Source organism: Talpa europaea (assembly GCF_964194135.1).
Source record: "Talpa europaea genome assembly, chromosome: 4".
Classification (NCBI taxonomy): domain Eukaryota; kingdom Metazoa; phylum Chordata; class Mammalia; order Eulipotyphla; family Talpidae; genus Talpa; species Talpa europaea.
Genome location: NC_140070.1, coordinates 95013456 through 95134046, shown reverse-complemented (window position 1 = coordinate 95134046; position 120591 = coordinate 95013456). Strand labels below are relative to the sequence as shown.

At 38.6% G+C, this 120591-nt stretch overlaps 2 protein-coding genes across 2 annotated transcripts; one reads left to right on the top strand and one right to left on the bottom strand.

The window, feature by feature from the left end:
- Positions 1–13824: 13824 nt before the first annotated feature.
- Positions 13825–18448, bottom strand: LOC311170280 (nectin-1-like; the record flags this gene model as incomplete). Its single annotated transcript, XM_084232661.1, has 4 exons — positions 13825–14226; positions 14714–14733; positions 14893–15231; positions 18328–18448. The coding sequence occupies 4 exons, from the start codon at positions 18446–18448 to the stop codon at positions 13825–13827; spliced, it is 882 nt and encodes a 293-aa protein (XP_084088787.1).
- A 3171-nt stretch (positions 18449–21619) lies between these two features.
- Positions 21620–103890, top strand: SLC9C1 (solute carrier family 9 member C1; the record flags this gene model as incomplete). Its single annotated transcript, XM_084232660.1, has 27 exons — positions 21620–21772; positions 24028–24128; positions 25368–25496; positions 25818–25983; positions 29134–29262; positions 37968–38129; positions 40705–40804; positions 44560–44703; positions 45826–46000; positions 53098–53179; positions 55122–55288; positions 57221–57346; positions 58884–58981; positions 61723–61842; positions 70909–71104; positions 71995–72180; positions 74292–74441; positions 75777–75828; positions 77004–77152; positions 78992–79117; positions 80860–80958; positions 81956–82129; positions 86877–87008; positions 87140–87325; positions 89313–89433; positions 98265–98315; positions 103787–103890. The coding sequence occupies exons 1-27, from the start codon at positions 21631–21633 to the stop codon at positions 103888–103890; spliced, it is 3567 nt and encodes a 1188-aa protein (XP_084088786.1). The 5' UTR covers positions 21620–21630.
- Between the last annotated feature and the right edge of the window lie 16701 nt (positions 103891–120591).

Below are 120591 nucleotides of genomic sequence, written 5' to 3'. Positions count from 1 at the left end.
TAGGTTTTCTAAATTCCTGCTATGAGTGAGACCATTCGGTATTTGTCTTTTTCTTTCTGGCTTATTTCACTGAGCATGTTCCCTTCCAGCTCCATCCAGGTTGCTGCAAGATGGTTTTCTTGATTTCTTCTTCTTCAGATTTATTGTTTGTGTATAGGAAGGCTACCGATTTTTGCATTGATTTTGTATCCTGCTACTTTACTGATTGATTAGTTTGATTAGTTTTTATGTGGAGTTTTTGGGGTTTGCTATGTATATTATCATATCGTCTGTGAATAGTGATAGTTTGACTTCTTCCTTCCCTATTTGGATTCCTTGTATGTCTTTCTCTTGTCTTATTGCTCTGGCTAGGACTTCCATTATTATATTGAAAACTCAGTGGTGAGAGTGGACATCCTTGTCTTGTTCCAGCTCTTAATGGAAATGCTTTCAACTTTTCACCACAAAATGTATAAAATTCTAAAAGAAACAAATGGGTCATAAAATTTTTAAATTAATATTTTAACAATATTAAATCATCCCATAAATGGACATGGATGTTGTTCTATTTGTTTGTATCTTCCTTTGTTTTGGGTTTTAGTATACAAATCTTTCATCACCTTAATTTTATTCCTAAGTAATTTGGGGAATATTATTATAAATAAAATTGTTTCCCTGGTTTCTTTTTCAGGTATTTCATTGTTAATGTGTAGAAGCACAACTTGATTTTGTATTCTATAACTTTACTGAATTTGTTTATATTGATCTAATAATTTTTTACAGAATCTTTAGGGTTTTTGACCTATAAAATCATGTCAGCCAAAAGGACAATTCTTCCTTCTGATTTTGATGCCTTTTCCTTTTCTTGCCTATTTGCTTTGGCTAGAAATTCCAGTGTTATGTTGAAAAGAAGTGGCAAGAGTAGGCATCCTTGCCTTGGTCTTTAAAGCTTTCAGTTTTTTACTGTTAAGTGTATTGATAACTATCAACTTTTTATATATGATCTTTATCATGTTGTGATACTTCCTTTTAGTCTTGGTTTGTTGGGAATATTTATTTTGACAATGTGTTGAATTTTGTCAATTTTTTTCTATGTCTATTTGGATAATGGTGTGATTTTTAGCCTTTATTCTGTTAATGTGTTGTGTAACATTAATTTTTCAGATGTTGAACCATTCTTGCATTCCAGGGACAAAGCCTACTTGGTCATGTTGTATGATCCTTTTAGATATGTTAGATTTGGTTTGCTGGTATTTTGTTGATGATATTTTTTGCATTTGTATTATTTAGGCATGTTAACCCATTATTTTGTTTCCTGTGTTATCTTTGGCTTTGATATCAAGGTAATACTGCACTCATAAAATGACTTAGGCATATTCCCTCCCCTTTATATTCTTGTAAGAGTTTGAGAAGCTATCCATAATTTTTGTGAAAAGTTTGGTAAAATTCACAAGTGAAACCTTCTATTCCTGGCATTTTTTTGTTGAAAAGTTTTTGATTACCAATTTAATCCCCATGGTAGTTATAGGTCTTATGTCCAATTCCTTTATCCATTTTGAGTTGATTTTTGTGCATGGTGTGAGATAGTGTCTAGTTTCATTATTTGGTATGTGGTTGTCAGTGTTCCCAGCACCATTTCTTGAACAAACTGTCCTTATTCCAGTGCATAGTCTTTGTTCCTTTGTCAAAGATTAGTCTTCCATATATGTGTGGCTTTATTTCTGGGCTTTCTATTTTATTCCATTTGTCTGTGTGTCTAGTTTTTGTTTTAGTACCATACTTTTTTTTTTTTTTTTTAGAGGCATGTTTTATTTATTTATTTATTTGTTTTGTTTGTTTATACATGCACTGGGTACAGTCAGAAGCGCGGGGAGGGTGAGAGAATTCACCAGAGCCAGAGCGGGGAGCAGAACAGGCAGACGGACCGAGGTACACTGCTGAGGGGAGCAGTGGGCTGCAGGAGAGGTCTGCGTGCATGTCGGACCCTCCTCTGGTGCTGGGAGCAGCCGGGGATCGAACCGGCACTGCAAAGGCTGTGGGCAGCTTCACAACCCAGCGCTCAACCACTGCACCACTGGGGAGGCCAGTACCATACTTTGTTAATTATTATGGCTCTGTAGTATAGTTTGAAGTCTGGGCGTGTGATACCTCTATTCCATGGAGAAATTTAAATTTAAAGATAAACCTTTAAATTTAGAAATAAGATGGTTTTTATTATTGGTTGGTTTTTATTGTTAGTTAATACCAACAGGAGGTCTAAAGACCAGGAAGGAAAGCAAAACTGTCATCTTATACAGGATAGATAATCATTATATGGAAAACCATTAGCTCATTAGAAAAACTGAATTAATAGGGTTTAACCAAGTTTTGAAATCCAGGTTAACTTGCAAAATTCAGAAATGTTCCTAAACTACTAAATAAAAATGATGTTTTTATTTCTAAAAGAAAGATTTTCATTTCATTAAAATGTCTTATTTTTTCAATAAAAATAAGAAAATTTGGTCCTCCCCGGTGGTGCAGCGGTTGAGTGCTGGGTTGCGAAGCTGCCCGCAGCCTCTGCAGCGCCGGTTCGATCCCCAGCTGCTCCCTGGCCATTGGAGGAGGGTCCCGCATGGCGCACAGACCTCTCCTGCCGCCCACTGCTCCCCTCAGCAGTGTACTTCGGTCCTTCTGCCTGCTCTGCTCCCTGCTCTGGCTCTAGTGAATTCTCTCACCCTCCTGCGCTTCTGACTGTACCCAGTGCATGTATAAGCAAACAAACAAATAAATAAAACATGCCTCTATAAAAAAAATTTTTTTAAATAAATAAAAATAAGAAAATTTCATTTAAAATTTATTTAAAATAAGACAGCATTCTATATTATAGTGAACAAATTTAAAGTATCGAAGTAACTTAACAAATTATTATTATACTGAAAATTCTCCCAAAATCAATACTCCCATATTAATCTATAAATTGGGTGAACCAAATTCTTGCTGTATTTTCAAAGAATTTAATATACTAGTTTCATGATGTACGTGCATTTGTAACCCTGAATAGATATTTCAAATTAGAAATAAAAGAGAGAAATTATTTTTCCTTACTACCTTTCAACACATAACAAAACAACCCTAGTAATAAAAATTGTGCAATTATGAAGAAACCTAAAATTTATCTTTGGGAACATTTCTACTGGAGAGAGTTGAAAAATTGATCTCATCAATGAAAAAATAATACATAGTAGCAGATGTTAGGTAATCAGGCTCCTTATATGATGAAAATTATGTATCAATCCTACATTATGTATGAAGTTCTAAATACCTAAATATGTAGTAGAAAAATATAAATCTAGTAACTATAAGAGGGCAATTTGTGAATTTAAGTGGACGAGAACTTATAAATAAGATCCCAAGCTCAAACTATTAGGTGAGGAATTGATAGATTTAACAACACTAAAGCATTAGGCATTTGTCTTTCAAGGATATAACAGAAATTTAATGAAGTGATGCCAAATAGAAATAGCATCTAGTGTACATAGTTTAGGGTATTATGAATTTCTGCAAATATAGACAACCAACCAAAAATCATATGAAGATGTAGACAAGAACTTCACACAAGGGGAAAACTGAATGGCTAACAAGTATGTGAAGATATGCTCATACTTACTAAAATCAGAAAAAAAAAAAACACCACTCAAATGGTGATGGTGGGAGGGGTCCTGAATCACAGTATAAGAGAAACATTCAAAGACATTAATATTAATATACCTTCACTTGAAACCACAAGTTCATGAAACTGGATTATATAAATGAAACTTTGTTTCAAAAATGATGGATGTTACTATTAAATATATGGTTTGATATGGAAGGTTATCATACATTTGACTTATACACAAATGGCAGCAAAAATTACACACCACAGTTACCTGTGTGCAAGAATAAAGTCTTTCATTTAGATGCCCCTGTCATGCCTTGCAAGGGTGTGTCTTGTTCAGTATCATCAGGCTTATGGTCATCCTTATTTTTACTCCTGTAACGATATCGATGTACCCATAAGATGACTATAGCCAAACATTCCCCCTAAGAGCAGATTATTGTTAGAGTGTACTAGGAATAAAAATATTGGGAGATTCAGATTCAAATTCTCTTGAGAGATTAATCAAAGTATCTTCCAATGCTTAATTCAACACAAAAGTACTCCAAATAAAGAACTTGCATGTTATTTCTACTCTAAGTCAGTTATCATTTATAGTTTGTCCTCTGGGAGAACATATCCACCGTATTCTCATATGTATGCTGCAGGTCTTTATCTGCTTTGCAAATTCCAGATTCTCATATATAGATAAATAACATATACTCTTGGATATCAACTGTGCATTCCAAACTTAACATGTTCAAAATAGAACTCTTTATCCTTCTCCAAAGTCTGTTGTTCTGCTAATCTTTCCCATTTTTATGAAAGGACCCTTCATCTATAAGAAAAAGTTTAGTATCATCAGGATAATTCTTCCTGTTCACTCTATTTCCCCCCTATCTGATCCATCAACACATCTTGTTCTCCTGAACATCTCCTTAGCCACTCAGTCCCCATTGCTACCACTCTAGTCCACACCACCATTATCCCCACCTTACTGCTACAGTCTTCTTTCAAACTCCCCTTTCATCTTTGACTTTTAAAACACCATGTCCACATTCCAGCCAGAGAAATCCTTTTAAAGTGTAAATTGAATTCTTATACTGTTGTTTTAAATACTTCCAGGAATTAACATTGTAGATAGTGAAAAGTCAAAAGCCTTTCCAAGCCTATGGTCATTACCTGTTCTGATCCCCATCTGTGTTTTTAAATCATCATTTTAGCCAAATGATCTCTTTTTTTTCTTGGAACACCCAACCTCATTTCTGCCTTGATACCTACATGAACCCTCCTTTTTTGTCTCACACGCTTCATCCAGAACTTCCCTCACAACTTTTTTTCTTACTCCTTCTTCAATTTAAATGTCACCTCCTCAGAGCTATCACTCAACCTGAATTAGTCCATTAGTCTCATTATATCACTCTGCTAACTTTCTGAAATAGGCTTATAACTACCACTATTATTTTGTTTCCTTGTATTTTTCTATTGTTTCTCTCTCCAGGTTAGGACATAAGCTTCTGAAGGGAAAGAATTATTTGTTGTAGTCACGTCTATGAGAACAACACATAGCCATATATAGGCACTAAAGAAGTACTTGATTAATGAGTACAAATTTTACTTTTTGAGTCTTTTAAAATACAATCACTTTCATCTGACTATGGTATGTCAGAAAAATTTACCTTAAATTTCCAATCTTAGACTTTTTCAACCCTCTCAAATAATCTGAAGTTCATAAGCTCTCTCCTAACAAAATCTGTCCTTAAGGAAGAATCCTAAACTCAATTTACCATGAAGATGAATTATTACTAACAGTGTATTCCATGACAATACTATGTAGGGTATCATTTTAATGAGGACAAATCCTGACTGCAGGAGTGACCAAGGATATGGACAGTTTCCCACGATGACTCGCTCTCCATGATTAATATTGCCAAAGCACTTGGATTTTTCTTTTCAGATTTGAAACCACTCCCATTTTACACACCTGAGCTCTATCACAGACAGGTAATAATTTCACTTACATTTTCTTTTTCTTTTTGCATCTCCAAAAAAGAAAAATAGCAAGCAATAGAGCAATTATGAGTACAACAACAAAAGTAATTGCCCAAATAATAGGAGAATCAGGAGGACCTGAAAAAGACAAACCAGAAGAATATCATTTATAACTATACTTCATTTCTAGACACTATTCCTTAAATCTCAGTGCTCTTTTGATTTTTCATTGTTGTTGACATTCAAATTGATATAAGATTATGTGCCAGGACCTCCCTGGTGGTGCAGGCAGTTGGGCACCACACTGTGAAGCTGTCCGCAGCCTCTGCAGCAAGGGTTCGAACCCGGCTGGCTAGCGAGAATCCCACATGGCGCAGCAGACATCTCCGGTTGGGCCCGCTGCTCCCCTCAGCAGTTTATTCAGTCCATCTGCCTGATCTGCTCCCTGCTCTGTCTCTGGTGAATCCTCTCATCCTCCCACGCATCTGGCCTGTACCCCAGTTCTTGTATAAATAAATAAATCTTTAAAAAAAAGATTAAGTGCCATATTCCATTTTATTGAAGAATATGCTCATCAATATCATCTTACCACTCTCAAGAATAAGAAAAAGGATACAACCACAAAATATTCATCACAATGTAATGGTTAGGCAAAATATAGTCAAAACTGAAATGTCCAATGGTCTGTAATAACCTCAGAAATTAATTTTTAATTATAACATGTATTTAAGATTAATATTTTAAAAAGAAAAGGCACAGACCAAGCCAAAACACACCTTTGGATTCTAACTGCAGAACTGAGGTTACCAGGTTCCCAGAGGGTGTGGGGGTGAGAACAGGAAAGGTAGAGGGGTCCAGTGAAATTTGATGGAGGGTTACTGGCACTTTTGTGGTGGGCATGGTGCAGTAACACACATGTGAAGAGGTGTGAGCCACTACTCCTTGAACATATACAGTGTATAAGATTAATGTTCTAAACAATGTGATAAGCATTTTGTAAGGATTATTTACATCACCTAGGGCACTATAATTATTAGGTATAGTTGATAAATGAAAACTCAGATGTTCAGAAAATTTCAATGATAAACAGAGATTAATTAGGTGGCAAAACAGTGAAATGAATACAATTCTTACTCCAGAGCCTGCATGCATATGAAAAGAAAATGGTAAATTTTGATTATCAACATTTTTACCAGTTATTTTGACTACAAAGTTCCTAGGTTACAATACAAATTTTACTTGTTTGTAGCTTTCTGAACATAACTTACATTTTTCATTACAACTGAAGTTTAGCAAAAGGCCACTATTTGATTATCAGTGATAGTTCTTAGAGATACTATAAAAATGAATCTTTATTCTTCGTAAATAAATCTTAAAGAAATTTGTGCTTACATTAAGTGGCATGAACTATTGTACATTTTATATTCATAGGTCTGTTCTTGTCCTCTTTGTAATTGTCAGACTGATAATATTTCTTTGTTCACTTTCACCTCTCACCGTTTTTTACTTTGCTACTTTGAATTTTTTCATTACCACTGAAGGAAAAGAGAAATTCTTGTTAGCAATTACTTCTTCCCTGAGATACTATTAGGAATGTCTGCATTTTTAAAAATTTTAATTTGATTATATATATTTTTTACATCATTCTTCCTTTTTGTACAATGCATGCTTTCTCCTCTCAAGTGTAGTCCCCACAAAATTCCCACCACCAGTTCACCACTGCACATCACCATAGTCCCTTGTGTAAGAACACATTCCCTCCCCTGATTTGGTCCCTCTCCTTTCCCCTCCCCTGCAGAGTGTCTCTGATTAATGGTTGCCTGTTAATTTTGTTTTTTAATTTATTATAATTTTTTCCTGGTCCCTTGTGAGAGGTCTTGCTGCCCCAGCCAGATAAGACACTGGCAAGCAGCTAAGAAAAAGGGCCTCACTGGGCCTCCCCGGTGGCGCAGCAGTTGATCGCTGGGTTGCAAAGCTGCCTGCAGCCTCTGCAGCACCAGTTCGATCCCCGGCTGCTCCCTGGCCACCGCAGGAGGGTCCCACATGGCGCCCAGACCTCTCCTGCCACCCGCTGCTCCCCTCAGCAGTGTACTTCCTGCCACCCGCTGCTCCCCTCAGCAGTGTACTTCGTCAGTCTGCCTATTCTGTTCCCCGCTCTGGCTCTGGTGAATTCTCTCACCCTCCCACGCTTCTGACTGTACCCGGTGCTTGTATTAATAAATAAATAAATCTAAAAAAAAAAAAAAGAAAAAGGGCCTCTCACTGTGGGGGCTGAAGAAAAAGGGCCTCACACCGTGGAGCTGAAGATTCCTTGTGCCTCACACTGTGGGGCTAAAGATTAATCTATAACCTGTATACATCCCTTTGTTTTTTGTTCTTGATCATGGTCACAAAAAGAGAAAAACCTCTCAGAAAATACATTGGGCAATAAATTATATGTACCGGCATACTGTAAGTAAATGGCATGGAAAATTATCTGTTTAAAAATTAGTTATTAAACAACTTGGCCCACTTGACAATGGGAGGCAATTTATTGTACATGCCTGACAAGCAATCCAGCACAACAATTATAGTAAGTCCTCCTTTTGCCTTTTTTTAGAAGTTTCTTGGGAAAGTTTTTAAATGAAATTAACTGTGTTAAGAAGTTTATAGGTAGAAAACCCTGTTAGCTGATAACCAGAAAACAGCCGGTCTTCAGCTGAAGGCCATGCGAATAAGAAGAATCTTTTGATGCTTAGGCTTTAGCTGATAGGAGTGTACTGACCACTATCAACTGTCTTAGGTAATTGTCTAAACTAAAATAATGAGTTTTAGTGTGAGGTTTAGTTTTTTTATCTATTAACCTTGAAGGCTACCATCTTGCTGAGACCCGTAGGAGCCAGTAGTCTATGGGAAAAGAATGCACTGATTGTTTCTGCTTTGCTTCTATGCATATGATGATGTCATCTCACTGCTTGCAAAAAATGAATAAATAAAGACCTGCTGAGTTCCTCAGTAGAAGATACTTGCACTTCATCAAGTGTCAGTGTCTTCTCACGACATTTTGCCGAGACTGGTCGTCGGCAGTCCCTCATTTGGTTCCCCTACATTCCTCCTGTAAGTGAAACCATCCGGTATTTTTCTTTTTCCTTCTGGCTTATTTCACTGAGCATGATCCCTTCCAGCTCCATCCATGTTGCTGCAAATGGCATAGTTTATCTTTTTTGATTGCTGAATAGTGTTCCATTGTGTATATATCTTCTTGATCCAGTCATCTATTTTTTGGCATTTGGGTTGTTTCCATATCTTACCTATTGCAAATAGGCTGCAATAAACATAGTGGTGCAGGTATCCTTTTGAATTAATGTATTTGTGTCCTTTGGGTAGATTAGGAAAGTCTGCATTTTAGGTGAAGTTTGTGCCACATATTTTAGAATGTACAGCACTTTGTCTCAGTTCCTGGTTTTAATTATGGTCTTTTTTCAATGAGACGTTCATAACTCATTTAACACAGGTGGAGGAGGCATAATAAGAGGAATTTAACACTAAATTATGAACACAGTCCAGGGGTCAGTGGGGTAGGAGAGGGAAACTCCTTATGTTTTCAGCACAATCAGGGATTTATATCCCTGATATTTACTACAAAGCTAAACAGGGATGAACCCACTAATTGATGTTACTTCTTTATAGACTATCTCATTGAGAAGCCAAGTTAACCAGAGTAATCTAGTCAATACGTTGATGAGAAATAGATATGACACTCGTTTGACATATTCTCATCCATGATTTATGGAAAGATACAGGAAATATTAACTTATTAACATTAGTTTCAAGACACACAAAAAAAATTACCTTTACTTCCTGAAACTCCTTTAAATTAAATTACAAAAAGAAAATGCCTAAGTGAAAAACAAGCAAATGGAAGAGTAGCCTTCAAAATTAGCAAGAAACTTAAAAGAAAGTTGTGAAAGACATAAAGTGGACAGAAGAATGCTTATGAAGGAGCAGGATGAAAGAGGCTGCAAGCACATGTGTGCACACAGGAGGCCACGGCTTCAGAGAAAGTGATGTAGACTCCGGAAAGGCTCAGGACTCAGATGGCAAAAGAATCACAGAATAAACATTACAGTCAAAATCACCCCTGGGTCTCCCCAGTGGCGCAGCAGGTTGAGCGCTGCACTGTGAAGCTGTCCGCAGCCTCTGCAGCACAGGTTCGATTCCCGGCCGGCCAGGGAGAAACCCACATGGCATGGCAGACCTCTCCTGCCTGGCCCCCTGCTCCCCTCAGCAGTGTCTTTGGTCTGTCTGCCTGTTCTGCTCCCTGCTTTCTCTGGTGAATTCTCTCACCTGTACCCCAGTTCTTGTATAAATAAATAAATCATTTAAAAAATAAATAATTAAATAATTTTAAAAATCACCCATTTCTACATCCCCAAGCACACAATATAGGCATTATGAGTCTGGGGTCTTTGTGTCTGTCCCATATCAGATGTCAACCTGCACATACACAGCACAAATTTCAGTATTAAATATGCACTGAAAGATTGATAGACATCACTTGGGCAAATCAAACAAGATTTCAGGGGAAATCACCAGGGAATTTAGCAGGAAGGAAAAGAGGGATGATATTGTTTAACCCATTATGTTTTATGGCAATATGTGACTTAAAAAGGTTAAAGCTTTAATAGAAGAGGTAATTTCAGTAGAACATGTACATGTCTTCCTTAATTACCAGAAGTCAGATATGTAGCCCATAGTTTAAAAAACATTTGTAAAGGAAGTTCAAGAGATGGGATTAAGAAAAAAAATTAATGGACTTGAAAATGCAATGATTCAGGGTGTTTAAGACCAATCCTCCTCCTGAGAACACACACAAAAAAATTAGACAAATTATTGTCAAAATTCTGAATGCACAAAAAGTTTCAAGTTTATTAAGAATTCAAGGGCCAAGATCCAGTAAAAATGGGAAGCCAAGAAAAGTAAGCCAGGCATCTGCATATACTTTTGCACAAATAAAAATGTGAACAATTACAGTGAAAGTGCTGAGAAGTTGGGCATGTGCTAAAATACTGAGAAGCTGAATATGAATTTCAACAATTAAAAAGGGTTAGGGTAATAAAAATTGGAGATAAAAACTTGCCAAGGACAAAATGTTCTGGTATCCACTATAGGCTAAAACTGGAACTCTATTTTTTTTTAAAGATTTATTATTTTACTATTTTATACAAGAACCGGGGTACAGGCCAGATCCTGGGAGGGTGAGAGGATTTACCAGAGACAAAGAAGCAAATAGAACAGGCAGACTAAAGAATACACTGCTGAGGGGAGCAGCGGGCAAGACAGGACAGAGGGCTTCGCCACATGGGATTCTCCCTGGCTGGCCAGGATCAAACCTGTGCTGCAAAGGCTGTGGACAGTTTCACAGCGCAGCGCTCAACCGCCTGCGCCACCAGGGAAGCACTGGAACTCTATTTTGATTAGATTCAATCAGATATGCACTTGACTTTTTAAGGACTAATGTCTATTTCAGATCATCTCCGTTTTTAGCTAAATGAAGCAAAACTTAATGATTTCTGGATATAAAAGCACCTATCACAAAAGACACCTATTGTATGAGTTCATTTACATGAAATGACAGAATAGGTAAATATATAGGGACATAAAGTATCAGTGGGATCCTAAGGCTAGGACCACAGAGTGCTGAAACTCAAAGTTCTCACTAAGGAGTCTGGAGTTTCTTTGTGGTGGTAAAAATGTTCTACATATGATTTGCTGATGGCTGCATGAATCTTGTCAATATACAAAAATCATTGAATTATATATTTTAAATAGATGAATTTCCTGTGAATTATATTTCTATAAAACTATGACCAAAGGTATAGCATGTAGTCAAAGATAATTATACCCAAAAATTCATTTTGACTTAAACCTGATTTTAAAATAATAGACAATAGGAAGTGACCCACTAAATATTCAGATATTAGAATTCTCAGACACAGAATTTAAAATATATATCATTTAATTATTTCATACATTAAATACACATTTGTAATTTGTGTCCCAGAAAAAGGTAAGAGTTTAGAATACAAGCAATATTTGAAGAAATGATAGGCAAGAATCTTTTGAAAATAATGAAGGACTTAACTCAGACTCAAGAATTTTGGGAAAACTGAAGCAGCATACATACAAAGAAAATGACACCAAGGTACACAATAATAAAACTTATAAAACAAATACAATGAGAAAATTTTAAATGTAACTGAGAAGGGAAAGGGCACATTTCTTTCAAATGAGCAGCAGTGAAACTGAGAGATCTTTCCAGCAAAAGTAATGAAGGTAAGAAATCAGTGGAAAAACACTGTCGAAGTGATGAACTAAGCCTATGAAATTGGAAATATGAATCTTGCAAACATGGTGTTCAAAAATCAAAACAATTCGCAACTGAAATAAAAAATATTGGCCACCTGTATGCCTGCACTGAGGAGAAAAAAAAACTCTTAAAAAGAAAAAATAAGAATTCTTTAGGCAGAAAAAAAACAAAAGTTTTAACATGACAAAGAAAAACAGCAGAAAGAATAAAGTAAAGGAATATTACTACAGACAACAAGAATGACAACAGTAATAATGTATCTTTGTATTAAATATATATAAGGAATTAAATTGCACAAAAGAGGAGTAACACAAAAGATAAGAATTGATAAATGCTATTACATTATCCAGGAAGAAGTGAATGTACTAAATTATATTAAACTCTAATAAGTCAAGATATAGGTTATAATATCCAAGTTAACCATGTAAGAAGGAAATATGAAAGTATAGTTTAACTGGGGAGAGGTGATATAAAAATAAATGATTAATTCACAAGAAGTCAGGAAGACAAAAAAGGGACATAAAACAGATCACATAACTGAAAATGATATTAAAACCTAAGTACATCTGTATTGATACTAAATATAGAGACTAAATGCTCTAGTTTATAAAAATGACTAGGTAGGATGATTTTTTTCACTTTTAAAAGTATAGAGGGCCTTCCCAGTGGCGCAGGTGGTTGAGCACAGCACCGTGAAGCTGTCTGCAGCCTCTGCAGCGCCAGTTTGATCCCCGCTGTCTGTGGAGCAACCCACATGGTGCAGCAGACCTCTCCTGTCTCGCCTGCTGCTCCCCTCAGCAGTGTATTTTGTCAGTCTGCCTGTTCTGTTCCCCACTCTATCTCTGGTGAATCCTTTCACACTCCTGCACATCTGGCCTGTGCCCCGGTTCTTGTATAAATAAATAAATCTTTTTTTTTGGGCCTCCCCAGTGGCGCAGCAGTTGAGCGCTGGGTTGTGAAGCTGCTCGCAGCCTCTGAGGCACCGGTTCGATCCCCGGCTGCTCCCCGGCCACTGGAGGAGGGTCCCACATGGCGCGCAGACCTCTCCTGCCGCCCGCTGCTCCCCTCAGCTCTGCTCCCCGCTCTGGCTCTGGTGAATTCTCTCACCCTCCCGTGCTTCTGACTGTACCCAGTGCTTGTATAAATAAATAAATAAATCTTTGGGAAAAAAAATAAAAAATAAATAAATCTTTTTTTTTAAAAAAAAAGTATCCTATAGGAAAACCACACCCTGTTTAACTATGGTTTTGAAACAGAAGATGTGTTTGGAAGAGCTTGGGAGGAAGGTGAATGAGGGAAAAGGCAGCTAAGATAGGAGAGGACAAAGCAGGCTTAACCAGGCTGCTAAAAGTTACAGGGGGAAGCAGAAAAGCAACTCTAGTGGGAAGAAAAGAAATTTATTGGGAGGAGGAAACATTGAAGGAGTTATAAATGAGCCTAATTTTCATGAACTGTGGCAGAAATTCAGTAGGAAGCACATACAAGAAATCAACTGAAAATTAGCCATGTAAGAACAGTTACCCTAGAAGCAGGGCTGGGGCAGGGGACTTCTTTGTCTCATTGTTTGATTCTTTCCACCATGTGGGTGTTTTCCATTGACTTATATTTTCAAAATTAGAGGACTACACTTCTGGTTGTGAATTTTTTTTTTTTAAGATTTATTTCTTTATGCATACAAAAGCCAGGGTACAGGCCAGAGATACAGGGGGTGAGAGAAATCACCAGAGACAGAGGAGGGAACAGAACAGGCAGACTGACTGAAATACACTGATGAGGGGAGCAGCGGGTGAGACAGGAGAGGTCTGCCTCACCATGTGGTTTTCTCCCTGGCCAGGGATCGAACTCGTGCTGCAGAGGCTGTGGATTGCTTCATAGTGCGGTGCTTAACCTCTTACACCATCAGGGAGGCCCTGGTTGTGAATTTTATATGTAAATATTTCCCTTGTTGATTACCACTGTACTTACGTTCTTCTTGCAATGGCAGAGTGACAATCTTTTCCTCGTGCTTCACAGGATGAACCATTTTCACAATCAGGTGCGGGAGACTCAGGGACTTGACCATCTCCACGGAGATGTTATACTTTTTCATGACAGTCACTATGCCGTTTGGGTTCTGAGCATGGTATTCCTCTGACAGATTCACCAGGAGTTGTGCAGGGAAAAGAGATATCTGAGGAGCAGGTTTACCCACTGCTGAGTAAATAAACCTAACAAAACCTGCAGAGTCAAGGTTGGTTTGGAGTTCAGTTTTTAATTCAGGTTCAGCTAGGCAAAAAAAAAAAAAAAAAAAAAAAAGAAATGAAGAAGAAGAAAATTAAATATAAAAATATGTCACACTCACTTTTCTGCTGTATTAAATAGGGACTTCCCAATCTTTCAGTGTGAAGCTAAATTACTGAAAATATGTCCTCACATTACCTCTCCTTGTATTTTACTCAACAATTCCATCGCCTATACCATCTATCCTTCAGACTGAGAGGAACAATTGATATCTCCACTTTCATTCAGTCTTAAAATTGCACTGGATACATCCACAATACATTTATAGCAACACAATGGGCAACACTGTGACTCTATCACTAGTCCTTAAACACTTTGTGAATTTGAAGACTGAGAAATTCTAGTTTTGTTAAAGTGTTCTTGTTCACGTCTGCTCTCTTTTTCTTTTCCTGTCTTTTATAGGGAAAAACTAGATGCCATTCATGTATTTTATGCACCGGACAAAAGCCAGTGCAGTGCAGTGCAAAAAAGTTAGGTGAGAGCACAGAAGACCTAAGTACTATGGCTGGTCCAGCACTTTCTGAAAATGGGCAAGTCATGTAACCATAATTGCTTTTTTTTTTTGTTTTGCATAGTAAGAATTTGCCTGGATCTTTCCTTCTCTAACATTCTTATTCTGGACTTAAACCTTAAAAGTTACATTTCCATGATTTTGAATCTACACAAAACATTTACATACTAAAAATGTTAAGGCAGATTTGTCCTCCATGGCTGCCACGTGGGAACACATTAAACAGACACTTGTAGCAGGCTTCATCCTCAAATGTCACTTCACGGATAGTTATGAATGAGGAATTGGGTTCGATGGACTTGCAGTGCAGTCGATTTATATATGGTGGAAGAATCCTTTCTCCATATTTACTGCTGTATGTGCCAATATTGTATGGTAATGAGTTTTGGATCTTCTGCCAAGTAATTTGTATAATCTCTTCTGGAGATGTCAAATTGCAGAAAATTGTCACATTTCCTCCCAATACAGCTGTCTCATTACTTTTGTGCTTTATCCCACGTGCAGAATCTGAAAATGAGACCCAGTATGGATTAAAAGAAATTTACTTTCAAACTCCCCTGGACTTAATCCTATAATAGTACTTAACTCTGGGTTATAATTACTTTTTTTTTGGATCTCTTCTTCACAAGAAAATAAACTGTCTAACCTTCTTCACTATTGATAACTCATTTCTAGATGTGTTTCTGGGATAGTTCTACTAATTAACAAATATTTGTGAATGTAAAATAGAAATATAAATTAACCAATATGAGATTATCAGTGGTAATATTAATGAATTGGAGGCTGAACTGAACTGACTTGAGAGTGACAAATTCCTGATGACTCCAGTTTGATGGAGGACTCAAAATTGTGTAGGTTTTAGCAGCAGGAAGCCTACTAGTCTCATGCTGCGAGCCAGGAAAAAAACACCTCATATCTTGTATAAAGGGAAAACAAAGTAACCATGTTGAAGTAAGTCTAGTGAATTTTCCATTAGAAGACCTATTCTCCAGAAGAAAACACTTTATCAGAAACTTAACCCATGTAGGTAGAACAATGGTGACCTCCACTTTAGTTCCTGTTAGCTTTCCTTTCATTCCTTTTTTTAAAAAAAGATTTATGCAAGAACCAGGGTATAGGTCATATGTGCCGGAAGGTGAGAGGATTCACCAGAGACAGAGTGGGGAACAGAACAGGCAGACTGACAAAATACGCTGCTGAGGGGAGCAGCTGGTGAGACAGGAGAGGTCCGCTTCGCCATGTGGGTTGCCTGTACCATGAACCAAAATGCTTTTAGAGGGATTCAAGTTAAATAGCTTTAATCAAATAGTTTTTAAATGGCTAGACAATAACAAGACTTGAATATTTTATTAAATCCTTAATGTGTTTCAGGAGTACCTCAACTTGAAAAATCATCTATGTGAAACAGATATAGTGGAGCCATTTTAAAATAGGATCAGCCATGTCATGTTGGAAAAAGTTTGTTATCTGTAATGTGGCAAAAGACTAGGTGAGCAGAAATTATCCTTAACATTGTTTGAAAAGTCAACAGGTAAATGAACATCCTTGTCACAAAACTTATGATTGTGCATTTTTGGTAGAGAATATAATTAGTAACTATGTATATCCAAGAATAGATTAAACCTCTTAGCCCAAATTAACACTTTACCTCATCTTTTTCTTTTCTTCCCATAAAACCCCTCAACTTTCATCCCATCTCAGACTACATTTTGGACTTCTCTGTGAAACTGTGTGCCCCAAATTAAAATTATTTTTTCCCAAATAAATATTTAACTGTCTCTCATTTTGACTTTATTTTTAGGTAAAAAAGCAAATCCACAAAGGAAACAAATATTTGACAATATAAAAACAAGTAACTTCTTAATAAACAGGATGAGCCTAAAAACAAGTCAAACTCAATTTCAAAGGCAAAGAGACTGCAAGAAATATGCAAAACTAACTCATTTGTAAAGAACTCATTTCTTTCCTTCCGGCTTCAGTCCTCTCTAGTGTGACCCACTTGGAAGCACTTCAGAAGCAGTCCCAGTTACCTTTCTTTCCTTCTCTGTTTGCTAATTCACTATTTCAAATATGCTTCAATTAAACTTTTGCTAGATGCCTACAACATGGGAGGGCTACATGGTTAACACAAGATCCAAACATAATGCCCTGTTCACCTAATTTTATAAAATTAGATCACAATCTGCTATTTGTTTGCCATTAATCTCCAGCTAAGTGCATTTAAGAGAAAAAGTGAAGAGTTACCTGATCCTTGCACCCAGCTGGAAAGTATGAACAACTGAAGAATGGGATGGAATAGAAAATTCATGAGATTTGATGACAAAGTCCTCATACTTCATGTTCAAACACAGCTCTAACACTGAAATGAAAAAAAGACCAGTCTCCCAATTTCCTCAATTCTGGTTTATGTATTAACCATATTTGGCAAGGTCTTGTAGTGGCAGGATGGGCCAAGGAGGAGTCCTGGAGCCCTCCTGGCCTTATCAGTCTTTTTATTGAGCTTTAAATGTAGCGCAACGTGGCACGACAGCTGCACTTGCTGCTCCCCTCAGCAGTGTACGTTGTCGGTCTGCCTATTCTGGCTCCCCACTCTGGCTCTGGTGAATCCTCTCACCCTCCCCTGCTTCTGACTGTACCCAGTGCCTGTATAAATGAATAAATAAATCTTTAAAAAATACAAAAATAAAAATGTAGTGCAGCAACCAGGTATGCAGCAGGCACGGGTGCTCGGGCCAGAAGGCCTCCAAGCCCCCAGGCAAGTCTTCACTCTGGGCTTCACTGGCTTTCTTTCTCCCCTTCTCTGGGCCATTATCTCAATACTGCAGTCATGGCCCACAGAAGTAAACAACACAGCTATAACAATGTAACAACTGCAGGTGCCCCATCAGACAGGGCAATCCTAATGGTGGGAGGGCAGAAAAGTCTGAAAACCATTTACGCTACAGTCATCATGCACACTTTATTACTACTTCCTTGTCTGCTTGATATATAACAATAATACATAATGATTCTAACAGTTTTAGGTAAATGAATATAGTTTCCCTGAAATACCTGCTTGTTATTCTGTAGCTGTCATGATGACTCACGGACAAGCTAAGAAAACTAAAAGGTTGAAGAAATTAATTAGCTAAGAAAACGAATTAATTAGCTAAGAAAACTAAAAGGTTCAAGAAAATTTAATTAGCTCTTCTTATGTGAGTGTTATGACTATGGCTTATGGCTAGGAGAGAAATTAGAATTAGTGCTTTTATGAGTACTGTTTTAACACCACCAACACCTCTTTTGACCATTATCTTGTATATAATCGCGGTAAATAAGTTTATTTATAATGAGTCAGATTAAGTGAAAGAGGTTTCTTTTCACCAGAAAAGTCCTTTATTTTCAGGTCCTTAATGATTCAAGTGTTAGCTTAGGGGTGAAGGGGCAATGATGCTGTGGAACTCCATCTAGATTGTATTTCATCAGCCAATCAAATCAGGGGTAATGAACACAAAGCCAATTGGTGCAGATCAGGGGCGGGACCTGGAGTAAGTAACTGCCAGCTTGGTTGCAGTTGGCTGTGAAGGCTGTGCGGTGAGAACAATAGCCTCCTCTCTCCTTTACACGGCAAACGTACTCCTCCAGAGGCTCTGGATGGTGAGTCCTCCTCTAGTTTCCCATAGAAGAAGATCCTCCTTCCTTTCTGACACTTTCTCATCCTCTGGAGAGCAACGAAAGCTCCCATGGTATTCCAGCTACAGGTTCAGCTAGCCTTTCCTTTTTGAAGTTCCCACCATCCCTGTTGGAGCTATCAAGGACCCAAAGATCAACCAGCCTCTCAATGTGAATTTCTATCCCTTTGACCCCTCTCTCCTCCATTGCTTTTCCCATGCCAACTTTCCAAACTCTTCCCCTGGCTTTTGTTTGTCCCCTTTAGGCCTTAGTAAGGCACTGACAGGAAAGCACACCGGGACCTTGAATCTCCTCAGGTATATGGAGCTGATCTGAGGAGGAGAAAGGGCTTAATCTGAATGAAGAAGCATTAAGACTACAGAAAGCGCTCCTCAGTGTTTGTAAGACCACAGCTGTGTTGTGTGATAGGAGCATTTATGGAGAAGACAATCCAACCCCAGTTGTTTATTCTCACTGCTAATTCTTTACTCCTGTCTTAAAACACGAGGCTGATTAATATTTAGTAGGATTGTAAACATTTACTATGAAAGTTTTTAGATAAACAATTTTAGAAATGAGAAAAATGCCTGTGGGAACAGGTACCCTACTTTAAGTTTGGAAAACTATAAGTTTCCTAACTATGTTAAGTTTTGAAAGGAGTGAATGAATGTAAGATGCATAGCTATGATGCAAAAAATACTTTTTTCAGTCAAGCATGTTTGCTCCAGGATGCTTACTTAGTCTTGGAGTAACAGTGGGCAAATTAATAGGTGACAATGACAATGTATTCCAAAATAGTTTAGGGTTAACTCAGATCAAATATCACTAGTCTATCATAATGTTTTTTCGTGACATGGACTTCTCCTACAGCAGTGCTTATAAGTTATGGTTGCTCAGTAGAATCATAGGGCAGCTTTCCAAAATCCCAGTATCCAGGCTATATTTCAGGCCAACTCAGTTCACCACTGTGGGTGGCCCCACCCCCAACCACACACACACACACACACACACACACACAGATTGAGAGAGAGAGAGAGAGAGAGAGAGAGAAGCATTTGAATTTTTTTAATTCTCTAAGTGATTCCATTGTGTAGCCAAGATTGAGAATCTCTGTCTTAGAGTGGTGGCTGAACTTCCCACTACTTGTATTACTAGCAAAATCCCCCAGTCTACCTCCAGCTCTTGCTATGTTAAAGTGAGGTTAAAGAATTTAGGAATCCTTTAGGGAAAAACAAAACAAAATGAATAACTAATAAACCAGCTCTGACATTTTCAGACATTCAGTACTAGGTCTTGCTCCAGGTTACTACAAGCTGATCTGTGCTCACAGCTAGTCCATGTTTTTCTGTTGGACATAAACAAACTAACAGAACATCAACATCAGATGAGGTAACTGAGACCATAATAAGATGAGACTTTAACAAAGCCCTGGAGCAACCCTAATACAATTCCAAACATCCCCTCCCTTTATGAAAATGAGTGGCTTCTGCTTCCGAAAGCCATCACAGTTTTAGCTTCATTCTAGTCTGTCCTCCCTAAAGATAAGATTTATTGAGATAACCAAGCACAAAAATGAACTTACTTTCTGACAGCAGCCAAACTAGTCAATCCTCACTTCCTTAGACCCTCTTCAGAATTACTCAGCTCATCTCTTATATTAAAACATACCACAGTTCCCCAAGGTGAATGTTCTCCTTCATTGCAACAAACCATAAATTAAACGTGGTCAACCTCAGATGAGTGTCTGGTGGTCTTCTCCTAAAGAACAATGATACCCTTTTTTTCAAATCCCTACTTAAGAATAATGGAAAGGAGCTGATTTTGAGACTAAAAAGTGAGCAATGTTGCCTTTAAATTGGTGAGTTGCTCACATTGGCCACACAATAAAATTGCCTGGGGAGCCCAGGCAGCCACCCAGACTGATTTAAGTGTAAATAAGACCCAGGCCACACATACCGTTATTGCTCCCTATCTGATTCCTAATACATGACAAGAGAAATTACACACTAGGAAGTTATTACATCAGTGCTAATACGACATAACCTTTGTAAATGTTGTTTACAAGGCCTTTTTTTTTTTAGGTCTTTTTTTTTTTTAAAGATTTATTTATTTATTTATACAAGCACTGGGTACAGTCAGAAGCGCGGGAGGGTGAGAGAATTCACCAGAGCCAGAGCGGGGAACAGAATAGGCAGACTGACGAAGTACACTGCTGAGGGGAGCAGTGGGCGACAGGAACGGTCTGCACACCATGTAGGAGCCGGGGATTGAACCAGTGCTGCAGAGGCTGTGGGCAGCTTCACAGCCCAGCGCTCAACTGCTGCACCACCGGGGAGGCCCTTACAAGGCTTTTTGAGGCTGGTGATACAATGCCAAATGGAAAGAGCATAAAGTATAATTATATAAGGATGAGCTCAAATGTAAATAAAACTTGTAAGAGTAACTAGATGATGTGATTCTTGATCATTTTCTATATTCACACTAATCATGTATTCATTTAACTTTCTGTTTAGAAATTATATATATGAAACTGCTGATTTATGAGAGAAAGTTGAGTGATAAATGATTGCTCAACAAGACATCCTAAAATAAGATGCTAATAGCAGACTCTAGAAAATGTGCTGCTGCTAGTATGAGAGGAAGTATACATCAAATTTTAGGGAAACTCTGGCCTTTCAGCTTTCCAAATGAGATCAAATGAATGTCCTCATGATCTATAAACCTGTCAGAACAGAACAACAACAAAAAAATCCAAATATTCTACCTCCATCTCACCCCCACTTTGGAAGAGCTGCCAGAACATAATTCCAGAGGTTCAGATAATGTGAGGCCAAGTCCCTCAGTTATTCATCCACAGAGTTAAGTAATCTCTACCAGTTTGTGGTGTCAGTGAATAGTTAGATTTTTAAAATCATTTCAGACACTTGGTTAGGTGCAGCACGAATAATGGCTAAATAGTAGTTGCATTATAAATAAGACACTGGCTAGTTTCTGTCACTTGGGATTATACAATTTCTATCTCATTTAATCTGAAAGCATCACAGAAAGGGGAGGCATCCCTAATTTTGTCCAACCCTAAGATATCACTAGTAATATAATAATAAAGGAGAAGTATGATCTTTTTTGTTTTCTTTTGCTTTGTTTTAGAAAGCACTGGAGGACCACCACAAAGGCAAATCTTACATTCTTTTGATCCTGTGTGAGTTTTGCTAAGTCATAAGAGTTGGATTCAGCTGGATTGTGATAAACCACAAGATGGACTTGCAACACAAATTAAACTTTCTTAGAAAAGGACTGAGTAGTTCATGGGTGAAGTTTTTCAGGGTTTTGTTCATGAAAACTGCTGACGACCTCCCTGAAATCATTCTAATATTGTCTTTGATCTGTGCAGTTGGAGGTAGGTATAACTTTCTTTGAGCTTATTCTATGACTATATCTAACATGTGCTATCATTTAGAATAAAGGAAAGTAACAGTAGTAAGAAATTAAAATTGTGTTCTAAATTCATAATTTCATCCCTAGATTTTTAATCAATTAATACAAAAAAATAATCTGATCCTAGAAGATATTTGTAATATCTGAGCATTATTCTTTACCTCAGTTGGGTTGAAAGTATTCACAACTTCTTTTTTTTTTTTTTTAAGTGAGGTATCTTTATTTTTTTTTTTTATAAATTTTATTGTTATATTCCCCATACAATTGCAGCCCCCCATTCTGACCCCAATCCCTCCCCTCCCGCCCCCGCCCCCCTAAAAGTGTCTCTGGTTCATAGTTTTTTGTTGATTTTGATTTTCACTTTCTTATAGTTATTCATTTTCCTGGTCCCTTATTTAAGTTTTCTAGATTCCTGCTATGAGTGAGACCATCCGGTATTTTTCTTTTTCTTTTTGGCTTATTTCGCTGAGCATGATCCCTTCCAGCGCCATCCATGTTGCTGCAAATTGCATGTGTTTATCTTTTTTGAATGCTGAGTAATATTCCATGGTATATATGTACCACATCTTCTTGATCCAGTCATCTATTTTTGGGCATTTGGGTTGTTTCCAAAGCTTAGCTATTGTAAACAGTGCTGCTATAAACATAGGGGTGCAGGTGTTCTTTGGAATTGATGTTTCTGTGTCCTTTGGGTAAATACCTAGGAGTGGAATTGCTGGATCATATGGAAGCTCTATGTTTAGTAGGTCCAGAAATCTCCACACAGCTTTCCACAGTGGTTGGACCAGTTTGCACTCCCACCAACAGTGCAGAAGAGTTCCTTTTTCTCCACACCCTCGCCAACATTTGTTGTTGCTAGCTTTTTTAATATGTGCCATTCTCACTGGTGTAAGATGGTATCTCATGGTAGTTTTGATTTGCATTTCCCTGATGACAAGTGATGTTGAACATTTTTTCATATGCCTGTTGGCCATTTGCATTTCCTCTTCAGAGAAGTTTCTTTTAAGCTCTTCTGCCCATTTTTTGACTGGATTATTTTCTTTGTTGTTGTTGAGTCTCATCAGCTCTTTGCAGATTTTTGTGATCAGTCCTTTATCATTAGTGTTGGGTGCAAAAATGTTCTCCCAGTTGGTGGGGTTTCTCTTTGTTTTTGTTATTGTCTCTTTTGCTGTGCAGAAGCTCTTTAATTTGATGTAGTCCCAGCTGTTTATCTTTGCCTTCACTATCACTGCTTTGGGTGATGTGTCTGTAAAGATGTCTTTGATGTGCAAATCACGTAGTGTTTCACCTATATTTCCTTCTATATATTTTATGGTTTCAGGTCTTATGTCTAGTTCTTTAATCCATTTTGAGTTGATTTTTGTATTCACAACTTCTTACCTGATCAACCATGTGGCTAGATTTAATGGATGGGGAGAATTGAAGCAGAAAATCAAGACTTGGAGAATTTATTGTAATCTGTGTTATAAATTATAGTTTCAATCATATCTTGGTTACCTCTCCCACTGCTTTCTGCACTTAGAATGGGTCATTACTTTCTAAACATTTAGTAGTGTGTTCTGTTATTTAAATGATAGTTTATGCCCAGCTCTGAAGAGAAGAAAATAGCATTGTACACATCAAAAGAAAGAAACTTTTTTTGGCATCCTTTAACTTGATTTGGAATTATTTTATAAAGAAGTGGAAAGCATTAACTTGTAGAGAGAGTTGTAATATTGCTTATTGCACTTTGAAAATAATGATGAACAAAGTTAAATATTCATTATAGTCTATCTTCATATATAATGTGAAGTTAACAATAGATTTCTCATTGGGTAAATTATTATAAACAGTTTCTCAGTATTATCTTAGGAATCAGTCAACTTCATTAAAGATCAGTTGTGTATTAGCTTCTTATTCTAGGAGTGCTGAAGAAACTATCTGATTGATTGCATGTAGAAAACTGTTATAAATATTTTAGTAGTAATAAGAGCCAATGATACTAGCAATATTTACTAACAATTCTAAAGAAATGAGATACCTCATAGAAGAGGTAAAGCAGGAAACCAGTGGATTCATAGTTATACTGATTCCTTATGTGAAGGAGGGTTTCAGTTGCAGGAATACAAGAAGAAAAGAAACAGTATCATATTGTTCTAACTACTAAGAAATCCTATCACATTAAATTTTTATAAGTGTGATGTTTAACTGCCTTTCAGTAAAGACATTTTTTTACAGCATTTTTGAACCTACACTTGAAAGACTTTCCAATTCCTCTCCCGGTGATATTATTTTTAATTGGATGCAGTTTTGAAATGCTAAGTTTTACATCTGATCAGGTATGTTTAGTAAATATGAGTATTTTGTAATATATATGTGATTCATAATAATACAAAAATGGCTTAGGAAAATTTATAAAATTATTTTTCTCTTTATTGCTCAGCCAGTTATGGAAAGCATGTTCACGTAAGAACCAGAAGCAGGTTACTACTTTGTCAAAAACAAGTTTTGTAACTCCCAGAAATAGTAGTAGATAGAGTATCAGAATTTTCTTGTGTCTGTTCCATGAGCCCCAGTTTCCATAAGAAGAAGTAGATGACCAGGGGAAATGTGCACACACATACACACTGGGATGGTTATAGGAGAAGAAAGCAGAACTTAGAGACTGTTTCATGATGGGCTGTAGACTCATCTTCCCTCTAGTCCCAGAGGGAAACTTTAATACAATGGACAGTATAGAATACCTGTTCTTTGCTCTGGAGGATCAAAGATAGAGACACTTGCTGTATCTTCCAAATTTGATGGCCATCAGAATAATCTTGAAAAGATAGTTTGGAAGAAAAGCAATCAGAGCCTCCACTCATAAGACATGGAGAAATTCCAAGAGACCCATGGAAAATGATCTTCCAAACGCAAAGGTATTTCCTAATATAGTAGGAACTCAGCATTTCCTTCATCAATGAATATTAAGTGGATGCCCTCTATAAGATTTTAAAATGTCTACTAAATTATTTGTGATAAGCACCATCAATTAGTTGCTTAATGATCTGTGGTAATTTCCCAGGCCTTTTCCCTGTTATTTTTCTACATACATCTTCTATAGAAGACTTGGATAATTATTTGTAGCTTCTGGAATTTGATATGATTGTTTACTCCTTTGTGGATTTTGTATATGACAGTCCATCTACATTAAACCCTTTTCTTCCTTTTGTATGCCTGAAAATTTCCTACATCTTTTGGGAGTTATGGGAGATAACTACCCAATGGTATGGACTTAGGGAGCAAAATTACTGCTACTACTTTTGCAAACAATATGTTATGTGCTTATTTCAGCATATGTCAATGTACTTCCTATACCTTCTCCTTAAAAAAAAAAGTGGGTATAGATATGTGCATTAACTTTTTATTATAATTGATAATAATCTGATGAAAAAGTATGAAAATCCAACAAAAGTAACACATTTGTTACATTGTGATGTCTTCTTTCTCCTGTGCTAGTGATAGAAGTGCCTGGCATATAATTCTTTGCTAACAGAAATATGGATAAATAAGAAAATGACATATTTTTATATTATTAGGTACAAAGGTATGCAGATGCCATACAATCAATGAGCCCAGACTTATTTTTTGGTATATTTACACCAGTAATTATCTTTACTGTTGCATTTGAGATGGATATATACATGCTTCAGAAATTATTCTGGCAGGTAAGAGAAGTATTCTTTTTCAATATCATTCACTCATGATCTGCTATATGTTGAGTTTTATTGGTTTTTTTTTTAATCTTGCTCCAAACTAGGTAATGAGATAGGATTTTCTATAACTATATTTCATAGGCCCTAGGAATCTCATTGCAATATTTGTCCCTTATTTCCAGATTTGGCAAATAAAATAACAAAATTATTAAGCTTTAAATTTTCCCATTCATGGATAGAGTGTGGTTCTGCCTCACCAATAATCCTGATTATCTGCTTTAAAAATGAAATATAAAGGCATCTGATTTTTCTATCTGTAAAATTTCTTTGCAGTTACTGTTAATTTCAATTCCTGGCTTTTTGGTGAATTATCTATTAATTCTTTGGTATCTGTCATCTGTGGATAAATTACTTTTGCAACCCACCCCACGGTTGTTATTTTCAACTATCCTCATGAGTTCAGATCCCATGCTGACTGCAGCTGCTATAAGAGACCTTGGTTGGTATATTTTCTTATTTTTCTATATTTAAAATATCATTTTCCATATTTTACTTGTCTAGTTTTAAGATCTTTTGTTCACTAGTTTTCACTTTGTGAATTGGAGGGGGATTGAGCATAGAGTCAAGAGTGGTAATGCTAAGAACAAAAGAAAGGCCAGTGATGTGCTTACTTTATATTCTTTTCAGTCTTTTATCCAATTATAGACTAGGTCAGGGAGTTGTATGGAACCAATGACTTCACACATACTTCTACCTTGAGCCAACAGAACAGTTCTATAGGGATTATAATGCTGCATATACACTGGGGTCACATTTATATTGCCCAACATTTCTTTTCCTTTGAAAACATTCATTAGGATAATGCCATTTGTAAAAAAAAATAAACACAAAAAAATGCCTTTGAAGCTTTGTCATCATTAGGACCAAAATCCTTTAATTTTTCTGTTAAGACATTAAAATCACTAATCAATGTTTTCAGAGTGTACTGTTTTAGGAGAAAACAAATCTATATTTAAAAACAAAATACACATTAAGTTAACATAACAGCCACTTTTTACTAAAGAGAACTAGAATATTTATTTGAAAATAGAGTTGTAATATAGCACACCCATGTATTTGCTCACATTCTCAGGGGAGACACATCATGTATAAATACACGACTGAAGGAAAGTCTTCAAAGCAAGAGGATTGTGAGGTACAACTTTAGACAAAGAAAGTGCCAACATTATTACCAACCCAAACTCTTTGTGATTATGTCAGTGCCAGCTCCCTTTCTGCTGAAACTTTTTTCTGCTTCCTGAGAGCCTTCCATACTTCTCTTAACTTTTTAATCTCATATGAGTTAGTATTCACCTGATTTTCCATCCTGCCATTGTTGAATTTAAGTCATTTCTGGAGGTTAATTTATAAGATTATTCTAATAAATTGGGGCCAGTCTGTCATTACTTTTGAATTATTTTTCTCTTCACTTTGAATCATTTAAAACAAAGTATTTTTGTCTTGGTAACATCTCTGCCTGTGCTATCAAAGAAAGATTTTTTATATATTTTTATTTTATCCTTAAAAAATATCTCAGGGGGAGGGGAACAGGATGGGAGGAACAGGCAGAGAAGACAGTTTGAGAGTGAACAGCATTAGAACTTCAGCAGTGGGCACGCTGGCTGTGGTATAGGCACATACCAAGGTGTGATTTACTTCTGAAACTTACATGACATTGTAACCCAATGGTAAATCAATTAAAAAAAAATCTGACCAGACCTGTGAGTGAGTCCTTGAGTCCATGTACATTATCTTGAGCTTTTTATGGTTTGTGGACTCCTCATAGACCCCTATCTATTCCCTATTTCCAAACATTCACATGTTATTATAGTCCCATTTTCTAAAGTGAAATATTATACACTGTATCAGTTATGTTTATTATAAGTAATAATTGGCTCCAAAACACAGTAGTTTAAAACAATTATTTCTTATTTCTTATTTTTCATTCTTATTTCTGGCAGTTCTGATGATAAGGATTCAGCTTGGTTGAACTTGGCTGAACATCCCTAGTGAATCTACAATCACTCAGCAGGTCATCTGGATGCTAAGTGATTTAGGATAGCCTCAACTGAAAGATGTATCTTTATTCCACATATTTCTTTTTTTTTCCCCAAAGATTTATTTATTTATGCATACAAAAGCTAGGGTATAGGCCAGAGTTGCAAGGGGGGAGGACAGGGCTGTGAGAGGATTCACCAGAGAGAGAGTAGGAAACAGAACAGGAAGACTGACTGAAATACACTGCTAAGGGGAGCAGCGGGCAAGACAGGAGAGGTCTGCTGCGCCATGTGGGTTGCTCCCTGGCCAGCCAGGGATCTGCAGAGGCTGCAGATTGCTTAATAATGCTGTACTTAACCCCTTGCGCCACCAGGGAGGCCCAGTTCCGCATATTTCTCACATTCCCTCCATTAGGGTAGCCAGAGTATACTGCCATGATGGTGGCAGGGGGAAAGGAGAGGAGCCAGAAATCTTTCTTGATGACAGAAACTGCAAAGTCCTACAAAAAAACAAGATACAGAGAGAAGGGAAGAACTGACCATCAAGGCCATTGAGCTCCCATAGGAACAGTCTGTCTTGCTTTCCTTCTCTTAATTGTACTTAGGTTGTGATCACAGTGCTTGTTATTACCTTGTAATAACACTTCCTTCCTATGGACATTTACAAAATCAGTACACATGCTCCAAGTTACAGTTTTACCACTACCAGCACATTTAACAGCAGAAAATAATGACAAAGGATGGATATTTAACTTAAATAATCACAATAAATGGAGGATTAAGATGGAAATAGATAATATCTGGTGCTGGAAGTAGATAGTATCTGGTGGGAGACACCTTATAATTACAGTGAGACTGATTGGACAATTGCCTTAATAGATGCCATGTTTTAAAGCCTTAATTTATGAATTTACTTTGTCTCTCCATCATCTTTCTTTTTTTGTCTTATCTTAAATACATCTGACTTTTTGATGCATGTGTTTTTTATAGGCCAGATTACTGAATTTAATAAATAACGAATTTCATGTTTCCATCTCTGCTTTGAAATGACGAATGAGAGCTCACATAGATGATCTCATTTGTAAAAACCATTATTGACCACAGCTAATTGTTGTCATATTATGATAGTTTAGATTTTACTTATAGCTAATATATAATCAAATTTCCTTCAAGAGAGTTTCCAAACATAATCCAAGTTTTATTTAAGGGCCCCCCTGGTGGCGCAAGGGGTTAAGCACAGCACTACAAAGCAATCCGAAGCCTCTGCAGCACCACTTTGATCCCCCAGCAGGCCAGGGAGCAACCCACATGGCACAGCAGACCTCTCCTGACTCGCCCACTGCTCCCCTCAGCAGTGTATTCCAGTCAATCTGCCTGTTCTGCTCCCCACTCTGTCTCTGGTGAATCCTCTCACCCCCGCATCTCTGGCCTGTACCCCAGCTCTTGTATGCATAAATAAATAAATCTTTAAAAAAAATGTTCTATTTAAAATTGTAGGGGAAGCAATGTTACATAAATCCATACCTAAAAAATATCCTCCTACCTGCTAATAAAATACTTTAATATTAATGAAGTTTGTCCTACCTTTAAAAAAAGTATTTTGCTTTTTGTAGGTCTTTCTAGAAGTCTCGTTGATTTAATTAGTGGAGAAAGTCTGATAACTTCTGTACTTTCTTTTGTTTTGTATACCAGTATTGTGGAAATTAACACCACCCTAAAATCTCATGTGAACAGCTCCATAGGTAAGGACCTATTTTGTACTTAATTTCATAAAACCAGAATTGTGTGTGTTCTGAAAGTTGATATGGGTTTTGTATTATTTTACCACAAGATATTCTTGTACAAACTCAATAGTATTAATATAGTGATTTACCCTTTTAAAAAAGATGAAATAGATTTTAAACAATAAAATATTTGTTGAATAGATTTATTAGGTCACGATAAGACTCAAAGCAAATACACTACCACACATCCTTGTTTAACATTAGTTGTAATTTTGTGGTGAGCCTGGGTTGGGCCTTCTCATGAAGATACTTATAAGAACAACATTCCGGGCCTCCCCGGTGGCGCAGCGGTTGAGCGCTGGGTTGCGAAGCTGACCGCGGCCTCTGCGGCACCAGTTCGATCCCCTGCTGCTCCCTGGCCACCGGCCACCGGAGGAGGGTCCCACATGGCACGCAGACCTCTCCTGCCGCCCGCTGCTCCCCTCAGCAGTGTACTTCAGTCCTTCTGCCTGCTCTGCTCCCCGCTCTGGCTCTGGTGAATTCTCTCACCCTCCCGCGCTTCTGACTGTATCCAGTGCATGTATAAACAAAACAAACAAACAAACAAATAAATAAAAATACGTGCCTCTTAAAAAAAAAAATGTTAAAAAAAAAAAAAAAGAACAACATTCCATGGGCCTGCAGTAAACCCAAATGCTTGACAGCTAGAATAAGAAATACTGCTTTTCCTGTGTTGGAAACGAACTCAGAAGATAAGCCAGGTAGTGTCTCCACCTGTGGTGAGGGAGCAGTTTTCCTTCTGAACACCCTTTCCATTGTAGCTCCCCGCAGGCAACCCAGAAAGCTAACAGCACCAGAAGGAAGTGTTCCTCCCCTGGCCTTTCACAGGGCCTGAGGGCAGTGTTTGTAAGCAGAGAGATGGCAAGTTACCCCGTTCAGAGAGCTCTGGACCATTTTTTCCCTTTATTGTGTGTGTATGCATGTGCATAAAATCAGTAATATATGCACACTACAGTGGAAAATTATAAAGCATGCAGATGGCTAATTATCACCAAGGACAAGAAATAACATATTACCAGTAACCCAGAAGCACCTTATGGGCTCCTCCTGATCAAACCCATATCTCCCTCCTGCAACTGTGATTCTCAGAGTGTAGTCTCTGGGATGGGGTGTTCTTTCACTGCAGGACCCTTTCAGGGTGTCCAAGAAGTGAAAATATTTCCATAATAATGCTGAAAAGCATTTTCACCTTTGTTATATGTTACCAGTTGCACTGCTTTTGGAAAAGCAATGATTACAGTCTTGCTTGAGAAAATTATTTACATATATTTCTCCATTCACAGGGTGTCTTTCGTATTCTAAGGTCTTCTGCAGCATGATATTGTTCTATCTGCCATCCCCCTGAAAAAAAAGAGGGGGTAAGGTGTAGAGGAAGAGCACAGTGCCCTTATTCTCTTAACTGTCAGAATTTCTCCACATTCTTGGTAACTTAATATTCTTTTTTTAAAAAAAGATTTATTCATTTATGCATACAAGAACTGGGGTACAGGCCAGAGGCGTGGGAGGGTGAGAGGATTCACCAGAGACAGAGTGGGGAACAGAACAGGCAGATTGACTGAAATACACTGCTGAGGGGAGCAGTGGGTGAGACAGGAGAGGTCTGCTGCACCATGTGGGTAGCTCCCTGGCTGGGGATCGAACTCATGCTGCAGTGGCTGCAGATAGCTTCATAGGTTGCATCTTATCCCCTGCACCACCAGGGAGGCCCAGAAAATTCTCTCTTAAGAAATATGCTTGATACCTGGTTGATCCTGCCAGTAGCATATGCTTGTCTCAAAGATTAAGCCATGCATGTCTAAGTACGCATGGCCAGTGCAGTGAAACTGCAGATGGCTCATTAAATCAGTTATGGTTCCTTTGGTCCTCAATCCTCTCCTACTTGGATAACTGTGGTAAGTCTAGAGCTAATACATGCCCACTGGCGCCGACCCACTTTCTAGAGGGGGACACATGCGTTTACCAGACCCAAACCAACCCAGTCAGTCTTCAGCTCCTGCCGGCAGGGCAGTGGGCACCAGCAACTTTGGTGACTCTAGATAACCTCGGCTGGATCGCATGCCCTCCGTGGTGGCGACGACCCATTCAAAAGTCTGCCTTATCAACTTTCTATGGTAGTCGCCATGCCTACCATGGTGACCACGGGTGATGGGAATCAGGGTTTGAGTCCAGAGAGGGAGCCTGAGAAATGGCTACCACATCCAAGGAAGGCGGCAGGCATGCAAATTACCCACTCCCGACCCGGGGAGGTACTGATGAAAAATAACAGGGCCTTCTTTCGAGGCCCTGTAATTGGAATGAGTGCACTTTAAATCCTTGAGTGAGGATCTGCTCCAGGTGCCATTAGAGGAAAACAAGGACTCCATGGAGAGACCTGAAAATAGCCCAAGGCCAGCAGGTAAGCTTGTTCAGAAAAGCAGCACATGCTTGAAAAGCATACACGGATCGCAGCTGCCCAGGTCCCTGTGCTCGTGACCTAGGTTGGTGGGGAGACACGTGGGAGCTGTCACTGAGGTGAATGCCCCTCACTGAATAATCAGAAACCAGGTGCCCGGGAATGGGAGCGGGGTGCAAAAGGACCCATTTCTGCAGACACTGAACTGGGCTACAACCCACATCCTGTATCTGAGGGTTTCGGAACTGAGTCTCAGGGCATGAAATTCGGGGCATGGGATCCCCACGATGGCAGGGCACAGGGCAGACACAGCACCCCCACACCATTGAGGAGCTCCATGCCACCCCCACTCTGTTCCCCGGCAACCTTTTGGGGTGGGGGGAAACAGTTCTGGAAGGACACTAGGAAAAAATCTCTGGTGCCACCTAGTGACCAGAACAAAATCACCAACATCCTGATAGTTGGAAACCAGGGATCCCAAAAACACCCTCAGATTCTGAGAGAGGGTGGGCCACGCAAATGGGGCTAAGAAGGGAAACAAGGCGTGGAGTAAGACCCCATTCTGGAACTGAGAGCCTAGTGCAAGATCCGGGGCTTGGGACACGCCATAGCAGTGGGCACTTCACAGGGTGACAGCCAGCATTTTGGATCTGATAGCCCTGGAACTGAGACCTAGAGCACAGAATTCAGGGCGTGGGATCCATACAGCTGCAGGTACAGCACTGGGTGAACACGGGGCAGACACAGCACCCAGCTTGAATAAATGCCCCTGTGTTGAGGTGCTACCCTTCGCCCCCCTCTCCGTTTCTCAGAGAACCACTGGGAAAAAGCACAGGTCAGCAGGTATGGGTCTCTGGCACCACCTAGTGACCAGAACAAAATCACCAGCTAGCTGATTCCCTGATGGAACTCAGTAAATACAGAGGGAGGGCAATGTTAAGGGACAGTGCCCAGCAACACAGCATCAACACCCTGGTGGAGTTTTAGCCTACCAGTGCTGGTCTCAGTCTGGTAAAGTTTCTGACACCCCTGAAGGAGCAATCCAAAGAGATGCCCACCAACACCAATGGCACAACATCCCAACGCATAAAACTAATTAGAAAGCAAACAGCAGGGAGAAGGAAAAATACAAATTACCAAGCAAGCCTGCAGGAGAAGGACACACCACAAAAAGAAATACAGTCACCAGAGCTCAACAATGACACAGAAGAACTTCTCGGCCTATCAGATAGAGAATTAATGATCATCATGATTAAAAAGCAGAAAGAAAACAAAAAGGAAAAAAATTATTTGAGACAAATAATCACTGCACTGAAGAATGAAATTGAGACCTTAAAAAAGGAAAGAAATGCAGGAGATTAAAAGATTACTAGAGGAGATAAAGAACTCTGGAAAAAGCAATGAAAACAGAATCAATGAAATAGAAGAACGGATCAGTGCTATCAAAGGTACAGAAATAAAACGAGCCAAAAGAGAAAAGGAGAGAGAAGTGCAAATGAAGCAGTATGAGGATACTCTGAACAATTATTAGGCCCTTGAAATTCTCGCGATAGAAGGAACATGTTAAGGTTCCTTAACATGATAAAAACCATATATGACAAACTCACTGCCAATATTATTCTCAATGGTGAAAAGCTGAAGACCTTTCCTTTAAGATCAGGAACAAGACAAGGATGTCCTCTCTCACCACTGCTCTTCAATATAATACTGAAGGTCCTAGCCGGGGCAATAAGACAAAAGAAAGACATACAAGGAATCCAAACAGGGAAAGAAGAAATAAAACTATCACTATTTGCAGACAATATGATAATATACATAGAGAACCCTAAAAATTCCATAGAAAAACTACTCAAAATAATCAACCAGTTCAATAAAGTAGCAGGATACAAAATCAACACACAAAAATGAGTAGCCTTCCTATACACAAACAATCAACCAGAAGAAGAAGAAATCAAGAAAACCATCCCTTTTATAATTGAAACAAAAAAAATCAAATACTTGGGAATAAACCTAACCAAACAGGTGAAAGACCTATACAAAGAAAATTATAAAACACTGTTAGAAGAAATTGAGGAAGCCTCAAAGAAATGGAAGAATTAATGTATTGGAAGAATTAACATTATTAAAATGGCCATCCTCCCAAAAACAATATACAAATTCTATGCTATTCCAATAAAAATCTCAGTGATATTCTTCAAAGAAATAGAACAAATACTGATGAAATTCATATGAAACCACAAAAAAAATACAAATAGCCAAAGCCCTACTGATGAAAAGAAAGGAGAAAAGAGGTATCACACTTCCAAACTTCAGGCTATACTACAAAGCCATAATAATTGAAACAGTTTGGTATTGGAACAAAAACAGACATAGACCAATGGAACCGAATAGAGACCCCAGAAATAAAACCACAATTATATGGACAACTAATCTTTGACAACGGAGCAAAGAATATGCAATGGAACACAGACAGTTTGTTCAATAAATAGTACTGGGAGAACTGGATGGCCACATGCAGAAAAATGAAAGTAGACCACTACTTCTCACCGTGCACAAAAGTCAACTCAAAATGGATAAAAGAACTGGACATAAAACCTGAAACCATAAAATATACAGAAGAAAATATAGGTAAAACACTGCAAGACATACATCTCAGAAATATCTTTAAAGACTCATCACCCAAAGCAGTGATAGTGAAGGCAAAGATAAACACCTGGGATTACATCAAACTGAAAAGCTTCTGTACAGCAAAGGAGACATTAACCAAAACAGAGAGACACCTCACTGATTGGGAAAAAAATCTTTGTACTCCATTCAACTGATAAGGGACTGATCACAAAGATATGCAAAGAACTCACACAGCTCAACAAAAACAAAATAAACAATCCAGTCAAGAAATGGGCAGAAGAACTTAAAAGATGTTTCTCCAAAGAGGAAATGCAAATTGCTAACAGGCATATGAAAAAATGTTCAACATCCCTTATAATCAGGGAAATGTGAATCAAAACCATACTGAGGGCCTCCCCGGTGGCACAGCGGTTGAACGCTGGGTTGCGAAGCTGCCCGCTGCCTCTGCAGCGCCGGTTCAATCCCCGGCTGCTCCCCGGCTGCTCCCCGGCCACCGGAGGAGGGTCCCACATGGCGCGCAGACCTCTCCTGCCACCCGCTGCTCCCCTCAGCAGTGTACTTCGGTCCTTCTGCCTGCTCTGCTCCCCGCTCTGGCTCTGGTGAATTCTCTCACCCTCCCGTGCTTCTGACTGTACCCAGTGCTTGTATAAATAAATAAAATAAATCTTAAAAAAAAAAAAAACATACTGAGATACCACCTTACACCAGTAAGATGGCACATATCACCTTACACCAGTAAGATGGCACATATCACCTTACACCTTACACCACCTTACACCAGTAAGATGGCACATATCAAAAAAACAAGCAACAACAAATGTTGGCGAAGATGTGGTGAAAAAAGAACTCTCCTACATTGCTGGTAGGAGTGTAAACTGGTCTAACCATTATGGAAAGCTGTCTGGAGGTTCCTCAGTCTACTGAAAATGGAGCTACCATACGACCTGGCAATTCCACTCCTAGGGATCTACCCAAAGGATACAAAAATTCTGATTCAAAAGAACAAATGTACCCCTATGTTTATTGCAGCACTGTTTACAATAGGCAAAACCTGGAAACAACCCAAATGCCCAAAAATAGATGACTGGATCAAGAAGATGTGTACATATACACAATGGAATATTATTCAGCAATCCAAAAAAAAGATAAACTCATGCCGTTCACAGCAACATGGATGGAGCTAGAAGGAATTATGCTCAGTGAAATAAGCCAGAAGGAAAAAGAAAAATATCGGATGGTTTCACTTTTAACAGGAATATAGGGGAACCAAATATGACATCAGTGTAAAAAAAAATAATAGTACCAAACACAACAAAGCAAAAACAGAAATTATAAATCAGAGACATACTGCAGGGGAGGAGGAGGGAGGAGAACAGGGGACTCTGGTGATGGTGCATGGGTGCATTAGTGAAGGAAATTCTATGGGGACTCAACCTGAAGGGATGGGGGGAAGCAAATATTGTTTAAAATTGATCAATGGTGTAAAAAGAAAATAGATTAAAAATAAATTAAATTAAAAAAAAATGCCTGATATAACATACGGGTATTTCATTTGCATTTTATTTATATCAATTACATCATCCTAAACCAACAATTTTCGTAGGAACTATTATTTTTGTAACATAGTTATTTAAACAGTGTTGCTTAATCTTTGAAGTTAACACAATTTCATAATAAGGGAAAAATAAAAGAATCACTGCACTAAGAATTCTTACCTTTCCAACTTGAGAATTAGGAGATCGGAAGACATTGTTTTTTGTTTTGTTTTTTAATGGAAAGGAACTTTAATTAGTGAACAATACAGAAAAGACAAAGAATATAGTTTTAAACCAAGCACTCAAAGTTACCCATCCCCTCATGGGTAAAAGTCCACCCAAATGAGATTGGCCAAGAGCAAGACCTGAAAGCCTACCACAAGTCTAAAGCACCTTCTGGCAGGGACCCACAGAAAAGGGTCAGAAACAGTCAGACAAGTCTGGGAGGAAAAGAGCAAAATCAAAATTAAGATAAAAGCTGCCATTGTTAACTTCCCCACAGTCTCTGACCCGCATCTGTTTCAACCAGTCCAGGACCAAGAAGCAAGTGCAGCTGCTTCATATGTCTGTCTCTGCTCCATGTGCCTCCTTCAGGTCTCCTCATTGCTCTCCATCCTGCTTCCTTCCTTTTCCAGTCTCCACTCCAGCTTCTTCCAGGTTAGGGACATTGTAAGAAATAATGTATTTGCTTTGAGGTTTGTCCTGACCTAATAAATCCAGCCGACAAAGTCTTTACTGATTAAAAACTATTTTCCTTTTTTAAAGGAGCAAACACCCTTCAAGCTTGTCCTTCTACCTCCAGTTCCCTGCATCCTTCTGAAACCCAAGTCAGTCTCCATCCTTATGTTTCAGTTGTAGGAGGTGCTGAACTCCCAAAATTATCATCATGCCCATCTCCATGCCTAAAGCAGATGTGTCCTAGAGCTTCATTCATAAAATTCCTCCCAGGTTCACACTATCTGTACAGGTGATACAGCTTTCTTGACCAATCTAGAAATCATGGCTCTCATTCAGCCTTGGGATGAGACAGATAAGAATCTAAATCTTCTCAGCTCTCTTAGTGTGCTCCCCACTAGTAGACATTTATGGACAAGAATTCATGAAAGGATTCTTTCTACTACAATTTGCCACCTCTGAGCTCAGTGCTAGGGTTTACTTCCCCAAACTGAGCTTTATTTTTGTTGTGGTGGTTCTTGCTGCTTTTTTGCCAGCCAGTCTTGTGTGGGCTTTGATCGTGCTCTCCACCTGTTCTGTGGGAGTAGACCCTTCAGGTCTTGCTGACTCCAGGACCCACTTTCCTCTGGGAATCAAATTTTGCTCCTTGGGCCTCCCCTGGTGGCGCAGTGGTTGAGCGCTGGGCTGCGAGGCTGCCCGCAGCCTCTGAGGCGCCGGTTCATTCCCCGGCCTCCGGCGAGGGTCCCACAAAAATAAATAAATAAATAAATAAATAAATAAATAAAGGACTTCCTCTCACTATGTTTGCCTGATTCTGAGGCTATCAAGGAAGGGTTTACTTAGGCTTCCTATTCCCTGGGAAGAGCAACAACATGATCATAGAAAGCAATTTGGCAAAATATAGCAATATCAACAAAAGAGCAACAATCTATTCGTGGAGTATTTCTTCTTCAGGATCACACACTGCAGCATTGTTTGTCATGGAAATGAATTGCAAATAAATGAAGTGCCCAGAAATAGTGAGCCAGTCAGTGTGGTGGTCAAGGTAGTACAGGAGGTTCAGTCACCTGTTTCCTGTGTGTGTTGTTAGATCTAGAAGGCAAGTTCCCTGAGTTTAAAGATGTTCTACTTCTTGTTCATTACCATAGCTCCAAAATTTATTATACTGGTTGGCAATGAATAAATATATATATTCCTTACATATTGACTGGAAAAATCTCTTAAACTAAACTGATTAAATTTTACAGATTTAAGTGTGATTATCAGCATTTGTAAAGAAACTCCTTCAATTTAGGAATAAGAAAATACAGAAATCTGCTCCAAAGGCAATGAACCATTTGTAAAGATAATGACAGAAAGAAAAGTTGACCCAGAATATCTCTTAAAATAAGGGCAATTACGTTCTTAATTATTTTTTCTTTTCTCTCTTGCAGCCTATAAAGTCGTGGAGAGCACTTGGTCAAATTTTATAGCAAGTGCATTATTTGGAATGATAGGTTCAAATCTGATTCAACGGTGGATGGCTACTGCTTTTGTTGATGATGTCCATCATATAAATTTCAGCTCTTCAACTATGTACCTTATCTTTTATATTAGTAAGTGAGGGGCCTATTCCTGAAGTCAAATGACATAGAAAATTTCAAAATAAAATTATGGGGTAATATACGTCAAGCAAAACTTGGTCAAAAAATATTCAACTAATCTGGAAGGAATATTTTTGTTAAAATAATTCATCAAAACATGGAAAATATTCATCTTGCACTACAAAAAACAATACACCGATATATATGTATATCACACACATATATATCAAATACCATTACAACAGACAAAAGAATTTGACAAAACCATTATTACAATGAGATAATTTGTCATGACTTTCCCAGAGAATTTTATAACTAATTGGGCAAAATATAAGTATAGGTATTGTAAAAGATAAATGGGTAAAAGCTTATTTCATAAGATACATAAAGAATTCTACCTCCAAAGCAGAATGCATCTTCTTTACAATATACATGTAGATCATTTCTAGAAATGACTAGACTAGAAGAATATTTCAATAAAATTCCAAACATTGTTTAATCACAATGTTATTAAATGCTGATTTGAAAAGGATGGCCTTAAAAAATTATTTGAAGTGCCTAAAATTAAATTATATTTTTTCTGGGTTACTCTTCAATCACATCAGAAATCAATATTCAAGTTACAGATTGAGTGACACTAAATATTAGAAAAATTATAAATGTTATTAATCCATTTACTACCACTCCCTCATCAGAGAAGTATGACTAATATTGATAATTAGCCACATCACTGTTTCAGAATCAGATCAAGTTCAACTCAGCTGTTAATTCATATAAATGATTTGGAGTTAGCATGTGCAGTAACACCTAGACCATGTCTGTCTTTCCATTACATTTTGGAATAAAATCAACTTTTTATATTCATGATTAAAATTAATCTGGAAACTCTAAATAATGCAATAAGGGGGGAAATGATGTTCATACATTTTAGATTACATAGAAAACCCAAGTGATGGGCCTCCCCGGTGGCGCAGCGGTAGAGCGCTGGGTTGCGAAGCTGCCCGCGGCCTCTGCGGCGCCGGTTCAATCCCCGGCTGCTCCTCGGCCACCGGAGGAGGGTCCCACATGGTGCGCAGACCTCTCCTGCCGCCCGCTGCTCCCCTCAGCAGTGTACTTCGGTCCTTCTGCCTGCTCTGCTCCCCGCTCTGGCTCTGGTGAATTCTCTCACCCTCCCGCGCCTCTGACTGTACCCAGTGCATGTATAAACAAAACAAAAACAAACAAGCAAACAAATAAAGAAAAACATGCCTCTAAAAAAAAAAAATAAATAAAAAAAAAAAAAAAGAAAACCCAAGTGAGTTACTTAGTAAAGTAAAGCATCAAGTCTCTTGAATAGTTTGAGTAAGATACCACACACCGACACACACACACACACACACACACACACACACACACTCAATTGAGTAGAATTCTTAGGAACTAGCAGTAACTACTTAGAAAATATAATGAAAATTTGATTCTCTTTATATTGGTAAAAAACTACAAAGTATAAAGAGAGAAATTTAAGAGTTTGGACTTAAACATAGAAAACTACAAATGTTTGCTGCAAAATACAAAATTGAGTAAGTTGAGACAGAGATAAACTTATTAGAAATTCTAGAGCAAAAATATTCATTATTTTCATATCTGAGGAAGGAAGGTAGAACATAGGATCTCAAAGCTTCCTAATTAATTAAAGTCAATTATAATCTAGTAGGGTTACAGGAATGATTAGTCAATACAAGTATACTCATCATATGATACTTCAAATGTCTACACCCAAATGCCTACAAAAATATATCGCAGCAAAATATAATTTCTTCTAATTCCTTTAGTCAGTAAACATAGACTTAAGATTAAGGGTTATATCCAAGGAAATAATATAAAATTTTTAAAGTCAAAATATCATCTCAATAATATATTAGTAAGAAAATTTTTAAGGCAGAGTTTCATGAACTGAGGACACAGAGTAATATAATCCTAATATAAAAGGACTTTCACGCTGCTCTAACTTAGTATTTGTTACTAGTACCTTTAAGATAATAATCATAAATATTTTCCAAATTCCACCATTACCTGACACAGTACTATCAGTAGTCCAATACTTGATGTCCTTCAAATACCTTTGTCTGCAGTTGTTTCCCCTTCTTTAATTACTCAAAATGACTAACAAAAATGTTTGTTTCTAGTTTAAAAACCAACTACAGCCAGGACTAAAATAAAAAATACAAATCTTGTAATTTCCCATTGTTGGATGGGAAGACCCAGCAGTTTGATAATAATACTATTATATCTAATTTCATCAAATTAAAATGTATCATTATATGACTCACACACAATGATACCAAAGATTTATTTTGGCTTAGAAATTTTATAAAACAATTCAAAATGTTCTTCCATCCAGAAGAGCAGATAAGAAGGAGGCGGGGTGGAAGGGGGGAGTAGGGTGAAGATGGGTAACAATAATTTGTAGTATTACCCTATTGAAACCAACTAGTAACTTCTCTTTAAAGTCACAGTACTATCAAGATGTGTGCTATTTTTACTTCTGATAAAATTGTTGCCACTATTGATGTCAAATTAACACTTCATTTCTTTTTAAAAATAGGTGAACTAGTTGGAATGTCTGGAATATTTACCCTGGCAATCATGGGACTCTTTTTAAATTCTGCAAGTCTTAAACCAGGAGTTGAAACATTTCTTCTTGAGTGAGTGACTGACATTTTCACTTGGTTTCATATTCAATACACTGGAAGCAATAATACTGTAATAGTAACTATCTATATCTGCATGGTCTAAGTAAGATACTAACTGAAAACTATTGCTTGTGCTTCAAATCCTCATATTTTAGCAAAATTTTATAAACTCACCTGGAGTTCATGTTGATTCTCAAGTCTCAAGCAAGTGGGACACTCCTCACAAACACAAAATTTGATAGGATGACCAAAAAAATCAGTAATCAAGATAAATATTTTAATGTGATATTTTCTTTAAAAATGAAAATAAATGCAAAAAGCCATGGTGAAAAGTATTTTTAAAAATGTAAATAAAGATGAAATAAATATCACAGATAATTCTTTTTGACATAGGATCCAATTTATCTCAGCATGGCATTGCAACTAGAATGGAAGACAAATATTTTACAAACAATGTAAAATATTAAACAAATAAAACAATGAATCTAGGGCATTTGATGAAGTTTGGCAGTGCTATTAAAGAAAGGATAGTCAAATTAAATATAAGTAAGACATATTTCACTAGAAATGTACAAATTGTCCCTGCTCAGGGACACTTAGCTGAAGGGTTAGAGGGATATATGTCAGTCTACAAGGGTGCTTTCTGTAATGCTCCTATACACAAGGTGGGAACTTGACATAAATCACACAATGGCAACATATGTGTTACCACAACCCCTAATGTTATCAATGGTTTTTGGAGATTGGGAGAATGTTATAAAAGATAGAATAAATTCATAACTCAGAAGCTTAGAAGTGTTAGGTCTTAGAAAATTTTGGATCACCTCACTAAAATATCATGGCAATTGCAATGGCAGTCAATTGCACCAGCAGCTAAACAGAATTGGGTTAAAGTCATAGGAAGAATTAAGAATCTTGTGAAATTGTTTAACTCTATCCAAGGGAAGTGATTCTGAAAGCTCCCTTCCCCTTTTTGCTCCAACTGAAAGCTGCATCTTCCCTGAAGATATCACTTTCCGTGTATTCTTTATAAGTCATGATTTCTTTCGCGTCTGTCTCCCTGGCACTCTGAATTTAGAGTTGAGGTAGGTGACTTACCTGTACCTCAAAGTTTTATTCTTTCTCCTTATTCCACAGAAGAACCCACTTTCAAAGTTCATGATATCAGATTATACCATCTTCACTGTCTTGACTCTAATAATCTCTAAAGTCACTTAGTCAACACCTTTCAATTTATAAAGATGTTGGCTCCTCTGTCCTGGTGACTTTCCCCATCATTACCCTATCACCATTCTTAGTGATGTCAGGCGATAGGTGATTCTTCCGTTCCCTCCTCTTTCAGTTCCTGGACTTTCTTTCCTCTATGAACAGATCTACCGCCATACTTCAGCAGCCATCCACTTACATGGTCATAGAAAGAACCACTTCTGGGCCTCCCTGGTGGCGCAGCAGGTTGAGCACAGCGCTGTGAAGCTGTCCGCAGCCTCTGCAGCGCGTGTTTGATTCCTGGGTGGTAGGGAGATTCCCACATGGTGCGGCAGACCTCTCCTGCCTCACCGGCTGCTCCCCTCAGCAGTGTATTTCGTCAGTCTGCCTGTTCTGTTCCCCACTCTGTCTCTGGTGAATCGTCTCACCCCCCTATGCCTCTAGCCTGTACCCCAGCTCTTGTATAAATAAAAAAAAATCTTAAAAAATATATAAATAATTGTAGGAAAATAAAGTGTTAATGTCGTTTTGCCGGGGACATCGGAAGATGTGCGACCACCTTTTGGCCCCCTGATCCAGGAGCCTGGCCAGCGCCCGGACCAGGAGCCAAAAGATAGGGCTGGTTATGTAACTGTTCATGATGTCCAGGACCACCAAGAAACATGGCTGGTTATGTAACTACCGGGTGTCGTGCACAGAAACGTGACCAGCCCACCATGAATCCCTGAGCTTGGATACTGGCCATATCCGACCTCGGGAGATAAAAACACAGTGGTCGCCCAGCTGCTGCGGTTCGCAGCTGTTGGACTTGGATACGTCTCCCGTGCTGTTCTCCGGAGTGCTGAATCTTTGCCTCCGTGATGTTGATTTCTGAGGAAACTGTACAGTATGTATGCATATTCATCGGTTTGGTTGGGTTTGGGGCACTGTTTATAATTTTGCTCGCACATCGCCTCTGTTGCTCACAGTAAATCCTTTTTCCTTTAATACGGTGTGGTCACTGAATCCCACAGAATCAAGCCTCCCTCAAACATCTGTGCACAGGGCTAGCAATTATATTTTATTGCTAGTAACAATAATAAATAAAAATATTTTTAAAAAAGAAAGAACCACTTCATAGTCTTAATTTCAAGAAATTTACTATCTAAAATATGATATGTAACAGCTGCTGCTCTCCAAGATAGTAGAAATCTAAGACAAGAGTAGTAAATCCACTATCTCCTGCAACAATCTACAGCAGGTTCACACTGCTCCCTGAAGGGGAGATGCATCCTCCACCTCGTTTCCACTTATCCCCTTTAGGTCTGCACTCCACTTCTAACATTTCTGCAAGCACACTGAAATGATAATGCATCGGTTAATGGTTTTTCACTGATCCTGCCTCACTTCGTTCTTACCCAGATCACTTATTTTGTTTAAAGCCATATAATAAATTTTCATTTTACTTGGCTACAAGTCAGCTTTTTAATGGCAAACAAAATTCTCTTATATGACCCACTTGTTACATCTGTGATTCATTTCTACCTCTCCCACCCTGCTCTAGCCACACTGTTAGTAAATTTCTTGAAATTAAGATTATGAAGAGACTTTACTAGTCTCAAGACATGCCTCAAACAGTGCCTATTTGGGCTTTGTGCTCTTGTGTTTCTATTCTTGAAATGTGCTTACTCAATATATTAGTGCTCTTCCTTGTATACTGGCAGAAGCGGCTAGTCCGTCTGTAGAAGGGGCAAAATTATCTTGAAAGGGTTTCAGGAACAGAGCTTGGCAGTATACAGGTAAAACCAAGCTACCCTGCTTTCATAAGATGTTATTCACACGCCTTTAAATCTTTTCTATTTATTTTGCTATAAATATAACTAACATGTTGACTTTAAACACATGAAATATATAGAATAACAAGAAGTAATTTTTAAGTAGCTTGCTATGGTACAAACACCCAAAACTGATCAATATTGATATTTGAGTGCACTTTCTCAAACTGCTTTGCCTGAGATTGATGCAGAGTCTTCCTGGGTTCTGGAGTATTTGAAAAAAGCACATGCTCATAAATCTCAAATAAAGAATTGACAAAGGGCATTAATGTGAATAAAAGATTAATTCACATATTTTAAGTGCTAGCTAGATTTTAGGCCAGTGTTTAATTTTATCACTATGTAAATCAAACTAGCAGTTCAGTACACTTTTTTTTAATAAATGGTTTTAACCCTTTGCAATGATACAAGGACAGCATATAGTCAGTATTTACAGCTATGTCAACCCTGGTGCCAATTGAGTTCTGTCAAGTAGCATAGCCACAACCTATCCATCTCTTTCAGTGACTTCAAAAAGAAAAACACTGATTTACTTGCAATATAAACTGGCTTAAATTGTTTTAAAATTATTTACTTACTTTATTGCTTTCTCCCCAGTTAAATTACAAGACCGCTCAGAGTTGGTAAATGTATCTTTATATGTATCTTTATTTTCTTGATATAATTCTTAGCACAATGCAAAGATAAGCTTTGCAATATGTTAGATTAATTAGCTACAATTAACTATTTTTTTTTCTGAAAATGCAGATTCTGGAATTGTCTATCATTTGTTGCTTTTCTTATGGTTTTCACTTTCATTGGACTTCTAATTCCTGCACGTACCTACCTATATATATCATTTTCTGATATATATTATTCATTAAACATCTATTTCACACTTACTGTTTTAAGGTAAGAGTGATTTTTGAACTTTTGGATTTGTAAGAAATTGAGTAAACCTGACTGTATTATTTTATATAATAAAAATGTTTCATACGTTTGAATGAAAAGTTGACTCTTAACACTTTCCAAGAAATTATCAGCAAATTAGTGCTTAGTAATTTTTTTATTTTAAACTATTTCAAAGCAATGCAAGCAAGTACATTAACTTTTTTTGAAATTATGAAGAAAAAAGTTCATAATCTCACTAACAAAAAAACCACTATTAATATCTATATACACTTGTCCAGTGTTTTTTTCTCTATGAAATTTCATGAAGTTAAACAAATCAATCATAAAATAAAAATTTAGCTTGTTTTGCTTAATACTGTATAACAAATAATTTCCTATTAATTAAATTATAGTTGGAACTAGATTTTTTTCAGTGATAAGGAAATCTCTGTAAATGTCTCCTTTTTAAATGATTTTTATAACCCCCTTTTTGCAATGTTAAGGAAAGAATCTACCCAAGTAACCGAAAATGAGATAAAAGGATAAACGCCATAACTGGAGTTTCACAGTTCTTTTATCTCCATCACTCAAGTTACTAACATTCTACTTCCACTAAGAAAATTAGTTGGGAGTTGACATCAAGTCAGTTGGTGCCAAATAAGTGGAAATTACTTGGTATGGTAATTCCAAATTACTTGGAAACAAAGTGTGACTGAAAGAATAAATAGAAATAAACTATATTGGACAGACTCAGCAAGACCATAACCTATAGAAAAAAAGAAAAGGAGGAAATTTTTCTCTCATTCAATCAGTTTGCTTTTATTTCTTCTTGGGATTCAGAATAGAGCTACAAAACCTCTCTAGCCCTTTTTTTTTTTTTTTTTTTTTTGCACCATTAAGATGCACCACTGAATGATGACTTGCATTGCCGTACAGCTCACCTAGCAGAAGGAACAATGAATAATGTCCTTCTCTTGGCATGTCTGTCTGTGGAATGTCCTCTGCCCTCCTTTGGTGCCATGCCAAAATGTCTGTGAAAGATAGCTTATTTGTCAAGTGGGTGATTCTACAGGGAATCGATAGGCATAAACTAGAAAGGAATTTCTATGACAGGCATTTTTTTTTTTTTTTTTTGTCTTTTAGACTTGTGGTTTTCTTAGTCATGAGTCCTCTTTTGTCTCGCCTTGGTCATGGCTTCAGCTGGCGCTGGGCATTCATCGTGGTCTGGAGTGAAATGAAAGGGACACCTAATATAAATATGGCCCTTCTGTTTGCCTACTCTGACACTGCTCTTGGATCTGAGAGAGAAAAATCTCAAGTAAAGGAAACTATATATTTTTAAATATTTTATAAAAACTGTTACTGTGCTAATAAAAGTTTTTGTAAATAGGTAGTTCAACTCTACTTGGGCTGTGGTGGAGACTTAGCTATGATGACAAGATTGGGGAGGAAAGAAAAACAACTTTCCTCTTCCCTATTCTACCTTATGGATCCTTAAATTCCTTTACCACATTCCTATCAATAGGTCTATAATAAATATTAAATGAATTAAAGCTTAGGAATCATTGAAAAAATATCTGATACAGAATATGAAGTCAACAAATGTTTTTACTTTTACTCCTAGAATAGCTGTGAAATATTGGGTAAGAACAAAATTAGAATACTTATAATACTTAATATCAGGACTTATCACAAAGATATGGTATTTAAGTTGATTAGGTTGTCATAAAAATACATAAATAAAATAAAATAATCCAGACAGGACTCACATAGAGTCAATCGTTTTTAACCAATATACCAAAGCAGTTCAATCAGGGAAAGGAGAGTCTGTTTGATAAATGGTGCTGAAGAACTGGGTATTCATTTAGAAAAAATAAAAGTTATTTTAATCTCAAGTTACATGTAAAACTGATTTAGGATGGACCATCGACTTAAATATAAAACTTAAAACTCTAAAACTTTGGGAAAAAACATAAGAAAATACCTTTATAATCTTGGGGTAAACAAAAGCTTCTTAAACATAAAAAATAAATTTGAACTTCATCAATATTAAAAATATTTGCTCACCAAAAGTTAATTTTACAGAATGGGTGATAAGCACAAACTAAGAAAATATATCCAGGATACATATATATTTTACATATACACAGACAAAATAAATTTTCCAATTTTGTAATAAAAACAACCCAATGTTTTAAATAAGCAAAAGAATTAAATACATGCTTCAAAAAGAATAATACATTTCACTTAATCACGTTAAAAGTGCTCAACACCATTACTTCAGGGAAATTCAAATTACAACTACAATAAGAGACTGTAGGGTAAATGGTTTTTCAGGCTTTTCTACCCTCCCACCATTAGGATTGCCCTGCCTGATGGGGCACCTGCAATTGTTACATTGTTGTGTTGTTTGCCTCTGTGGGCCATGGGAGGAGTATTGAGATGGTCACCAAGAGAAGCAGAAGCAGGAGAGAGGCAGGAGAGAAAAGGACAGAAAGCAGCCAGAGAATGCCAGAGTGAAGACTTGCCTGGGACCTGGAGGCCCATCGGCCTCCTGGCCCCCGCACCCCTCTGTGCAGTGTACCTGGTTGCTGCAATGCATGTAAAGCTCAATAAAAGCCTGAGAAAGCCACCGAGGCGCCACGACTCTCCTTTACCTGGTCTGCTTGGATCCTAGATATCCTATCTATGGCCTTCCTGCCACTACAATTGGCATAAGTCGGCAGGATGGTCTGATGCAGACGGGTGTGGAGCCCTCTGAAGACCTCAGAATAGATTGAGGAGCAGACTGTGAGACAACGCTGGACAGGTCATGGCAGCACAGGTCGTGACCAGAAATCAGGAGCTGCGAGAAGGTCTGAAGACACTGCAGGAGCCCAGGAGGTGGACAAGATCTGGGAGCTGCAGGACAAGACCTCAAGTGGAGGAGGAGAGGCCCTGCGAGTACCAGCCAACAACCCCTGAGGCAGCAGACCCTGGGGGAAGAAAGGACCACGATTCCGAGCTCGCCAGTGCTGATGCAGGGAAAGACTAATGGACTTGGACTTACAATCCTGCCAGAAGGTGGAGGAATTTCGGCAGGGTAATGTTCTGTTTTGGGGACCCTGGGGGAGGATGGTATTGTTTGTACACCCCCAGACATGGGAATCTGTGGGTGGCCAGTGGGCCTTGATGGCCAAAAGCAGCCTGTGTACTGCCCAGCAGCTAGGCAGAGGGAAAAAGCCTATTTAGAAAGGCAAAAGCTGGTGCTGAGATTGGGAAGCCCTGAACGGCTGTTAAGCAGCCTAAGTAAAGAAGGCCAGCGAGTCTCTTAAAATCACCTGTGGGTGATGCCCTGCTCACTGCTGAGTAAGGGTGAGGTGTTGAGGAACCCGTCCTTGGGGGATAAGTGGGGAACATGGCTTGGAGTGGAGCCCACAGCCAAAGTGGGGACCCAAGAGAGGCCATATGTGGAGCTTGTATCCATGGATCCCGGACCCATGTGCTTGTGCAATGGGTTGGCCTGAGTGCAGGGGTCTGCTTGTCGCATTGGTGGCTATGAAAGCCAAGTGTCTGAGTGGCCGCAGACAGAAAACCCTGAAGATTGGGCGATTACCCCCAAAGAGTACAGAATCGCAAATCCAAGAGTGAATGCATCCTGGGGGTGGATGCGGTGTGTGGCTTGTGGAGAGACCTCAGCCGGATGGTTCCTTCCTCGTATGAGCAGTGCCTTCCACAGCAGAAGTGGTGGATCATCTGCTGGTGCCAATAATCGACTTTTGCCACTAGGTTGGTACCCTGCCTGGAATTATTTGTGTTCTGTTGTATTTTCTTTGTGGGCCATGGCTGCTGTGTTTGTTTGTTAAAGGAAACGTGTATATACTTGTATATATATTGTATGGCAGAAAACCCTGAGGGGGTGGATTGTAAGGTAAATGGTTTTTCAGACTTTTGTGCCCTCCCACCATTAAAATTGCTCTGCCTGATGGGGTACCTGCAGTTGTTACATTGTTGCAAGTTATCTTATTTGCTTCTGTGGGCCATGGGAGGAGTATTGAGATAGTCACCAAGAAAAGCAGAAGCAGGAGAGAGAAGGAAACAAAGAGGCCAGAGAAGCCCAGAGTGAAGATTTGCCTGGGGCCTGGAGGCCTCCTGGTCCCGGGGCATCCCTGCGTGCCGTGTACCTGGTTGCTGCAATGCATGTATGTAAAGCTCAGTAAAAGCCTAAGAAAGCCACCAAGGCTCCACGACTCTCCTTTACTCAGTCTGCTCGGATCCTAGATGTCCTGCTCTGTGGCCTTCCTGCCGCTACAGAGACATAGAATTCCATTTACATGAAGGTTTAAGAATTAGCAATTCTTGGGCCTCCCAGTGGCACAGCGGTTGAGCGCTGGGTTGCAAAGCTGCCCGTGGCCTCTACAGCGCCAGCTCGATCCCCGGCTGCTCCCCGGCCACTGGAGGAGGGTCCCACATGGCGTGCAGACCTCTCCTGCTGCCCGCTGCTCCCCTCAGCAGTGTACTTCGCTTCTTCTGCCTGCTCTGCTCCCCGCTCTGGCTCTGGTGAATTCTCTCACCCTCCCGCGCTTCTGACTGTACCCAGTGCTTGTATAAATAAATAAATCTTTAAAAAAAAATTAGCATTTCTTATCTATAGGTCCAGAATTCAGAATTCTGTTGTGGGGCTTTGATTGGGAAGGGCATTAGAGAATTTTTCAAGACATATGAAAATATTCTACATGTTAATAAGATTGAGGGTTTTATGAATGTATGCACCATCAAGACATCAAATAGTACACAAGTACATTTCAATGAATGTAGGTTTTACTTTGATTTTCTAAGTACCAATGTTTGGACTACCTCTTTGAAGAATTAAATCAGAATATTCAATGAAGCCTCCCAGGCCACCAATGCTTTAGCCTCTCCCAAGTGTTAGTATTGTGCAAGCTTCAAAGCCTTTGATGTGGTTTCACACTCTGTCCCTACCTAACCTCAATCTGTAACAATAGAGCAGAGAACCAGCAAGGGCATTAGCATAACTTAATGAAAGTCAAAATTTTGTAACTCAGGGCCTCCCTGGTGGCGCAGCAGTTGAGCGCTGGGTTGCAACGCTGCCCGCGGCCTCTGCAGCACCAGTTCGATCCCCGGTTGCTCCCCGGCCACTGGAGGAGAGTCCCACATGGCGCACAGACCTCTCCTGCCACCCGCTGCTCCCCTCAGCAGTGTACTTCAGTCCTTCTGCCTGCTCTGCTCCCCGTTCTGGCTCTGGTGAATTCTCTCACCCTCCTGCGCTTCTGACTGTACCCAGTGCTTGTATAAATAAATAAATCTTTTTTAAAAAAATTTTGTAACTCAGCAGAAATGAATAGTGTGAGAATGATAAGTATTACTCCACTCACCTGGACAACAACTTGAGATAGAGGTGGAGAAAGAAATGAAGTCACACACCAAAGACACTAACTACTCCTCTTTAATGACAGTGATGGAGGCAAAGTATGAGGTAGAGCAAGCATATTAAAGCATCAGAGTTGCTCTCTTTTCCCAGGTGAGAATCACTTGACAGAAATATATTGGTAATAAAACCGAACAGGGACAACACAAAAAAAGAAAACTACAGGCCAATCTCCCTAATGAACACTGATGCAAAAATCCTCAATAAAATTTTAGCTATCAGAATCCAACAATGTATCCATAAGATAATTCACCACCACCAAGTAGGATTCATTCCAGGGACACAAGGATGGTTCAACATTCGAAAATCAATCAATGTTATCCAACACATCAACAAAAAGAAATATAAAAACCATATGATAATATCAATAGATGCTGAGAAAGCTTTCGACAAAGTGCAACACCCATTCATAATAAAAGCCCTGGAAATTATTGGGATACAAGGAACATACCTCAACATCATAAAGGCCATATATGACAAGCCAACAGCCACTATCATTCTCAATGGTGAAAAGCTGAAAGCATTTCCATTAAGATCTGGAACAAGACAAGGATATCACTCTCACCACTGCTTTTCAATATAATACTGGGAGTCCTAGCCAGAGCAATAAGACAAGAGAAAGACATACAAGGAATCCAAATAGAAAAAGAAGAAGTCAAACTATCACTATTAGCAGATGATATGATAATATACACAGAGAACCCCAAAAACTCCACAGGAAAACTAATTCAACTCATCAATCAGTTCAGTAAAGTGGCAGGATACAAAATCAACACGCAAAAGTCAGTAGCCTTCCTATACACAAACAATAAATCTGAAGAAGAAGAAATCAAAAAAAACCATCCCTTTTATTATCAAAACAAAAAAAAATCAAATACTTGGGAATAATTCCAACAAAAGAAGTAAAGGACCTATGCAAAGAAAACTATAAAACACTGTTAAAAGAAATAGAAGAAGAGACAAAGAAATGGAAAGACATCCCCTGCTCATGGATTGGAAGAATAAACATTATTAAAATGGCCATCCTACCAAAAGCAATATATAGATTCAATGCTATTCCAATAAAAATTTCAATGTCATTCTTCAAAGAAATAGAACAATTATTGATGAAATTCATATGGAATCACCAAAAACCCCAAATAGCCAAAGCTCTCCTGAAAAAAAAAGAAGGGAATGGAGGCATCACACTCCCAGACTTCAAACTATACTACAAAGCCATAATCATAAAAACTGCATGGTATTGGAACAAGAACAGACATACAGACCAATGGAATCGAATAGAAAATCCAGAAATAAACCCACAGATTTATGGTCAACTAATGTTTGACAAAGGAGCAAAGAATATGCATTGGAGCAAAGAAAGTTTGTTCAATAAATGGTGCTAGGAAAACTGGGTCGCTACATGCAAAAGAATGAAGCTTGACTACTACCTCACACCATACACAAAAACCAACTCAAAATGGATTAAAGAACTAGACATAAAGCCTGAAACCATAAAATACATAGAAGGAAAAATAGGCGAAACACTACGTGATATGCACATCAAAGACATCTTTACAGACACATCCCCCAAAGCAGTGATAGTGAAGGCAAAGATAAACAGCTGGGACTACATCAAATTAAAGAGCTTCTGCACAGCAAAAGAGACAATAACAAAAGCAAAGAGAAACCCCACTGACTGGGAGAACATTTTTGCACACAACACTAATGATAAAGGACTGATCACAAAAATCTACAAAGAGCTGATGAGACTCAACAAAGACAAAGAAAATAATCCAGTCAAAAAAATGGGCAGAAGAGCTAAAAAGAAACTTCTCCAAAGAGGAAATGCAAATGGCCAAGAGGCATATGAAAAAATGTTCAACATCATTGTAATCAGGAAAATGCAAATCAAAACTACCCTAAAATACCATCTTACACCAGTGAGAATGGCACATATTAAAAAAACTAGCAACAACAAATGCTGGGGAGGATATGGAGAAAAAGGAACTCTCCTGCACTGTTGGTGGGAGTGCAAACTGGTCCAACCACTATGGAGAGCTGTGTGGAGATTTCTTGACCTACTAAACATAGAACTTCCATATGATCCAGCAATTCCACTCCTAGGTATTTACCCAAAGGACACAGAAACATCAATTCCAAAGGGCACCTGCACCCCTATGTTTATAGCAGCACTGTTTACAATAGCTAAGCTTTGGAAACAACCCAAATGCCCAAAAATAGATGACTGGATCAAGAAGATGTGGCACATATACACCATGGAATATTACTCAGCATTCAAAAAAGATGAACACATGCAATTTGCAGCAACATGGATGGCGCTGGAAGGGATCATGCGCAGCGAAATAAGCCAGAAAGAAAAAGAAAAATACCGGATGGTCTCACTCAGAGCAGGAATCTAGAAAACTTAAATAAGGGACCAGGAAAAAGAATAACTATAAGAAAGTAAAAATCAAAGTCAACAAAAAAACTATGAACCAGAGACACTCTATGGGGGGTAGGGTGCGGGGAGGGGAGGGATTGGGGTCAAAATAAGGGGGTCGCAATTGTATGGGGAACATAAAAATATAAATAAATAAATAAATAAAAAGAAATACATTGGTAATGTTAAGCAAAGAACTATGTGCTATGTACAAGCAGATATGCATAGTGAAAAAGAACTGACAAAGATATAGCAGGGATATTCCCATGGCCCAAGAGATGAAGTGACAGAATTTAAGGATAGGTATTTTTCCCAGTGTCTGTATGTTTACTTGTGAAAACATGTGTCCTGGGTTTGGTGTGCTTACAAAAGCTTAGATGAAATACATGCAGGGAGGTAAAGAGAATCCTCAATAGTACTTTCATCAGGACTGACATCCAAATTCCTCCCTTTCCATGAGCATCTATCGACTTAGTACAACCCAGCTTAATTTGCATTTATAAGAAGGCAATATAGCATTTGACATTGTCATGAATACTTACATTGATTTTTTCTTTAATTCTAGGTATTATTTCATGGTGTGTCAGTATGCTTAATTAACCTGATTATCAGCAGATTTATTTTGCCAATGGCAGTTGATAAATTAGGTAAGCCCTCCTAAATAATATTCTTAATAAAGAGAAAAACATTCTAAATATGCTGAAGAATTGCTAACAATGAAGAAAGAAATCATATAAGGACAAAGCAAATGATATCTCATTAAATGTCTATCTAAAGACATAGGAATAGTTTAAGTCAATAGCCTAAATATTATAAAAGATTACTTATTTATATTAGTGAACAAATATAAGTTTAATGAAATGTAAATAAAATAATACAGTAAGTTTTTTCAAATATCTGGCAAACTTTTATGAAAAGCCTCCTAAAACACCAGGCGCTTCTAATAGTGATGCATTATGAAAACAGACAAGACTTCTGAGTTGATGGAGTTTACTTTGGAAAGAAGAGAAATAGCAAACACACCAAATAAGGTATTTACTATCAGTCGTGTGTGCAGGACAATAAACAAATCATGTATAAATAAGACAGAAAATACAATAGGCGCTCCATTCCTGAAGAATCTAGAAACTGAGAAGTTAGAAACCTTCTAGGAAAGAAGGTTTGTGAACAGTGCGGGTGCTGGAAAAAGGACAGATGGAGAGGTAGGAGGAGCTAGATCATGGCGAGCCTTGGGTTTTAGTATTTTATTCTAGGGGCAAAAGAAATTCCTTGTTTGGTTTTAAACAAGTAAGTGTTGTTACACAATTATCCTCTTTAAAAGACAACTCTAGTTCTGTGCATGACTAAAAGGGGTTTGAGGAGAATAGAAGTGGAAATAGCAGTTTAGGAGGCAATTGCATTATTCACTATGCCTGTTTTACCCCTCTACATTTTAACAATTGGGAAATTGAGATTGAGAGAGTTCAAAGTTCTACCCAAAGGTCACAAAACTAGGTAAAGGCAGTTATAAAGAACTAGAAGCAAAATAACCTTGATGCTTTAAATTCATTACATTCTTAACAACTCCAACTCCCTTTCTGTTACAGAGCTTCACACCACTGGCATTTTTTATTGATCTGAAACTTCATCTTTGTGGACAATATCACACTGCCGTTTCCCTTCCCTTTTTATATTTACAATAAAATCTTTGGGGTTTTTTTCTCTGAGCCCTAACATTATAAAATGGGAAAAACAGATTAAAGAGGGAAAGTTTTACAAAGAGCATTGTAGATTCTACTAGTGGACAAATAAACTAAAGTTCTCACTGTGGAATGTGTTTATTTGCACAGAGAGCAGTGAGCATTTGCTCATGGAACATTTTGCTTTTCCAAAGAAACTCTGATGAAATATATATATATATGATATATATCTATGTCTATATATAAAGAGATTATTCTAACATTCTATTATTTTAATAGCAATCATGTTATTATGAAAGATAAGAAGTCCCAAGATCTGCAGTCTAAAGACCAGGAAAGCCAATGATACAAGTTCCAATCAAATGTGATGGTAGGAGACGACTAATGTTCTAGCTAGAGAGTCGTCAGGAGGAGAAAGAGTTAACTTCTCTTCCTTGCTCTTTTCTTCTGTTCAGGCCTCCACTGGATTGGATGATGAGAGACCAAATTGGGAAAGGCAATGTGCTTTACTTAGTTTACCAATTTACATTTTCTTCTCATACAGAAACACCTCCACAGGCATAGCCAGAAAAATGTTTAGCCAAATTTCTGAGCACCAAGTTAAGTTGACACATTAAAATTAATCAACACACCTCTGCTCCTCACCTGTGAAAAAACTCACCTCAAAACACTTAATGCATGCAAAATATTGAGATGTGTTTTTCCAGCTCAAGCATTCAATACATACTCACTATGGTGATGAAGCACCCCAGGTTTTGTGAGGAGTATGAAACCATAAAAGTTTGAAATTGTTAGCATCCTCATTATTAAACAATTTGTATTGGGATTAAAAATGAATGATTATGAGAGGAAGCTTTTAATATATATCAAAACTATCCCTACCATATAAGTTGTGCTATTTGTATTAAAGGGCTTCATGATGACATATCAACAAAATATAAATCATTTCATCATACATTTCAACATTTTCAAGAGCTAACCAAATCTACAGTCTCTGCACTCAAATTTGATAAAGATCTTGCTAATGCGGATTGGAACACTGTTGAGCAAGCAATTAAACTACAAAACCCATATGCAGTAAGTGATATCTGTTGTTTAAATTTATCCTTCAAAAAGATGTGATTGTCCTCAAATAAGTACAAATGTCATAAATAAAAATTGACCATTTAAGACATGTAGTTGCTAGAAAAGCTGTATGGGTAACTCATTTTGCCATAATAGCAAGGAGAGGATCTTAAGGAATTTTGTGATCACTGTGGAGCAAAGCAGAAGTGACAACACCTTTGAATATATAGAAAACATATTTTGTAAATTCAAAAGTAAGCATAGTGTCTGGGAACACCTCTAAAAGATAGCATAAAAAGAGGAGAGTGAGTCTTAGAAACTGTGATTCCTGTTTGACCAGATTGAGAGGTGCCTTATTCTTTTTCAACATTTGTTTAGGCTATTGTACATGCAACTTGTTAGACTAGCTTGAAGTGAATATTATTTGTTAATAAAATATAGAATTCCAAGACAATGTCATAAGTATAAATGTGGGTGAGATATCACCTGCTTCTATGCTATATCTTAGGATTTCTGAATGAGACTTTTTATTCATTTAAGAGTACATGTGTAATTTACCAGGCAGTCATGGTTGCAAAAAGAAGAAATAATGAAATTGTTCTGGGATTTTCTCAATGCCACTATTGCTGTGTTCATCTCCTATGTCATATTCAGTTTCCAGTGCAGCGATTTTCTGCATCACACAATATAAAGGGCCAACTTCTAGGAGTATGGATGCAAGATAATTGGTCCCTGTGAAATAGGATTCACTGAAATTCATTTCATATCTCCTAAACATTGGTTAAGGTTCCTTATGGGGACTTAGAGACAAGCCTTCTGCCTATAGTAATACAGCCAGGATTTCTGGATGAGACAAAGATTGAGAGTTTTCTTTCTAGTAGCACCCAATAATTATAACTTCCAACAACTCCCAATACATGACCGTGGCTTTTTGCTGGTGTGGTTGCATCCCAACCACAGACATTAAAAATAGGGATTGATATACATCTGAAAAGGCAGGAGTCTATATATCTGAATCATATACAGTATTATGAACCAATCTTACCTTAATTTAAAAAATGATTTTAAAATTCTGTAAAAATAAAATATTTCTAGAAACTGAAATAGCTATATAAATTTCCAGACTCTACCCAGGAGATTCTGATGTAGATACTGGGGAGCGTACAGGAATCTGTATTTTTAATCATTACTCAGCTGATTCTAATGCAGAGTCAGTGTTGAGGCACTTAGGTGCTTGACTTGTTTTCGAAGGCAGATGATTGAATACCACATTCTTCTCTTTGTGGTGTAGACATAGGGATCTTATAGTATTGCAAATTGAACATTGATCTTGGACTTAGGAAATCTGGACTTATAATAGGTAGTTTTGAGTCTTGAGCAAATCTTTTCTTTTTCTCTAAATTTCAGTTTTTCTCATCTGTGAAATTTGGTTACCCATATTCCCAGTTCTTAGTAACATGTTCACTTTCTAGTCTACTTTAAGAGATTAAAGAGTGTCAAACTTTAGCTGCAGTGGAATTTTTAAACGTTTTTGTAAAACCGGAGATTGCTACCCTACCTCCAGTTTTCTGACTCTGTATGTCAAGGGCCGATCTGAGAACATGCACTTCTAACAAGTCCCGCAATGCTGATGCGGTGGCAGGTATCACACTTTCAGATCCACTGGTTTGAAGTGCGATCATATGTCTGACAGCTTTTGTAAACTGTCAATGATGCCATGTAAAGATAAAAATATGATGTGTCTCTTTCTCCCCCAAACTGCCAATTATTTTATATCTCAACAACTGTGCCAAATGATGAGACTCATCTGAACATTTTTCTGTGTCTAACAGATTTTCTATACTTTATCACACTGAACTGTTACGTGAATTGCATTAGGTTAATGCTAAACATTATGTTAACATTCATGTGCTATTTTTTGTTTCTGATTCGTGTTTTACTTAGTTGAGCCAAGAGGCAATAACAGAACATCCAAAGGTGAAGTGTCCTGATTGTAACAAGGAAATCGATCATACCCTTAACGTTGAAGCCACGCAGCTGGCGAGCAGGCGTCTCTTGTCAGCACAAGTAGTTAGTACCATATTTTCCTATTTTAAAATTATTTTTAAGTGTAAAATTACACTGAAGACATCTTTTATGTGCACCTGGGGTAGCTTAATAGGTTGATCACAAAGGCAAAGCAAAGTTTGACATTGTCTTAGAGCCCACTTAACTACAAAGAAAAAGAAAAGAAAAAAAAAGAAATTCTCTCAAGTTAAATAAAATTTTTTTTATTATGAGGAATTGGGAATTTCAGCAGTCCCAACAGCAGGAATTACAACTGAACTTGATCTTCAGATGTGTTAAGTGATAAGTTCCATGACACAGCCCATCTCTGGATCCAAAACAGTATTTCATTAATTGTTTCTACCAAATTTGCTAACAATTACATGTAGATAGTATGCTTTCATATGAAATCTTGAGCCTGAGCTTTCTCATCTATAAACCACAGATTAGATACTTTTCTCATAAAGTTATGAGAATTAAATATATAGTACAGAGAGCTCTCAGTAGTACAGAGAGCTCAATAAGCAGCAGTGATTTTTGGAGACCAACCATTCTCTAAACACTTCCTATACTTTGGTGTGAATGACCATTTAAGAATTTATCTTCGCTAGTATCTAACTGCTTTGCCATTTGTGTTACTAAACTTTCATGAGTTACATATCGTTTTCAATTTTCTTATTTTCCTCATTATAGTGTTTATCTTTGAGAATATCAACTTTATTATTTTTGAAGGTATTTTAATTTCATTATTTTATAAGTATTTTAGTGATGTTTAAAAAGGGGAATGCTAATCTATTGAATTCCTATAATTGTGGACAAATAGTCTTTGATCCCTCATTCTCAAAGTTAGCTCTATCTCTTCCTAGTATCCCCTAAAAACACAACCATGTTTAATCTCCATAAAGGATTGTGCAGACAGAATGTTTTCTCTATAATGCAGGACTCCTTAGTTTATCAGACCTTTCCATTTAGGAAGTTGGTCTTACAGTGATTCTCAGCAGAGTTCAACACACTAAGGCAGAGGCCTTGTCAGTTTCCCCAGCATCAAACATAGTGCCTGAAGCAGAGTGGGCTCTCAATATATGGAGAATAAATGTGTGACTGTATTCTTCATAGTAACTGCAGTTCACTCAATGCTTATAATAGACTGGAGACAACAGTTTTGTTCTCAAAATATTTGGAAATAAAATTAAATAATAATGTAACTCAGAATCCTGTGGGATTTCTCAGAACTTCTAATACTCTAAAATGCATTATAAACTTTTGTGATGGGGATATTTCAATCCTATTTGAATTTTTTAAATGGGCATACACTTTGCAGTAAGTCCCACACTTATTTGGCCACAGAAATCCATTAATTTCTGGTAACCTAATTAACGACTAGCAGAATCCTAGTTTTCTGCAGAATCAGTTTGATTCTACCCAAATCTTTATGTTCTCTAATCTCTAGGTCTGAACTACATAGAAGGACTCCCTTTGTAAAGAGACTAGGTTATTTGGGGATTTCAATGTCTTTCCCACAGATTATTTTCCCAAAGACTTGACTCGACATTTCTTTTAGGCAAGTTACCACAGACAATACAAGAATGAGACTCTGTCTCAGAAAGCTGTTCAGATGCTGATAGGTGCAGCAAGAAGCTGTAGTGAAAGGACAGGAAAGTAAGTATATTGTCAAGAGAAAACTTTCATTCTAAGCCACTGCATGTAGGAAATTGTGCAGCATGTAGGAAATTGTGCAAGTGCGTTTTCTTGCTTTGATCCAGTAAATTGGTATCACCTAGTACTATGTGTACCCATCACTGTTTGCTCTGCACTCCACCATCCTGACAAATAACATACTTGCTATTTCTCAAACTTGCTCTACTCACTAACACCTCCGTGCATTTGAACAAGTTGTTCCTTTTGACTGAAACACTCCTCTTTCTTTTTTTTAACCCCCAAAGCTGTGCTGTGATAAACTGCTCTTTCTTTTAGACTATTCACATACCACACTAAGGTATTCCACACTAAGGTAGAGACTTTCTCAATTTCCCCCCTCCCACTTCACCCTGGTAGCATCTTCCCAAGGCGTGTCTCTTTTAATCTTCAGAGGACACGTGTGATGATTTCCTTTGATGTAAGTCTCCAGAGTAGGCATTGAGCTCCTCATAATTAATGTATTAAGGACTCCCTTAGAATGTCTCTGTGGAGCGATGAAAGATAAATAATTAAGCAGAGAAATGGCTAAACTGCAATGCATTTGCAACAATATCCACCTAAAACTCAGACCACACTTTTGCTATGAAGGCCACCAAACATCCCCATTCAAGTGATCTTAAGCTCATTTCTAGGTCCTTCTTGGGCCTATTCCCATAGTCCATCATCTCACCCCAGACTTTGGTGTGCACACCCCAGAACCTAAGAGACGTGCCAGTCTGGTGTTCACCCATATGCACTGGCTTTTGGTACCACAAAAGGGATGAAGAAGGATAAAGCTGTGAGGGCAGGCATGGGGGGAGAAGCAGCCAGACTCTGGAGCATGTTCTCACTGCAGTAGGAGTTCAAAGTTTCAAAAAGTCTGTTTCTATTTCAATCCCTGGAAAACTTGTATTTAGTACTTGCTTCTTCGTTGGGCAGCCTTGGAGCTGATTTGCTGTTTGCTGATTATTCTTAACCTCTTGTATTGAGGTGTACTATAGCAAGAAAACAAGTCTAAGGAAAGCGTGGGGTGTTGGGACAGGAACACCAGGACCATCACTAAGGACCTATGTCATTGACTAGGAAATACTTTGGTTTTTTAATTAATTTATTAATTTATTATTTATATATATATATATATATATATATATTTACATCAACTAGGGAATACTTTGAATAGAGAACTTAGATTTATTGAGTGATGTGCCAGGCACAGATTTAAATATTTTCCTTATATCACCAATGCAATGTCATAAAGATTCTGTTGAATACGTGCTATTATCATTTTCATTTTTGCATGAAGGAAAGCAAGGCATGAAGAGAAAAATAATTTACCTAAGGTCATTTTTGCCCAAGGTAAAAATAATTTACCCAAATTTAACTAACAAATTATAGAGATCAGTTTAAAAACTGAGCCACCTTACTGTAAAGAGATCATACTGTTTTCCTAAGTCAAGCTAAACTATGGATGTGTTAAAATAAATATGAATTGAGGATCTGAATTACTTAGCAATTTGCACTATAAAATATCACACACTGACATCAGGAATTTTAGGATTTATGATAACTTGTGAAATGATCAGCTCTTACTTAAATATTAATTCCTTCAGGAGGTTTCCCAAATCCCAAAGAGTACACTAAATCCCTCATTTTGTGTCAGTAGTGCTCATATTTATCTCCACAGCAACTCTAGGTGTACTTTCCCAGTAATTAAGTAAGCATAATAGGTGTTCAAAATTTTTTTTAATTTGGAATCAATCAAATCATATAAACATTTGTGATTTTCAATATAATTTACACATTATACTGAATTACAGAGAACTGAGTGACTTCTTTGTTTCAAATTATGTCAGTATCCCTGTGGCAGAATAATTGCCCAGATTTCAGTGAAAACATTACCAATAGGAAAGAAAGTTCCACCTTTGAATTTAAGTTACCAGTGCCCTTCCGTTAAGCCAGTTTAAGTTAAAGCCCCAAATGTAAGGACCGAGTCCTATCTTCCTTCTGATGAAGACATGAAGATATTTGATCAGCAGCAGTTAAGTTCCTGGGAACCAAAGGAAATAGCTATGTAAGAGCAAATCACAGCACATAATGCTGAATTGTCTCAATAGAAAAGCCAGCAGAAACCTATGAACCACTTGATACAAGTGTTACCGAAATGTCTTTTGGAGTTTGGTGACCCCTGACTTTTCCAATTATTTTAACTCTTTCTCTACCACATGTATCTTTCCTATAAATTCTCACTTGCCCCGGAGATAAAATAAATGCGAGGATGTGTGAGATGGGCTAGATGCTTCATAAATATTTTCTCATTTAATCATCCCAGGCTGGCATGGAAATGTGTATCTTCATTTTAAAAAGAGAACAGGTTATAAGGCAGTTTGTCCATGGCCACCCCAAACAATGTGGGATCCAACGTGAAAACCCAGATGTCTTGAATCTCATGTATTTGAATCATGGTTTGTTTTCTCTTTGAATCTTGAACTCTCTACTGTCTTAAAGCATATATCTCCTGCTTTATATTTTGTCTAATGATTGAGCCCCACAATGTAACTTTATAATTTAATATCTATTTGTAGCCACAATTTCATTACTTGGATCATGCCTATGAAAGTATCTTAAATCCAGCTATCACTGAACAAAACATTCTTCCTGCTTTCTGACAATGCTGCATTAAGTGTATCCCCAAGATTTTAAAGTTCTCTTCTTTTGCTCTTTAGATGTTTGTGTCCTGACACAATAAAGAGTTATTCTGAGGGCAACAAATTTCTTAACTTTACTAGAAAATTAATACTCAATTGGGTATATAATACTAAAAAAGAAAAAGGGGTCCCATCAAGGTAAGTGCTTTTGAACAAACCTTACTAGAAATATTATGTTCATTTGTAATTTCCTATGTATGTATTCTAAAATTTATATCATAAATACTTTGTAAAGTATTTTGAGCTATTATAAAATTAAATTACTTATATATATACAAAAAGTTACTTAAAATTAAACAGAGACAATATAACTTGTTTTATTATTGAAAAAAATTTCACATATCATGAATAAATATCAATGATTTTTAAGTGTACTATTTAATGTTATTTTATTCTGTCACAATATTGGACAATCATAACCTCTATCAAATTTCAGTTTCGTTGCCCCAAAGGTAAGCATAGTACCATTAAGCAGTTATTCTCCATTCTCCCTTCTCCCCGATTCCTGAGTTGCATGAATCTGCTTTCTGTATATGATTTTACTATTCTGAATATTTGATATAAATGAAACCATATAATATGTAACCTTTTCTTTCTGACTTCTTTCAGTCAGTATATTGTTTTCATCTACATTGTAGCATATAACAGTAGCATATAAAGTTTGTCTTCTTTTTAGCATGTACCAACAGTCTATTCCTTTTTATGACTAAATAATAGTCAATTTTATAGTTATACCATATATACAATTATCAAATGAAAAAGAGAGTAAGAGAATGGGAAAGGTATTGCAAAATAATCAGAAAACAACAAATGGTAATAACAAATTCATAACTATTAATAATTAAACTAAATGTGAGTAGACTAAATTCTCTAATCATAGCACATAAAGTGGCTGAATGGATAATACATAACCTAACTATATAATCATAGACGAGACTCACCTCAATATTAAGACAGTACAGACTGAAAGTGAAGGAATAGAAAAAAATATTCATTGCAAATGGAAACTGAAAGAAAGCTGGGATACCATTATATAATGATAAAGGGATCATTCCAAAAAGAACACATAACCTTTGTAATTATTTATGCATCCAACATAGGAGAACCTAAATATATAAACATTAAGTGACCTAAAGGGAGAGAATAGACAATACCACAATGCTAGTAGGAGATCTCAGTATCCTAGTTTCAGTAATGGATAGATCATTCAGGCAGAAAATCAGTAATGAAGCATTGGATTTAAACGATATTAGAGTGGATTTAATACATTTACAGAACATTCTATCTAAGACCACTGAATATACATTCTTCTCAAGTGCATATGGAACATTCTCTAGACTTGATCATATATTAGACCTCAAAACAAGTTTTAATTAACTTAAGAATTTTGAATTCATATCAAACATGTTTTCTTTTTTTTTTTAATAAATTTTATATTTATATTCCCCATACAATTTCAACCCCCCCCATTTTGACCCCAATCCCTCCCCTCCCTCCACCCACCCCCCCAAAAGTGTCTCTGGTTCATAAATTTTTGTTGATTTTGATTTTCACTTTCTTATAGTTATTCATTTTCCTCGTCCCTTATTTAAGTTTTCTAGATTCCTGCTATGAGTGAGACCATCCGGTATTTTTCTTTTTCTTTCTGGCTTATTTCGCCGAGCATGATCCCTTCCAGCGCCATCCATGATGCTGCAAATTGCATGTGTTTATCTTTTTTGAATGCTGAGTAATATTCCATGGTATATATGTACCACATCTTCTTGATCCAGTCATCTATTTTTGGGCATTTGGGCTGTTTCCAAAGCTTAGCTATTGTAAATAGTGCTGCTATAAACATAGGGGTGCAGGTGTTCTTTGGAATTGATGTTTCTGTGTCCTTTGGGTAAATACCTAGGAGTGGAATTGCTGGATCATATGGAAGCTCTATGTTTAGTAGGTACAGAAATCTCCACACAGCTCTCCCTAGTGGCTGGACCAGTTTGCACTCCCACCAACAGTGCAGAAGAGTTCCTTTTTCTCCACACCCTCGCCAACATTTGTTGTTGCTAGTTTTTTTAATATGTGCCATTCTCACTGGTGTAAGATGGTATCTCATGGTAGGTTTGATTTGTATTTCCCTGATTACAAGTGATGTTGAACATTTTTTCATATGCCTGTTGGCCATTTGCATTTCCTCTTCAGAGAAGTTTCTTTTAAGCTCTTCTGCCCATTTTTTGACTGGATCATTTTCTTTGTTGTTGTTGAGTCTCATCAGCTCTTTGCAGATTTTTGTGATCAATCCTTTATCATTAGTGTTGTGTGCAAAAATGTTCTCCCAGTTGGTGGGGTTTCTCTTTGTTTTTGTTAGTGTCTCTTTTGCTGTGCAGAAGCTCTTTAATTTGATGTAGTCCCAGCTGTTTATCTTTGCCTTCACTATCACTGCTTTGGGTGATGTGTCTGTAAAGATGTCTTTGATGTGCAAATCACGTAGTGTTTCGCCTATATTTCCTTCTATGTATTTTATGGTTTCAGGTTTTATGTCTAGTTCTTTAATCCATTTTGAGTTGGTTTTTGTGTATGGTGTGAGGTAGTAGTCAAGCTTCATTCTTTTGCATGTAGCGGCCCAGTTTTCCCAGCACCATTTATTGAACAGATTTTCTTTGCTCCAATGCATATTCTTTGCTCCTTTGTCAAATATTAGTTGACCATAAATCTGTGGGTTTATTTCTGGATTTTCTATTCCATTCCATTGGTCTGTGTGTCTGTTCTTGTTCCAATACCATGCAGTTTTTATGATTATGGCTTTGTAGTATAGTTTGAAGTCTGGGAGTGTGATGCCTCCATTCCCTTCTTTTTTTTTTTCAGGAGAGCTTTGGCTATTCGGGGTTTTTGGTGATTCCATGTGAATTTCATCAATAATTGTTCTATTTCTTTGAAGAATAACATTGAAATTTTTATTGGAATAGCGTTGAATCGGTATATTGCTTTTGGTAGGATGGCCATTTTAATAATGTTTATTCTTCCAATCCATGAGCAGGGGATGTCTTTCCATTTCTTTGTATCTTCTTCTATTTCTTTTAACAGTGTTTTATAGTTTTCTTTGTAAAGGTCCTTTACCTCTTTTGTTAGATTTATTCCCAAGTATTTGATTTTTTTTGTTTCGATAATAAAGGGGATGGTTTTTTTGATTTCTTCTTCTTCAGATTTATTGTTAGTGTATAGGAAGGCTTCTGACTTTTGCATGTTGATTTTGTATCCTGCCACTTTGCTGAACTGATTGATGAGTTCAATTAGTTTTTCTATGGAGTTTTTGGGGTTCTCTATGTATATTATCATATCATCTGCAAATAGTGATAGTTTGACTTCTTCTTTTCCTATTTGGATTCCTTGTATGTCTTTCTCTTGTCTTATTGCTCTGGCTAGGACTTCCAGTATTATATTGAAAAGCAGTGGTGAGAGTGGACATCATTGTCCTGTTCCAGATCTTAATGGAAATGCTTTCAGCTTTTCACCATTGAGAATGATACTGGCTGTTGGCTTGTCATATATGGTCTTTATGATGTTGAGGTATGTTCCTTGTATCCCAAGAATTTCAAGGGTTTTTATCATGAATGGGTTTTGCACTTTGTCGAAAGCTTTCTCGGCATCTATTGATATTATCATATGGTTTTTATATTTCTTTTTGTTGATGTGTTGGATAACGTTGATTGATTTTCGGATGTTGAACCATCCTTGTGTACCTGGAATGAATCCTACTTGGTCGTGGTGAATTACTTTATGGATACACTGTTGGATTCTGATAGCTAAAATTTTATTGAGGATTTTTGCATCAGTGTTCATTAGGGAGATTGGCCTATAGTTTTCTTTTTTTGTGTTGTCCTTGTTCGGTTTTGGTATTAGTGTAATGTTGGCTTCATAGAACGTGTTAGGTATTTTACTTCCTTCTCAATTTTTTGGAAGAGTTTGTGAAGGATAGGCACCAATTCGTCTCTGAATGTTTGGTAGAATTCATTTGTAAATCCATCAGGTCCTGGGCTTTTGTTTTTGGGGAGGTTTTTGATTACCATTTCAATTTCGCTAATTGTAATTGGTCTGTTTAGGTGCTCTATTTCTTCTTTATCTAGCTTTGGGTGATTGTAGAGTTGTAGGAATTTGTCCATCTCCTCTAGATTGTTGAACTTGTTTCCATATAACTGTTCATAGTAGTTATTATTCTTTTGATTTCTGCTGTGTCCGTTGTGATTTCTCCTCTTTCATTTATTATCCTATTTATTTGTGCTTTCTCCCTTTTTGCCCTTGTGAGCCTGGCTAGGGGTTTATCTATTTTATTTATTTTTTCAAAGAACCAGCTCTTGGTTTCATTGATCTTTTGGATTGTTTTTTTAGTTTCGATTTCGTTTATTTCTGCTTTGGTTTTTATTATTTCTTTTCTTCTGCTGGTTTTGGGGTTTTTTTGTTGTTCTTTTTCTAGATCTTTGAGCTTCAAGATTAGGTTGTTTCTTTGAGTTCTTTCTTGTTTCTTGATGTGAGCATCTATTGCTATATATTTTCCTCTTATTACTGCTTTGGCTGCATCCCATACATTTAGGAAATTGGTGTCCTCCTTGTCATTCAATTCAAAGAATTTTTTAATTTCTTCTTTTATCTCCTCGTTAGTCCAGTGGACTTCCAGTAGTGTGGGTTTCAATCTCCATGAGGTAGGAGAGTACCTTGCCTTCTTTTTATGGTTTATTTCTAGTTTGATGCCTTCATGGTCAGAAAAGATGGTTGGTATGATTTCAATCTTGGTGTATCTGTTGATGTTTGTCTTGTGCCCCAGTATATGATCGACCCTAGAGAATGATCCGTGTACGCTTGAGAAAAATGTATACTCAGATTTTTTTGGGGTTAGTGTTCTATATATGTCTGTTAAGCCCAAGCACTCTAGATCCTTATTTAGAGCTTTAGTGTCTTTACTAATTTTTTGTCTTGTTGATCTATCCATTGTTGATAGTGGTGTGTTGAAGTCTCCCACTACGTATGTGTTTTCTCTGATGTCTGTTTTCAGAGATGCCAATAGTTGTCTGATATATTTTGGTGCTCCTTCGTTAGGTGAATATATGTTAATGAGTATTATTTTTTCTTGAAGTATTGTCCCCTTGATCATAATGTAATGACCACTGGGGTCTCTTTTTATCTTTTTAAGTTTGAAATCTGTTTTATCTGATATGAGAATAGCTGTTCCTGCCTTCTTTTTTGGTCCATTTGCTTGTAGAATTGTTTTCCATCCTTTAACTTTGAGTCTATTTTTATCTTTTGCAGCTAAATGTGTTTCCTGGAGACAGCAAAAGGTTGGGTTTTGTTTCTTAATCCAGCCTGCAACTCTGTGTCTTTTTATTGAAGAGTTTAGTCCATTTACATTTAGAGTTAGTATTGATATGTTAGCATCTGTATTTGCCATTGTGTTTGTCTTTCCTTTGATTTTATTTATTTATTCTTTTAATAACTTTCTTTGGCCTTCTTTTGTTGTTATTCGTCCCTCTGAGGTTCTGGCTTTAGGACTCCTTGTAGTATTTTTTGGAGTGGGGGTTTAGTTGTAATAAAATTCCAGAGTTTCTGTTTGTCTGGGAAGGTCCTTATTCTTTCTTCAAAGAGGAAGGAGAGCTATGTGGGATAGAGTATTCTTGGTTGGCATCTGTTTTCTTGGAGTCTGTTGCCTATGTCCCTCTACTCTCTCCTTGCCCGTAGTGTTTCTTCAGAGAAGTCTGATGTCAGTCTGATTGGTTTCCCTTTGAATGTTATATGTTTCTTCCCTCTTGTTAGTTTCATTATTTTTCCTTGTCTTGGATTCTTGGGAGCTTTACTATTATGTGTCTTGCTGTATTTTTCCTTTCGTCATGGAAGTTTGGTGTTCTTCTTGCTTCTTGTATATCAATTTTCAGCTCCTTCTTCGCATTTGGGAAGTTCTCTTCAATTATATCCATGAATATTTTCTCTGTTCCTACATCTCTCTCCTCTCCTTCTGGGATTCCTATAATTCTTATATTTCCTTTCCTCATGGAGTCAGATAGTTCCCAAAGTCTTTCTTCGGTCTTTTTCCTTTGTACTTCTCCTTCATTTTCTGTTTTAGTTCTTTTTATTTCTGTGTCTTCAAGAGTACTTATTCGTTCTTCCATTTCATCTATTCTGCTTTCATTGCTTTTCCCAGAGTTCTTTAGCGTCTCCATTAATTCTTTGATCTCCTGCATTTCTTTTACTTCCCTCTTTAGGGACTCAATTTCATTCTTCTGGTCATTAATTATTTTCCCCTTATCATTGTTTTCCTTTATGACTTCTGTCAGTTTTTAATCACAGCAATTTTAAATTCTCTATCTGGAAGGCTCAGAAGTTCTTCCAAGTTACTGTCGTTGCAATCTGGTAGATGGTTTTCTTTTTGTGGTGTGCTTTTTTGCTGAGGAGTTGCTGGGTTGCATGTGGTTTTTCTACTCCCTACTGCCTGTTTTCTAATTTGCCGTATTCTTTGTGACACTGTGTTGCTGGTACTGGCCGGCATCTTGGGTGACCTTCCCAGCTCACCACTGGCTCCTCTGGGGAACTTCTGCTGGGTTCACAGGTCTCCAGCAAAGAAAGGTCCCTGCTCTGTCTCCTCGGTGAGCCTTCTGCTGGGTTCACACAGTCTCCAGCAAGAAAGGTCCCTGCTGCAAAATGCCGGTGCAGGGGACGTGCTCCCCTGCACGCCAGTCTGCCCCAGCGGTGGGTGCTGCTCCCCTCTGGGCTGGAACTGCAGTCTAGAAGGCGCCCAACATGGGCAAGCCTCCCAGCTTACCTCTGTCTCCTCGGTGAGCCTTCTGCTAGGTTTACACAGTCTCCAGCAAAGAAAGGTCCCTGCTGCAAAATGGCGATGCGGGAACGCACCCCCCTGCACACCCGGTCTGCCCCAGCGGTGGGTGCTGCTCCCCTCTGGGCTCACAGTCTCCAGCAAAGAAAGGTCCCTGCTGCAAAATGGCGATGCTGGAACGCGCTCCCCTGCACGCCCGGTCTGCCCCTCAAACATGTTTTCTAACCACATAGTATTAAGCTAAAAAAAATTATAGAACAAAACTAAAATTCACAAGTATATAGATGTTAAGCAACATGCCACTGAACAATTAATAAGTTAAAGAAAAAATAAAAATGGAAATAAAAAAAACTTCTCCACCAAAAGAAAAGGGAAACATAACATCCAACTTATGGAATTCAGCTACTTTAAATACTTCAAGGACCTACAATAAGAAACCACAACAAAATGTTAGCAAACCAAATTTAATATGTTAAAAGGATGGTACATCATGGTCATGTGGGTCAGGAATATAATAGTGATTCATTATTCACAAAATGAAGGATAAAAATCATATGATTATCTCAATAGATGTTAAAAGGCATTTGCTGGTCTTATAAAATCGATATGGGCATATTCTCTTTTTTTTTTAGGAAGTGTTTGAGAAAGAGTTATTAATTCGTTTTTAAATAGATGGTAGGAGTCACCAGTAAAGTCATCTGGTCCTGGACTTCTATTAGAGGTTTTGATTGCTACCTCAATTTCTTCATTAGTAATTGGCCTATTGAGATTTTCCATTTTTTCATGATTCAAGGTTGGTAGATTGTACGTTCTAAGATGCAGTTTGATCTGGTTTGAGCTGGTTTGAAACATTAGAACTGGATGAAACTGATTTGAGTCAGTTTGAACTGCTGGAACCAATTTGAACTGATTGAAACTGGTTTGATCGGCTTTGAGCTGGTTGGAACCAGCTTGAGTAGGTTTGAGCCAGTTAGAAATGGTTTGATCTGGTTTGAGATAGTTTAGTTTGGTTTGAACTAGTTGGAACTGGAATGATTTGTTTGAAATCAGTTTGAGCTACACTTTCATATGTCTGTCATACCACAATAATATGAAATAAAAAAGGAAAGAAAAATGGAGGGCCTCCCCTGGTGGCGCGGGTGGTTGAGCTCAGCGCTGTGAAGCTGTCTGCAGCCTCTGCAGTGCCGGTTGGATCTCCCGCCGGCTGGCGAGGGTCCCACATGGTGTGGCAGACCTCTCCTGTCTTGCCTGCTGCTCCCCTCAGCAGTGTATTTCGTCAGTCTGCCTGTTCTGTTCCCCACTCTGTCTCTGGTGAATCTTCTCACCCTCCCATGCATCTGGCCTGTACCCAAGTTCTTGTATAAATAAATAAATAAATCTTAAAAAAACAAAAGAAAAATGGAAAGGAATAAGTTGGGAAAAAAAGAAAAGCAATCTTGAGAAATGACTGGGATGGACAGGGGTGGTATTGCAGTGATATTTGTAACAGGGCTAACACTCCCTCATTACTCCCTCACACAGGCACTGCCTGAGGTCCTGGATGGTCCTGGAAATGTGATAACAGGATCATATTTTTCTATATTCATAATTTCATCTTTTATTAAGTAAGACCCCAATGTTAAAAAAGATCAGAACCTGCATTACCTAGAAATCCTGGAGAATGGGGAGTGATCCAGTACTTACCCCGTTTTCAATTGGTAGTTGATTAATTATTTTATTTAGGTTTTAACGATGATACATTATGCTAGTTGAATATTTTAAAAAATTAAAATTATCCTTTCATACACAATTGTACTGTCTAGCATAGTTGGTATAGAATTGAAACTACTCTTCAAGGCATGTTTATTATTTTAGATAATACCACCACACATAGTGGGATTCATTCCAGAATTTATTCCAGGAAAGATGCTCATGACACAATATTAAAAGGGGAGAAAAAAAGTTTACAGAACATGTCTGATATAACTCCTTTTATATTTATAGATAAGGATTATATAAGCAAAATTATTGGAGCAATATTCAAACTATTATTAGTAGTTTTCGCTGAAAAGTAAAATAATTGGAAAGTGGGAGGAATCCTTTTGTTTTATTTTTTAGTATTTCCAGTTCAAATTGCCCTTGTCTTATGGTTCAAAGCACTTGTATTAAAAGTAAGAATATATACAAGGTTGGTGAAAAAGAAGAAAACTGTCCTCAAAACGTTTAGCCTATGAGGAAATTGAAAGGACATCTGAGGTAGGATGCCATAATGTACCAGGGGTAGTGATGACTACCAGAAGTAAATTGGATTCTGTAATTATTGATAATTAGAACAGAACAGTTCTAATTAGATAATTAGAACAGAACTATATAATGAAAATAATTCAGCGTAGTTCTTTCATCAAATAAAACCTTTTTTTTTACAGATACTACTTTCTTCGTATAAGCCATAAAATAGTATTTACTGATGAATTTGAGTATGCCGGATACCTTGTGATATTAATGAATCTATTTCCTATTACAATTATGTGGCTATCCATGTTAAATAAAATTTATGAATATGAATTGAAATATTCTAACTACATTTTTCTTTCATATTATATTTTGGAGATCCTAATTAAGGTAATCTAAAGTGTGTGTGTGTGTGTGTGTGTGTGTCTGTCTGTCTGTGTGTCTTGAGTGTTTTCATGTTAAGTATCTAACGGGCATTTCCTACCTTCATTTTAACACTAGTTACAGTTTTCTAAGAGAGAGTATGAAATTCTCCATCACTCATTAAACAAAAGAACTTTAATTTTCAATGTTTTTTTTTTAAAATCCATACTTTAAGGATTTATTACATAAATTTTAATATGGTGTGTGTCAAGACAACCCAGAGTGAATTTCAAAGGTATTGTAAATGTTTTTAAACTTAGCCAGGTGATAAATACATGGATGTTCATTTTATTATTTTTATACTAAATAAAGATGAATAGGTAGATTGATATTCATTTATACTTAAATGAATAATTTGATCTTTTACATTCAGTATACAGGTAGTTGCTAAATGATGGAAATGAACTCCCACAAACTGATAATTATTATGTCATGCATCAACTAGCTATAATATAAAGTATTTTTTAACCAGATTTAAATAGAAGAATTAGATCTGCTATAGGATGGGACAAAAATAATGAACCGCAACTCTTTACTGGGAAGTTAAAAATCCATGATATTTGGTGGGGTGGGGAAGTCATATCTAATCACAATGTATATGATAAATTCTGATTGCGTTGGAAAGACTGTAGGAGATTTCATAGAATTTAGAGGAGATGTAGAAATTAGGGTTAGGAATTGTAATAGAGTTAAGGTAAGAGTGAAGATTCCCAAAAACCATTTAAGAGAAAGAGCTCTGAGCTGGGATTCAATAGGTCTTGCCTCCAGTTATATGTCTCAGATTAATGGTCAGCTTGCAAGTTTTGTCTTTTTCCTGATCTTTTGTTTGGTTTCTATATTTCTTTCTTAATGAACAGATTGCAGCAATGAGGAAGGAATATTTTTTACATGCTTGGAACCTATTTGAATTAGTAATTACATTAATTGGCATTATAGATGTAATACTTTCAGAGACAACTTTCTTTCATTATGCTTTTGACTATTATCAAGCGGCACTCTTTATGAAAATTGTTCAAATATTTCGTGTATTGCGCATTTTGAAGGTAAAGAACTATTACATTATGCAATTTCAAATTTCTTCTGATTGTCTTATGAAATATGAATGAAAATCAGTTTACTAGTTTTGTGGTTTCCACTTTCCATTAGCCTGATATTTATATTTTAAACTTTAGTTACCTTTTAAAAATAAGTTTGGTTTTTGTTTTGTTTTAAAGATTTATTTTTATTTATTTATTTTATTTATTTATGCAAGCACTGGGTACAGTCAGAAGCGTGGGAGGGTGACAGAATTCACTGAGCCAGAGCAGGGAGCAGAGTAGGCAGAAGGACCGAAGTACACTACTGAGGGGAGCAGTGTACCTCCGGTGGCCAGGGAGCAGCCGGGGATCGAACCGGCTCTGCAGAGGCTGCGGGCAGCTTCGCAACCCAGCGCTCAACCGCTGCGCCGCTGGGGAGGCTCTTAAAAATAAGTTTTATACTACAAATATCCAAGTTGTATTAGAATTCACTTAGCACATAAAAGAATTTATTGCCACTTTTCCTTTGAATTGAGACCACATGAAAAATTCCACATTACTATGAGCGCAAAATTAGCTCCGAAGCAATCTTCATTCTTACAGGTACTTGTGATAAAATATAAAAACCAACAAAACAACCATGTAAACCATTCATAATGACAAAACAAGCATAATACATTCACACAGACCAAAAAATACACATTAGGTATTATATAATTTCATATTGTTATAGAATCAAAGAATCAAAATGACCCCAGTTGTCTAATACATCTTTCTATAACAAGTGATATATGTAGTTATTTATATTCTATATGATTACTTAAATGACATGAAACTCACTCCATCCCAAGGCATATGAAATACACACACACACACACTGACCCCCCTTCTACCTCGTTCTCTGTTCACACACAAACAAAATATATACCCATAAGCACTCTAGGAGATATAAAGCCAAACAAGACATAGTTCATCAAGTGATAAGGCCAACAGATTAGAATATTTACTTTTAGATCTTTCTCACATGTGCTTAAAAAATTCTTATGCTACTGAGAGGTATAAAGCAACCAGGTCTAAAAGTATATGATTAATAGCATATTCTTTTTCAGTATTATATAAGGCTGCCAGTAATGCTAGTATACAATTTCACCTGAGGAAGGCAATTTCAGTGTATTCCAGGGACCAGTTAATTCTTTCTGGTACAAGGACATACGGAATCTATCAAATATTTTACATGAAGAAACTGGCGAACCGACTAAGAGAAATTTGCTTGTTCAGAGGAAAATCTGAACCCTTACGCCAAATGGTCGGACCTTAGAATATGAAGACTTACTAGATTTAGTCTCTGCCCCCAGAGAGCTTATCGAAGAAGGGCAAAGACAAGTAATCTGGATATCCCAAGGTCATACAGGAGAGTAGGTGCAAAGCAGTAGTGTGCAAAGACAGCTAGTGGAATAGAAAAGACTTCCTTTTTTTTTAAGGTGACACTTGAAATGAATATTGTGGAATGAATATAAGTTCTTTGAGGATTCAGGGCAGGTGGTTAGAAGACAGAGTATGGAGCTCGCGGAGCAGAGGTAGGGAGCGTGGGGAACAGCCAAGTCTGCTGAAGCTTGGAAAGTACACAATGGTAACAGAAAACCAGGAGACTTACACTCTCAGAAAAGAAATAATGAGAAGTTAACTGTAGAGCCAAACAAGGAGCATAGAGGATGAAGAATTCTAACTCAAAGGAACATCTAATGTGAAGTTTAGTAGAGATTTAATGAGTAAAAAGGGCAATATCTTATAGATAGTTACTTTATGGCCTAAATCCAAAAGAATAAACCCATCATTTACTACTAATTTAAACCAGTTGAAAACTGCATCCATTCTCCAAAGGAAGCTAAGTAAAGAATAAAGTCATCATTTTACATAAGTGCCTGACATTATAAGCTACAAGGAATTCACTCTAACCATGAATTTATAAGTATACCATGGATAAAATAACTAAAAGCCTTGACAGGTTACCACAATTACTACTGAGAGCATGTCATTTCTTTTTATTATACATTTCAGCTAAACTAATTAGCATGTAAACAACTAATATTTGTACTATATATATATTAAACAGTAATCCTGGTTGTTTTTTTTTTCAGCTTGTAACACCAAAGTTCCTGAAATTAATAGATAAAAAGATGAGTCATCAGTTGTCCCTTAAGTATGCTATACTAAAAGGATATGTCCAAGGTGAATCAGACATAATGACAATAATTGATAAGATTGAAAGCTCTAAACAGGTTAAACAGGTGAGGAAAATTTTAAATACTAAGGAAAGGTTTACACTCCCACCCCTCACCATGGGTGAGGACCCATGGTGTCCCTTCTGTGTATTTAAGTGTGGGATCTTTGACTCTCTGTTTGTTAAGTAACTTCTGCAAAAACTTAAACCCGTCTACATTTAGGTTTCTAAAATATCTCCTTACTGAAAATATCTGCACCACATTAACAGGTTAGAGGCACTTGGAAAGCACCTTTCAGCCCTGTGATCACGAAACCTGCATGTCTGGTTAATTCCTTCCCAATGCAAGTTGTAGGCACTGTCATGTTACACAAGCATGAAAGAGGAAGTACGGGAGGAGGGTGAGAATGATGGCAGTGTTGAGCTAACAGAGCTTCCTCCCAATTCCCAAAGGCTCCTTCTGTTTCTTTCTGAAAATCACGGATTTTGCCATGGTAAATAGCAAAAGAAATAAAAGACAGGGCTCTAGCAGATGGAAGGAAGTAACAGTAGCCCTTCTAAAGAGAAACCCTGTCTGCCTCATTACATAAATGAGAATAATGAAGAGAGATTACATTTTTAGACCCAGACACAAAGGTAGGTCCCATGTTCTAGATATCTTTTTTTTTTTTAATTGAGGAAGAGTAACACAAGTTGATCAGATATGTGGAATGAAATGATTACCTTTCAAGGCAATTTAGAACATCTGGATGCCCTATATTATATGTTCAAAGTTTAGTAGCTGAGAAAATTGAGCATTTCATATAAACACAAAAAAACAGTATCTTTCTTCTCTTTACCACCTGTAACTTTAAAGTTATTATCCAGAATTTTGTTACCTTTTCTAATGACTCATACTTACACTGAAATTTGAGGGTACACAGTAGAAAATACAAAAGGATTTGAATCACCAAGATGCTGTTCAGTTTTAGATCTCATTTCTCTTCTCACACAGCTTATCCAAACCTCCTACCTCACTGAAGGTTGAAAACTGAACTTATGTCCCAAATTTGAAGACCTCCATAAATTTGAATGGAAAAACACTTGCCGTGCCTTCGTTTTTAGGTTCCATAGAATCCTAACGAGAGTTACTTTAAGGGAAAACACATGGCTCGCTTTGCAGGCTTCTCAAATTGGCCTAGGTAGTGCGACTTCTTCTCCTCTCCTCCATTCTGCTGGAGCAAAAGAGATTTCATTGCACAAAATTTAATTCCAATCTCTGAAATCTAATCTCTAATCTCTCTTCTCCATCATATTTTTCTTTAAAGTTATTAATTTAGGTTAAAAATCCATCAATTGCTAATGTAAAGATGTTTTAATCAATTTGTTTTCCATCAGGAATAACACTTCTTTTGTTCCATAGATGTTATTAGGGAGAGTAAAAAAGAATACAGGACATGCTATGAAAGAACTAGGTAGGTGCCTCTTACTTTAAAGGTTCAGTCCAAGCATCTCTTATAATCACTACCTTAGAGAAGTAATAGTTAATATAACTAAACTGATCTTCGAGGAAACCTACTTATGTCTAGTAATAAAGTGACTACCTTCAATAATCAACATTATTGTGTCTTTGGCTGGAGCGGTGGGTTGTGATATTACCTCTCCACACTTGTTCTCTCTGCTTTATACCAAATGAAGGCCTTTTAATGTCTGTTTCAAAGATACACCCTAGCAATTCATGGTTACCACATAATTATTTTCTGCCAACCCACGAGTGCAAATACCTCCCTGAGAAACACAAGGAAGGAAGTTATTTCTTCCCTCCATTTGCCATAGAGCTACCATCTGAGGTTTCATAATGAGTTGACATGAGAACAGTCTCAAATCTTTGTGATGACTGCAGGGAGGCTCACTACCAATACCTGGCAACAACCAAGTCTCAGGTCATGCTCCTAACTCAGGAAAGATCCTGGGAGTGGGACAGACATACCCCTATAGTACAGTGTGCATGTATCAGAGGAAGAAAGGTGTTTGCTAGCAGACAGTGGGCAGCAAAGGGTACAACAAGCCTGAGAATGAGGCCTGGGTTGAGAGATCTTCTATGGCCAGACAAGAGGTTGTGACCAAGGGAAAATCTAAATGTAGACTAAGTGGATCATATTTTCATGGGCATCCAGGAATCCAGGCCAGACAGGCAAAAGTTCATAGATGATGAGTCATCTAGAAGCACACACTGGGTGAGTGGACAATGACCCAGCCTGAGAGAGAGGCTTAATATGAAGCCAGATGAAAGCACATAGTCTATAGTCAAAAATCCTGATTTAAACAGCATAGAAAAGAGGGTCCAGAATTCCAGACCTACAACTCAGAAGCATCTCTAGGTCCTGGGTCCAGTGCAGGTGAATCCATACGATTTTTACCTTGAACTGGGGCTGTCTATCTTTCCTGGGCTTAGGCACAGGTATGCGCTGCTGACAAGAAAACACACACTGGTGAATTACAATGGATTGCAGAGGCCATAGTAGGATACATGCATTTCCCTGCGTTGAGGGTTGCTCCATAAATTAGAGCAGCAGTATTAGCTTGTTGCATGCATGAAATATTTAAACAATGTTCTTATTTCATATGAAAATACTTTGTTATTTTTCAGGCTACTTAGAGTATGATCACCCAGAAATTGCTATCACTATGAAAACAAAGGAGCAGATTCATTTCATGCTCAATTTAGCTAGACAAATTGTTAAGGTTTTCAGGCTAAAAGGAATTCTTCATAAAGTCGAAGGGGCTGAAATCGATAAGGTAAGGCAAACTGTTTTTCGAAGCAAATTTTTACTTGGCAAATAGTCATTCATGACCTTCAAACCTGCTTTTGGCTCTTTCCAGTATGGCCTCACATGAGATATGGATATCTAACTTAAAATAATTGCCTAAAGAAAAGTGTTTCACGACCAATTTGAAGGAAGGAGCTTAAATTGCTCCTCCTCTGTGTGCAAAGCACTGGTTATTGTATTGCATTTGTTTATAAGGAGGTGCATTTTTGATAACTTGAAGGGATATAGTATATTTTAGAGAATTCTCATCGCTATTTTCTAAGAAGAAAGATGGGTAGGTAAAATTTTTTAACCCAAAATAAAAAGTTACACATTTCATAAAGTACTGATGAATTTTGGATGTGGGAGCTGACTTAAATATTCTTAAGTGTGGATCTAAGTATATCTACCCCACAGATATACCCCTTCAGTTCAGGAATTTTTATTTTTGCAATAGCCTTGCTCATGTTCCAAGTGTTGCTAGAAAAATCCTCTTTTAAAACCAGAGCCTTATTTCATTCAGTGTAGGTGACTCCTGTATTATTTTTTGGGACAGGGCCCTTTAGATGAGTGATTTTCTTTCTGTATGTGTTACGTATTTCTTGTATTCAATAAAGAGGAATGTATATATTAAACAAATAAAATACAAATAAAGGAAAGTACGTGCCAGAAAGAGCTTCCTTACCACAGCTGCAGTGGCCAACTTCTCTTTTTGTTCTTACCATAGTGAGGAACCATCTCCTGTTATGATCTGCCCCCACAACAGAGTACTATGACTATTACTTATCCTGAATCTATTACTCATCCTGGGCTAGTAGTTATCAATATATTTCTGGGAATTATCTATGACACTGATAAAATTTTCCCATAAATACTATGTTTATAAAGAAACATTCAACATAGGGTAAATATTAAGTACAATTTTATATCTCTGAATTATTTAAATGATATCATGGCTTGTAATAAGATATAGAGGAACACAAATCAATCTAAGTATAAAATTTATTCTCAAATTTGAGAACAGAAAAAGAAAAAAACATAAATATATACTATGCTTGTAATTATATACACAAATCTTGTTAACATAATAGCTAATTGAAACTGGAAGTATATTAAAAACTTAATGTACTATAAGTGAAAAAGTTTTACCTCCAAAAATAGCTATACAAGACACTTAAGAGATCAAAGAAGGAAAAACATTTGATGAAATTTAAATCTAATTCAGAATGCTCAGAAAAGATCTTACAAGGCTAATAAGGAAAGTCCCATTGATAATTAGATAAAAATGTCTATTAAAAATATGAATTGTATTAGTTGGCAAAACATTTAGAAATGTTCCCTTTATTTGTTGACTTGAATTTAAAGTCCTAGGAAATTAACTTAAAGGCATAAGATTAATAGGATAATTCACTGCTGTGTCTAAAACAACAAAATTCTTTCCCAACTAAAGATAGGAATCATATCTAGAAGAGACCATAAGGGAGGTTTCCAGGGTATAGTAGATGTTTCATATCTTAATCTGGATGTGGGTTACACAGGTATTTTCACATTGTGAATGTTCTTTGAGTGGACACTTAAGATTTGTTGCTTGTCTGCTATATTCAGTTAAATGGTTAACTTTTAAAATCTCGCCCATAACTTCAGAATAATGATAGCACAGAAAAAGGTTTCCAGAGGATAATAGGTTTCCATAAGATTTCCATAAAGTTTATCGTAAGATAATAAAAATTCTAGAAGAGCAAGAAAAAGAAATAATACAAAGTGATAAATATCTGGTGAGCACCAGTTTCATTCATCTCTTTTCTTAAATCTTGTGTTTTATTGATAGTTGATAATGATCAAAAAGAGAGATATACTTAATTTTCAGTCTACTATCGAACCTCTTTCTGCTGATGAAGTCTTATACCATGTTCCATGGCTGGATAAAGACAAACATCTTATACACTTCATTCTGGTAATATTTCTATTTCCTAGTAATGCCATTTCTAATTTACCAACATATGACCTTTTAAAAATAAAGATTAAATTGTAATACTTTCCAGTTTAAAATTCTTTAAGTGTCTTTTATTGCCAATAGATTCAATCAAAATCCCTTTGAATGACACTCAAAATCTTTCCACAGCCTTCCTCTCGCCCACCCCCCCATCTTTATCTCCTGTTAATCATTCATCATATACCCACACTCCATTTATACTGAACCCCTAAGTGTGCCCTAATCACTTTACACTGCTTTCTAATTCCATTCTCCTGTGAGTGCTATTTACTTTCCTTGAAGGTCCTTTGTTTTCACATGTTTTTCAACCCCTCCTGCTTATTATTTTCTCTGGAAACATACCCACCCAAAGATACTCAAGAAAATGAGCTTTGGGGTTAAACACCCCACCAGTAGACTTCCATCAATCATCATGAGTCTGTAAGACCAAAGATTTCACCATTGTATCCATATTATATATATATATATATATATATATATATACATACACACACACACACACTCACACACCTTTATTATAGCATGATATTACATTACAATAATCTTTAAAACTCTTTCCTAAAAAAAATACTATTTGTTAAATCATGCATCTTTTGAATACTCAGTCCCTGGCACTGTGTATATTGCATAATAGGTGCTCAATAGGTATTTATGGAATAAACAAGTAAATGAGTATAACTTGTATTTATACAATTATTTTTCTATATCTACTTGGCGCCCTAAAATCAATTATATTTTCAACCTGCTGTTTAGAACATGAGTATGTATGAGATATACATGTGCCATTAACCTGCATCTGTCCTAGTTATTTTTCATCTAGATGAGATAGTTTCATGCTTTCATTCTGTTCTAGTATTGGGGCATAGGAAGAAATTTCCCCCACCTCATCTTGGTTCTTCTAAGATTGGACAAATGAACATCAGACAGATTAGTATGAGAAAAACCCAAAATTTAATAATATATGTATGATATTTATTTGGAGAGCTTTTATTTTTGTAAAAATCTAAAGAATAATGGGGCAGACCAGGGATACATACGTTGTGTTAAGCGACCTAGGGCATCAAGGAGAGAAAAGGGAGAGATTTCACATGACAAACAAGTTTGTTACTCTGAGAATAAAGATGAACTTCTCAGACAGAGAAGAAACATTCACTAATGAACCTACAACTGGAGGAACCCCCCCCCCAACTGCATTCTTATAGGTCATAAAAAGGAGACAATTGCTTCTTCAACTAGGAAAAGAGTCAGAAGCTAAGGACTTGATCTCTTCTTTGACTAGCAAAAGGTGAAGGACATAGATAAGGACAGAAGCTTATCCCCAGCCTCAGAGGATTCCATAGATTTTAGCTCAAAATATTCTTCATGTCAGAGCAAGGCACCTTCAAGGGATGCCTTGTGTTCTGGAAATCACAGGGTGATCTGATTTATGCACCTTTAATAGATTTATGCACCTCATCCATGTATAAACCCCTCATTAGAAATTGTGTCTATCCATGAGTACCCACCTCTCTTTGCTATTCATAATCCTATTTTCTCTTATAAATTTATTATTAACACCTCAGATCTTACAATTACAATAAAAATATAAAAACTTTATTAAAATGTGAGCTTCATCCTCCCCTAAATAGTTGTTTTAGGTTTGTGTCTAAATACTAAAATATTGTTTTAGGTTTGTGTCTCATATATTTGATAATATTTCTTAGAAAGAAGCCAGAGTTATAACATTTGATTGTGGAAATGATATATTTAAAGAAGGTGATGAGCCCCAAGGAATTTATGTAATTGTTTCAGGAATGGTAAAGGTAAGGCAGAGTTTCTTATAAATGCATTTGTGAGCATTAGTTAAAAACTTTGTAGAATTGAGAATGAATAGCTTTCCATGTTAAGAACTGTAGTGATGGGTTTTTTAGAATGGCAGCTACTATCCAAGCAACAATCTTCTGTTTCAGACACAATGGATAACACTATCCATCAATTTCCCATAGATGACGAGAAACTATTAAAGGATGGATCCTTGATATGGAAATTAAGTAAATTGTTACATTTATCTGAGTTGGTCATTTAGCCTTTCTAAAGCAAGTATAGATAGACTGAATAGGACACATGGGAAAAATGAGAGTATTTAAGTATGTATTATTTCTAAATCACTGCTAATTTAATACATTTGCTTTAAAAGGTGCAAATAATAAGTATCCTCAAACAATATATATATATATATATGTATGTATATGTATATCTATTACTACCAAAGGGGAAAAGTCATAAATTAGGTTGTTTTGTTACAGGGCAGCCCCAATATAAAATGGGTTGCCTGACTGTGGTTCCTCACACGCGCACTTAAAAGGGACTTAATACTCTGCTGCAGGCACACACAAAAGGTTAATAGAAGATGTATTCACAAGGGAAGGGGAAATGAGGAAATGTACAACTCAGGGAGAAAAGTGGGAGACAAAGTTTTAAATGCGTCCTACCCGATCTGCTGATCTGGAATCCCAAATGGCACCCTGAGAGCTGGCCGCGAGCCACGAGCCGTGAAGCCAGGAAGCGCGCGAGAGAGCGACCCCAAGGCCCATGTGTCTGGTTTTTATACCAAACCTGGCTGCTTAACTCCACCCTCAGGTCCCAGCCACCTTTCCTTTGGTGGTGATGGGATTTGTCTTTCCCAATGTCTTGATAGCTTTAGTCTGGAGTGGGGGTGGGGTCCACAAAGCCTGTATGGAATTAGCAAAGGACATCCTTTCCCCCTAACAGTTTTAGTAGATTAACTATGTGTATTTTTCTCTCTTTGTTCCTGAACAGCTTGAAAGATCAAAACCACGTGTGGGAATTGAACAAGTACTCTGGGAGTCAGAGGAAAAAGATGATGAGCTAACTTACATTGATTACCTGATCAGTGGGGAAATAATAGGAGAGTTAAACTGCTTAACTAAAGAAACCATGAAATATTCTGCCATCTGCAAAACTGTAGTGGAGGTCAGAAAGTATCATCTGTTATATTTTGTTTGCTATCTAGTATCAAATATAAGGTTATGTCTGTGCTTTGTATGTATTTACAGTCTAGTGACACTTTTTTAAAAACTAGAAATAGTATGGGAACTTGTTACAGAATGATACTTATCCTGAGTACAATGTTCTAGCTAAAAGCTTGCAAAATTTAATCTACCGTAGAGAAAGAAGAATTTAAGCAGAAAAACCTGTTATATGAGGTCTTTCATGAAGAAATCGGGTGGGATATGTTAACTATCAAAATCACAAATTAGGGGTAAGGAAGAAGACGATCAAAGATCTACTAACACGAAGGTTGAGCAAAGTAGATAGTAGTTTCCCTAGATGTAACTTAGGACAAAAGCCTCAAAGCAACAGGTGCTCCACTGGCCTAATTTGAACGCTAAAGAAAAATAATGGCAGACACTTGAACTCTATATATAAAATCCATTAGCCGATAACAATGCCAACTTTTTAAATATCCAATGAGGACATTAGAATATCAACCTATTACTCTGAAAATGGAGTTTTTAAAAGAAAAAGAAGTAAACATACATCCTGTTTTTCTTCAGTCTCCTCTCCAGCTTCTTTCCCTCCGTGCTCAGCTCCACCTTTCCTTGGGTGAGGCAGGCAGGGAACCTGGGACCTCCCCTTTTCCTGGAGACCACCCTCTTACAACACCACCTAAAACAGTCTTAGTATGACTAAAATTGGGACAATAGGGCGTCATGTACCTCATCTGAAAATGCAGCAAACTATTAGCGCTCCACAAAGTCTTCCTGCACAATACAGAAAACCTGAAGCATCCCACATCCAGCAAGTTTAGAGAAAATGCAGAAAGGAGAGAAAATGACACTAGGAGGGGGAAATTAAATAAATCCAGAATATGGGAAGTTCTACACATATAATCTGTTTTCCTTTTTTTTCCCCCAACAAATCAATGACATATAAAGGGGGAGGGGAGAAGAAAGAGAGCAGTGCTATTTGAATATTTACAAATGAAATGATGATGCCTGAAATTTGCATTAAAATACTCTACCTTCTTTCTAGCCATGACAGAGTTACTGGTAGCAAACTACTATAGCACCTACCATATAACAATCACAAAAATTGACAAAACACATGGGGCAAATGTTTTCAGCATTTTTGGAAAACAGGTGGCATAAGTCTGGGAATCTTAAGAGAAAAGAGATAAGATAAGCCCCAATCTACGCTGATCCTCTGAGCCGACAAGGGAGAGATCAGAAGTTACAGCATTCTAGCTGCAGATATGCCCTTAGAGTTCCAGCCTGGAGCCCCTAGAAAAAGTGGTTGCACAGTAGAAGATCTAAGGACTCTGTCTGATGGTTTTCTACAAGTCCTTGGTTAAGAGCTAGGCTGCATACGCCCTGGTTGAGACAGAACTAAACTTACCAGAACAGAGATATTAGAGGTATTAATCCCTGGTATTAGAGTACGAAGGATTAGGGGTAGTTAAGGTTCTGCCTGACAGGAAAGGCGATTCCTCAGGCATGCAGATGAATAGTTCCTGGGGGTAAACATCATGACCTAAAGTGACATCTGCTTTAGAGCTAGCCTAACAGCATCTCAGTTCAATCCCAGACAAGGTCTACAGGTGGAGACAGAATTTGGTGGTTAAGTTCCACCAAGATACATGGTCTCAAGAAAATAAAGTTCAGCTTGTATAAATTCTAGGTGAATCTGTTACAGGGCAGGGAGGGCATCCCAGACCCCGCAAACCTGCCTGCTCTAAATAGGTTCTGCCATCTGCTGCATCAACGCAAAACAAATGAGACTTTGGTGGGAAGGAACTTTAATACAATTAGTGAACAATACAGAAAGGACAAAGAATATGGTTTCTAAATCAAGCACCCAAAGTTACCCATCCCCTCGTGGGTAAAAGTCCACCCAAGGAGAATTGGCCCAGAGCAAGGCCCCAAAGCCTGCCACAAGTTTTAAGCATCTTCCAGTGGGGACTCACAGAAAAGGATCAGAAACAACCAGACAAGTCTAGAAGGAAAAGAGCAAAATCAAAATCAAGACAAAAACTGCCATTGTCACCTCCCCCCAGGTCTCTCACCCACATCTGTGTCAACCAGTCCATGACCAAAAGGCAAGCAGTTTCTTCACGTGTCTCTAGGCTCCATGTGCCTCCTCCAGGTCTCCTCCTGCTCTCCATCCTGCTTCCTCAGTCTACTCTGCAGCTTCTTCTCTCCCTCCTCTGCTCCACACTCCCTTGGGTGGGGCAGTAAACCTGGAACCTCCCCCTTTCCTGGGGACCACCCTGTTACAATTAGAGAGTGAAAGAAGTGCCTACTACCATAAAAATATTACAATATTTAGGAGATGGAAATAAAAGCTGGAATCTCTACAAGGCATCATCAGCAATTAGAATGAGTAAGCAAGCAAAGACACATGAAATTTGTGACAAATAGTGTGAAGAGGATGGGGGAGGGGAAGGGAGCAAAGACTAGAAGACGATATTGAGTTTGCTCAGAAAATGGATTAGGCAGACAAAGGCACTAAATCTATTACTAAGAATAGATTTTTTAAAAAATTAAAGGGCAATATAGTCAAAGGAAATTATAGTCTTAATAAGAAGAGATGGGAAATATAAGCATAATATGGAAATCTAGAAAGTCTGATGTAAATTTTAGAAGAGAATAGATTGGAGGTGGCAGTACAGAAAGAGTCAGGAAACCGGAAACAAGATAAAAGAAATAATAATGTCTGAAAAAGAAAGAGAACAGTATTTTTCAAATGTATAGACTCATCTTCTGGTATAATGTATGTATAATAGAATTTGCAGGAGGAGAAGAAATGTTTTCTGGGAAATTTAAACAAATGGAGAAATATATTCATGGATTTCAAGCCATAATGTTATTGAATTGTCTGTTATTCCCAAATTGAGCTATATAGATCTCAATTAAAATTTCCACGGACTTTTTCTTATAGAAATTTACAAACCACTTTTAGAATTTATATGAAAATTTAAAGAACCTAGAATAGGCAAAATAAATTTGATTAAAGATAACATTAGATCACCTGATTTAAAGATATTGCAAATCTATTACAATCAAGATTATGTGGTATTGGATTAAGGATAAAACAATATGGAAAAATGGAATGGAAAAAAATCCAGTGATAGAGGCACATCTATGCAGCCAATTGATTTTTTTTATAATAGCATTTTTAACAAATGATCCTTGAAGCATGAAATACACACACACATATAATACATATAAGAAAATATTATTTTTTAAAACAATGAATATACTTTGGAATTGATGTTTCTGTGTCCTTTGGGTAAATACCTAGGAGTGGAATTGCTGGATCATATGGAAGCTCTATGTTTAGTAGGTCCAGAAATCTCCACACAGCTCTCCATAGTGGCTGGACCAGTTTGCACTCCCACCAGCAGTGCAGCAGAGTTCCTTTTTCTCCACACCCTCGCCAACATTTGTTGTTGCTAGTTTTTTTTTTAATATGTGCCATTCTCACTGGTGTAAGATGGTATCTCATGGTAGTTTTGATTTGCATTTCCCTGATTGCAAGTGATGTTGAACATTTTTTCATATGCCTGTTGGCCATTTGCATTTCCTCTTCAGAGAAGTTTCTTTTTAGCTCTTCTGCCCATTTTTTGACTGGATTATTTTCTTTGTTGTTGTTCAGTCTCATCAGCTCTTTGTAGATTTTTGTGATCAGTCCTTTATCATTAGTGTTGTGTGCAAAAATGTTCTCCCAGTTGGTGGGGTTTCTCTTTGTTTTTGTTATTGTCTCTTTTGCTGTGCAGAAGCTCTTTAATTTGATGTAGTCCCAGCTGTTTATCTTTGCCTTCACTATCACTGCTTTGGGTGATGTGCCTGTAAAGATGTCTTTGATGTGTATATCACGTAGTGTTTCGCCTATTTTTCCTTCTATGTATTTTATTGTTTCAGGTCTTATGTCTAGTTCTTTAATCTATTTTGCGTTGGTTTTTGTGTATGGTGTGAGGTAGTAGTTAAGCTTCATTCTTTTGCATGTAGCGACCCAGTTTTCCCAGCACCATTTATTGAACAAACTTTCCTTGCTCCTTTGTCAAAGATTAGTTGATCATAAATGTGTGGGTTTATTTCTGGATTTTCTATTCGATTCCATTGGTCTGTGTGTCTGTTCTTGTTCCAATACCATGCAGTTTTGATGATTATGGCTTTGTAGTATAGTTTGAAGTCTGGGAGTGTGATGCCTCCATTCCCTTCTTTTCCCCTATGTTTATAGCAGCACTGTTTACAATAGCTAAGCTTTGGAAACAACCCAAATGCCCAAAAATAGATGACTGGATCAGGAAGATGTGGTACATATACACCATGGATTATTACTCAGCATTCAAAAAAAGATAAACGCATGCAATTTGCAGCAACATGGATGGCACTGGAAGGGATCATGCTCAGCGAAATAAGCCAGAAAGAAAAAGAAAAATACCGGATGGTCTCACTCAGAACAGAAATCTAGAAAACTTAAATAAGGGACCAGGAAAAAGAATAACTATAAGAAAGTAAAAATCAAAATCAACAAACAACTATGAACCAGAGACACTCTATGGGGGTGCGGGGTGGGGAGGGATTGGGGTCAAAATAAGGGGGTTGCAATTGTATGGGGAATACAAAAATAAAATTTATAAAAAGAAATTTTTTATGGTTAAAAAAAAACAATGAGTATACTGATGAAATATTAAACTTATCTCCTCCTTCTCCAGACATATTTCATTCCCAAAAATCATTTGTATAAAGCTTTTGATCAATATTATCCTCACATGGAATACAAAATGTGGCTAAAACTTGGACTTTCTATTACTGCCAGAAAAATCAAGGAGAACTTGTCTTATGAGGTAAGAGGTGTTTACGAAACTCATCCTGCTCTCTGAATGCAGTGCATTAAAGCATCGTTATAAAATAACTATTCATGAATTTATGGTAAGCTTTATAATCACTCCATTATGAAACTGTGCTTTCCTTCTAGGATTGGAGCTACAAGCTGCAACTAAAGCTTTGTAATGTTTTTGTGAAAGATATACCAAAGAATACCAAAACTGACATCTATGGTGAAACTGTAGTTTATGTCATCCTCATCCATGGAGCTGTAGAAGACTGTCAGTTACGAAAAGCTTATAAGGCCCCTTCCTTAATTCCTACAACATGTTGTCAGGTAAATATTCATATATTCATATCTTCAAATAAATATGCAATGTAGGCAACAATATATTCACATTAGAAAAATTGTTACTTTTCCACCTTCCAATCCTCTCCCTTTCCCCATCACTGCATCAATATACCACACACACACATACATACACACATGTACCATGTTTGCTGTTTGCTGTAGCATGTACACACCAAATACCAAGCTATTCCTGCTCAACGTCAATGCAGGAAGTCAAGCTTGTGTTTTCGGTCACATTTAGCTTTTGATGCAGTTATAAATAGCAAGATGGCCTATTAAGTTCATTTACACATTGCAGAAGAACCCTGTCTGGACTGTATCAACAGTATTCTAGAAAGGTTCTGCCAGACCCATGTTGAACTGATTATCAGTGTGTATTTCCCCAGTTAATTTTAAGGTGAATGTAAAAGTGAAAGACTTCCTGGGCCTCCCTGGTGGCGCAGGGGGTTGAGCACCATGCTATGGGGCAATCCGCAGCCTCTGTGACACGGGTTCAATCCCCAGGCTGGCCAGGGAAAAACCCACATGGAGAGGCACACCTCTCCTATCTCACCTACTGCTCCCCTCAGCAGTGTATTTCAGTCAGTCTGCCTGTTCTGTTTCCCACTCTGTCTCTAGTGAATCCTCTCACCCCCTGCATCTCTTGCCTGTACCCCAGCTCTTGTATGCATAAATAAATAAATCTTAAAAAAAAAAAAAAGCGAATGACTTCCTATATTTAAGCTTTGTTGCCCTAATCAAAATGAGAAGCTCTGCTTTGCAGGAAGACAAGAAGTATATGTGTGTGTGTGTGTGTGTGTGTGTGTGTGTGTGTGTGTGTGTATGTTCATGTTCAGGGATACAGTACGAGTGGCATATGTGAGAAAAAATCGAGGGACAAAGAAAACACGTGTACAGAAAATAAACTGAAAAAGAAATTTATAGTCATTTAACTTAGGTATATATATACTAGGCAAATAACATGACAGAGAGTGTGCTATATGCTATTGTGCTCAGGACAAATAAGATTTGCATTTTGCCCTAAAGAAATCTCATAGCCAAGTGGAAAGAAAAATACCTGAATATATTAATAAAGCACTGATAGCTGTGATAGTGTTTGCATGGTACATTTGGAACCAAAAAAAACATGAGGTGGGGAAGAGGAATCATGAGGTAAGAGGTATCTTTTTCATAGGAGACACATCCTAGAAGACTTGGGTGAAGTAATATGATGTCTACAGCTTACTTTCAAATTATTCAGATAAAAGAATAAAAAATATTGCAAAATGTTAATAAATATTAAATCCAAAGATGGTAGGCATGTGGATGCTTATGGCACTTTTTCAATTATTCTATATGCTTAAAATTTTTTCCAATAAAAGAGAGTGGAACCTGACAAAGACATCACAGAAAAAGAAAATTATAAATATCTCTGATGAACATAGCTGCAAAAATCCTCAACAAATTCTTAGCAAACCGAACTCAACAATGCAGCCAAAGGATCATACATCATGACCAAGAGGGATTTATTCCAGCCACAATAGTATGCTTCAACAGCAAAAAAATCAATCAATGTAATTCACCATGTCAACAAAAGGAAAGAGAAAAATCATACAATCATATCAACAGATGCAGAGAAAGCATTTGATAAGATTCAACATGCAGTTATGATAAAAACCCTCAAAAAACTGGGTAATGATGGAACATACACTAACATAATAAACACCATAGATGACAAAGCAACAGCCAACATCATACTCAACAGTGAAAGGCTGAAACCACTTCCTTTGTGATTGGTACAAGACAAGGACATCCACTTTCCCCACTACTATTCAAAAGAGTATTGGAAGTCCTAGCCAGAGCAATCTATTGCTATTTTTCATTTTTGGGGTCAGAATTTTAGAGAAGATGTGAGATTGTGGCTTACTAGAGAAACATTTAATTGTGTGATTGTATAAACTCAGAAATTAACTTGTATTCTGTCAACTGTCAGGTACAAGGCACTGAAGATTTCACAAAGGTAATGATTGTCGAAACACAAGTTGATCTAAAAAAACTCAAAAGGAGGAGGAGCAACAGAAAGTTTGTGTCTGCACACAAATCTACCTCAGCATGTGAGTTAATTTCTTTGTGCAGTTTTCTTAGAAAACTGACTTTTAATTTATAATATAGTCATGTATTTTTTTTAATAAATTTTATTGTTATATTCCCCATACAATTGCAGCCCCCCATTCTGACCCCAATCCCTCCCCTCCCGCCCCCGCACCCCTAAAAGTGTCTCTGGTTCATAGTTTTTTGTTGATTTTGATTTTCACTTTCTTATAGTTATTCATTTTCCTGGTCCCTTATTTAAGTTTTCTAGATTCCTGCTATGAGTGAGACCATCCGGTATTTTTCTTTTTCTTTTTGGCTTATTTCGCTGAGCATGATCCCTTCCAGCGCCATCCATGTTGCAGCAAATTGCATGTGTTTATCTTTTTTGAATGCTGAGTAATATTCCATGGTATATATGTACCACATCTTCTTGATCCAGTCATCTATTTTTGGGCATTTGGGTTGTTTCCAAAGCTTAGCTATTGTAAACAGTGCTGCTATAAACATAGGGGTGCAGGTGTTCTTTGGAATTGATGTTTCTGTGTCCTTTGGGTAAATACCTAGGAGTGGAATTGCTGGGTCATATGGAAGCTCTATGTTTAGTAGGTCCAGAAATCTCCACACAGCTTTCCACAGTGGTTGGACCAGTTTGCACTCCCACCAACAGTGCAGAAGAGTTCCTTTTTCTCCACACCCTCGCCAACATTTGTTGTTGCTAGTTTTTTTAATATGTGCCATTCTCACTGGTGTAAGATGGTATCTCATGGTAGTTTTGATTTGCATTTCCCTGATGACAAGTGATGTTGAACATTTTTTCATATGCCTGTTGGCCATTTGCATTTCCTCTTCAGAGAAGTTTCTTTTAAGCTCTTCTGCCCATTTTTTGACTGGATTATTTTCTTTGTTGTTGTTGAGTCTCATCAGCTCTTTGCAGATTTTTGTGATCAGTCCTTTATCATTAGTGTTGGGTGCAAAAATGTTCTCCCAGTTGGTGGGGTTTCTCTTTGTTTTTGTTATTGTCTCTTTTGCTGTGCAAAAGCTCTTTAATTTGATATAGTCCCAGCTGTTTATCTTTGCCTTCACTATCACTGCTTTGGGTGATGTGTCTGTAAAGATGTCTTTGATGTGCAAATCACGTAGTGTTTCGCCTATATTTCCTTCTATATATTTTATGGTTTCAGGTCTTATGTCTAGTTCTTTAATCCATTTTGAGTTGATTTTTGTGTATGGTGTGAGGTGGTGGTCAAGCTTCATTCTTTTGCATGTAGCGACCCAGTTTTCCCAGCACCATTTATTGAACAAACTTTCTTTGCTCCAATGCATAGTCTTTGCTCCTTTGTCAAAGATTAGTTGACCATAAACCTGTGGGTTTATTTCTGGATTTTCTATTCGATTCCATTGGTCTGTATGTCTGTTCTTGTTCCAATACCATGCGGTTTTGATGATTATGGCTTTGTAGTATAGTTTGAAGTCTGGGAGTCTGATGCCTCCATTCTCTTCTTTTTTTTTCAGGAGAGCTTTGGCTATTCGGGGTTTTTTGTGATTCCATATGAATTTCATCAATAATTGTTCTATTTCTTTGAAGAATGACATTGAAATTTTGATTGGAATAGCATTGAATCTGTATATTGCTTTTGGAAGGATGGCCATTTTAATAATGTTTATTCTTCCAATCCATGAGCAGGGGATGTCTCTCCATTTCTTTGTGTCTTCTTCTATTTCTTTTAACAGTGTTTTATAGTTTTCTTTGTATAGGTCCTTTACCTCTTTTGTTAGATTTATTCCCAAATATTTGATTTTTTTTGTTTCAATAACAAAAGGGATGGTCTTTTTGATTTCTTCTTCTTCAGATTTATTGTTTGTGTATAGGAAGGCTACTGACTTTTGCGTGTTGATTTTGTATCCTGCCACTTTACTGAACTGATTGATGAGTTGAATTAGCTTTTCTGTGGAGTTTTTGGGGTTCTCTATGTATAATATCATATCGTCTGCAAATAGTGATAGTTTGACTTCTTCTTTTCCTATTTGGATTCCTTGGATGTCTTTCTCTTGTCTTATTGCCCTGGCTAGGACTTCCAGTATTATATTGAAAAGCAATGGTGAGAGTGGACATCCTTGTCTTGTTCCAGATCTTAATGGAATTGCTTTCAGCTTTTCACCATTGAGAATGATACTGGCTGTTGGCTTGTCATAGATGGCCTTTATGATGTTGAGGTATGTTCCTTGTATCCCAAGAATTTCAAGGGCTTTTATCATGAATGGGTGTTGCACTTTGTCGAAAGCTTTCTCAGCATCTATTGATATTATCATATGGTTTTTATATTTCTTTTTGTTGATGTGTTGGATAACGTTGATTGATTTTCGGATGTTAAACCATCCTTGTGCCCCTGGAATGAATCCAACTTGGTCGTGGTGAATTATCTTATGGATACATTGTTGGATTCTGATAGCTAAAATTTTATTCAGGATTTTTGCATCAGTGTTCATTAGGGAGATTGGCCTGTAGTTTTCCTTTTTTGTGTTGTCCTTGTTCGGTTTTGGTATTAGTGTAATGTTGGCTTCATAGAACGTGTTTGGTATTGTCCCTTCCTTCTCAATTTTTTGGAAGAGTTTGTGAAGGATAGGCACTAATTCGTCTCTGAATGTTTGGTAGAATTCATTTGTAAATCCATCAGGTCCTGGGCTTTTGTTTTTGGGGAGGTTTTTGATTACCATTTCAATTTCGCTAATTGTAATTGGTCTGTTTAGGTGTTCTATTTCTTCTTTATCTAGCTTTGGGTGATTGTAGAGTTGTAGGAATTTGTCCATCTCCTCTAGATTGTTAAACTTGTTTCCATATAACTGTTCATAGTAGTTACTGATTATTCTTTTGATTTCTGCTGTGTCCGTTGTGATTTCTCCTCTTTCATTGATGATCCTGTTTATTTGTGCTTTCTCCCTTTTTTCCTTTGTGAGCCTGGCTAGGGGTTTGTCTATTTTATTGATTTTTTCAAAGAACCAGCTCTTGGTTTCATTGATCTTTTGGATTGTTTTTTTAGTTTCAATTTCATTTATTTCTGCTTTGGTTTTTATTATTTCTTTTCTTCTACTGGTTTTGGGGTTTTTTTGTTGTTCTTTTTCTAGATCTTTGAGCTTCGAGATTAGGTTGTTTCTTTGAGTTCTTTCTTGTTTCTTGATGTGAGCTTCTATTGCTATATATTTTCCTCTTATTACTGCTTTTGCTGCATCCCATACATTTAGGATATTGGTGTCCTCCTTGTCGTTCAATTCAAAAAATTTTTTAATTTCTTCTTTGATCTCCTCCTTAGTCCAATGGTCTTCCAGTAGTGTGGTTTTTAATCTCCATGAGGTAGGAAAGTTCCTTGCCTTCTTTTTATGGTTTATTTCTAGTTTGATGCCTTCATGGTCAGAAAAGATGGTTGATATGATTTCAATCTTGGTGTATCTGTTGATGTTTGTCTTGTGCCCCAGTATGTGATCGATCCTGGAGAATGATCCGTGTGCGCTTGAGAAAAATGTGTACTCCATTTTTTTGGGGTTTAGTGTTCTATAGATGTCTGTTAAGCCCAATTGCTCTAGGTCTTTATTTAGAGCTTTGGTTTCTTTACTTATTTTTTGTCTTGTTGATCTATCCATTGTTGATAGTGGTGTGTTGAAGTCTCCCACTACGTATGTGTTTTCTCTGATGTCTGTTTTCAGAGAGGACAACAGTTGTCTGATATATTTTGGTGCTCCTTCGTTTGGTGAGTATATGTTAATGAGTGTTATTTCTTCTTGAAGTATTGTCCCCTTGATCATAATGTAGTGACCATTGGGGTCTCTTTTTATCTTTTTGAGTTTGAAATCTGTTTTATCTGATATAAGTATAGCTGTTCCTGCTTTCTTTTTTGGTCCATTTGCTTGTAGGATTGTTTTCCATCCTTTAACTTTGAGCCTATTTTTATCTTTTGTAGCTAAATGTGTTTCCTGGAGACAGCAAAAGGTTGGGTTTTGTTTCTTAATCCAGGCTGCAACTCTGTGTCTTTTTATTGAAGAGTTTAGTCCATTTACATTTAGAGTTAATATTGATATGTTAACATCTGTATTTGCCATTGTGTTTGTCTTTCCTTTGATTTTATTTATTTATTCTTTTAATAACTTTTTTTTTTTTTTGGCCTTCTTTCATTGTTATTCGTCGCTCTGAGGTTCTGGCTTTAGGACTCCTTGTAGTATTTTTTGGAGTGGGGGTTTAGTTGCAATGAAATTCCGGAGTTTCTGTTTGTCTGGGAAGGTCCATATTCTTTCTTCAAAGAGGAAGGAGAGCTTTGCGGGATAGAGTATTCTTGGTTGGCATCTGTTTTCTTGGAGTCTGTTGACTATGTCCCTCCACTCTCTCCTTGCCCGTAGTGTTTCTTCGGAGAAGTCTGATGTCAGCCTGATTGGTTTTCCTTTGAATGTTATCTGTTTCTTCCCTCTTGCCAGCTTCATTATTTTTTCCTTGTCCTGGATTCTTGGGAGCTTTACTATTATGTGTCTTGCTGTATTTTTCCTTTCGTCGTGGAAGTTTGGTGTTCTTCTTGCTTCTTGTATATCAATTTTCAGCTCCTTCTTCACATTTGGGAAGTTCTCTTCAATTATCTCTTTGAATATTTTCTCTGTTCCTACATCTCTCTCCTCTCCTTCTGGTATTCCTATAACTCTTATATTTCCTTTCCTCATGGAGTCAGATAGTTCCCGAAGTCTTTCTTCGTTCTTTTTCCTTCGTACTTCTCTTTCCTTTTCTGTTTTGGTTCTTTTTATTTCTGTGTCTTCAAGATTACTTATTCGTTCTTCCATTTCATCTATTCTGCTTTCATTGCTTTTCCCAGAATTCTTTAGTTCTTCCATTAATTCTTTGATCTCCTGCATTTCTTTTACTTCCCTCTTTAGGGACTCAATTTCTTTCTTCTGACCATTGTTTTCCCTCTCTAGGGACTCAATTGCATTCTTCTGATCGTTGATTATTTTTCCCTTATCATTGTTTTCCTTTATGACTTCTGTCAGTTTTTTAATCACGGCAATTTTAAATTCTCTTTCTGGAAGGCTCAGAAATTCTTCCAAGTTATTGTCGTTGCAATCTGGGGGCTGGCTTTCTTTTTGTGGTGTGCTTTTTCTCTGGAGAGTTGCTAGGTTGCGTGTGGTTCTTCTCCTCCCTACTGTCTGTTTTCTAATTTGCCGTATGCGTTGGGACACTGTGTTGTTGGGACTTGCCGGCATCTTGGGTGGGCTTCTCTGTTCCCCTCTGGTTCTTCCAGGAGTCATCTGTCAGTTTCAAGCAGCCTTTACTGGAGAAAGGTCCCTGTTCTAAAATGCCGATGTGGGGACACACTCCCCTGTGCGCCTGGTCTGCCCCGGCGGTGGGTTCCTGCTCCCCTCTGGGCTTGGACTGCAGGCCAGAGGGGGTCTGGCGTGGGCGAACTTCCCCCGCTCACCTCTGGCTCCTGAGGAAGCCTTCTGCAGGTAGTCTTTACTGAAGAAATGTCCCTGTTCTAAAATGGTGATGTGGGACACACTCCCTGCGTTTCTGGTCTCAGGCACACTCTTCTGCGCGCCTGGTCTGCCCCGGCTGTGGGTGCTCGCTCTCCCTGTGGGCTCAGACTACTTGTTCAGAAGGGGCCCGGTGTGGGCTAACTCCCCAGCTGGCCACTAGCTCCTTCAGTAGCCTGTGCTGGGGTCAAGTCGCTAGGTGGCACCAGAGATCTCTCCTAGAGCCCTTGGGGAGCTGATTTTCCACCCCGTGGGACAGGGAGCAGAGCGGGGATGGTAGGGTACACCTCAACGGCTTTGGGGTGCTGTGTCTGCCTTGTGCCCCACCGTCGTGGGGAACCCACGCCCCTAATTTCGTGCCCCGGGTCTCAGTTCCAAAGCCCTCAGTTCCAGGACGCGGGCTGTAGCCCAGATCAGTGGCGCGGGAATGGCGCCTTTTGAATCCCGCTCCCCTGCCTGGGCGCCTTGTTCCTGCTCACTCAGGGAGGGCCTCCGCCCGGGTCTCAGTTCCAAAGCCCTCAGTTCCAGGACGCGGGCTGTAGCCCAGATCAGTGGCGCGGGAATGGCGCCTTTTGAATCCCGCTCCCCTGCCTGGGCACCTTGTTCCTGCTCACTCAGGGAGGGCTCCGCCGTCTCCCCGCAAGCCTAGGTCGCAGGCGCAGGGGCCTGGGCAGCTGCAATCCGAGCGCCGCTTTCGCGCAAGCTTACCGGGCGGCCGGGGCTGTGTGCTGGTGCTGGTCTCCTCCTGGGGGGCGGGGCTCTCTTTAATGGTGCGTGGAGCTCACCTCCGCGGTGGATCCTGCAGGGTTCGCCTCAGCTCCCGTTCACGGGGTGTGGTGGCTGAAATAGTTCCTTTCCACTCACAGTCCCGCTTGCTGCATCCGTTTTTCTTGTTGGGCGTTTTGGTTTGTTGTTTCCCTCGTCTCTGCCGGTCGGAGAGTGCCGCCTCTGTGGGCGGGGGAGGGGAGCAGGGTTCTGCGCTTCCCTCCCTTCTCGTCCTCTTTTATGGCAACTTTCTTCTTCGGGCAGTTTGCTGGAGTCGTCCGTTTATCTTCCGTGTCCCAGTTCTCACTGGGACCTGCCGCTTTTCCTCCCTATTAACTTTTTTTAATGGGAGATCTTACTCGCAGCGTCTCCTCGCCGCCATGTTGCTCCGCCCCCTAGTCATGTATTTATTTAGGAACTATTGTATGCATTCTGTCTAGACTCAGAGAAGTCCTTTTAATGGCCATAATGTGACATCTAATGTTAAAGTCAAACTGAGAACACCTAAGTTAAAGTTAGAAAGTATTCTATATTTCATCTGTAAAAATAAACACATGTATATAATTATAATAATAATATATGAAAATTAACAAGGAAATTTCTAGTTTTCCCAAAATTAAAACATTTTTATAGAAGTACAATGGAAGAAGTGTTGTGGACTATGAACAACAGAGCAACAGAGATATAAAATAATCTGAAGAGCAGAGATCTAAATCATTGGACCTCAATGGCTAATCTGACTTAAAGCCTATTCTTCATATGAATTTCACAATAATAAATGTGAAACATAACATAAATGAATAGTAACTACTATTAAGCCATTGATTTAAATTTGGAAAATAAGCTTGAGGTAGATTTTAAAAATGAATAAAGGGGCCTCCCCGGTGGCGCAGCAGTTGAACGCTGGGTTGCGAAGCTGCCCGCGGCCTCTACAGCGCCTGTTCAATCCCCGGCTGCTCCATGGCCACCACAGGAGGGTCCTACATGGCGCGCAGACCTCTCCTGCCGCCCGCTGCTCCCCTCAGCAGTGTACTTCATTTGTCTGCCTGCTCTGCTCCCCGCTCTGGCTCTGGTGAATTCTCTCACCCTCCCGCGCCTCTGACTGTACCCAGCGCTTGTATAAATAAATACATAAATCTTTTTAAAAAATGAATAAAGAATTAAATTCTGGAATAAATAACTTAATATTTATCATTTTTAACATTTCACTGAAGGGGGAAAATGTTCCAAATTATAAAAATCCTAAGTAACAATAAAAATATTACCAGTGAAGAGATTAGGAAAGGAAAATTCACAGGAAAAAAAAACATGTGGAAAAATCTTTAACACTGCTAATGTTAAAGAAATGGAAATAAATATTTTGTCTACTAGTAACACTTTTTATAGAATTATAATAGGTATTGACAAAAAATATAGTGAATCTTGACATATATTCTTACTTGTTGATGCTGTATGAATTGATAAATTTATCACAATTCCAAAAGTCATAAAGGTTTTTAGATCCTTTGATTAAATAACATAATTTCTAGACATTTATTCTGAAGAAATAAAGTTTAAAAAGTTAACATGGTAATTGAAGATTATAGAAATAAAAATTAGAAGTAATCAAAATGTCTAACAATAAATTATTAATCAAATTAACTCCTCAACCAACATGAGTGAATGGTATATAGACATTGATCAATTAAGTTCTCATTTAGCAACTTAGAAAAGATTGGTGATATGTCACATAAGAATACCAATTATAGAACATTGCATTGTGAATTTTGAATGAATTGTATCTTTTTTCTTTCACAAGTATATAATCCATGTGGACACACAATAATTTCAACGCATGCGTTCTCAAGCTAAAACAGGTCATGGTATCCAAATCTTCACTAACTGCTCTTTCATCAGCCACCTCCTTTCCTCTCTCTAAAACCTAGTCATAATAACCACTAATGATAAGCAAATATGAGCCATCTGGCCATTCTCATTCCTGAGACACATTCCTTCTATTACTCTGCCTGGAACACTCTGAATAAACACTTCCCCACAACTCCCATTTTGTGGAGCTAACTTCTTATCCTTTATATCTCAGCTTCTTCGCCATGGATACATAACTGATACATCCCAAATTCTCAAAACTGCTCTCCCCTTGTGCTCCCATAGTCTGTTAAGCACACAGTTCTTTTTACCATATTGTCCTTTTTTTGTTGGTATATTTGCGAGTCTGTCTGCCCAGGAAAGTACTGACCATAACTCATTGCTTTCTTATGCATCCCAATTGCTTGCCAATGGGCCTGGTACTCCCAATACATATTAATATAAAATAATTTGGGATGAGGGACATTGGATGATTTTGTCTCTCTGCTTTCCACACTTCCGCACATTTGTTGCATAATCTTATAATAAAATACTTCTAACGCTTCTTGTTAAAAAGTGGCCTTTCTTGTCACGAATTGAGATTGCCCTCAGTTTCACATCACAAGTCCTGAGTGTAAGTGATTTTAACCTAGTTTTAACCTAGTTTTTGATAGTTGGACTAATTAAAACAGTTCTTTGTTTCAGTGCTAACTAACATATACCTTTTTCCATTTAGTTGAAGAACAAATATTGGAAGAAGATCTTAAAAATGAAGCAAAATGTTGTGGTAAGTTTAAAACAATCTTTTAATATTTTTTATTTGGAGTAAAAGAGAATTTGGAATTTATGAAAACTACCAGTGATTTTCTCTTATTCTGAGGTTCATCTGCTAATCATTTGATTTTGATATTAACATTTTCTCTTAATGCAGGGTGCAATGAAAATTGTATTTATATTTTTAGGTAAATGTTAGACCAATGTCAGAGAGAAACAAAGTTCAAGAGGTGCCAGAATATTCTTGAGTCACATTAACAACCAGTCACCCCCTCAAATGGCTACAGTTGTAGTGCATGAGTCTGCCAGTTTGTGCTGAAATTTGAAGTGATCTGAAGACTTCATTGCTACCTCAGCTAAGCATCTGGAATCTTCAGACCTGAATACAATTTGTCCTTGTATTCACAGTGCCTGTCACAAAGCCCAAGCTCAATGATAAATGCCCTAATCTAATCTGTGCCCAGCTAAGCTACATTATTCAGAAAGGCCCACAAATATTGATCAATTTCACTGTCTGCCACGAAATTGGATCAGTTACACTATGATGCCCAAATTTTGAAATGACATTGGGTTGTGAAAGAGTGAAAGTAAATTATGATTTCTACAATAGCCTAGAGAATTTTTTTAATGCTAGTCTTTGTTAAGACTGATTGTATTACTCCAAGAGATTTTGATTATAATACTCAGAGTCCAAAAAAAAAAAAATGTCTGCTGCAACAGCAAAAGCCAGAAAATTGTGTATTTGTGTGTTGAATATATGTTTGACATCAATTATGTTCACTTGCTCCATTAGTACAAGGCACAAAACCCTGAGAATATATGCTCCTTCATGAGTGCATGTGAGTGCATAGTAAATGAAAACGGATGATAGATTCTGTGGATGCTTCTCTCATGTCTGCCTTCCATGCAAATGAGTACAAGTTCTTTGGTTTCCAAGAAGCCAGCACTCATTAATAGCAGTTTCCCATCCTATCTGAAAGCAGGAAGTTCAATTCCTCCCTAAGTATTTTAGAGTCTTCTCAGGGAAGGTTTTCCTCAGACCTTCCCTGGCTGTTGCTCTTTGCCTGGAGGTCTAAACATTTGGTCATGGATGTAAAATTTATTAGTTTGCCTCCTGGTCCCATCATTTATTAGCCATATGACCTTGGGCAAATGTCTTGAACTACCTAAACGTCACTCTCCCCATCTAGAAAGCAGGGATAATAGCATTATCTATTTCAGGGTGCTGATGTGGGGATTAACGAAATGGAACAGGCACTGCATAGTGTTTGGCACATAACAAACAATCCATGCCCATAAATACCACTATTCCCAGGTAGCTGTTCTGAACATTGTAAACTGCATCTACACACATCTTATACTCTTCCCCCTATTAAAATTCTTAAAAATATGAATACAGTTACTTCTTCTAATTCTCCCAAACATGCCTACTACTGAAGACTAGGAAGTAACAGGGAAATTATAATTTTTTTAAAAAGGAAGGAAGGCACTTAATAAAATATTAGATGCTTTCTAGACCCTATGGAGTAGACTGTCTTTCTCCCTAGCTCTGGCCAGCTGTCAAGCTTCTAACAGTCAGCTTCATAACAAATTTAAAAGAATAGCACCAGAAAAGGTAATGTTCTTCCTGTACATATTCCCCTAAAGTGCTGCTTTTTCATCAATAAAAAATGCTTGCCTGATAATGTAGACATTGTATGAAAGTGAGAGACAGTCCATTGAATGGTGGAAACATCCACTAGCAATACATATACATATCATCAAATTGTGTTATTTTGTAGATGTTTTTGTTTCCTGTGTTAGATTCTGGCTGTTTCTGATCATGTTCCCTGCCCAGTACTCCCAAACCCTTGCCCCACCACGATCAGCCTGGAATCGTGACTTAACTTTACATAATGAAAAGGTCTGCATAACATCAAACAGGTCCTTACAGTGTTTTGGTTCTTAGGATGAGCATACAACGCTGCCATTACCAGACACGTCTGTCCTCAGACCCTGCTGCACACCGTATTTGACCCCATCCCTACTTCATAAATCTGACAGCCTCAAAATGTGTCCTATCTCAAATTCTGGAGTATAGAGTTTACAAGATTGTTTGATAGTCAAGGAGATGTGCCTCCTCCAGGTCCCCTTCTGGCTCTCCATCCTGCTTCCTTCCTTCCTCAGTCCCTTCTCCAGGTCCCTCTCTTCTCTTTAGCTCCACCATCCTTTCGGTGGGGCAGGGAACCTGGAACCTCCTCATTTCCTGGGGACCACCCTGTTACACTATGGATAGTGCCAACTGATGTTAAAGGAATATGCAAAAGAGAAATAGCTGGCTACCGAGTATAAACAGAGTCTGTGGAGAAAAGAGAAGGATGTTCAGAGTAGAGAGCAAGACTTTGGGGGGACAATGAGGAAACTAGTTTACTGCTGACTGTTCAAAAGGGCATCTGTGGGGAAACAGTTGTGCATGTGTGCTCTGTGTGACTCTGTGTTACATACAGCATATCGTGGAATTAAAGAATGACCTTCAGATAATTTGTTTTATCTCCACTTTAAAAAATGTTAGCTCTCCCACACCACTTCCTATGGCAAAGGCCATATTTTAAAAAAGACTTAAGGCTAGCAATAACACCATAAAACAGCATTTGTGAAGATTATTTGCAATGAAATGATTATCTTTGCCTTGGAAAAATGTACATAAAATGATAAGGAAAACATGAGTCAGTAGGCAATCTTATAACTAGCCAAGTCAGGGGAAAGATAATACCCAGAATACGGAAAAAATGGTTGCTACGAAATGCAAGGTTAAAAAACAATAAAGTATTAATAAGTTTGCTTCTTTCAGTTAATAGCTTTTAATCAATGGAAACATCTATTTCTTGTAAAATAGATGAAAATGGAATGGTATTTGATTTTTCATATTTTGCTCATAGATGGTAAAAGTCATTTGTAACAAAGGACATAAAAATTGTCATACATAATTTTGTTTCTGGGATGTAGGATCCCCAGGCCCGCCTTGTTCTCAGAGATACTGTCTTGGTGCCCAGAGTTCCTGCTTATCAACTAAGTGTGTGGAGTCATGCAGGGGGCTTCTCACCAAGGGCAAAAGTCCTGGTGTGAGAAAAACACTGGGAAGCCAGTATCTGCTGAAAACCAGCATGTAGATATTAGAATAGAGATAATATGCTTAGACTGGCAGGAACAATGGAGCCCCCCAGGCAGTAGCCCCTAGTCACTCCACCCTAGTTTACATCCCTAATCCCATCACCCACACAATTTACACACCCTATGGACTTGTCCCACCTTTGTAATCGATGCTAAGAAATATGGATCACTTCCAGTGTAGCCCTTTTAAGCTTCCCATTGATCCCCATGGGCTTGACTGTAAGTAATTTTTCCTTCACCCCACCCCACTTCCAATACCGTTGCCCCATGAGGCAGCACTGGAAATCAGTCCAAAGAGATTAATCTAAATTATTAAAGAAAATGTATGTTTAAAATGTCCTCTGTACTCCAATTTCTACTGGCAAAAAAATTGAAAAGAACCCAAGTATCCAGCGATAAGATGTACAACATATGAAAGAAACACAAGAATATAATTTCACTGTAAAGTATCTATACAAGGAAATATCACCCAACTGTTAAAAAGACTGGTTGTGTAGTCCAATGTAAAATGAAAAGGGTAAGTCAAAACTATACAATCTTTTTTAACATGAAAAGATTACAAAAATAAATCTAATGATTTAATTATAGTGTTACAAAGATGTGAATAGGTATCATTTTGTTCACTTCTCTCATTTTTACCTGGTTTTATTACTCTTGTAGCCAAAAAAACATGATTGTAAAAAGATTAGGCATTATTCTGGTATTGTTACAGGGCAGGGAGAGGGGCAGCCCAAACCCCGCAAACCTGCCTATTCTAAATGGGTTCTGCCATCCGCCGCATCAACACAAAACATAGGAGACTTTAATGGGAAGGAACTTTAATACAACTAGGAAACAATACAGGAAAGGCAAAGAGTCTAGTTTCTAAATGAAGCACCCAAAGTTACCTGTCCCCTCGTGGGTAAAAGTCCATCCAAATGGGATCGGCCCAGAGCAAGGCCCCAAAGCCTGCCACAAGTCTAAAGCATCTTCCAGTGGGGACCCACAGAAAAGGGTCAGAAACAACCAGACAAGCCCGGAAGGAAAAGAGCAAAATTAAAATCAAGATAAAAGCTGCCATTGTCACCTCCCCACGGGTCTCACCCACATCTGTGTCACCCAGTCCACGACCATAAGGCAAGCACAGTTTCTTCACGTGTCTTTAGTTTCTTCACGTGTCTCTAGGCTCCAAGTGCCTCCTCCAGGTCTCCTTCTGGCTCCCTCCTGCTTCCTTCCTTCCTCAGTCTCCTCTGCAGCCTCTTCTCTCCCTGCTCAGCTCCACCCTCCATTTGGGTGGGGCAGGAAACCTGGAACCTCCCCTTTCCTGGGGACCACCCTGTTACAGTATGAATTGTTTGGAAGTTGTGTGTTCCTTTCTACCATGCACAACACTCAGCTCTCATAGTGCTGGCATGTTGTGGTCATAGCCAGAGCTGAACTCAGTGGTGATACTGATGTCATTTTTTTGGAGTTAGGAGTGCGGGGTCCTTGGGTTCACTCTGGGAAAGGTTTCACCAGCGCTCCCACTTCAGCTGCACGCGGCAAGTCTCCCAGGCGAGTTTCTCCACAAGACAGAGACAGTAGTGATATTTAAAGAGCAGGTTTATTAGAAAAGGGATAGGACAGTGAACAACACTTGTATAGACACAAACAGGCAGAAAAAACTGCCCCAAAAGGGACAGGTTTGCTAAGAGAGGCCGGCCTGCATGGTTGCAGGCAGGCAGCCTTGAGGAGAGCAGCCTCCGCTGAGGGAGGTCAGTGAAGAGAAGTCCCAGCATGACACAGGTCATGGGCAGGCAGAAAGGCTGCTGCCCTGCAGAGGGAGAGAGTTGCCAAAAGAAAGCACCTCCATGTCACAGGCGGGCAGACAGAGTACTGCCCTGCTGTGAGGGCCGCATTAGGTTTTATCATCTTCAGGGAGGGCCTCATCTTTGTGGGTGGATTCTGGGTGTTGCGTCTCCTGACCATGGCGTTGATGCCTAAGGGTATTGGTTTCTATAACTGGGTTAATGGATTACACCAATTCCTTCTACCCCTACCTCCTTGTGTGAATTAGTTTCTTGACCTTGTATCTCAGTTCCTCCATCAATACTTTTCTCAGTCACTGTTTCCCACAATGGAAAATCCTCTTAATGTCTGCTGTCCCCGCTGGACAGACCCCAGGCCACCACTTCAAGGTATTGAGTGACTCACATTCATTTGCTCAACTTCCTCTTTTAGCCTCAACCATAATGGCCAGGAAATGTTTCCTGTGGGAAAACTGACTTTCTAGTATAGCCTACTGGGTCATAAGGTCAGTGCTGGAAGATTCCAAAGCCTTTTTGTATCTTTTTTTTTCCTTCCCACTTTCATTAGGAATGGTAGACGAGACTGTTTGGAAGACAGAAGCACTTGCGGCAGGCGTGGCTGATGTGACAAGCCTCCAGTTCCCATATCAAAAGGAACAACTTGAAGATTGATCCCACGTGGATGTCCTTGATGCCACACAGAAAGGATCCTGCAGATATTCTGTTTAAAATACAGTTTTTACAAATTTTCTTTGATTTAAAATATCTACTATTTTAAATATCGAAAGTATCTTAGAAAATCCTAGAGTAAGTTTAGTTTTAGAGCCAGAAAATTAGTTTATGCCACCTAGATAGTTTTTTAATATTACTTTTAAGGTCAAAATTGTTTGATTCATTTAATGGAAAACGAAATACTATTAAAGTATAGTTTAAATTTTGCTCTTGACCCACTAATCGTTGTCATTCATTGTATTTCACTCATCTTGACAACTCTCAGAGAGTTCAAGACTTAGACTGAACCATATAACTAAGCTTTAAATGAAACTTCCAGAGTCTGTTTTGTTCATTGTTATATCTATGAAAATGAGCACAATATCTTGCACATCATTTTTAAAAATAATTATTCTTGCAATGGGTTGTAGCATGCTTTCTGTATGCTGGACATACAAAACATTCTATACAGTTATAAACTTGTTTAATCACCACAATATCCATGTAAGGTAGATACTATTATTCCCAAATTACAAATGAATAAACTGAAAGAGTGGGTATGAGTAGTTTCCTAAATATCACACACACAGTGAGAGGCAGAGCAGATTAGCTATTATAACTTATGTCTGTGGTATAATGACCTAGATTCACATGTGTGTGTGATTAGTTATATAATTGCAACAGGGTGGTCCCCAGGAAAGGGGGAGGTTCCCTGCCCCACCCAAGGGAGGGTGGAGCTGAGCAGGAAGAGGAAAAGCTGGAGAAGAGACTGAGGAAGGAAGCAGGATGGAGCAAGGAGACCTGGAGGAGGCGCATGGAGCCTAGAGACACGTGAAGAAACTGCGCTTGTCTTTTGGTCGTGGACTAGGTGACACAGATGTGGGTGAGACCCGTGGGGAGGTGACAATGGCAGCTTTTATCTTGATGTTGATTTTGCTCTTTTCCTTCCGGGCTTGTTTGGTTGTTTGTGACCCTTTTCTGTGGGTCCCCACTGGAAGATGCTTTAGACTTGTAGCAGGCTTTGGGGCCTTGTTCTGGGCCAATCCCATTTGGATGGACTTTTACCCACGAGGGGACAGGTAACTCTGGATGCTTCATTTAGAAACTAGACTCTTTGCCTTACCTGTATTGTTTCCTAGTTTTATTAAAGTTCCTTCCTATTAAAGTCTCCTATGTTTTGTGTTGATGCGGCGGATGGCAGAACCCATATAGAATAGGCAGGTTTGCGGGGTTTGGGCTGCCCCTCTCCCTGCCCTATAACATAATCACATCATTTTACCAAGATAAATAATTACAATAAGTTTATGGAACATCTTCCAAGTTATCTAAAATCTGTGTATAGAAAATCTGGGATAACATTCAATGGTTTATTATTTTTATATGCAGAGAAATAGGTGTATGTGTGTGTGTGTGTGTGTGTGTGTGTGTGTGAGAGAGAGAGAGAGAGAGAGAGAGAGAGAGAGAGAGAGAGCGCAAATCTATGATTAGCTATTATACCACATGTCCTCAATTGTGGTAAGCCTTAATAAATTCTTCAAGAAGATGTCTTCTTCAGGAATATATACATGTCTTCTTCAAGACTGTGCTTCCAACCAGGGGTCAGAAAATTGGAATACTATTCCAAACTTTATTCTTGGCTACAGCTGGTGTTAGATACTTTTTCAGAGGCAAGTATAAATGTTATAGGACAGGGAGAGGGGCTTCTAAATGAAGCATCCAGAGTTACCTGTCCCCTCGTGGTTAAAAGTCCATCCAAATGGGATTGGCCCAGAACAAGGCCCCAAAGCCTGCTACAAGTCTAAAGCATCTTCCAGTGGGGACCCACAGAAAAGGGTCACAAACAACTGGACAAGCCCGGAAGGAAAAGAGCAAAATCAACATCAAGATAAAAGCTGCCATTGTCACCCCCCCATGGGTCTCACCCACATCTGTGTCACCTAGTCCACGACCAAAAGACAAGTGCAGTTTCTTCACGTGTCTCTAGGCTCCATGCGCCTCCTCCAGGTCTCCTTGCTCCATCCTGCTTCCTTCCTCAGTCTCTTCTGCAGCTTCTCCTCTTCCTGCTCAGCTCCACCCTCCTTGGGTGGGGCAGGGAACCTCCCCCTTTCCTGGGGACCACCCTGTTACATAAAGATTCCATTCACAAAATATCCTCAAGGAGAAGATAATTTGATTTGTTTCTGTTGTGACATCAAATCGAACTACTACCATTTCGCTCCAAAACTAACTTCAACTAGTTGTTTTTCCCTGTTGATTATCACATGACAGTTGTTACTGTGTTTACGACATTCTGTTAATGAGTATGCTATCTTGCCTGAGTTCCAAAGCAATTGAAAACAAAGACAAAGGATTAAGGCAACTAGAGACTTAACACACACACACATCCCGTGTGTGCTTACCTTTATTAGTGACTGAACTGATGTAGAGAACATGATTGACTTCTAACCCCCACAACTGGACTGGTTGACTACCATAGGCATTCAAGATTAAGGTTTCTGCATTACTGAGAACAGTGGAAAATACACGATTTCTAAGGGTAAGTTCACTTCCATGAGAAATCAGGTAGAAGGCTGGAAAAAGAATATACCAATTCTGCTTGCAGATTCATCAACCTAATAAATCACTCCACCTTGAGCGAATGAATGAATAAGAAGGTGGAGATAAACCAGGAGTCTCAAGACAGTGGATGTTGAAACCCTCGATTCAGAGGAAAACACCAGGAGAGGGAAGAAGTGCTGCCTACCAATCATAGCTGTCATCTAAAGTGTGTTCTTTCCTTACACATAAATAGCTCTCCCAGTATTTAGACCACGAAAATCTGTAAAGGACTAGCCTAGAGCTAGTTTTAGCTCTCCAGGTCTTCAAACATGCAAATGTTTCAGCATTTCCAGATGTATTTGAGTAATGTAGACCAGAGTTCAAAGCCAAATTCATCTTTCAACAAATACTTATGGACTAGGATACTGAGTGGTCCACGAGCTGTTTGAACTTAAATCCTAGGTCTGTCACTTGCTATTGGGGTGTCCTTGAGCAACTTGCTTAAGTCCTATGAGCCTGGATGTCCTCATCTATATATATAAAAAAAAGGTAATTGTATTTCTCCCATAGAATTAATGAGAGATTGTATGTAAAACATGTAATACAATATGTAGATTATTGATCAAGTGGCCATTCTAATTATATTATCTATCCTATGATCTTTTTTTTTTTAAAGATTTATTTATTTATGTATACAAGCACTGGGGTATAGGCCAGAGGTGTGTGTGGGGGGGGGTGAGAGGATTCACCAGAGACAGAGTGGGGAACAGAACAGGCAGATAGACCAAAGTACACTGCTGAAGGGAGCAGCGGGTGATTCCAGAGAGGTCTGCCGCGCCATGTGGGTTGCTCCCTGGCTGGGGATGGAACTCGAGCTGTAGAGGCTGCGGATTGCTTCATAGGTTGTGTCTTAACCCCTTGCGCCACCAGGGAGGCCCTATCCTATGATCTTGAACGTATAGCCAAACAGTTTTTATATTGGTCATTAATTCTCTACAGTAATGCCAAAGGATGGGAAAGTAAATTTAAACACTATCTCAACTTTCCTGTGATTTCACCATATGTTTATAAACATGCAGGCTTTTATTTCCAATTCAATTCACATCCTTTGTCATTTACCTCTGAATCTGGGGTAAGCATGAGAAGGAAAGTGAACACACAGTCCAAAGATTTGTTGTTTTGGCTTCTTTATGGATACACATGTTGTTGTACTTATATTTGTCCAGAGCTGGTTTTACACAAATCAGTGTGACTATCATAAATGCCCTGCTCTGTTCTGCGACCTTATTCAGAATCATAAATTTTCATGACTCATGGTCAACACTTCCGTAGCTCAACTTCTCCACCTAGAGGCCTAAGTAAAACTGACGCTTGAGATTTAGGGAGCAAAGCCATTCCTTAAATTGACAGATTGATCTTTAACTCTCACCCCTGTTGATTCTGGACTCAAACTGGCCTTCGGAAAATATCGGAACTGAATCAGTCACCCATGGGGCAAGTTGTTTGCTCAAGCTGCCCCACTCAGCGTCTGGCATCTCTTAATTCATGCTAGTGAGGAGTAGAATAGCCCTACTCCCTGGCCAAGCAGTCTGTCCATTTGCTGAAAAACTGACTCCCAGCTACTGATCTCTTGGGAACGCAAAAGGTGCAGGGCCATTAAAGAGGGGTATTTTAGATTACATTGCATTTTCCACATTTTCCTGAAATTAATAACATGTTCATTCTCTCTCTCTCTCTCTCTCTCTCTCTCTCTCTCTCTCTCTCTCTCTCTCTCACACACACACACACACACACACACACACACACACACACACACACCCCTATTCCTCCACATACGAAACAGTAGTCCATTGAATGTTATCCCTGTTAAAGCACTCCGGTGCCGAGTCCAAGAACGACCGAGACCCAAGTTCGATGCAAAAGCAAAGGTGGCCTTTATTAGCTAGCTCGAGCTAGGGTCTGAACCCCCGGAGTAGAACTGACACAGCGGCCGCGCCCAGACGGGGTTGGACCCCGAGCACCAAAATTAAGCAGTTTAAATAGGCATACAGAATGGGCCCCTTAGGGTAATCTGGCAGCTTCAGATGTGGATTCTAGGAATCTGACTGTTAGGGTAATCTAATGGTTACAGACGCTGGTTCTTGGACTCTAGGATTCCAGGAATTGCAACCTCACTGTCAGTTAAGCTCTTAAATGGCTGCTGTACTTTAAAATGGCTGCTGTTATGCTCTATTCTTACAATCCCAGATTTCTATACACAAGAGACTTTAGATAACTTGGAAGATGTTCCTTAAACTTACTGTAATTATTCATCTTGGTAAACTAATTTTGCCTGCTGATAAAGGGAAAAACAAACTAGGACAGCCCCAGATTAGTTAGGACAGCAAAGAGTGGACACTCCTAATTTTTAACATAAACTTTGTTAATAATTTTTCTTCTTTCTTCACTGAGTCATCCAATTTAGTTAGAGTTTCCTGAATTTCAGGTTTTCTCACAAATAAGAGAAAATCTGCCACCCTAACATCTTTCCTAGAGTTAATTACCCAAAAGTTTAATTTTTAAAAGTGAATGGAGGTGTTGTTAAAGAAATATAATTAAAAATGAAATCTCCTGCAACCATAGACAATCCACAAAAGTAGAAGAAAAAGAAAATGTTATTGGTGAGTAAGCATTAAACTAGAATGTAATGTGAATCACAGGCAATCCGCTATGGAGATAATAAAAACAAACAAATCTTGCCCTTTTATAGAGCCAAGCAGATACAATTTATTGTACATATTTTCTCGAGATAATTACTAGTTCTCAAATAAAAAGACTTGGCACCATTTATCACACAAAATGCATCCTAAATTCATTTGGTAGTTACTTAACATGAAGAGAAAAAATTTCCTTTTATCTTTTTGGCTGAAGATTTGTAGTTTAGAGCCAGACACCAGTTGCAATCAGGCTCCTATTCCCCTAGGGGAAGTGGGAGATGAAGCACTAACCTCCTTGGTGATGACTTTCCAAAGAAATACTCCCCTGTCTAGGCAGAAACAGTCCTGGGTGGTTTATTCAGCCTTAACAAGAGTTACTGATGAATTTAATGAGCTATAGACACATGTTGATTTTTAATGATAAATATCTGAAATGTATATAATGTTACTTCAATTTTTGTAAAGATTTATTTATTTTTAAAGATTTACTTATTTATGCATACAAGAACTGGGGTGCAGGCCAGAGGTGTGGAGGGTAAGAGGAGTCACCAGAGACAGAGTGGAGAACAGAACAGGCAGATCTACCAAAATATACTGCTGAGGGGAGCAGCGGGCAGGACAGGAGAGGTCTCCTGCGCCATGTGGGTTGTTCCCTGGCCAGGGATGGAACTAATGCTGCAGAGGCTGCAGATAGCTTCACAGTGCTGTGCTTAACCCTTCGCGCCTCCAGGGAAGCCCTCTTCTGAGCCCTCTCCCCAGGTTGCCCCTGTCATACCGAAGACTTCCATGTGACTCTGGGAGAGCAGCAATATTTTATATTTTGCTTATTTCTTTGCAAGGAGCTCCCAGGCAGGCTTGGATCTGTTTGCTTACCATTGAGCTGGCAGTGCCCAGCAAGTAATAGGTGCTAAATTTATGTTTTTTGAAGAAATGAAGGGAAAAACATATGACCATGAAATAAAAGGATAATACAAAATAGCCATGATTCCTGTCCCCAAGTTCATTCTTTTTCAAACTCTTGTTTTCCTTTCAGATATATTTTACATACAGCAAAATTCATCCTTTTCACAGTATAGTTATAATTTTGAGAAATGCACACAGAGCTACCACATGTTCCCCACTGTAGGGTAAGGAAAAATGTTAGGCTTTTCTGTCCTCCCGCCATCAGGATAGATGATGGATCCTTACAGTCCTGAATGCATGCCTCATGGCGGGCACCTGGAATAGGGTGTGGGCATAGGTAGATGGGATTCACCTGGGCTAAGACTGGGTTTTTAACGGCGGCATCACAGGGACGCCAGCAGAAGCCAAAAGAGAAGCCGAGAGAGATGCAAGAGAAGCAAAAGCCGAGAGCAGGCCAGAGAGCCCAGAGTGAAGACTTGCTGGGGGCTGGGAGGCCTGCCAGCCTATCGGCCCCCCAGCGCCCCTGCCTGCCATATACCTGGTAATCCCAATAAAAGCCTGCAAAACCACTGAGGACTCTGACTCCTCCTTTACCCGGTCTGCTGGATCAGAAAACCTGCCCTGTGTCCATTCCTGCCCCTACACCCACTATCCAGGAAAACTTGTTTTTCAGTAGTAACTTATTAATCTGTATAAGCAAAGCACAATTGCGTGCTATTTTCTTGTTCCTTTGTTCATAGCTTCAATAAAAGCTTGGTCTGGGAGAGGGAAAGGCAGAGCTACTCTCGATGGCATTCTCCCCAGCCTCCCCCCATTGCAAATTCATTTTGTAAGATATTAAAGAAATAGGCATAGCAACCATTTTGGGAAGAGAGCAAGACTACAGCCATTTTGAGAGATAATTGCCGCTTTGGAGGGCACAGCTGTGCCCTAGTTTCATTTTGGGGCAAAAACCACAAGACAAGGGTAAACGAAACTTAACTAGTGCCAAGGAGAGATACTCAATCAGGCTGAACTTGGTCCCTGGTGTGGAAAGTCCCCAAGAGCCTGTCAACAAGGTATAAAAACAGCTTGTCACCCTGGGAGAGGGTCCCTCTCTCAACCTGGTGAGACTGCTGTGTCAGTACTCCAGGCAGAGTTGGGCCCTAGCTTAAGCTAGCAATAAAGCCTTCTTGCTTTTGCATCTCTGGCTCCGTGTGGTCTTTGGGAACCCCGGACGGAGTTGAGGCACCAACTCCTAACAATTTAGACTCCGAGTCTTCGTTAATGGCAGACAACTTCATCGGCTATCCTGTCTGCAGCAAGTCAGCTCTATTATTTATTACACATGGCCCTCTTGTAGAACTCTAATATGATCTCTAGTACTGTCATCTCTGTTATAGTTATTACAAAAGGTGCAGTATAGACCTCTAGTGCATTACAATTTTTGTGGGGTCTGTGATTGTTATTACACCTGGTGCTTATGTGGACCTCATTGACGACCATTAAAATCACTCTGTTCTGTTATTACTCGGTGATCATAGAACTCAATCATGAGCTCAAGCACCTTCAGCTCTGATCTAATTATTGCACGTAGTGCTCATGTAGAACTGTACTGAAACTCAATTAAGGTCAGTCCTGTTCAGTCATTACACAAGCCACTCATGCAGAACTCAATGATCTCAGTTAAGGTCAGCTTTGTTCTAGTTATTACTCATGGTGATCATAGAGGATTCTGAGCTCAAGCACCTTCAGCTCTGTTATAGTAATGATACGTGGTGCTCTGTACTACTTATGCTACATAGAACTCTATTGTAGCTTATTAGTCAGCTCTGATAGTCTTATTACAAAAGGTGCTCATGTAGAATTGTATTGTAGCTCAATTATCCTCAGTTTTGTTATAGTTATTACACATGGTACTCCTGTAGAACCCAATGACCTCAATGAATGTCAGCCATGTTATAATAATTACTCATGGTGCTCATGTCCAACTCTGTTGTAGTCACTTATAATCAGCTCTGTTATAGTATTACACATGGTGCTCACGTAGAACCCAATGACCTCAGTTAAGACCAGCTCTTTTATTTATTTTTCATTGTGCTCATATAGCACTCGATTGTAGCTCAATTAATTTCAGCTCCTTTATAGTTATTACTCATTATGCCCATGTTGAACTCAATTGTTACCCTGGCTTATTTCTTCTTTCAGGGTGCCACACCACAAGAATGATTGGACCATTTTCAATCCTGTGGCTCATTGGACCATTTAGTACCAATCAGCTCATAGCTCACCCCTGATTGGTCCATTCCATGACAGGGTGGTTGCTGTGCTCTGAGGTGCAAATGCCACAACAGCCTTTGGTGGAGCAGGAGAGAACACCACTGCTGTGCCAGCTGCTGCTGCCGAGGGGGCCCGGCTCCGGAAACATTACCACCAGGTCTGTTATACTTATTTCACAAGGTGCTCATGGAGAACTGCACTGAAGCTCAATTATAGTCAGCTCTGTTCTACTTTTTATACGTGGTGCTCACGCAGAACTCAGTGATCTCAATTAATATGAGTGATGCTGGTACCAAACGCCGGCCTCTGTTTACCTCAGCCAACGAAAGGAAATAGGTTAAGGAGAAGGAAAGTAGTTTAATTTGTTGGCAAACTGAGGAGGGCAGCAGACTCGTGTCTGAAAGACCACCGTCCTGCTCTTTGGCAGGGGGCAGGGTTATTTATACAAAGGGGGGAAACAAGGGAGGTGGGCAAGGATCTGGAAAGGGGACAGGGAAAAGGGTCGGCATAGAGATTCCTAAGATCTCTGAGATTTCAGGTGGGTGCCAGCTTGCTTTTTCAACTGCTGTTTGACTCCCTTGTCCTTGGAATGCAAGAAAATAAGCCTATTAAACAAGGAGTCGGGGAAATTGCAAGAGCTAGGGAGAAGACAAACTTGTCAATGCTTTTCTGATGGGGCAGGAAGAGAGACCTGTCCTGTTTCACTGCATCACTGTTATCATTATTACCCATGATCATCAAATAGAAATCAGTTGTGAGCGCAAGTACCATCAGCTGTTCTAATTATTACCCAAGGTGCTCATGTAGAACTCTGTCAGAGCTCAGTTATAGTTCTAATAATTAGATCTGTTCTAAGTATTACACAGGTTCTTATGTAGCACTCAGTTGTGGCCTCAATGAACACCAGCTGTTATTATGCACGGTGTTCAGGCAGTCCATCATTTTTGGTTATTAGCACTTATTTTACTAACATAAAATGCTGTTGTGACTATTCCTCCTGGAAATATCTCTGGGTTGCCTGTTTACGCTGGAGGAGACTAATGAGAAAGAGTGTGCCAGACCTTGCTGGTGTTGGCAGTTCAGTGGGAGAGAAACACCCTGGAAACAAATGCTTTCAGTGATCTGAGGGCTTGGAGAGCAAGTGTGTGTACTCGAGAGGGATGGGAGACAGCTGGTGAGGCTGTTGAGAATCAGGAAGTATCAGTGGAGCAGTCGATGTTTGAGGTAAATGTGGAGTGTCAGGGAGGAAGACACTTTTAACTTGCTATTTATTACATGACTGTGTTCCCAGTGCTCAGAACAGCTCCCAGCATGGCCGGGAGCCCAAGTCAATTCACTGCTGATTGGATGAGTTGTCTGCTGGCTTTCCAGAAGAAGCAACTCCTGACAATGCCACCAGCCTGCTGTGGGGGCGCTGGGTTTGCATCCCTGTCCAGGTGTTTTGTCTGGCCCCAACTCAGAGTTTTTCAAAGTCTTGGGACAGGAAGCTCCTGGCTGCTGGGCAGCACCTCGGAGCAATGGCCTCTTCCGCCACCTGTCCTACTTGAGGTACTGGACTCGCAGCGGGTGGGTTGAAGATGGGGGTTTTCTGCCGGGCCTGAGAGCCAGATGGTTCCACAGTGAGTGAAGAGAGAGACAGATCCTATAGCTTAGACCCTCCCATTAGCAGTGGTGTCTCCCTCGTGGGAAAGGTGGATGTGAGGATGAGTGAGGCTAAAAAGGGAGGATAAGGAAGGAAGAAAGAGAAACGCCAAGGGGCAGTCCTACATAGGTCGGTGTGTCTCAGGGCTCAGGAGGGGGGCCTGGGACCAGGGGCGCAGAGGTGCACAGCGGCCCTTTGTCAGTCAGGCCCAGCAGCAAGGAGACGGCACACTCAGATCAGTATAATGTGGGTCTGCTTGAGGAAGAGACGCTTTACAAAAGTGTGGGCAGGTAAAGGGGACCACAGGGATCCAGCAGAGGTCCAGGCCCAATGGTTCAGGGTTCTAGTACCTTTCCTAGACCTGAAGGTATAAGCAGGGGCAAGGCAACCAGTTACTAGAGGTGGTTACAGAAAAGACTAATTGGAGATACAGGGCCTTGGCCTATAGGGAGGGGCACAGGCAATAAATACCCTTGACCCCACTCCTGCTTTCCTTTGCTTTTCTATCCCAACTCCCCACTGGCTGAACCCACCCAAAAGCCAGAGTCCAGGATATGTATTGATACCAACATCTAGGAGGTTCTAGAACATGTGAAAGTGGACCAAAGGGTCAACCAGCACCTGGTCCTGATGTTGGGTATCTGCTTGAGAGGTAAGCACCTGGTCTCTTGTCTTGGGCCTAGGAAAAGGGCCAAGGAGCCTCCCTTGGAGTCAGCTCTGCTCTAGAGGCATTCAGGGGAAGGGCAGTGTTTGTGGAGGTGCACAGCCCCCACTCTGGGACCGGCATTTCTCTTCTGACCAGGCAGAGACTGCTCGGGCAGGAGAATGAAATCTGGGGAGCAAAATCTTGGCACTAGTCCCACTCCCTGCTTCCAGGGCCATCACCAGGGACTCTGGATGGCTGGTCCTAGCCCTCCACCTGGAGATTCTGCAGGGTTCTGCCCTCATTCCCTTTCTCTGGACATTTGGCTGGGCGAGCCCTGGTGTGGGAGCCAGAAGACCTGGTTGTCTGGCTGACACTCTATAGAGTGTAAGAGTAAACAGACCCCAGTGATGTGGGTTTGGCGAGTTCTTTTTTTTAAAAAAAGATTTATTTATGCATATAAGAGCTGGGGTGTAGGCCAGAGGTGTGGGGGGCAGGGGGAGGTGAGAGGATTCACCAGCGACAGAGTGGGGAGAACAGGTGGATCTACTGAAATACACTGCTGAGGGGAGCAGTAGGTGAGAAAGGAGAGGTCTGCCAGGCCATGTGGGTCACCTCCCTGGCTGGGGATGGAACTCATTCGGCAGTAGCTGCGGATAACTTCATAGTGCTGTGCTTAACCCCTTGTGACACTAGGGAGGCCCCTTTGGCGAGTTCTTGGATTCAGAGACTGTTCCTTGGGTTAACTCTGAGAAAATTTCCATCAGAGCTCTCATTTCAGCTGCACACCATGACTGTCTCCAGGAGAGTTTCCCCATCAGGCAGAGATGTTTAGATATATCCAAAAGGGCAGATTTATTTTAAAGAAAGCAAAGAAAGTAAAGGATGTTTGCACAGACACAAGTGGGCAGAAACAGCTGCCCCCAAAAGGACCATGTTTGTTAATAGAGACTGCTGCATAGTCCCTGGCAGGCCGCTGCTGCTTTGCAGAAGGGAGAAGGTTGGTGAAGAGAATGTTGGTGCCACATAAGGATAGTGCGATTTGCCAGGGCAGAGATCACACTGACACAGTCTTGTTCTCTTTGGGAGGGGCTCATTCCCTGTGGGATTGTTAACTGCTGTCAACTTAATTATTGCTGGGGTTGGTGCCTACGGAGCCTTTCTACATTAGGTTTGAGTGGGTAGATTTGAAAGGACCAATGGTTTGTTGTTGGTTTGTTTTTTTTTTAATGGTCCCCAACTTCCATATCTTCACCTCCAGTCTGAACCTTGGTCTGCATCTCCAAATACTTTACTTTTCTAGCTAGCTTGTTTAATGACCCCCACCTTGTTTCTGGTCTTGTGATGCCTCCTTCCCATACTTTCTACTCTTAGCCTCCCTCACCATTACTGATCTGCATTTTCTCAGCTACAAAACCAGATGATGATTCTCAAGTTCACCTGTGACTCTGAATATCTAATTCAACACTTAAGGATTGTCCAGTTATTTTTTTTTACGATTTTATTTATTTTTATACAAGAACCAGGGTACAGGCCAGATGCGCGGGAGGGTGAGAGGATTCACCAGAGACAGAGTAGGGAACAGAACAGGCAGACTGACAAAATACACTGCTGAGGGGCGCAGCGGGCGAGACAGGAGAGGTCTGCTCGCCATGTGAGATTCTCGCGGGGATCGAACCTATGCTGAAGAGGCTACGGACACAGTGCTATGCTTCACAGTGCAGCGCTCAACCACCTGCGCCACCAGGGAGGCCCGGATTGTCCAGTTTTGAGCTCACTTGCTTAGGGAAAAGTGTGTCTTTCCACAGCCAGGAGGTGACAGCAAAACTCTGTTCTGAAAGAGCCTATTGGCCAAGGTAGGCTCTGCCCTCCCAGGTTCCACAGCTCCAAGTCCAGGACTGGTGGCGAGGTGTCCCTGCTGATGAAATTGACAGCATTATTATTATTATTATTATTATTATTGTTATTGTTCAATGGGCTCTCACAATTTTTTTAGAAAAGACAGAAAGTGTGTCCCCTCCCCACCTCTCTGTCTGCTCAGTCTCTGCTGCTGACATCCCTCAGACCTGGGGATCCCGGAAGGTACTTAGGGAAAAAGTGGTTTCAGCCCATTCCATTTCCTCCTTGTTGGTCTGGCCTGTTTGATCAAGGGCAGCCAGGATGTAAAGGAGTGATGGGAGTTAGCAGTGAGAGTGAGGAAGGCCAGGGGTTGGGGACTAGGGAGCTGGGGTGTGGGGGGATGATGTGGGTTAGGAGGAGGTGTCTAAGGGAGGACTAGTGGGTGAGCTGAGGTGGTGAGGGAGTGGGTAAAGCAAGGCCAAGGCCAAGAGGGTGGACTAATGTTCTGAGGTGGATGGGTGAGTCACGGAGGTTGGGGTAGGGGAAGATGAGGGGAGCTGAGGCAGAGGGCACGGTTGGAGTGTGCTGGGCCGTGTAGAGGGAGGCAAGAAGGGAAGAGGAGGTGGGCAGCTTTACAGAACAGAGGAGGGAGGAGGGATGTCAGGCCTGTGTTTAAAACCTACAAACTCAGGCCTCAGGCTCAGAAACAGGAATGGACTCTGGCTGCAGCCAGGGGATCCTCCAGGCAGGCGAGAGCCTGAGGCGTTCCCAGGGGCCTTCCACATTTACAGTCTCCTCTTACCTGCCTCATGAAAGCCTTCACTTTGGCCTGCAAACTTGGCGACCAGATCCTGGAGCCTGAGGATAGTTGTGCTGTCCTCCTCACCCTGCAAACAGAACATGCATATTAAGGCCTCCAAAGAATGTAGTTCCAATTTATGTCAATGGACACTGTTAACCTCTCTTTCCTATTGCCATTACTCCTATTTGGGGTTGGTCCTTGGTTACCTTTTGTTCCAGAACTTCTCCCAGTCATGCTATTTTGCAGAAAAATTATCTCCTTTGTCTTATTTTTAACTATTTTCACAGGCTGGTCAGGGACATGATTGTGAGCTGGCAGAATAAGGGATATTCCACACTCCCCAAACCTGCATGCTCTAAATGGGTTCTGCCCTACAAAGCATCAAGACAAAATTGACTCTAGTGCATGAGACCTTCAAGAGAAAAGCACTTTAATACAATTCAGGTGCAACAAATAGCATGCAATGAAGAGAAAGAATATAATTAAACTAGTTTCCATATGAAGCACTCAGTTACCCATCCCTTCATGGGAAAATCCTCAGCCCAACAGGGTCGGCCCAAAGCAGGGTCACTAAGACCTGAAAGCTGAGCACAAGTCTAGGGTGCCTCCTGGTGAGGACCCATAGGAAAGAGCAGAAGAGGCCAGACTAGTCTGGAAGGAAAAGAGCAAAATCAAAATCCAAGGCAAGATAAAGGCCATTGTCAGCCTCCCCACAGGTCTCTTTCAACGATCTCTTTCCAAGTCCCCGGTCCAAGTACAAGGCTGAGGACCAAGAGTGGGTTCTTCACAGGTCTGTCTGCTCCCTGTGTCTCCTTGAGGTCTTTGTTCTCTCTCATTTCTGTGGAGATCACCCTATTACTCTATGCAGGAATAAATTTAGGTGCCCTTTTTCAAATATAAATCTCTTTCTCCTTTAGATAATGAGTGCATTTACCAATAAGCAGAACACAGTGTGGCAAGCATAAGCTGAACAATTGACAGAAACCACATGTCATCGATTTTCCATTTCTCTTTACGAAAAATTATTGTAACAGTGAAACTGGAGATGATTAGGGCCAACTGGAGCTTTGTGTTCATAAGAACTTCCAGAAGTTTCAGATGACAGTCTTATTGAGAATCATCTCTACAGAGAGGAGTAATCTCAAATTTGGAAGAATTTATATTTGGGCAAATTTTTTCTTTAAGATGGTATTGATAAGAATGGCATAGAATGGGTTTACCGACTGAGTAAGAAAAGATAACACATTTGACAAGGTGTCCAGGATGTAGTTATTATTCAAGAAATCATTTTTAATGTTCACAGTAAATGAACCCAGCTGCTATAACATGAAACCTGGAATTACAGGTGCTTCATCCTCTACAATCCATCCCTCTCTCATTACAGTGTTTTTCTGGCTGGGCAGCATTCCATGTGATCATTTAGGAAGTAAGGCTCTTCATGTGGTGATTTTGCCGTCCTGTGTGTCTATGGAGTCATCTGCATGCAGCCAAAGGACAGGGAAGGAGAAAGCAGGATGAAGTGTGGGAAGTTTTATTAGTAGACTTCTCTTCTGTCCCCATTCAAATGGCTAGAACTCCATCAGGCATCAGCTGCCATGGAGACGAGTGACCTCATCGCGTGATCAGAAGAAGTGTATTTGGAGAGCATCTGGTCATTCTGCTCCAGTTTTATCCTTTTCTATTTTATCTCATAAAATTCTGGGGTGTTTTAATTTTTTTCATTTATTAGTACTACTGAGCTAATGCTGCTTATTTTTTGAGGGTCTAAAGTGGTTAAGTATTTCTAACACATAATAAAGCTTTTTGTGGACTTGGTTCTAGAGCACTGATTGTATTAAAACCCTTAAAAGAGGGGACCCCTCTGGTGACACAGGGGTTAAATTCAGTACTATCAAGCTATTGGCAGCCACTGCAGCATGAGTTTGATCCCAGACAGGGAGCTAACCCACATGGCACAGCAGACCTCTCCTGTCTCATCTGCTGCTCTCCTCAGCAGTGTATTTCAGTAGATCCACCTGTTCTGCTCCCCACTCTGTCTTCTTATCCCTCTCCACCGCTCTGGCCTACACCCCAGTTCTTGTACTTGTATGCATAAATAAAAATGAATGCTTTTCTAAAAACACAAAAACCTTTAAAATATAGAGTGAAATGTTGGCAAAGATGAGGTGAAATATGTACTCATTCCTGAGGAAAGAATAAATTTGTACCATCCTTCTGCAGAGAACTGTGAATTTAGAATATTTATACTGCTTGATATAGTCATTCTATTTTGGGGGAATGACCTAATGGTATAAAATATATAAAAATATAAAAATTGTTCGCCAGCACTTTATGGTTGCAAATAATCGGAAACAATTTGGATGAAAACCCCAAGGAATGGTTAAATAAATTACTGTATATATACTGTACATATAAATATATGTAAATATAAATATATAATTATATATTTACATATAATTTTAAATATACATTTATATTCTATATTTTATATATATAAATACTTATATTTTATATATAATTATATATACATATATTTGTTATATATATTTATATATACAGATTATATATAATCGTATATAATATATATGGACAGAGTAAGTAGTATATATATTTATATTTATATATACAGTATATATAATATATACTGTAAATATATAAATATATAAATAATATAAAATATATAATATATAAAAATAATAAATATAAATATATTTATATATAAATATAAATATATACTGTATATATATAAATGACATATATACTGTACATATGTCATTTATATATATATATAAATGACACGTGGCAATTAGAGTGTGGAGGGTGAACGCAGGGCAGAAGAATGATTGCGGAAATGATTGAGAAATGGCAAGAGCCCTGAGGGCCAAAGCGCAGGACTCGGCACAGTGCGCCTGCTGGTGGCGATGACAGGTAATGCACGAGGGAGAATCAGGAGAGGGTGGTAGGGGTAAGGATCTGGGACAGCTGCGAAGAGCAGAGGGAGAAGCCAGTCCACACCCACTGTATCTTTAGTCCAGGCGAGGGGCCTGGTTTGTTGAGTCAACTGTGGTCACTGCTAAATAATCCTGAGTAAATTTTTTAAATCAAGTAGACCCATTTTGCCATTTTAGTGGCTTCCTGGAGTGTTCATTGACACCTTTTTTGGAGAGGTAATTGCTTCCATGTCAACTGTAATTACCAAACTGTCAGGCCCTAGCGGGACTGCAGGGTGGGCGTGGCCACCGAGAGGGCTTTGGGGTGGTCAGGCCACACGCACCCAAACCTGCCGGCAGCACCTGTGCAGCACCTGTGCAGCACCTGCTACCGCGCACGTGAGCGCCCC